Genomic DNA, 144,179 nt, shown 5'->3' on the forward strand with positions numbered 1-144,179 from the left:
TAGTATCATGCGGTGGATTTAGACGTGATGCAAGTAGTCTTGTTTGTTTTCAATGGTCGTGCGGCGGATCTTTGCTTGACAATCAAGAAGTCTTTGCTTATGCTTTGTTTATGAGTAGATACCGTGCGGCAGGCGTTTACTCAATATGCTTAGTGAAAGCAAGATAGTTATCGGCTCTTTTAGATATGGCAAATCTAAATAGATTCATTAAGTTATCCAGTGTTGCATGTTACGGAATATTTTATATATACTTGCAACATACTTCTGCCCAATCTAGATTGATATTGTTCAGCCTTTCTATCTCTTGTGGTTTTATTCGTGCTTCAACGATCACTGCTTTTCACAATACCTTTGCAACTAGATAGTATGCTCATAATGGCCGAATTATTTAAATCTAGATTGTCACATGTCGCGGGTTCATGCATGTTAATCATGTTTAAGCTTTAACAAAACCAGGTATCGTGCGGCAGATGCAGGTTTTGGATTAGTTTAATCGTTTTTATTTGCGCGTTCCTTCTTCATGGATCCCAATTCGGCTAGACTGCCGAGCTTGGTTATGCGTTAACTCATAATTAATTTCACTTGTTCAAACATGTCTTCCCATGCACGTGTATTCGGCAATCAGGTCTCCACGTGCATTCATCTTACGATTAGCTAAAACGGTTTATGAACTCATTGGCAGACAGCTCTCTATAGCTATATGTCGTTGTAAGTGGCTTCAGGGCCGTATATGTGGAACTGTCTGGTATTACCCGACATGTTCCGGTTTGACATTTAATTGTTTTATACCTTGTTAGTTTTCAGGTCAAACTGACTGGCACGCTTCCGGGTCACGAAGTACCCGGGAACCCGATTGAAGCCACGCTTTTCGGCTTGCTGTGTGTGAGGCACAGTGCGTCACATTTTGTGTCAACACACTTTTTGGCACGCCCCAACCGGCGCAGGAGCCACTCGCCATGTGGCGTTCATGCTCGGCCGAGGCCACCACGTCGTGCGTCCACGCTCCAGAAGAGGGCCAGTGCCTGCCCGACGCACTCGCCAGCCCAATTCGGTTCCCTCTCGCCTTCCCCGCGCATAGCGCCGAGCCACAGCCGTCCGCCATTCCCGACCGAGCGTCGCCATCGTTGTGCACGCTTGTCAGTGCAAAAACGTGCCGGCCATCTCGCTCCTAGCCTCGCCGTGATCCCCTCTACCTCCTCCACCCCACCGTCGATCCAATTGTGCCTTGGTAAGGGTGAAATCGCCGTTTTCTTCCACCGCCGCCATGGCTGACCTCACCGGAGATGGCGCTCCATGCGGCCAGCCGCCACCGTGGCCTTCCCGTCCTATCTCTCTCTCATGCTAGGTCCTAGGAGCGCTGCTGAAGCTCGTAGGGTCACCATTTAGGGCTGCGACGCCGTCGTCTCGCCGGAGCCGGCCGAGCCATGGCCGAGCGCCGCCATGGCCGTCACCACCCCCTCTTGCTGCGGTGATAGCCAAAATTGATGGCACTGCTCGATGCGCATTGTTGAGGCGAGCAACGAGGCACTGCTGACCTCGCCGGAGGAACCACCGGCGACGAGTTGCGTCGTCGTCTTCCTCCGTTCCCCTGTCTGTCTCACTGTCGCACGAGTCCCGGTTGTCAGCCGCTGAGGCCAAGGCGGGAGCCGGACCTGGGCTGCGCTGTTTCTGGGCCGTGCCAGCGCTTGCTTCGCGGGCCGCCGTTTCTTTGGGCCGGCCCACCAGTAGTTGAATTGGTTTTCTTAATTTGTTTTGTTTTATTATTTTCATAGATTGGTGTACATTCAAAAATATGTATCTCCTAGTTGGTAGCTTCAAATGATGTGGTTCTAATTTTGTTGAGTTCATAATAATGTCTAGTTTCTATTAAAAATATAATCCATGCAATGTTCTATTATGAAAATGGGAGTTTTTATTTATCTCTTTTAATCATGCAAGAAATAGGGGTAATTATATCTTTTTCTAGGTAGCTCCAAATGGCATGAAATTTTATGGTGTATTGCTCATATCATGAATAGCTTGTAGTTAAATTTTTATATATTTTGGACTTTGTATGTAGGAGATAGAAAATTATCATGTTTGCATGGATGGATCTTGTGGGAATTTTCATAATTTTTCTATAGATCCAGTAAAGGTAAAAATTGGTGAGTGCTGTTCTTATGCTAGAATGATACTAGGAAAAATAAGAAATCTGTTGCTTGACACTTTTCAATAGGGTTTCCTAATTATGCAAAAAATAGACATGCCACCTGTTATTTTGGGTACAGCAAGTTCTGCTTGCCCAATGGCTTTGAAATTTTTATGGTATTCTATGTGAAGCATGAGATAGCTACTGTAATTTTTGTAGATTTTTTTGAACAGTTTTACTATATATTGCTTTAATCACCTAATTAACTAAATAAATTTAAAAAGGATATTAAATAATTTATTTAGAAGTTGGCACTATACTTTCTAGTGTTCCTCTGGTATGTGAAACAATTGGTAAACTTGGTTTGGTCAAATTAGGCTTTTGCATCATCATTAAATAATTAAGTTAGTAACCCTGTCATTTCTGGACAGATTCTAGATTTACTAAAATTCGATTTGGTTAACGTAAGAATCATGCTGTGATGTTTACAATTGATTTGTAGAAAATTTCATAAGCTTTCTAGAATGTCCTCATGCAAGTCATTTGGAATTGTAGAACTCTGGTTGTGATTTAATTAAGGGACTACTTGTGTGCATATGAAACTTTAAATGTTAATTTATGTATGCCTTTACTATTTCTAAGTTTGTGGTAATGTTCCTAGGTGTTAGACCTTTAACTGAAGATGAGCATCTTTATCTTAGGTTATGCAAGTTAGGTAAGTAGATCTCGTTCTTCAAGTTAAGTGAGATACATGTTTTAAAGTGATTTGAATAGGGCTATTTTACTCGGTAAACGAGTGTCCAGTGATGCTTTCGTAAACACTTACTGTGATTCATTCATCATGAGCATCATGTCATTCCTTATGCATCCATGATATTTATCTCATGCATCGGCATGCAATAGGTGTACCAGAGGGAGTAACACTGCTGGAATTCGAGGAACCGAGCGAGCAGCAGCAGTCGACACCGGAGGTACAGGAGGTGCAACCTTCAGGAGAAGTGCCAGACGAGGTCGCCTTTGAGTGCCCAGATCACCGTCCTTGCAACTTTGTGAAAGGCAAGCCCCGGAGCATATTAAGCCTCCTAATTTCCAAAATGCAGTTACAGTATTATTGCTACATATATATATTGTTGCATTAAGTTTAGGTGTTAGATGCAAACACTTGCTGCATTGGTTATCCGATCCTTGTCCAGATATTGTTACCCTGAATCCTATGTAGCTCAGGCTCGTGTAGTGCTTAGCCCTGCTTAAACATGGTAGAAGTTAGGTGATTTCCTGTCACCTACGAGATATAGGAAGATACATATGGCACGGTTGGCTATATTTGCTATCGTGGAAAAGAACCAGTCTTAATTTGAAATGGAGACCGGACGGAGGCTTGCCGGTTCACAGTGACTCCATCTGTGTCGATTAAGGACTGAATCTTGGAGCCTTTCCTGTTCATGTTGAACGCATGCCTCTCTCTTAGTTGGCCGTGTCCGAAGACCGACCGCGAAGCCGAGTAGCTCAACTCAGGCCGGGAGTCGATAAGTATAAAGTACGCCTCGGAAGGGAGCCATAGGCGTGAGTCCAAGGGCAGGTGATTTAAAAGTCCTGATCGTCCTGGTAGAAGGGTAATCCCTGAGAGCGCTGGCGCTGATCGAACCCACGAATTTGGTTCCTGAGTTGTCCCAAAGGTGACCCACGGCTACCCTTGCTAAGTATGCCAGGGTGAGAGTTAGGAATACCCCCTCAGCTGAGTTGTAATTCGATTCGAGTCGCCGTCTCTCCCGGTTAGTGAGAACTTGACGGGCTTATCTCCAAAGTAGATACACTAAATAACTTAATGGTTTGGAAATGATGATATGATGATGACAGCCTTATTATACCTGCTATGGTTAATATTGTTTGCTCCTAATAAGTGAGTGCTCTAGTACAGGTGCTAATCTAGTGGACAGGTAAATGATGATAAGTTTGATGCTAAGTTTAAATTGGTTACTATAATCATAAGCTCTTTTATGCAACTGTGTCAAGCTAGCCCTCCTCATAAGCCTTGCATGATCCTTGGTGTCTTTTGTTTCTAGTTTGATAGGTAAGTCTAGCTGAGTACCTTCTCGTACTTAGGGTTTATCTCCCACCTGTTGCAGATGACCAGTTCTACTTTGGTTGCTGCAAGTACTGCCTTCTCCCAGCTGGGGATGAAGACTAGACCATTGGGCGTGGTCTCTACTAGTTCTCGTACCTAATAATGCTTTTGTGGGACATGACTCAGACTTGGCAATGTATTTGAAAACTATGATGTTTTGTACTAAACTATGTTGCTTCCGCACACTCAAACTTGGTTTGTAATATGTTATTTGAACTCTGATGGATGTAATTCGAATGCTACTTGTGAAATGTTGTAACGAATGATGTGTTGTGTTGAATCACTACGATCTTGGTTTGTATGTCGAGAGTTGGTTGAAATCCTTCGTGATTTCTGGACTACCGGGATTATGGGAGCTTAAGTACAGGAATTTGATCGCTTCGGTGATTGTTTTTGTACTTACATTCTTATGATTTGGTCGGTTCTATTACAGCTAGCATCAGAGCAAGATTCGACACTAAACATGTCATTTGTGTATTTAAAACAAAAGTAATTGTGAAAATCCTAAATTAAATACTAAGTATTGCCAGTGGTCATATCCCTTATGCCCAAATAAGGACTCTTAGGTGGCTTATTAAAGTACTAACTTGGGGGTTCCTGCTTGTTTTTGTTTCGTCATCCATACGGCGTGCTATTGTATGGATGCCATCCGCTTGGGTGGTAATGTATGGATCAAAATACCTCTACGCTCTGGTAAGTGGGAGTTGTGAGAGCATGACCGTCCAACCATCGGTCTAGGGGAGAGTAGTTGTGGTTGCTCGCATACTTACATGTTCAATCATGTATCTATGAGAGTACTTAAATGTGGGTATCTCTGACGGGTAGCTGTGATACTAGAGTATATGCATCGGGGGATGTATGTATGAAAGTATTTAGTTTACATGCCTTTTTGGGAAATTATTGGGCTGAAATGAAATTTTTCTACAGGTACACTAACAACGTATCGTTGTAGATCGACTAGCTACCGTATATGAGAGAACGTATGTATGCCACCGTATATTTCGCTAGCCTTTCAATTTTTCTAGGTTTGTGAGGACGTACGGGTCATGCATGCATCATGTTCAAGCATACATGGCATTCTTGCATTACTCCCTCCTTTAAAATATGATTGTCCCGACTAAGTAAATTTCATATCCCTTAAATGATTCTCCCCTTACGTTGCAACTTTTTGCTACAGATGGCGCGCATGAAACTCACTGCTCGCAAGTCTGCTAGAGGCAAGGTGCCTCGTCACCGTTTAGCTCCTCATGAGCCCCGTCCTGAGCCTATTGAGGCAGAAAGGCTGAGGACAGAGCTGGCCCAGGTGACTGCTGAGAGGAATGCGGCTTAGCACCATTTGGAGCAAGTAACACAGGAACGGGACCAAGAGACCCTAGAGGTTCAGAGGTTGACAGTTGCTCACCGCAACTGTGAACGTATGTTGATTCACGTGATGAACCAACGGAATGAAGCCTGGCACAAAGAGAATGTGTTGAGAGCGCGACAAGTGGAGCTAGAACAGCAATTGGCAGTTGCCGAAGAGTACAATGATCATCTCCATGAGGAGGTTCACCTGTTACACAATCAACTTCACCCTCTCCTGCCACCTGACGATGAGGATGAGATAGGCTCTGGTGTCATCATGGCTGAAGGTGATGATGGCATTAAGGTCAATGGACCTGAGGACGTTCCACCTGATGAGGAGGAAGATGAGGAGTTAGAGCCTACTAGTGATGAAGATGGAGGAGAGATCTTTGACACTGACTCCAAGGACGATGCATAGTTTAGCTTACTACTTAGCTAATGCGCTAGAGCTAGTCTTTTGTGGATCCTCATGCATGAACGAGTAGCTTTGTATCAAGTTAATCGTTGGGATGTAATATCGAACCCTATGTTACCCTTAATGTAAGTTTGCAACCTCTATGGCTTCGATGTAATCTATCGAACGTGTTATGCCCCACGTATGTGAGCTTTTGATGAATTTCGTCTTGGCGGTCTATGGATCTTGTTGTTGGTTAAGTTCATCGCATTTATGTGTCAATTGATGCGCTTGATGAGTTGTGTGATTGTGATGAATGATTGTGCCTCTGTTGATTGTATAAATGTATTCTCTCCAATGGAATCAGTTTGGCATAATTATACAATTCATCTACAAAAGTTTCCACATCGTCAGTGCTCATTGGCTATACCTTTTGTAGATGGCTTATAACCTTTGTCGCGGTCGTAGCATGGGAGATGAGGAACAACCACCTCCTCCACCGCCCACACCAGCTGAGCTAATGCAGACAGTTGTTGAAAGTCAGCGCATGCTAGCTGAGGCTATGCGCCAAATGGCTAACCGCGAGGATCGACATGTCCGCCAGGGACTCGAGCCGAACCAGTACAGTAGCTTTAAGGACTTCGTGGACACAAAGCCTCCTATCTTTCATGAGGCAGAAGAACCATTACAAGCTAATGAATGGTTGAGCACGATAGAGCAAAGGTTTGGATTGCTCCGTTTGACAGAAGGCATGAAGGCTTCGCATGCAGGACACCAGCTCCAAGGCCCTATAGGCATCTGGTGGACCCATCACAGGACCACCTTCCCTACTAATGTTGAGATAGTTTGGGACTAGTTCCAGGAAGCTTTCAGGGGACACTTTATCCCTCCTGGTCTCATGGCCATTAAGCATACCGAGTTTATGAAGCTAACCCAAGGCAACAAGAGTCTTAATGAATACCTCCAGGCATTCAACAACCTGGCGAGGTATGCTCCCGAGTTCATCGATACTGACGCCAAAAGAATAGCTAGTTTTAAGAGGGGACTTTCCCCAAAACTAATGAAGTCTATGGGCAACTGCAAGTGTGTCACCTTCAATGAGTTTATCAGTAACACCCTGACTCAGGAGAACAATGATAAGATATATGCTGCTTCCAAGACCCGTAAAAGAAACTTTGAGGCAGGTGCTTCTCAGTCTAAGGCACTAGTGGTATCCAAGACCCAGTATCGACCACCCAATGCTAATGTCCGGTACTGCCCACCTCAGAAGAAGAACCAAGCTAAAACCAGTTTCCGCAAGGGGTACACAATTTCCTTGCCAAAGAATACCTCTAGGCAGGGCAGCTCCAATGCCCCACCAGCAAACAGGCCATGCTGGAACTGTAACTAGCCTAGTCATTGGGCAAATAAGTGTCCCTATCCTTCCTAGCAGAATGCTTAAGGAAACATCCATCAGGGGCATGTTCACTACACCACTGTGGAGGAAATTCCTGCTGGTGAAGTGGTCACCGCTGGTAAGTTCCTTGTTAATGATCACCCTGCAGTTGTGCTCTTTGATTCGGGTGCTTCGCATTCCTTTGTGAGTTCTACTTTTGCATCTATGCATAAGATGAATGTGATTACAATTGTCAAGGGTGGTTATTGTATTAGTGCTGCTAGAAATAATATCCTGACTAACCAAGTAGTTAAAGATGTAAAGATTGAGATTGGGGATCGAGAGTTCCTTACGGATCTTGTAGTTCTACCGGGGGTAGGAATCGATGTAATCCTAGGAATGAAGTGGATGAGCAGGAATGGAGTGTTGATCGATACATCAACCCATGTGGTAATGTTGAGGGATCCTATGGATAAGAAGGGTTTTCTAGTGCAGTTTCCTCGTGATATCGCTATCCACAATACAGCCAATGCTACCCTAGCCAAAGCCATTGAGGATCTACCGGTTGTCTGTGAGTTTCCAGATGTCTTCCCTGATGACTTGCCTGGATTACCTCCGGACCGTGATGTAGAATTCAAGATAGAACTCATTCCGGGTATGGCTCCTATTTCTCGAAGGCCCTATAGAATGCCGCCCAATGAGTTGGCTGAGCTGAAGAGTCAGTTGAATGAGCTATTGAAGAAAGGTTTGATTTGGCCTAGTTCTTCTCCTTGGGGTTGTCCGGCTATCTTTGTGAAGAAGAAGGACGAGTCTCTGTGCATGTGCGTGGATTATCGCCCCCTTAATGCTGTTACTATCAAGAACAAATACCCTCTTCCTCGCATTGATATTCTGTTTGATTAGCTCTCCAAAGCTAAGGTATTCTCCAAGATCGATTTGAGGTCTGGCTACCATCAGATCAAAATTCGTCCTGAAGATATACCTAAGACAGCTTTCTCTACTCGTTATGGCTTGTTCGAATACCTCGTCATGTCCTTTGGGTTGACAAATGCTCCAGCACACTTTATGTACCTGATGAATTCAGTATTCATGCTGGAACTGGACAAATTCGTCGTCGTGTTTATTGATGATATCCTTGTATATTCTCAGAATGAAGAAGAGCATGCTAAACATCTGAGAATTGTTTTAACTCGGTTACGTGACAACCATCTTTATGCTAAGTTCAGCAAGTGCAAATTCTGGTTGAACAAGATACCTTTTCTAGGTCATGTGTTATCTGGTGATGGAATTTTGGTTGACCCTACTAAGGTGCAAGAAGTCCTAGAGTGGAAGGCACCTACTACGGTCATGGAAATCTGAAGTTTCCTGGGTTTGGCTGGCTACTATCGTCGCTTTGTCCCGGATTTCTCAAAAATTGCCAAGCCCATGACTCGACTACTTCAAAAAGATGAGAAGTTTGTGTGGACTCCGAAGTGTGAAGAGGCTTTCCACACTTTGCGGACCTTACTAACCTCTGCTCCTATATTGGCACAACCTGACATCGAGAAGCCTTTTGATGTCTACTATGACGCATGTGGCACCGGTTTGGGGTGTGTTCTTATGCAGGAGGGCCGGGTAATTGCTTATGCTTCATGCCAGCTTTGAAAACATGATCCTACCCATGACTTAGAGCTAGCCGCGGTTGTTCATGCCCTGAAAATTTGGAGACATTACTTGCTGGGTAATGTGTGCAACATCTATACTGACCATAAAAGCCTCAAGTATATCTTTACTCAACCCGAGTTGAACATGCGTCAACGATGATGGTTAGAATTAATCAAAGACTACAACCTTCAAGTGCACTACCATCCTGGTAAGGCAAATGTGGTTGCTGATGCCTTAAGCAGAAAGGCCCATTGCAATTCCTTAGTTAGTGAAGATTTTCATCTGGCACACCTCCTTCATCCTGTAGTACTCCACAATATCACTGTGGATTGCTCTCTTAGAAGTCGAATTATCGAACTCCAGAAGACTGATGTGGGTGTGTTTCACATCAAGCGGAAGATGAAAGAGAAAGAGACCAAGCACTTTAGGGTCGATGACAAAGGAATTCTCTGGTTTAATGATAGGCTTGTGGTACCCAAAGACAAAGAACTTAGAAATCAAATTATGGCTGAAGCCCATTCTTCTAAATTGTCCATCCATCCTGGTAGCAGTAAAATGTATCAAGATCTCAAGTTATATTATTGGTGGACCAAGATGAAGAAAGAAATCGTAGCTTACGTGGCAAGGTGCGATAACTGTTGCAGAGTCAAGGCTATTCACATAAGGCCCGGATTATTGCAGTCACTCTCTATTCCTGGCTGGAAGTGGAAAGAAATTAGCATGGATTTCATTGTTGGATTACCCACTACCAAAAAGGGTTGTGATTCGATCTGGGTTATCGTAGATCGTCTAACTAAATCCGCTTACTTTATTCCGGTCAAGTCTACCTATCACCCTCACAATTATGCTGAGATTTACTTTCAACAAGTGGTACGTCTCCATGGTGTACCCAAATCCATTATTTCAGATAGAGGACCGCAATTCATGGCTCGCTTTTGGGAGTGTTTACATTAGAACCTTGGCACTCATCTAATCCGCAGTTCTGCCTATCAACCGCAAACGTCAGGACAGACTGAGCGTGTTAATCAAATTCTTGAAGACATGCTTAGAGCTTGTCTTATCTCTTGCAAAGGCTCTTGGGAGGACTGGTTGCCTCTCGCTGAATTCTCTTATAACAACAGTTATCAAGAGAGTATAAAAATGGCTCCTTTTGAAGCTCTTTATGGCCGCAAGTGTAGAACTCCTTTGAACTGGGTGGAACCCGGGGAAAGAAGATTCTATGGTATTGACTTTGTAAAAGAAGCCGAAGAGCAAGTCCGAACTATACAGAAGAATATGACTGCCGCACAGGCTAGACAAAAGAGCTATGCTGACAAGAGAAGAAAACCTATTGAGTTTGAAGTAGGTGATCATGTTTATCTGAAGGTATCCCCTATGAAAGGAGTCAAGCATTTTGGAATTAAAAGGAAGCTTAAGCCTCGATATGTTGGACCTTACCGCATTATCGAGAAAAGTGGAAGAGTAGCCTATAAACTCGATCTACCACATGAAATGGGAGCTATATTCCCGGTATTCCATGTGTCCCAGCTGAAGAAGTGTCTTTGTATTCCCGAGGAAAGAATAGCAACAAGGAAAGTCAACATGAAATCTGATCTTTCTTATGAGGAGAAGCCCGTGCAAGTTCTGGATACTCAAGAAAGAGTGACTCGTACACGAGTAGTTAAGTTATACAAGGTAGTTTGGAGTAATCATAGCGAACAGGATGCAACCTGGGAGCAGGAAGATTATTTAAAGGAAAACTATCCGGCTTTCTATACTGATTGGTACGCTTTCCAAATCTCAGGACGAGATTTTTCTAAGGGGGGAGGGCTGTAACACCCTAGGTGTTTGGCTTCCACTAATTGCATTTCATTTCATAAACATGTGCATCATCTATGTCATCATGCCATTATCACTGAAACATGCATATGCAACATTCACAACTCTATTGTTTCATACTTAATTTGCTTGTGAATGGTAGTAGTGAAACATGTGAATGCAACATGAGCTTCTCATACCTTGAAACATGGCAACATAGTAGGAATGTGGCAAGTTAAGCTTGCAACAAAAGTAATGAAACATGTGAAACATGGAATTGCAACAATTGAGTGAATTGATTGTTTTATGCTTCATCACATGTGATCATTAGAAATTGGTATAACAATTGTGTAAAGTGGTTGATCATGGTCTAATACACCTTAACTACACTTAGGGTAACTGTTTGGACATTGTTCTTGTAGATCAAAATGACAAAATTGCCCCTTGGGAGAGGTTTGACTTGAATTGACCCTTAGAGTGCCACAGTTTGACTGATTCAAAAGACCAACTTAGACACTTTGCATGGCTGTGCACTCTTTACCAAATTTGTAGCTAATTTATCAAGGAACAAAAGTTGCTTTATGATCAACTCATGAAAATGTGTGGAACACCCTCAAACATGGCCCACAAGTCAAAATTGAAGGCTGATTCAAACACTTGAAAAATTTCTAAGTGTTATAACTGGATTCAGTTTCGTGTACCCAACTTTTTCACCTTGTATCACCCTAACAAAGCCAAACCAACTCGAGCTCCAATAATAAGAGTTGTAGTTCACATATAGATTATCAACTTTGTTAACTATGGCATGATCTAAATCATCACAGATTAGGAGCTAATCACCGTCAAACTTGCTCTGTCAGTCGGTCGTTGGATCACTGAATCACAGAGTTTCAGAAAACGTTCAGTGAACACGGTGGCCGACCGGTGCAGGAGCCACTCGCCGTGTGACATTCATGCTCTATCGACACCACCACGTCGTGTGTCCACGCTCCAGAAGAGGGCCAGTGCCTGCCCGACGCACTCGCCAACCCCATTCGCTTCCCTCTCGCCTTCCCCGCGCGTAGCGCCGAGCCACAGCCATCCGCCATTCCCGACCAAGCATCGCCGTCATCGTGCACGCTTGTCACTTCAAAAATGCACCGGCCATCTCACTCCTAGCCTCGCCGTGATCCCCTCTACCTCCTCCACCCCACCGTTGATCCAATTGTGCCTTGGTAAGGGCGAAATCGCCGTTTTCTTCCACCGCCGCCATGGCTGACCTCGTCGGAGATGGCGCTCCACGTGGCCAGCTGCCACCGTGGCCTTCCCATCCTATCTCTCTCTCGCGCTAGGTCCTAGGAGCGCTGCTGAAGCTCGTAGGGTCACCATTTAGGGCTACGACGCCGTCGTCTCGCTGGAGCCGGCCGAGCCGTGGCCGAGCGCCGCCATGGCCGTCACCAACCCCTCTTGCTGCGGTGATAGCCAAAATTGATGGCACCACTCGATGCGCATTGTTGAGGCGAGCACCGAGGCACCGCTGACCTCGCCGGAGGAACCACCGACGACGAGTTGTGTCGTCGTCTTCCTCTGTTCCCCTGTCTGTCTCGCTGTCGCGCGGGTCCCGGTTGTCAGTCGCTGAGGCCAAGGCGGGAGCTGGACCTGGGCTACGCCATTTTTGGGCCGCGCCAGCGCTTGCTTCGCGGGCCGCCATTTCTTCGGGCCGGCCCACCAGTAGTTGAATTGGTTTTCTTAATTTGTTTTGTTTTATTATTTTCACAGATTTGTGTACATTTTCAAAAATATGTATCTCCTAGTTGGTAGCTTCAAATGATGTGGTTCCAATTTTGTTGAGTTCATGATAATGTCTAGTTTCTATTAAAAATATAATCCATGCCATGTTCTGTTATGAAAATGGGAGTTTTTATTTATCTCTTTTAATCATGCAAGAAATAGGGGTAATTATATCTTTTTCTAGGTAGCTCCAAATGGCATTAAATTTTTATGGTGTATTGCTCATATCATGAATAGCTTGTAGTTAAATTTTTATATATTTTGGACATTGTATGTAGGAGATAGAAAATTATCATGTTTGCATGGATGAATCTTGTGGGAATTTTCATAATTTTTCTATAAATCCAGTAAAGGTAAAAATTGGTGAGTGCTGTTCTTATGCTAGCATGATACTAGGAAAAATAAGAAATCTGTTCCTTGACACTTTTCAATAGGGTTTCCTAATTATGCTAAAAATAGACATGCCACCTGTTATTTTGGGTACAGCAAGCTCTGCTTGCCTAATGGCTTTGAAATTTTTATAGTAGTCTATGTGAAGCATGAGATAGCTACTGTAATTTTTGTAGATTTTTATAAATAGTTTTACTATATATTGCTTTAATCACCTAATTAACTAAATAAATTTAAAAAGGATATTAAATAATTTATTTAGAAGTTGGCACTATACTTTCTAGTGTTCCTCTGGTATGTGCAACAAGTTGCTAAACATGGTTTGGTCAAATTAGGCTTTTGCATCATCATTAAATAATTAAGTTAGTAACCCTATCATTTCTCGACAGATTCTAGATTTACTGAAATTTGATTTGGTTAACGTAAGAATCATGCTGTGATGTTTACAATTGATTTGTAGAAAATTTCATAAGCTTTCTAGAATGTCCTCATGCAAGTCATTTGGAATTGTAGAACTCTGGTTGTGATTTAATTAAGGGACTACTTGTGTGCATATGAAACTTTAAATGTTAATTTATGTATGCCTTTACTATTTCTAAGTTTGTGGTAATGTTCCTAGGTGTTAGGCCTTTAACTAAAGATGAGCATCTTTATCTTAGGTTATGCAAGTTAGGTAAGTATATCTCGTTCTTCAAGTTAAGTGAGATACATGTTTTAAAGTGATTTGAATAGGGCTATTTTACACGGTAAACGAGTGTCCAGTGATGCTTTCGTAAACACTTACTGTGATTCATTCATCATGAGCATCATGTCATTCCTTATGCATCCATGATATTTATCTCGTGCATCGGCATGCAATAGGTGTACCGGAGGGAGTAACACTGCTGGAATTTGAGGAACCGAGCGAGCAGCAGCAGCCGACACCGGAGGTTCAGGAGGTGCAACCCTCAGGAGAAGTGCCAGACGAGGTCGCCGTTGAGTGCCTGGATCACCGTCCTTGCAACTTTGTGAAAGGCAAGCCCCGGAGCATATTAAGCCTCCTAATTTTTGAAATGCAGTTACAGTATTATTGTTACATATATATATTGTTGCATTAAGTTTAGGTGTTGGATGCAAACACTTGCTGCATTGGTTATCCGATCCTTGTCCAGATATTGTTACCCTGAATCCTATGTAGCTCAGGCTCGTGTAGTGCTTAGCCCTGCTTAAACATGGTAGAAGTCAGGTGATTTCCTGTCACCTGCGAGATATAGGAAGATACATATGGCACGGTTGGCTATATTTGCTATCGTGGAAAAGAACCAGCCTTAATTTGAAATGGAGACCGGACAGAGGCTTGCCGGTTTGCAGTGACTCCGTCTATGTCGATTAAGGACTGAATCTTGGAGCCTTTCCTGTTCATGTTGAACGCATGCCTCTCTCTTAGTTTGCCATGTCCGAAGACCGACCGCGAAGTCGAGTAGCTCAACTTAGGCCGGGAGTCGATAAGTATAAAGTACGCCTCGGAAGGGAGCCGTAGGCGTGAGTCCAAGGGCAGGTGATTTAAAAGTCCTGATCGTCCTGGTAGAAGGGTAATCCCTGAGAGCGCTGGTGCTGATCGAACCCGCGAATTTGGTTCCTAAGTTGTCCCAAAGGTGACCCACGGCTACCCTTGCTAAGTATGCCAGGGTGAGAGTTAGGAATACCCCCTCAGCTGAGTTGTAATTCGATTCGAGTCGCCGTCTCTCCCGGTTAGTGAGAACTTGACGGGCTTATCTCCAAAGTAGATACACTAAATAACTTAATGGTTCAGAAATGATGATATGATGATGACAGCCTTATTATACCTACTATAGTTAATATTGTTTGCTCCTAATAAGTGAGTGCTCTAGTACATGTGCTAATCTAGTGGACAGGTAAATGATGATAAGCTTGATGCTAAGTTTAAATTGGTTACTATAATCATAAGCTCTTTTATGCAACTGTGTCATGCTAGCCCACCTCATAAGCCTAGCATGATCCTTAGTGTCTTTTGTGTCTGGTTTGACAGGTAAGTCTAGCTGAGTACCTTCTCATACTCAGGGTTTATCTCCCACCTATTGCAGATGACCAGTTCTACTTTGGTTGCTGCAAGTACTGCCTTCTCCCAGCTGGGGATGAAGACTAGACCGTTGGGCGCGGTCTCTACTAGTTCTCGTACCTAATAATGCTTTTGTGGGACATGACTCAGACTTGGCAATGTATTCGAAAACTATGATGTTTTGTACTAAACTATGTTGCTTCCGCACACTCAAACTTGGTTTGTAATATGTTATTTGAACTCTGATGGATGTAATTCGAATGCTACTTGTGAAATGTTGTAACGAATGATGTGTTGTGTTGAATCACTACGATCTTGGTTTGTATGTTGAGAGTTGGTTGAAATCCTTCGTGATTTCCGGACTACCAGGATTATGGGAGCTTAAGTACAGGAATTTGATCGCTTCGGTGATTGTTTTTGTACTTACGTTCTTATGATTTGGTCGGTTCTGTTACATACTGGGACACTGCTACATGGGTGATGAGCTAGTTGCACACATCGTCCACAAATTTTCGGTGCTCAGGGACCTGATACTTGGAGGTTTTCTACCCAAAGTTATCCGATTTGAGGAAGGGTCAACGGTGATGCTTAAGATGCTTGAACTGGACTTTGACTTCAGGTTCAGACACATGGTGTGGAGGAGCATCGTTGGCATTGAACACTTGACCAACCTAAAAAAGGTTATGCTCGAATGTCATGGCGACTATCATGCACAAGTCGACCCAGTATTGAGCAGATGAAGGCTGAGAACGACAGGCGCTCGAGCACTACGTGAAAAAATGGTTTTTAGCAATGGGGCAATTTTTTGTAGGGGCGGCTAGTGATGGAGCCGCCCCTACAGTGGCGTGCTCGGGAGCCCAGAGACCAGCCTCCCCTACAAATGGAACAGCAGGGGCAGCTGGTGATACGAGCCGCCCCTACAAATGGGTCAAATTTGTAAGGGCGACTCACTCACCAGCCACCCCCGGTGTTGCTATTTGTAGGGGCGATTGGTGATTGAGCTGCCCCTACAAATGCCCAACAATAAATACCTCTGATTTGTAGGGGCAGCTCAATCACCAGCCACCCCTACAAATGACCCACATATAAAAAAGGCTCCAGCACCTTCTTTCTCCTCGGGTCACTCACTCCAACCCATGAAAGAAAGGTGGGGAGGCCTTGGGCACCTCCCAAAAATTGCTCTACTAAGGGGGGAAGGTTTTGGTCTCAAATCCTTTAGTGGAGAGGTTGTAGAAGATAAGAAAATGCTATTCCATTTTTTTGAAGTTTTAATGGTTGGTTAGTGAGTAATTAGAGTTTTGTTTTTCTCTCTCTTCTATGGTGCTTGAGCTATTTATGAAGCAAATTAGACCCAAGTTTTGAATGTACTTGGCTAAATTAAGTAGGGGAACAAGATCATACCCTTATTTGGTCCATGTTTCTTGATTTTAGTGAACAATTAGTTTATTTTATGGATGTTTCATATACATGTAGATCTAGATCTAGGGTTTGGTTTTTTTATTAATTTTGTTTCTGTAAATTTATGTTCGATGAAATTGGACTAGGGTTTGTATGAAAGATATTGGGTAAAATATAATCGTTGCTAATTGTTTTCTTTGAAATTTTTTATTGTAATCAACAAATATGTATTTTAATTATTTATGGATAAATGGGCCATTAATTAATTTTCCTCTACCATGGTGTGTTTGTATGCTTCATTTAATTATATTTGATTTATATCCATATATATCTGAAGTATATATAATTATTCTCAAGTAATTATTAATTTGATTCATTTTTATATATATCTAAATAAGTAGTCCTTTATTGTAAAAGATGGAGTACAGGAACTCTTGGATGTATGGTTCGTTAAGGTTCAAGGCAGGTTTCTATGAAGAGGTGGACAAATTTATTGAAGCCGCAGAGAAGCATGCAGCGACGTTGACAGAGAATAAGGATACAATTATTTGTCCCTGTAAAGATTGCAAGAACCGTATGGCATGGATAGATGTGACTATCATCAGATCACATTTGATTATGCGAGGATTTGTTGAGGACTACACAGTGTAGATTCATCATGGTGAAATGGTTATTATTAACGACGAGGATGAGGAGGAATACGACGATGGAACCCTAGAATCTATGTCCCAATATTTAGCAGAGCTTGATTTACGAATGGATTCTGAGTTTGGCAATGAACAAGGTGGTGATACTGGTGGGTGGGATGGTAACGATGAAGGTGGTGCCAATAATGATGGTGGAGCACGTGTCGGGGATAAAGATGATTTGGAGGACATGATTTGAGCCCTTGGACCAGAGATTTTACTAAATAGCCCGAAAGGTCTAGAAAATTTGGAAAGGGTGACAAAAGCATCGAAGGAGACTGTGTATGGTGTTGAACAGGGCTATCCAAGACATTGGACATTGCTATGTTTTGTGCTTGAGCTACTCATCCTGAAGGCTAAGTACGACTGGTCAGACTATAGTTTCAATGATCTATTGCATCTCCTGTCATGGGTGCTGCCACAACCAAACTTAGTTCCCGCCAACACATACCAAGCGAAGAAGGTCATAAGTCCATTGACAATGGGGTTTGAAAAAATCCATGCATGCCCCAACCATTGTATACTTTTTCGTGGCGAAACGTTCAAGTCACTGGATAAATGTCCCCGGTGTGGGGCCAGCCGATACAAGAACAATGACCTTTATGGTGGAATAAGAAGGGTATAAAAAAAGGTGGTACAAGAATCTCAGCCCCCAGAGGACACTCCATTAGGCAACGATGCAAAGCAGAGAAGAATTCCTACCTTGGTAATGTGGTACCTGCCAGTGACCGACCGCTTGAGATGTATCTTCCTAAACCCTAAAGAAGCCGCACTCATGACATGGCGGGATGATGAGTGCAAGGTGGATGATGATAAGATTGCATACCCGACTGATTGTAGCCAGTGGTAAAGGTTCGATGAGAAGCACAAAGAATTCAGTGATGACCCAAGGAATGTACGGTTTGGCTTGAGCACCGATGGAATGAATCCCTTCAATGAGAGGATGAGCGACCACAACACTTGGCCAGTGATCTTGACCATGTACAACATCCCAATGTGGTTGTGTTAGAAGAGAAAGTACCTTCTCCTCACTATTCTTATTTCTGGCCCTAAACAACCTGGCATTAATATAGACGTGTTCCTCGAGCCTTTGATGCAAGAAATGGAGAGGCTATGGAGGCATGGGGAGCCGATGTACGATGCGTTCTGAAAGGAGGACTTCATATGTAGAGCAATAATATTTGTTACTACCAATGATTACCCTGCGTTGTTTGCTTTGTCTGGATAGATCAAAGTGAAGACGGGATGCTTGGTTTGCTTGGATGGTACTACATGGGTGTACATGGATGCATCCAAGAAGATAGTTTACCTAAGGAACCGACGCATCTTAAAGACAAGTCACAAGTACCACAGCAAATTGTTCTTTAGATTTTATGACAACACCCTAGAGATTGAACCCCCTCCAGAGAGACGTCATAACGGAGAACACGTGTATAGAATGGTGAAAAACATACGCGTCATCTATGAAAAGAAGAATCCAGATGGGACTAACAGAGATAGAAGCACACCTCCTATCGAAGACGTACCTTTCAAGAAACAATCGATCTTCTTTCAGTATCTGCCTTATTGGCCAGACTTGGAGGTCCCCCATGCCATTGATGCTATGCACATGCAGAAGAATGTCTTTGAGAGTCTCATTGCTACCTTGATGGACACAGGCAAGTCAAAGGATGGTCTGAAAGCACGGAAAGACATGGTGCAGCTAAACGTGATGCCATAACTTCACCCGGTACCTGAGGATAATGAAAAATACACTCTGCCCGCTGCGTGCTTCAACCTAACACCAGACGAGAAGAGAGCTATATGCACTTTCCCGAGGGGAGTTAAAGTCCCAACTGGGTTTTCAGCAAATGTGAAGAAGCTAGTGTCGATGAAGGACTTGTCAATAACACACTGCAAGGCTCACAATTGCCATGTGATGCTGACAGTGTTTCTACCAATTGCAATTAGGGCTATGAAGCCAGAGTTCTTAAAAATAGCCATCACCCGCATGTGCTACTTCTTTTCGAAGATCTCACAGAAGATGATTGACAAGCAAGAGCTGAGTGACCTACATGAATTTGTGGTGGAGACACAAAACCAACTAGAGATGTGTTTACCTCCTGCTTTTTTTGATATAATGCCACATCTCATGATTCACATGGTTCATCAGATACAGGCACTGGGCCCTTGCTACTTGCATGAAATGTGGTCCTACGAGCAGTTCATGTCGGTTCTAAGTCGATATGTGCATAATCGAGCACACCCAGAGGGCTCCATGATAGAGGGTTACAGTACTGAAGAAGTTGTCGAGTGCTATCAAGAGTACCTAAAAGTACAGAAAGGGATTGGTAAACTCGATTCTTGTCACAAGGGTAGGCTGGCTGGGAAGGGCACCAGTGGTAGAAAAGTGTTCATCGACCATGATTACAAAGAGGTGAGTCAGGCCCATTACAGTGTCTTATAGAGTAGACAACTGATGCAACCGTATATTGATGAACACTTGGCTATCATTATGGCTGAGAGAAATGGTCGTTCGGATGATTGGGTCATGAAACAGCACAAGCAACGACTAACTACATGGTTGAAGGACCAAAACATACCGCCTGGAGAAACCATAGACTCTATTACCATCAATAGGTTGGCGGAGGGTCCATCAAGACAAGTGACATCTTGGAATGCTTATGACATCATTGGGTATACGTACTATACCCACGCAAAGGATAGTAAATATGTGAACTAAAACAGCGGTGTTCGAATAGAGGCTCTCGATGGATTGGGGTGAAAGATCCAATACTTTGGTATCATTGAAGAGATATGGGAACTTGACTATGGAAGGGATATAATGGTGGCCCTGTTTCGATGCCGCTAGATCAAACAACACCAACTAAACGAGATTGGATTGAGAGTCCTTAACCTCGAGAATCTAGGCTACCAAGATGACTCTTGGGTGCTCGCTTCACGTGTCGCACAAGTTTTTTATATGTCTAACCCACAAAATAATCTCCCCCCCCCCCCCCCCGAAGAAGAAGACAAAGCACGTGGTTGCCTCTGGGAAACAGCACATTATCAGAGTTGATGGCGTGGACAATATTGAAGCTTACAATAACTATAATAAGATGCCGTTATTCATAGACTTTCCTAAGAAGATTAGTGTTGTGGAAAAGAACCTACCCAAAGACATATTGCCATGGAAACGAAAAGGTGTCAAGGGGAAAGTCGTTACAGCGGGCTAGCTAGTTGTTGAACGTGGAGTGTTTGTATAAGTGTGTGTTTGTAAGACTTCATTTATGCATGCGTGTGAGACTATATTTATGTATGTGTGTAAGACTATATATTTTTGTATGTGTGTGAGACTACATTTATGCATGTGTGTGAGATTACCCTTTGCAACATCCAGATGAATCTATTTCAACATCCACTCTATTACTACTAAAACTTTATGAAATCACTTAACACTTTATGAAAAGAAGAAATGGCCAAAATAAAAGTAGGAGATCTTGACGAGTTATACAACTTTTATATTCATCACATTTACAGCTGAAATCATTTAGTGGTTGAAAATCAGGTTTGAAGTTGTCATTTTCTGAAATTCAAAATTTGAACTGTTCAAATTTTGTCAAATAAAAAGATAACCAAAATAAAAGTTGTAGATAGTGATGTGTTCAACAACTTTAATATTCATCACCTTTACAACTGAAATCATTTATGGGTTGAAAATCAGGTTTGAAGCTGTCATTTTCTGAAACTCAAAATTTGAATTGTTCAAAATTAGTGACAAAGATAGATGACTAGACTCAAATGATAGAGCATGAAAAAAACCCATAAAATTTGGAGTTAGTATGAGGGAGAAAAACTAGTTACAAGTTTCAGCCAAAGATTTAAAAGAGAAATCACACTTGTTCATCATTGATCATCATGAAAACTTGTGATTTTTCTTTTTAATCTCTGGGTAAAATTTGTAACTAGACTTTCTCCCTCATACTAACTCCAAATGTGATGATTTTTTCCTAATTTTTTTTAAAATCATGCCCTATCAAGTTACTGTGTTGATTTGGTTATTCTTTTCATTTGACAAAGTTTGAGCAATTCAAATATTCAAATTTAAAAAAATGACAAGTTCTAACGAGATTTTTAACCATTAAATGATTTCAGCTGAAAAAGTGATGAATACCAAAGTTGTATAACTCATCAAGATCTACAACTTTTATTTTGATCATTTCTTCATCTGACAAAGTTATAGTAAACATTGTTCACAAATCAATATGTTTCTTGTATAGTTCATGAAACTATGAGTCATATGTGAATTTGTGAACAATGTTTACTAATACTTTGTCACATGAAGAAGTGACCAAAATAAAAGCTGTAGATAGTGATGAGTTCAACAACTTTTATGTTCATGACTTTTATTGTTGAAATAATTTAAGGTTTCAAAATCTTGTTTGAAGCTGCCATTTATTGAAATTCAAATTTTCAACTGTTCAAAATTGGTCAAATGAAAAGATGATCAAAATAAAAGTTGTACATATTGATGAGTTCTACAACTTTGGTATTCATGAGTTTTCCAGCTGAAATCATTTACTCTTTCAAAATATTGTTTCAAGTTGAAATTATTTGAATTTCAAATTTTGAATATTTCAAAAAAAGTCACATGACAAGTTGACCAACATAAAAGGTGTACATGTTGATGAGTTATACAACTTTTATGTTTACAATATTTTCATTTTATTTCATTTAATGTCATAAAATTGTGGTCGAAGTTTTAAAATTCAAATTTTTGTTTTTTTGTTTTCTATATTGTTTTGACTATAATTGTTTTTATATATATATTTCTGCATATATAGAATAATACAAAATATTATATTTGTGCATATATACAATTGTTTTTATATTACTTTGTGTTTTTGTTATTATAAAAAATACAGAATTAATAATTTAATAAAATAGAAAATATTTGTAGGGGCGGCTAGATCTGGAACCGCCCCTACAAATGCATTTGTAGGGACGGCTGGATCAGAAACCACCCCTACAAATGCATTTGTAGGGGCGGCTAGATCAGGAACCGCCCCTACAAATCGCCCTTGGTATATAACCTAGGGCGCTCGGTTGACAAATTGTTGGGCGCTCTCTTCTTCCTCTCGACGCCGTCAGGCTACCTCTCCGCACCCTCGGGCCACAGCTCGACATCCCCAATGCCGCCGCCTCCTGCCGCCTCCCGGACCTCTCCCGACGTTGGCGCCCCCTCTCCGCACCCCCGGGCCACAGCTCAACATCCCCGCCGCCGCCGCCACCTCCCTCTCCGCACCGCCTCTCCACCTCCTCCCGCCGCCTCCCGGACCTCTCCCAACACCGGCGCCCCTTCTCCGCACCCCCAGGCCACAACTCGACATCCCCGGGCCACCACGACGACACGCGCCCCATCTCCACGGCGGCTAGGGTTTGTCAGATCGACTTCGGCGAGGGCTAGGGTTTGAGCTCCGCCGGCTCGGCCGCGTGCTCTAGCTGGTGTCCCCGCCACTGGTGCTCCCTCTCCGACCTCGACCACCGAACTCACCGGCCCGTGCACAGCCGCCGGTGTCCCTCTCTGTCAGGTCTTCTACAGGTACTCCCAACCCCTTCTCCATTCCCCGGCCTTCCTAGCTGCAAATTATTTGTTGCCCTTAAATCTTTTTTGGCAACATGATTTTACCTACATTATACCATGCTGAATTTCCTAGCATTTCTAGGTGAATAGTTTAGCCTAAATAAAATAAATAACATAGTAAGCTATTGTGGTGATTTATGGATTTTATAAGATAGATAACAGCATAAAAATGCTATCGAAATTGGAGTTGCTATTTTATGAATTTTCTATAATTAGTTACGCAATTTCAAGTTATGCTAGTGGTTAAACCAATTTCTAAAATACTCAAATTCTTCAGCTTAGGCTTTTCTCACCTGGCCTAGACTATCCCTCACCCACTCCATCTCACTGACATACAGATCGCCAAAAGTTGTACTAATTGAAACATAAACATTGTAAATCAAAACATAGCAGAGAAGCTTAACAAGCTCATACTTGGCAGCACTAGTACAAAAACAATTTGAGGAGAGCATCGCCTCTAGAAACAACACTAGTATACAAAAGCTTTATATGGGCTGCACTCTTTTTTTGTAGTGGCATTTTTGTGAGCCAGTACAAATAGCTCTAGTTATTGCCTTGGGGCCATCAAAGCATTAAAAAAATGTGGGTTGTTGGCTTTATTCAAGATGCACTGCAGCAGATGTATCCTAAAGCAGAGTCGGTACTTACTTCATATTTCTCAAAATCCCGAGTCATTACTGTGATTTTTCAGCATAATTAACAATATGTGGAGGGGTTGCTGGAATTGTGAATTGTAGCTACTGTAACTTAATTTTTGAATGAACTTCTGATTATCATTTTGAATGTTCTAGATGGTATTTTTCCAATGATAATAATGATCTCATTAAGCAATATTGGGTAGAAGAGGAGTCGGCAATTGTGACCTCATTGTTGCTGAGCACTGTACTATGGTCCACTCATAGGTCCAGTTTGATTGATGTGATGAACTTTTCTTGTGAAACTATAGTTACGTTGAGACTACATTTGCCTTGGGATGATACTTTATTTATATTTTTTGAAATTTGAATTTCATATGAGAATTGATTGATTGAATTTAGTAATTTGTATGAACTCCTAATATTTTGTTTGAACTGCGTCGTGTCAAATAGATAGAATTTATAGAGTATGTGTGGAAAAAAAATAGCCCTACCTGTTGGATGTAGACCATATCCGAACTAAGAGAAAGACCTTCTAGTTTCAACCTAGAAATATATGCTTGCAGTAGAACATTGATCTTTGCACTGGGTTCCTCCAAACTCTCTTTGACAGCAATTGGCACACGGTCCAAAAGCTTTGCCAGTTCCATTTTCTCATCTAGCCTAACACCTACATACTTAAATTCTTCTCTCAGAGAAAACAGTCGACACAACTCGATATCACCCATTATAGGTTTCAGGTACTCATTGTATGTTGAAATAGTTCCATGGCTAATATAGTAATAACTGGCAATCCTTCCCAGGTCAGTAACTTGAAAGTATCATGTTTTCCTGTCATACTTTATCAGATTGTTCCTATCCAGTAGATTTGTAGCGGAATGTATCTGCAGCACAACAAAAAAATAAAAGATCAAGAACAGAACAAGCAGAGAAAGTATGTTGTAACATAAACTATATCTATGCAATATCAAGAGGCAGAACTATATCTATGCAATATCAAGAGGCAGTAAAATCAATGATAGGTGGTAAAGACAATGTCATATTTTGATGTATCGAATTGAGCATCTTTTATGTTTAATAATTCGTAGTAGCAACGCTTGATCTTCTTCCTTTGCTTACAAAGGGCACACACAATTTGTGTTAAGCCTACACAAGTATACTAAGGAACCCATTGTGTAAACCACAAGTGCATGGTCTGAATCTAAAATAATCACTACAACACACAGCCTGCTACTGCTTGAGACTTATTGCATCCATTTATGCATCAGTTCGTCAACAAGCAAATCAGGCATAGTGAGCTAGCTTGTGAGTTGAGTAGCCCTACTATACTGATGCAAAATATGTCATGACATTTCAACTTCCCTTAGTGGTCTGAATCTGAAATATGTCATGACATTTCAACTTCCCTTAGAATCTATAGCCTCCCTAGCTGTAGATTATTTGTTGCCGTTAGAATCAAACCCCTATTCTTCCCTAGAATGGCTTGCTTTGGCTATTTTCTCACATCTCTTCAATATTGTTAATTATTGTAGTCTTTGTGTTATCTCTTAAGTTGGTCTTGTAGATTTTATTGAAATGTTTCCATTAGCTTATAGTTATTAGTGGTTTAGTTTTAGTAGTCTTTTTTAGTTCAGTTTCATTCATTTCCATTTTTGATGTGGCTGTGTGTGTTGACTGTGCTTTCATTTGTACAAGTGTGAACTATTTCAATTTTTTTTGTTGAATCTCAGTTCAGTTAATAACTTGAGCAGATGGTTGTGCAGAGCGTGCTGTGGGCTTTGCTTGCTTGGTCCCCTTGGTATGGCAGCTGTTGCTTTTTTTTGGGAAGCAGCTGCTGCTTTTTTTTGCCAAATCTCCTCTCTCCTCTATTTTTGCCATCTTTCCTATCCTCTATGTTTGGGAAGCAGCTGCTGCTTTTTTACACATTTTCCTCTCTATGTTTGTTAAGCAGCTGTTGCTTTTTTTGCCAAATCTCCCCTCTCCTCTCCTTTGTTTTGTCAATGATGAAATTGTCTAAGTCCATACATTATATGGAATATGAGCTGATGATCAAGAACTTGTGAGGAACTTGGTATCATTAGCAGTCGCCCCTACATTACCTTCTCCTCTCTTCTCTGTTATGATGCCTTGATACTCCAAGTTCATGATCAAACGATGATTGACATGTTTTTGAGGCCTCTACTACTGCTACCACTCATTTTTTTTGATATATTGTTGTTTTATAGGACTACTTTGGTTTATAGACCTTTTTTATTTCTTATACTTTCTCGCGTACCTAAAGCATACTTTCTTGCATCTATTAGAACAAAGCACGAAATAATGTCGCGGACACCAGACAGTGCAGCCCGATGCCCCAAGCATGATGAGCAGCCAACCTATGAGGAGCAAGCACTAGAGGACCAGCTTACTCAGGAGCAGTTCAACAACGAGTTAGAAAAGGATCTAGAAGTGATGCTTACTCAGGAGCAGTGTGACGAGGAGGAAGGGTGAATAGAAGGAAGAGCAGGAGAGGCTGCTGAAGGCGAAGAAGAAGAGGATGATGATGATGATGATGACTCAGAAGAGGGATATGTAAGTCCCGAGGATCCTTTCCCACATGAAGCCAGAAGGAGGCCAATGGAGGAAGATTTGGACAAGGATTTTGACCCGGACAAGGAGGTAGGGATAAAGCCTTAGCTTGTAAATTTAGCTAAAGCTTTGGCTATGTTACCTTTGCTAACACTTTGACCTATCGTATATATAGGTCCCTCCTAAAACTTGGAAAAGACAACGTCGACATCCGTGACATCTCGCTGGACAAGACGGAGTAGAGGAAAGGAGAGCAGAGGCAACAGCCATAGAGACGGACATTGAGGCCTCTGCTCCACAACCTCAAGACACAACCACGACTACCAAGCCTAAGAGGAAATGAGGAGATAGAAAAGCAAATCTATATCCAGATAAGGCATGCTATGTGATAACGGAGGTTGGGCTAGCAGGGGAGATCCTTGAGCCGAAGGAATTAAGAGGATGATTTCGTAATGCTATCGGGGCCCTAGTAAGAGATAAATTGAACCTAGCAATCCCTAACTGAAAAGAGGTACCAGAGAAGAAAAAGGATGAACTATGGGATAGGTAGCTGAAGCTCAATTTTAGATTTCCAGAGGGTAAGCACGAACTGGTAAAAAAATGCTTTCAGGATGATGGGAGAGTCATTTCGATGTTGGAGGTCGGAGCTCAACAAGAAGTATATCCAAAAGGGGTTAACTCCCTTCAACGAGTTTGGCAAAATAACTCCTAGTCAATGGGAGGAGCTTGTGGCTCAGAAGACTTCACCGGAGGCATTGGAGCTCAGTGCCCGTAACACCGAGCTAGCAAAGAGAAACAAACACCACCATCATCTAGACCCCAGTGGCTACTATGCCAAGGAAGAGTAGTTTAGGAAGATGGACGAAGAGGCCACAGCTGCTGGGAATATCGATGTGATGAATTTGAAGGTACGCTCAAGGAATTGGATATATGTGAGGAGTACAGAATCCTCCGATGGTAATCTTAAGTTTGATAAGCTAGAGACCCAAGAGGCAGTATCAAAGATACTGAAATATGCTGAAGACAAGGAGAGGGACAAGCTTAGTCTTGGCTTGGGAAACAAGGAGCACATAGGCTGCACCAGGGGGCTAGGGAAAAGGATGACCTGGAAGCACGGATTCGAAGAGGACAGGCACATGTACAAGAAACATGGCAGAGACCGGGAGACTAATCTTGAGCTCCAAGTAAAGGCTCTAGTTGCGAAGGCGTTGGAGGAGCAAGGACTGTCTATGGAGCCACGGACATTAATGACACCACCGGGAGAACTGGCATTAGTTGGCAGCCCTCTGAAAGTTCATAGCAGCCAAGGTTCCACTATAGCCACAACCCCCGTCGATCACATACGGGAACCAACTAGTTGCACCTTGGTGTTTCTTAGCGGTCGACAAAACATTGTGATGGAGGTGGCAATGGGTGTGGCACATTCTCCCGGTGGCTTACACCACAATAATAAGATACCGTCGAACTACACTAGGGTCGAGGTGCATACCGTGAAGCCTGAGTTCATGTAGTGGAGGATAGACTACGCAACTCCTGAGGGGCTGGTGTTACTCGGAGACATAATGGGGCAGTTCATCCTCTGGCACAAACGGGACATTATATTGACTGCTTCTTCGCCGCCCCCCCCCCCCCTCTCCCAAATTTGGAGCGAGTTGTTGAGGTCAGGGAGATATTTTCACCGTCTCGTGACCACCACATTCTTGAGATGCCACATTCTTCCCCGCCTCCTAGCGAGCATGTGCCTTCTCCAGCTCGTACGGAGCAAGTGCATGATGAGATGCCACAGTCTTCTCAACAAGCACAGCTGATACATGAACAACGAGTGCCTCCTAAAGAAGGTGATGCACAAGAAGATGAGGACGTGCCTGAATGGGAACTTTGAAAGAAGCATCCAATCACCATAAGACTAGTTTATGTTCTGATGAAAGACGTCTCGTCGGTGCACAAGTGGTATTCCTATGACCAGTTCAAGCCTGAGAACCAAGTTAAAAAAGTCACATCATGGGGTTCTGAGGAGGCCGTCACTAGCAAACTCCACCAAATAGCAAAGAAGTATCCAAATGTTGATGCCATCAAATGGTCAAAGGATTGCCTAAAAACATATGAAAGAGGCAAGCCCTTTCTACCAAACTAGGACATCCAGCGCCTACCACTTGGAATGAGAAGGTTCCATGATTGGTACTTGCGTGTTCTCCCAACGAACATAGACCTCATACAAGCATGCTTCTCCACCGGCACATTTGGAAGCTCAGTCGGGAAAATTGTCTTTGACTTCAATGACATGCAGACATGCTTTCACCTCGGAGCAATAGAGATGAATCTAATTCGCACGTGGTGCCTGTAAGTCCTTGTCCTCCCGATATGATATGAATGTAATCTTTGAATTTTGTTGTAACTAACCCATGCCGTAATTTGTAGAATGCAAGTGCACATTGTCAAACAAATGCCAAGTGTGAAAGCCGAGTATATAGACCCTCAAGCTATAGCACAAACAAATTTTAATTACCCTAAACAGTGGCTACTGGATGCCAAAGAGCTAGCTGCTGGAAAGACTCTTCGGGAGAAAGAGCACATCCGTACGGCAAAACTAAGGGAAGAGTCCCTTAAGGTTGCAGCATACATTGTCCTGGCTTTTAAAATTCTCCAACAGCACTCTACTATATGGCTACCATACAACTTCGAATAAGTTCAACTCTATACTTAAAGCTTTGTTCGATATATTTTATTCGATGCAAAAGAGCTTATCTAGTTCTATGATTAATCCATGCAGCAACCACTGAATTTGTATAGGCGTCGATCTCGGGATGGAGCATGGCATGGGTCTTTGATTCAATAGATAGGGACCCGGTGACATACAAAGACTTCATATCAATTCTCAAGACGTATACATATCGACAATCCTCATTAGCTTATATGTTTGTATACAAACTTGTAACGTTCACTTTTGGATACTAACAAGTTGTATTTGCTAAAATAATTTGAACAGGTTATTTAGGTTCTATGTCACTAAACATCACAGAAGGCATGATCTAGCAAGGAAGGTAAAGTTGGCTATAAAAACACTATGTGCGGTAAGTGTAACTTACTTTTTCAGTACTCCATTACATGGCTGTCAAAATCATTACTTAACATTTTCATATACAAAACACACAGTGCCCCAAGCAGAAGCCTGGGAGTGTATATTGTGGATACTATATATGTTCTATGATGAGTAACACTGATGCCTACAGGAGACACCCCTTAAGGATAAGTTTGAACCTCTTCACCCGTAGTATAAAAACTTCGTACATGGTATGAAATACTAAACCGAAACTTGTTCTCTTGTAGTGGAAAGAAGAGAAAGAAATGAAAAGAGACCCATACAAGGATGACCAACTCTTAGAGCTCGTCGGCGACCTTTGCAACTTCATATTGGACCAGATTGTACACGTCAAAGGCACCTACCATAACCGAGAGTCTGACTTAGGTAGAAATCCTCAGTACCAACACATTCGTGAGACTGAAAGGCTAGCTCCAGGACGTTGATAACAATATGTATGGAATTTGACATTAGTTTTACCTTATGAATTATGTCTATTTAATGATGGATTGTATATATTCTTGTGAACTGGACTTGTAATTATAGTTTATATAATACTCTTATGCTTGTAGTTTATATAATACTCTTGAGCGAACGCGGTTCGGAATGTTGGTCGTGGGACGTTCGGCGGGATTATCTCGCTTTCCTCGCTCACATTGGTCGCGGGGCATTCGGCAACGCGAACGCTGGTCGCGGGGCGTTCGGCAACGCGAACGCTGGATGGAATATGCAGAAACAAACAGTGTTCTAGTCGAAATTGAATTGTAAATTTAAATTTTTTTGGTGGGAAAATGTACTGTAGGGGCGGTTCTAGACTGAACCGCCCCAACAAATAGGTATTATAGGGGCGGCTGGTACTATAGCCGCCCTACAAATCGATTTGTAGGGACGGCTGGGAACCGCCCCTACAAACTCATGATTTGTAGAGACGGTTTGGTAGGGGCAGCTGGCCAAACCGCCCCTACAAATGGTCTTGAGCCGCTCCTACAAATGATATATGTAGTAGTGGAGGTCCAACCAATTCGATATTGCCGTTAAATATTGGTGATTGTGTTTTCGCCTTATTTATTTACTTTTCAGAACATCAAAAACTGTCCTTCGTGCATGTTTGTACCTGGTAGTGCGTGCTGCTTTATTTCCGTCTTGAATGTATCTTCCCCCAAGAAAGAATTCCCCTTGTTGGTATGGAACGTAGTAGTTTCTGTGTACACTATTGTAAACTTGTGATTTTAGGTGAGCCTTCCACGGACATGTGTTTTGTGTTGGACATTATACACGCTAGTCCCCTTGGTGTATGTATCTTCCCCAAATCTCTATTCCCCTTCCTGGTGCCGCATGCAGTAGCGCCCATCGGAAGAGGATGACGATTGACGAGGCCGTCCCGCCTTCCTGGTGCCGCATGCAGTTTCTATGGCTCTTTGCGTCTCTGCCCTTGTGGCCTTGTCCCGCGCTCCGCCAAGGTCCAGAACAAGGGGCCTCCTCTGTCTTCTGCTTGATGACCAAAGGATGGCTCTAAATTCATTTTTGGGACAACGCTGTACTTTCGCTTGCTATGAAGGCCGCTCTCCGTGACATGGAGTATGAACGAATGAATGAATGAATGGTTTTAAAAAATTAAGAAAAATGGTAAAGGAAGGTGCGGCTTGGAAACGGTGGACACAAAGCGCGTGGGTGGCCGCGTTTGGCAGCGGTCAAGCCAGCGGCGGCGGGGCTAACGCGCAGGAATGCTGCCATCCTGGTAGCGCATGCTTGCAAATGCCCAATGCGCTTGCAGGGGAGTATTGTTGCAACGGCTACGGCAGCATGAGGTTCATGCTGCTCTGCTTCGACGATGCACGGGGAGCTGTGTTAAATTTTCTCAAAAGGATGATCCTAATCCGGTACCAGAGTTAAGCAATGAACGTGAAGCCGGGCCATGCATGGCAACTTGTCAAGGATCGCAAGTCGCACTAGGTGTGCCCCAACTCACGCATTATCAGCAGGTTAGTGTCGTGTCTGTCTAGCGCGCATGAACTCACCCGTTACGACTTATTTGGATGTACTCATATCTACATATATCTCAGTCCACCTATATCTGTCTAGCATGCATGAACTCACACATGCATGGATTGAGTTGGATACATCATACGAGTGTATCCAAACATGACCTTAGATGGCATACCGTGGCGTCGATCAACACTACTAGAGATAGGATCTCTAGAGGCGGCTAGCCCAGCTGCCTCTAATTTTTCGTCTCTAGAAATCAATGGGCGGTTATATCCAGCCGCCTCTAGAAGTTGAGTTTCTAGAGACGATTAGAAACAAGAGCCGCCTCTAAAAATCAATTTGTAGAGGCGGCTATATTCGAAGCTGCTTCAACAAATCGTTGTCCAGAAAAACAAAATATATGTGGGCCTAAAAATAGCAAAAAAAATCTTATTAATTCGGGGAGATCTCATTAGGTAGCCACATGATTTTTCGCGTGAAAAACACGCGCTTCGTGGTCTCAGGGCTCAAACCTGTGACCGTAGGCCTCGCACGTAGGCATACTAACCACTCCGCCATAACTCCCTCGTGTCTATTTGAGATATTCTTTCTCCTCGTTTTATCTTTATCTGATTTTGAAATGAGTATTTGTCACCCTAAATGATTTCAAATAAAAAATTTGTCAACTATAAAATTGTATAACTTTTTGTGACCTACAACTTTGGTTTTGGTCATTCCTCCATCCGAGATCATTTAAAATTTTCAATTTCAAACGTGGTAAATTCAAATGTAATTTTCCTTAGATAGATAATTTCAAATAAAAAAAATCATCAACTACAAAGTTGTATAACTCTTAGAGAACTAAAGCTTTGATTTTGGTCGTTTCTCCATCCATGGTCGTTTAAAAAAATTAAATTTTACTATGCAGCTTGTATTTCTAGAGGCAAATTTGTATCCAACTGCTTCTGGAAATCGACTTTTAGAGACGGATGGAAATAGTGTCACCGGACATGGCTGAAAATAGCAGACGCGTCTACAAATACATCTCCTAAGGCGGCTTAGTTCCGACCGATTTGTAGAGGCGGCTAAAGATTCAGTCGTCTCTATGAAAAAAATCACGTGTTACCAAAAATCAGTTCTATAGTAGTGAATAGGAGGCGGTATCGTGTCTGCCTATCCCGACTGGCATCAATCGCCAATATACTTATTCAAGGGAGGAGAGGATTATGAATCATAAAAAACAAATATATTCTTCTACTATTCTTCTGCCTTCCCAATTTCTCACGTTTGTCTTCCTATGTACTAAACTTTGTTTCTTCTCGTTGACCTTGCTACTTTCTATTAACAATCGGTATCAGATTCGTTCAGTCATGGGTTTGGATTCAACAAGTTATGTATTCCATTGGTGTTACCAATACCATTCCTAGGTCAAATTGTGATCATGTAAGGTTTCGAAGTGTAACTTATATGCTCCAACCAAATTCAATGTTGTTGACAACCTGGTATCAGTAATAACTTAGGTAGACCATATTTTACACAAAACTATCAATTTAAGGCATAGTCTACTGTTAAGTTGTGATAAACTCTATTGTAGCCGAATGTTCAACATAACACTACTGGAAACCGGCACTTTGCCGAGTGTCTGCGGCACTCGGCAAAGCCTGGCTTTGCCGAGTGCCGCACTCGGCAAAGGGCACTCGGCAAAGAATTAATCGGCAAAGAAGCCTTTGCCGAGTGCTTTTTGTCGGGCACTCGGCAAAGCCTTTGCCGAGTGCCGGAAAAGCACTCGGCAAAGATTTACACTCGGCAAAATAAAAATGCGAAAAAAAACCCAAAAATAATAGCAAAAAAAAAATTTCGGGGAAGGCCGCCACCGCCCAGCGCCCGTCCGTCCGTCCAGCGCCACCGACCATCGAAGTCGCAGCATTTTTTGCGCAAAATTCACGGCTAACACGGCCGGTGGGATTCGAACTCACGATCTCTCCCTCGCGTGTCTGCTGCTCTACCACTGCACTACATTGTCACTTGTGTCTAAATTCCGTTATCTATCCTCATATATTATACTAAACCGAGAGTAAATTGCTTGTTTGAGGCCCTAAACGAATTCAAATCAAAAAGTGGTCAACTATAAAGTTTCATAACTTTTCAAGATCTACAATTTTCATTTAGGAAGTTTTTCCATCCGAGGTCGTTCGAAAAATTCGAATTTTAAATTTGAGAGATTCCAACGTAGTTTTGAATGATAAGATGATTTCAAATCAAAAAGTTGTCAACTACATAGTTTCATAACTTTACGAGATCTACAATTTTCATTTAGGAAATTTTTCCATCCGAGGTCGTTTGAAAATTTTGAATTTTAAATTTGAGAGATTCAAACGTAGTTTTGCTTGATAAGATGATTTCAAATCAAAAAGTTGTCAACAACATAGTTTCATAACTTTTGGAGATCTACAATTTTCGTTTAGGAAGTTTTTCCATCCGAGGTCTTTTGAAAAATTCAAATTTTCAAATTCAAACGCCGTTTTTGCATGACAAGATGATTTCAAATCAAAATGTTGTCAACTACAAAATTTCATAACTTCTCAAGATCTACAAAGTTTATTTTGGTCATTTGTTCATCCGACATAGTGGTAGTAACATTATTCACAAATCTTATATATCCCTCTTCTATTTTCATGAAACTAATATGAGACATATGAGAGAGATGTAGATTTTATGAACAACGTTATTGTCATTTTGTCAAATGAAGAAATGACCAAAATAAACTTTGTAGATCTTGAGAAGTTATGCAACTTTGTAGTTGAAAAGTTTTTCATTTGAATTCATTTCGGGCCTCAAAAATTGCTTTGAAAAAATAATTTGCCGAGGGCCAAAAAAAAATGCACACGGCAAAATGCCTCTTTGCCGAGTGCCAAAAAAAGGCACTCGGCAAAGACACATTTTGCCGAGTGCCAAAAAAATGGAACTCAGCAAAATGCCTCTTTGCCGAGTGCCAAAAAAAAAGGCACTCGGCAAAGACGTATTTTGCCGAGTGCCAAAAAATGGCACTAGGCAAAATACATCTTTACCGAGTGTCAGAAAAAAGGCACTCGGCAAAGACGCATTTTGCCGAGTGCCGAAAAATGGCACTCGGCAAAATACATCTTTGCCGAGTGCCGAAAAAAACACTCGGCAAAGCCGTCTTTGCCGAGTACCCGATAAAATACACTCGGCAAAGCTTCCGGCACTCGGCAAAGTGCCGGTTTCCGGTAGTGTAAGGGTCTCAATCAAAACACTAGTATATCAATCAATAGAACATTGGGAGCTTTTCATATATGTGCCATACAATCTGGTGGGGATTGTTAGATTTCTGTTTATAATTTTGGACATCAACATAATTATGGTAGAGTAGTACTATATATGTGTCGGAGTAATCCATTTGGATAACCCTGCCCTTTTTGTTTATGGGCATAATTTCACAGCGATACATTTGGAAACGGCCGGGAGTTACTTTTTATCGTCAAACGTATGAACGATATGCAATTTGCCCCAGCCGGCGGCCAGCCGGCAAATTGGCCATACGATCAATCCAACATTGTGCTGCACGCCGCTTGTACTAACAAAATAAAGGGGACGTACAATGCCAAAAGCACGGGTTTAATTAGCAGGGTAATTAACTCACAGTGACGCTGACAGGCTTTGTAGACATCCTTTTAGAAGAATCAAGAAACGGATTTCATCGATGTAGCAAAAATTCTTTTTACTGCTGACTAGCTATTTAAACGAGGGATACCCATGCGGCCGTGCCACTGGTGGTTCGTGCAAACTAGCTAGAGCCAAATCTCATCAGCTCATTGAGCACTCTGCACAAGCCAAGTAATTAACCAATGTCGCCGGCGGCGAAGTCGTCGTCCCTGCTGCCTGCTCTTCTGATTCTGGCGGCAATAGCAGCCGCCGCCGAGCCCGAATGCCCTACCAAATGTGGCGACGTCGACATCCATTACCCGTTCGGCATCGGCGGCATCTGCTCCCACGGGAAGGACTTCGAGATCTCCTGCATCAACAACGGCACCACGGCGGTGCTCCAGTCGGACTTCCATACGATGCAGGTGCTGAGCCTGTCCCTGGAGCCACCGTTGGCCAAGGTGATGCTGCCCGTGGCTTACAAGTGCTACAACCCGGAGAACGGCTACCCCGTCAGAGAGTCCGACGGGCACGTGGACCTGTGGTCACACGGCATCTTCCGCATCTCCGACGACCGGAACATGTTCGTGGTGCTCGGCTGCAACACCGGCGCCTTCACCATGAACTCCGGTGCCGGCAGGCGCGGCCAGTACTACGCGGGCTGCTTCACCTACTGCAGCGAGCCCGGGAGCCCCCAGGATGGCAGGTGCGCCAGCGTCGGCTGCTGCCACGTTGACATCCCGCCGGGCCTCACCGACAACGCCGTCCACTTCGAGAGCTGGCCGCACGACGGCATGGAGCACAGCCCCTGCGACATCGCCTTCCTCGTCGGCAAGGACAGCTACGAGTTCCGGGCGTCCGACCTGCGCATGGACGTCAGCCGGAGCAGCATGCCCGTGTGGCTGGACTGGGCCATGGGCCGACGGGAAGACGCGTCGTGCGACTGGGAGTACGCCTGCGAGAATCCGAACACCGAGTGCGTCGACTCCCTCACCGGGCCAGCTGGTTACTTCTGCAGCTGCAAGCAAGGCTTCGAGGGCAATCCCTACGATGATGAAATCGGATGCACCAGTAAGTAGCTTTTCCATTTATTCTTAGTGTCGGTTTGAATCCATTAGCACTGAAAATTAGCTAGCTAATAGCTGCTAATTTTAGAGCTAGCTATTTTTTCAGGTAGGCTGATTAGACCCACCTGCTAATAGGTGATTGGATACTGAGTTGAAGGTGTATATAAACTAGTTATTAGCACCTATTAGTGACTCCAAAACTACTAATGAAACTAATAGTTAGCAGCCCTCTAGTTAATATTTAGTAAGTCTATTTGGATTTTAGCTGTTAATTTTTAGTGCTAATTGATCAAATAGGCCTTTAATTTCAGGCCTGTTCCTACCCCCTCAACCTTCCGCTAGGGTGACAAGCATGGTAGGATATAGCTTTTTTTTAAGCAGCCCGTTATAGTGCCCTATAGCTAGGTGTGGTAGCCTCATGAGAGCGAGCAATCACACTGAATAGGCGAATAGCTCGTACACCACTGCTACAGAAATCAACTCTAGAGACGGGTGAAAGATATGAACTGAGGCAGTTAAGCAGCCCGTCATAGAGTCTATTTGGATCCATTAGCAGCTAAAATGAGTACTAATAGATCCAAACATACCTGCTAATTATTAGTTGAAGGGCTGCTAATTATTAGTTCCATTAGCAGGTTTAGAATTGCTAAAAGGTGTTACAGTTCATATGCACCTTCAAATCACTATCCTACCATCTATTAGCAGGTGGATCTAAATAACACTCCTATCAAGGGGTCTGTATTAATACAAAACGCAAGATACAATCCAAATGTCGCTCTCTATTAATCAAGTAGCACCCGTGGAGTTCTAGACCACCGCTACCACTGGTCCTCCTCACCTTGCTTCTGCTCTTTTATCATGCAGCACACCACCGGGTGGTGGGCTCACGGCCAGCGGGTCCTCAGAAAGCAAGAGGATCTACTCTAGATCGAGCACCTCTAAATAAAACCATAGCTAATTTTGTCCGAGTGAGATAGGGACCAGGAGGGGAGAGATATCGATAGGAAGCACATTCACATTGACTCAAACCATCTCTAGAACCTTGTGCTCACCAGCAACATCAGTGGTGGACGCATTATGGAAGTTGTTAAGAAGCACCTAGTCGACCCTATGGTCCCACCCTTCGGCGCATAGGCGGTACTGAGGAAGGCGGAGAAAGATATGATTATCCATTCAATGAACTCTAATCATCATTTATAATAATAGTCATTGCATCTACTCTATGATATTATGAAAAACAACATAACGTAATAACCCTACCATTATGAAATACAAACTAAAGTAGCTCCTAAAATTTGCATAAATCACTGGCATTGTCATTGTGATAAATAATTTAATTAACCCTATAAATTTGCATAAAAACCTTACTGCTTCTGCCATTACTAAAAATAAACCAAAACATCCACTCAAATCTACATATAAATTACCAACATGTACTATTATGAAAAAGTTAAATTTGCCATATATTAGGCCTTTTTGTGTTCCTGGATTATTATCTTGTATACGTTTTGGCTATGCCAATGCGTCATGGGACAGATCATGTTGCACCTTCCCTTGGCTTGTTAGTAATCCACACTCCATGAAACCTGGGTCATTATATAGGGAGCCTAACAAAACTAAAATGAAAGTGATACCTTACTTAGACCTGGTTATGTCAACTCTAGAAATAAAATAAAATCATGTTGCCTGAGACATGGATAACTTATAGAAGGAATAAGTACAAAATTGTTTGAGATCATGATGGTGATGTAATAACACAAGCAAAAGTTGTTCTACTAGAGGTAGTAAAAAAATTAGAACTCTATCCATTGAAAAATGAGAATAAGTGATAACAATTGTACTAAATAGATGAAAATATTATTGTGATGGGCCCCAAGATCGAGTAATGTCTACCACTCGACTCTTTGGCCACGTTCGTATTTCCAGTTCCCTGGCCCAGGCGCCATACCCTCTCTAGAGCCATGCACAACCTATCCAGGCTTCCAGACCATACGAAGCGTGAAACCGCGAGAGTTGGCTCTAAATACCATTTGTAACATCCCAGGCCCGGCACACAGCCTAGTCCCACTCTACCGAGGGGTGGGCCCCACCTACGTAGCAACCTAGGTGTGCTTTCGTCCTCGCTTCACGCAAAATGGTTAACCGAAGATTGCTACATGTCCTTGGCCTGGCTATTTAAGCTGGTCTAGCCAACCTTGAATTCACGGTATGGTACTAAACTCCTGGCTACAGTAGCCTAGCCCAACCTTAATTCGGCCCATGGGCTGGGTCTCACAACGCATTCATAGCAACGGTGAAGACCATCTCAATGTTGAAGTAAAGCACAGTACAAAATGATTATAAAGATGATAATTTAATAAATGGTATATGCACTCTTTTCTTCTTGATACTAGTTGTGCAATTGCATGGATTCAAAATTGTTCAGCAATGTTATTAAGCTGAACTTGTTCCCCATATGACATTTTCATTGTTTTCTTTGGATCAATACTAACTCATTTGTCCTTTTCATATTATGATGATTAAATTACTTATGCTAGATGCACACATTCAAGCTTGTAGCTTTCATACTCAAATTTACCATTCATATCCTTCAATATATTTGTGTGGAGTAAATCTTCCATGAATATTCATCCTCATGTAGCTTTAATACAGAAATTTCAGGTGAGGAGCAAGTCTCTGGTTACTTTCACCCTGCTGAATCAGGTGCTCGTGATGCTTACATATACCTGTTGACACCAGAATTTGGTTCATTGCATGAGACCCCATAATTCAGGATGTACCAAAAAGAGCCGTGAGGAGTTCAGAATCGGCTAGTCAAAAGCGTTGTTCAGAGCTGGCGGGATTTTGATAATATCATCATCTCGAAGAGACTCCGGCGACGAGAAAAGCATTGATCGAGAGTAGGAAAGCGTGGCGGACTCCACAGAAGGGGAAGCTTGGAGTCCAAGTTATCTTAAAATTAGGATGTTTCATTTTCATTTCCAAATTTTGTGATCGATCCTATTCGACCAGGACTCGTAGTCAAGCCTCGGGTATAAATATTGTACCCCGGCTATTGTAATAGACATCTCTCATCGATCAACCAAACAAGTACCTTTACTTTTCGGCTTACACCACCCCTTAGGAGTAGGAGTAGAGTAGATTTCGACGAGTTCTTTGGGCATGCAAGGCTGCATTGGATGAATTGACCTCCGGTTTGTTTGTGAGTATCCGTCATGACTTGTACTATTACTTGTAACGCTACAACAGATGACTGATCTCTTGCAAGTCACGGTATAAGTTAGTTATTGATCTATATTGTTGTTTGTAAGGCTGCAACAGACGACTGGTCTCTTAAAAATCATGGTATAGATTAGTTATCGATTCATATCAACTTTTACAAGGCTATAACAGGCGACTGATATCTTGTAAACGTTGGTATTAATCAAAGTTATCGATATTGTGTTAAATAGTTTGCTATTTAATATAATATCACCAATTGTCCGATCTAGATTGAGATTTATTAGTCTTATTATTCTGATATATCGTCTGCTAGACACCTTTACGGTTGAATTCGATTCTTGACGTTAGATCATGTTTGATGACTAATCTATCTCAATCCTGATCGTACATGGCGAGTGTTTGAGGTCATGTTGTGTTAAGAGATAGATTCATTGATCACCATTTTCTGGTATGACTCCGCTATCAATGCTGCATCAGCCGACTCAATCTGTTGATAGCGTATCAGATTGGACATTGTCGATTAATAGATCTATCTATTAAGAAGAGCATGGCGTCAACCACCTGCTATGTCTCCATCGGCTAGCCGATGGCCTGAGCTTCCATGCGTATAATATGCCGTCATGACTCCTTTGCGATATAAGTAGATCTATTGACTGCTAGTCTGATCTAGGGTCCTACTATCAATGCTGCATCAGACGACTCGACCTGTTGATGGTACAATAGATTGAGTCTAGTTGTTTATAGATTTATTTATATTCGACGGATGAGTGATCGTATGCTATACAATAAGATCACTGGAATCGGTTGTTTTAGCCAATAACCTGTTTTGTTGAGGATGTACTGGCTATTTACATGCTTTTATTCTTTTTTATCTCGGTTAAAAGCTAGTATATTTCTCACATGAATGCTTACACGCCTATCCTTACATCTTTCGCATGTTTTCATGATCATCGGCTAGTTAAGATCTATTTTCTCGAGTAACTGACAATTGCCGATATGCTTATTTTGCTTACCATGCATCATGAACATGTTGGATATCGACTCTCTAGTCGATAGCCTTATTTCATTGGCTACTTAGCCGCATATTTGGAATTGTCTGGACAAATACCGGCATGTTCCACCTTAAATTACTGATTAATTTTCCCCCTTGTCAATTGCAGGGTCAAATTGACTGGCACGCCCTCAGTCACGACCATCGGGTCTGGTGTCATCCTAAGTCCGGGGAGAGCTTGGGATCTGCTCCACGCGGTTTCTCTCGGCTTCTTGTGTGTCCCGGCGGCCCGTCACTTTTCGGCGTCGACAATACCCATACTACACTTTCCCCTATTATGATGCAATATGGGTAAATGACCTCGATGGTCGTTTGGTTATTTTGAGAAATGTTCTGTTGTGTTGTGTTTGTAGTTTGCTTAGCTGTTGGACCATATTAAATAATTTGTGGAGCTCCTGAATCTTATTGTAAATATTATTTGAGCTCTTACTTAAATTCAGGGTTAATTTGTATCACTTATGGGAAATAGTATGATGTGATGGCGGTGCCATACAATATGTGTTTTTGCCAATGCTTTTCATGAGAATTATCACAATACATATTGAGGAATCCAAAATATGGTATCCATTTTAATGAATTAACCTAGCAATCATCTCTTTATGGTTTTATTTAGCTTAATTAAGTTACCTTTGTTGTACTGTATAGTAGTTTTAGGTTGACAATTAAAAGGCTAGTAATTAATATCATGCTTACATAAAAATAGTAAACATGCACTCACTCATAGTGGTGGAACCAAGATTTTAAAGTTGGGTATTCCCAAACCAAAACCGTTTACCATTTGTTGCACACCACCATGCCATCGTACCTGCACCCACTCTCAGTGTGCCTAGCGGTCAACCTTGGGCTCATGTGGGGATTGGGATTTAAAGAGACAGGGGGCTAGGGGTAGGCAAGGGGTGATAGATGGATGAAAGTGATGCCGATACGCCCATGTGCGTCTGAGGACATAGGAAGGTATTAGTTGACGTGTTGGCGATTGACAATATGGATGGGCCTAAGGAAGCCTTGGTGGAGTGTAGTGGGAGGAGGCTAGTAAACTGAATTTTTTTATAAGTGAATGACAAGTAAATGAAGTGCAACTAATATATCCATAATGTTTTGGCAAAATTGTTAGGTATTCTCGGAAATAAATGGGCACCCATACCTGCTGGGTTTGCCCATGCCCCATCACCTATAGATAACATTGCAACCTTCTCCCCATGGGATGCCTAGAGGATCCTAACAACATTTAGCTATATATGCTCCCAGTTCATGTATAGTGTATAACATATAGTAGACATCCAAGTGAGCCCAACCAAATTCTTTAGCATACTATCATATTTTATTGGTGGTTATTTCATTGCTATTATGGAGACCCGGAAAAAAGACATGTCAAGGAAGATTCTTCCATGCCACTTGGTAGATGCAGATTTTGTTTGGCACTATATACCTCCTCTCGGATATCTAGCGGAATCCTCATAGGAAATAACAGTTCAGTCTTAGATTTGTTGTTGAATGTGGAAGCGCACTTTTAAAGTTTTACACACTTTAGAAAGGGATGTTTTCGACCACACACTACTCCTAGGTATGGGACACTGGCTTTCATGAGAAATGCAAAATGATTCAAATTTGAACTTAGTTGGTTCACTCATGATGATTTCATGATTGTGTTACAGAAATCTGGAATAAGATAGTGGAGTGATGAAACTCGATCCGATGTAGGAACAATAAATTGAGTGCCCTATGACAACACGACCATGTGTGGGTAGGTCATAATGGAGGTGTGCATAGACCAGAAAAAGGCCAAGCTCCAATCCACTTTATTGATGAAGACACTGTCGCCAAAATTAGGGATTTGACTGATTTTGAGAGAGATAAAGTTTTACACACTTTAGAAAGGGATGTTTTCGACCACACACTACTCCTAGGTATGGGACACTGGCTTTCATGAGAAATGCAAAATGATTCAAATTTGAACTTAGTTGGTTCACTCATGATGATTTCATGATTGTGTTACAGAAATCTGGAATAAGATAGTGGAGTGATGAAACTCGATCCGATGTAGGAACAATAAATTGAGTGCCCTATGACAACACGACCATGTGTGGGTAGGTCATAATGGAGATGTGCATAGACCAGAAAAAGGCCAAGCTCCAATCCACTTTATTGATGAAGACACTGTCGCCAAAATTAGGGATTTGACTGATTTTGAGAGAGATCTACTTGCTCAAAAGAGAGGAGGAAATTAAAAACTATCAGTAAATTAATGTGAAAATGTTTTTATTGGGAGATTGCAATACTAAATACTTCCAAGTGCTTGCCAATGGCAAGCATAGGAAAGAAAGGATTTTCTCGCTCGATCAAGAGAATGGTAAACTTGACGGATAACAGAAGCTCAAAGAGTACATATCAAGGTTTTACAAAAGTTATTTGGGCACCAGAAGACAATGCCTTTACTCTAGATGAGTCAAGGAATTATGAAAATGATTTCCTTATATCCCCTTATATTGAGAATGAGGTCAAGGATGCAGTGTTTGGTATGGAACATAACAAAGCACTTGGTACAGATGGCTTTCCAGCTATTTTTTGCCAACATTTTTGGGGAACTATTAAGTGGGACTTGTTGTGAATGTTAAGGATCTATTCAAGGGTGATTTGCCACTGTTTAGTTTAAATTTTGGAGTAATTACTCCTATCCCAAAAGTCCAAGAAGCAAAGCTAGCTAATCCATTAATATAGACCAATCTATTTGCTGAATTTGAGATTTAAAATTTCCACCAAAGTGGCGACCAACAGATTGAACATATTGTCGGATTAAATTATTAAACGAACTCAGACAACTTTCATGCTAGGCGAAACATCCTAGAGAGTGTCATACTCTTGCAAGGGACCATGCATGAATTACACCAAGAGAAAAAAAGGGGTGATTTTCAAGATAGATTTTGGGAAAGGGTGTGATGACAAAGTGAAGTGACCTTTCTTATTTCAGACACTAGGAATGCAAGGTTTCTCAGCCAAACAGATAACTTGGGTGGAATCCTTCATTTCAAGTGCTAGTGTAGCTGTAATGTAAACGATAATGTTGGACATTTTTCCAATCAAAAAAGGCCTTAGATAGGGAGATCCCTTATACGCTCATTTCTAATATTCTGGCAGATATGTTAAGAGTCATTATAAAGAGGGTGAAAGATGATGGGCAAATCAAGGGTATGTAACACATCTAGTTGATGACGACTTATCTATTCTATAGTATGCAGACGATACGATTCTTTTTATGAACATGATCTAGAAAAAGCTCATGACTTGAAGCTCTTGCTTTGTGCATTCAAGGAGGTGTCAGGTCTCAAGCGAGTTGTATTGCTTTGGACATGTCCAAGAAATATTAGATCAATATAAGGATCTATTCGGCTGCAGAGCGGGTAGTTTTCGAATCAATTTTTTAGTTATTTCCATTTTGAGAAACTAAGAATTTTTTTATTGGAAGATCATGGAGGAGTGCTTTGAGAAGATACTAAATAGTTGGACAGGTAAACACCTCTCTATTAGAGGTTGTTTGAAACTGATAAGTTCAGTGCTCACTAGCCTTCCAATGTATATATAATGTCCTTTTTCTCAACATCAAGGTGTGTACTAAAAAATAGATTATTCACTCAAAATTTCACTGGCAAGGGAGATAAACAAAAAAGAAATATTATCCCGCCAAGTGGAGCGTCTTGTGTGAACCCAAAAAACTTGGTGATCTAGACATATACATGACTTAGATATCAAAAACATGACATTGCTAAGCAAATGGTTGTTCAAAGTCCTCACATCAGAAGGTACATGGCAGGAATAATATTGCTCCAAAACAAGTACCTAGGTACCAAGCCTTTAGCTCAGATAGAGTGCTCACACTTCTGGTCTGGTCTCATGAAGGTTAAGCCGGATTTCGTTCGTATTGGATCATTCATTGTAAAAGATGGATCACAGCTGGAGGAGGACAAGTGGCTGGGTAACGCAAGATTGTTTAAATAGTATCCTTTTCTCTACAATATAGCTCGACTTAAACATATTAGCATAGCAGAAATACTTAGGTGCCACCCAACCTTTCTTGGCGTAGGGATCTCTTAAGGTCCAAGTTAGTCGTAGCATGGAACAATCTGTTAGCACGTATTCCAAGCATTGAACTTGGGCAAGAAATGTAATATCCTCTATTGTTTGCTTCCCTCCGCAATGATTTGGCGGCTGAACTTTATTAACTTTTTACTAACTCAAAAGAAACGAGCTGTTAAGTATATGAAATTAAAGATGGCTGCTAACGACGTGCTATGCCAGGTCACCAAAAGGGTAAAACAGCTCAATAAGCTAAGAACGTGCCAGTACTCCAGAGCAGAGAGAAAGGCCTCGATCTCATTGTGCACCAGTGGATCCTGGTGGCGCGGGACACGGGCCGAGAGCCATATATATAGGCCGGCCCCATCAGTTGTCACCTAGCTCTTCCGATCCTTTCTTTGCTTCCAGGATGTTGGCCCAGGGACAGGGAGCTCTCGGTCGCTGTCGCTCATTTCCAGCAAGGAGATCGGCCTGAACTGAGTCAAAGGCTCAGGTCCAGGGCTACCTCTGGAATTCGCACCGCAAGCATGCATTGTCCAGCATGGACGATGCATTATAGTGGGTCAGGCTAGCGCCTGGACGTCCCGCCTTATACCCTTGTCCGGATGCAACTCCCCGCGCCCCGTACCTGCTCCGTGTCACACCCCAACCGCTCGGATTTTGCGCCGCTCGAACGACTCGCCCCACCCACGCCGCTCGCCTCCACGCGGGCCCACGTCGCCTGAACATCACAAACATAAAAAAGACGAGGAGACACCAAGGTGAAGCAACAAAAGATGAGGAGAGAGATGCAGCACCCGATCTATTTTTGAAATATTCAAATGAAACATTTGCAACATACATCTGAAACACTTGTAAAAATACCTAAAAACGCTTGAAAAGTGATTGCAAAATATAAGCAACATCCATATAAAACACATGCAACTTATGTGTGAAATACGTGCAACATTCAGATAAACACACTTGCAACATACGCAGGGCCAGTCCTGAGTATTTTTGGACCTGGAATGAAGCTAAAATTTTTGGCCTTTTTATATGAACATTGATAATACTACTGGTACTACTCATTGGTAGTATATACACATTTATATAAAATGTTACTAATAAGCAGTTAACTAAATGCAAAAGCAATATTCATAATTCGTATACATATTAAACTACCTCAAAAATTTCTTCTAGCGTTCCTTGATGCGAAGTCATCGATGATGATTTCAATATCAATCTCATCCAACAATTGCTTCTCAATGCATAATGTTGCCAATCCATTCAGCCTCTCTTGTGACATTGTAGATCTCAAATAGTTATTTAAGAATTTTAATTTTGAGAAGCTTCTTTCAGCTGATGCCACAGTCACTGTCATAGTAAATAAGATGCGATAAACAATGGAAGTACTAGGATAACAATCACCTTATGTAACAAACTCAAAAATCTCCATAGTTGTCATTTCTCTATCTGGCAAAGCGGAATGTAGAACCCTTAGCTCAGAAATTAGATCATTTTAAATCAATGTCAGATGGGCCATTATGAGAGAAAACTACTGCCATTGTTGTGCAACACAAATTTTGTTCAAGACCATCCAAGGACTTCAAGTTTGTTGAACTCATTAAAAACCCAACCATCTCATTAAATGCCTGAAGTTTTCAAATCTACTTTTCAATGATATTTTTGCCATATCAACCAGAACTAGAAAGTAACTAACATTAAAATCCTTCTTGGCTTGCAAGATGACTTCCTCACTATTATTTTCATCAAAATGTTTCTTTCTAAGAGCACAACGCTTTAAAGGAAATGATGGCAACATATACAACCATTGCAACATATGTAAGATTCTGATCTACTTTTGCAACATCTACATGAAACACTTGCAACATCAAGATGAAACATCTGAAACACTGAAATATACTATTGAAACAAGGGTTTTCAGCATGCAATGTCAACTTGCTGATTGGAAGAGTCACGGAGCTTGACGCACCGACGAGCCGCATGGAGCTTGCCGGTGCGCCCCTGGGCGAGAACCTACTCGGCGGCCTGGGTGAGCACCTACGCGAGGCACGCGAGCACCTGCTCTGCGGCCGGGGCCAGCGCACCCTGGGCGTGGTGGAGGACGGGCATGGCGCGGCGGGGGATGGAGGCGCGGTGGGGGATGATGGCGGCAGCACGCCGGAGTGGTCTGGCAGGGTCGACGCCAAGCAATACGCCTCGGAGGTGGTCGCGCGTCGTGCCTGGCTGGGCCAGCGGCCGAGCGCTGGGAGTGGCAGGCGAGCAGAAAGGAGCAAGTGAGCGTATAGGAACGAGTACGTGGATGAGTGGATTTTTTTTATTTAGAAATGGAGGAGCAGAGGGTGTTAGGCTGGTGTCGCGTGGCCCACCAACAGAGCGTTCGGGCGGACGGTTTCCTAGCATTGGCGTGCATATTATGCTCACAAAGGAAATAGTTAATGCCCAACAATAATGTACACATGCATATTCTCTGTCGTGGATAGGTGCGCGCATATCCCTATGTATTATTATTATTTGTTGTCTGATGTGTGCACGTCTCTACCGTACCGTTGTCATGTTGTGCACACACAGCCTGTTCGTTTGGCTGTGGCTTATCGTAAACGATCGTAAATTTCTAGTTGGAATAGTATTTTTCTCTCACACAAATCAGTCAGCAGTACTTCTTCACGAACTAGCAACGATATGAACCAGTCAACCGAACATGCTGAGAATACATGCATCAGTGCGGTGACAAAGTTTTATTATTATTATTACTACTGTAGTTTCTTTACAACGACAGAGCTCATGCATCCCGTCATCAGAAATACTGTACTCAGATACACTACGTACGTTACCAACAAAGGAAAATATATACTGTACTATATTCTGTGAAGATATATATATATATATATATATATATATATATATATATATATATATATATATGTAGAAGTAGCTGGCTACAAAATAACTTATTCTGTAGCCACTTTGAGTTACGATAATTACTATATTAATTTACGAGATTATAGTAACTGCTTACTAAGTGATTTACTATAACGTTATAGTAAATATCCCCATGTGTTATAGTAACCCAACAATCGTAAATATATATTGACATTATCGTAAATTAGTATATAAAATTATCGTAAATAAAGATGGCTATAGAATAACTTATTTTGTAGCTGGCTACTGAATATATATATATATATAGTACATTCAAGCGGAAAAGCCTATGCAACAAATAGAACAATCAGCGACGTTTCACTGCAACTTGGAGTTCGTTCTTGGACCTAGCAGAGAGCCTACCAGCACTGCCGGCCGTCAGCCTCTAGCAGCTCCACCGCGTGGATTAGTGCAGGGTTGTCCTTGTTACCATCCAGCGTAAACCTTCTTCAAGGTCGGCTGTGATTAGTTGATGAAATTTGGAAATTTGGCTATTGGAGCACTTTCGTTTTTATTTGATAATTAGTGTTCAATCATGGACTAATTAGGCTTAAAACGTTCGTCTCGCGATTTCCAATCAAACTGTGCAATTAGTCTTTTTTTGTCTACATTTAATGCTTCATGCACGTATCGTAAGATTCGATGTGATAGCTACTGTAACACTTTTTGGAAAAAGTTTTTAAAAGTAAACACGGGCTTCGTCAGCTTTTCGATACCAACGATGCTCCTCCGGCCGCTCCGTCACGTGCGTTGACCTGCAGTCAAACCTCAGTTCAAGATTCTCCAGCCTTGACATCGATCCTCCCTCAAACCGAATAGGCTTAGGTAGGCAACCTCCAAGTATCACGCCCCTGAGCACAGGAAATCTTTGGCTGCTGCGTGCAACCAGCTCGCCGTCGCCGTAGCGTTTCCATGTCACGTACAAGCTCTTCAGGTTGGGCAGCTTACACACGACGCCCAAGAGCTGGTCACCGGCAAGGGTTGTATCCAAGATGGTGAAAGTCACAAGATGAGTTAGTGAGCCGATCCAGCCCGGCAGCCCGTTGACGTCACCCGTGATCCAGAGGGTCTGGAGGAGCCGTGGTGGAGAAAGTTCAGCACCTGCTTTTGCTTGCTGTTGTTGTTGTCGCTTCTCCGGTGCCCTATCCACAGCCACCGGAGGGAGCACATCTTGCTTATAGACAGAGCAAGCTTTTTGAGAACGTCCTCGTCAACAATGGCCTTGCGGTCGTCCAGAGACACAACAAACACTTGCCGCTGCTCCAGTTCACCCACCTCTTGGGCAGCATCGGAGTCGTCGTGACTCTCGTAGGGCCTTCATCTTGCTGATTCCCCGGGGTATAGTCCACATTGTACCCTAAAAATCATCCCTGTTGGAGAATCGTATGTGCTCAAGTTTCTCCAGCTTCGTGACGGTATCCGGTAGCTCAGTGAGGAGCGTGTAGTCCAAGTCGAGCGTCTGTAAATGCTCTAGGTTCTCAATCTGCCGAGGCACCTTTGTAATGTTTGTGCCCCTCAAGCTTAGGAACCTAAGCAGATATAAATTGCTGGCATACCTCACGTGCTTGTTTGTTACTCCCTCACAATCTTCAAGGTCAAGCACCCGTAGGAGGATGAAGCTGCCTAGCTTTTTCAGGAGCTTATGCCGCCCATGGAGGTGGAACATGCTCAGCGATCGAACATGCTGCATGTCCAAATAATCATCCTCACCTCCGCGGTCCATGTCATTTCTCTTTGCATCGTTTATGTCAGCATGGATGGAGAGGCGACGGATCTTGCCACGTAACATCCCCTTGTATTGCCCTCCGTGCAGGCTGTGAAAGTTAGCCTCTAGGGACTTGGACACCATTACCTCGTGAAGCATGTCATGCACTCGGTATGTCTGCTGCTTCCATGCAAGACCCTGCAAATGGCCTGCCTCTTCAATCATGTTCTTGCTCAAGAGTTTATCCAGGTAAGATTCTGCAACCTCCCACATGGTCAGCCCCCGCTTCTGATGAACCAATCCTTCTGCCACCTCTCTTTTTATGGCACTGTGCGACGGGAGCCCACCAACCATGGAGCAGTTGGGCGCCCCCGATCAGGGCATGGATCCAAGGGCCCAATTGGCCATTGGGCCAATTAGTGGAGATCAATCTAACAATCTCCCCCTTGATCTCACCTTATGACTTAAACTTAACTTACTTTATCTTATTCCCATTCCATCACAGATCTGTGCATAGAGCGTGCCTCATCGTCACGGTCAGTTGCCATTAGATTAAACAGCTACAATGCGCCTCTCTGTTTTGAAACAGATTCTCAACTAGGCCCTTATTGTCCAGGAATCATAGGCTTCACTTAAACCCATGGCGGCTAAGTGTTCTCTGAACACACTGGGTGATAAGCCTTTCACCACTGGAAATAGAGACTTTGCCGAGTGCAAAATTCTTTGCCGAGTGTCAAAAATCAAGCACTCGGCAAAGACCTTCTTTACCGAGTGCTGCACTTGGCAAAGGACTTCTTTCCCGAGTGCCAGGCTCTCGGCAAAATCTCTACACTCGGCAAAATCTCTACACTCAGCATAGGCTGCCCGTGAAAACGGCGTCCGGTCACGGCCTTCTTTGCCGAGCGCCTGCAGTTAGGCACTCGGCAAAGATTTGTTTTTTTTTAAATTTCTTTGCTGAGTGCCCCAGATCTGGCACTCGGCAAAGATTTAATTTTTTTTCAAAAAATTCTTTGCCGAGCGTCTCAGATCTGGCGCTCGGCAAAGAAAATTTTTTTATTTTTAAAATACTTTGCCGAGTGCCCCCGGGACGGCACTCGGCAAAGATTTAATTTTTTATTATTATTTCTTTGCCGAGTGCTCCTGTGGATGCACTCGGCAAAGAGGAAATTTTAAAAAAAAATTTAAAACATTCTTTGCCGAGTACCTGATGGCTGGCACTCGGCAAAGACACCCTTTGCCGAGTGCCATGCCCCGACACTCGGTAAAGTTTTTTTTGTTTTTTTGTTTTTGGCCTCCAATTTTTTTGTGCAGCCTTTTTAAAGCATCAGGAACTCCTAGTTACAATTTGGGGATTTTTCGTGGCTTTTTGTTATATTTAGTTACTTTATTTCGTTTACTTGAATTTTTCCAGAAATTAGAAATTTGAACTGCACGTGGTACGAATAATGGAGTTTAATGATTCAAAAATTGATAGTCATGTTAGTGAGTGTTGTGAGAGGTTGTATCCAGGAACGGACCCGAAATTTCGGACATCTTGTTATCAGATGACTATCACAAGATGTCCGAAATTTTGGACATCGCGGACATGTTTCGTGAACAAGATGTCTGAAATTTCGGGTCCGTTCCTGGATACGGCCTCTCTTAACACTCACTAACATGACTATCAATTTTCGAATCATTAAACTCCATTATTCGTACCACGTGCAGTTCAAATTTCTAATTTCCAGAAAAATTCAAGTAAACGAAATAAAGTAACTAAATATAACAAAAAGCCACAAAAAATCCCCAATTTGTAACTAGGAGTTCCTGATGCACAAAAAAATTGGAGGCCAAAAACAAAAAAACAAAAAAAACTTTGTCGAGTGCCGAGGCATGGCACTCGGCAAAGGGTGTCTTTGCCGAGTGCCAGCCATCAGGCACTCGGCAAAGAATGTTTTAATTTTTTTAAAAATTTCCTCTTTGCCGAGTGCATCCTAGGAGCACTCGGCAAAGAAATAATAAAAAAAAATTAAATCTTTGTCGAGTGCCGTCCCGGGGGCACTCGGCAAAGTATTTTAAAAATAAAAAAAAATTCTTTGCCGAGCGCCAGATCTAAGACGCTCGGCAAAGAATTTTAAAAAAAAAATTTAAATCTTTGCCGAGTGCCAGATCTGGGGCACTCGGCAAAGAAATTTTAAAAAAAAAACAAATCTTTGCCGAGTGCCTCCCTGATCCGGCACTCGGCAAAGCCGCGGGCGTGGGGACTTAGCGGTTTTTGGCCGGCCGGGCAGTCACAGCCAGCCAGCCCAGCGCCCACGCCTGCCCGCCCCCGCCTTCGCGCCGCGCGCCGCGCCCACACCGGCCCGCTCGCCCACGCGCCCACGCGCTCGCGCCGCCTGCGAGCCCGCGCGCCCGCGTGCCTGCGCGCCCGCGCCGCCGTGCCCTCGCTGCCCACGCGCCCGGCCGCCCGTGCGCCATGCCCTCGGCCGGCCCTGCCCCCGGCCGGCCGTTCCCCAGCCGTGCCGCCCGCTGCCCGCGCGCCCTGCCGCCGGCCGCGCCGTGCCCCCGGCCGGCCCTTCCCCTAGCCGCGCCGCCCACTGCCCGCGCGCCCGGCCGCGCCGTGCCCCCGGCTGGCCCTTCCCCCGGCCGCGCCGCCCTGACCCCGGCCGGCCCTGCGCCCTGGCTGCCCCCTTTTTCCGGCCGCGCCCTGCCCCCGACCGCGCCCCGTGGACCGCCCGCCCCGATGTCATCCGTGCCCGACCCCGTCCCCTACTCCGCCCGATCCCGATGCCACCCACCCCTACCCCGTCGCCCGTCAGGTATGCCTTCTCACTTATTATTGTCGAGGTAGTGGTAGTTGTAGTAGTATTAGTTGTACTAGTGGTAGTATTAGTACAACTAGTGGTAGTATTAGTAGTAGAATTAGTGGTAGTAGTAGTAGTAGAAGTAGTGGTAGTAGTAGTAGTACAACTAATGGTAGTAGTTGTAGCAATAGTGGTAGTAGTAGAAGAACCAATGGTAGTAGTAGTAGCAATAGTGAAAGTAGTAGTACAAGTAGTGGAACTACTTGGATATATTCTTCTGCATGGATTGATATCCAAACTACATGGCTTCTGTTGAGCCATATGTGCTTGTCAGCCATCGTGCCGTTGTTTTTTGCAGGTTTTGGAAACCTCACCGTGCAGGGGAGGTTCTGCCGAATTTTTTTTGTAAATGACAGTATTTTGTTCCATTTTTGTAGAGAAGAGCCCGTCGGAGTTGAGTTGGAGTTCTCGCCACCATGCCGGTCTGCCTGCACCGCGTCGTCTCTACACCGACCCGCCACGGCCCCGCTAGCCTGACTCCGCCGCCACCCTAGGTATAACCCCTGTTTTTATATCATTGTCGTAGATCGCGTAACCCAGTTAGGCATCTCCCGTTCGAAAGAGATACGGTTGGAGGTATGCAGATCTTTGCATATCTATGACCGTATCTATTTCGGATTGTCCACGCTTTTTGGACAGCCCGCGGATGCGTAGATGGGTTAGTTCCCATGTTCTGCTCTGGTCCGAGATAGAGTTTCGGCATCACCTTCCTGTTGTTCTTCGGATACACACTCTTCTTTGGCAAGACGTGTATCTAGAGAACAGCGGGGAGGTGCTACCGAAATTCTATCTCGGATAGGAGTAGAGCATGGAAACTAACCTCATCTACGCATCTGCGGGTGGGATTAGGACCTATCCTCACCTATTAGACAGTAGGAACACCATGTAGATGCAATTGATGGTTACATTACTCGCCGATACATATGTTAGAAGATGGATGACCGTCAGTGGATGTACACGGGCTGGAGAAGTCAGAGTGATTACACCACGGAATGGATGAACAAGACCGATGCTTTCTTGAACAGTGCATTTGGCAACGCTGCTAAAGGACATTGCCTAGTTTTGTGTCCTTACAGCAAATGTGGAAATAGGAGAAGGGTAAACAAGGTGGAAATGGGTAAACATCTTGTGAAGAATGGATTTACGCCGGACTACACCCGGTGGGTCCACCATGGTGAAGCCCATCATATGAGAGAGGAGGTGGTGAGACCACGGGTGGAGGCTTTTGATGCTGATGCCGGGGTAGCAGACATGTTAGATGACTTTCACCAAGGATAGTTCGATGAGGGACGTGAGAAGGAGGAGATGGAGGCAGCCGCACAGGCGTTCTACGATATGATGGACTCGGCATAGAAACCCCTTTATGATCGGTCAACGATGTCTCAACTGGATGCCATTGGACGCTTAATGGGGTTGAAGTCCGAGTTAAACTTGAGTCGACCTGGCTTCGATAAGATGTTGGCCGTGATTGGCACCCTACTTCCGGAGGGCCACATTCTGCCAAAGAGCATGTATGAGTCACAGAAACTCCTTCGAGCACTTAAGATGCCATATAAGCAGATACATGCTTGTCCGAAAGGGTGCGTCCTATTTAGGAAAGAACACGAGCATGCAAAGTTCTGTCCAAAGTGTAAATCCTCCAGGTACCTGGAGGTAGACTCTGATGATGGCCAGAAGAGGCAACTTACGATCCCCATGAAAATCCTATGGTACCTTCCGTTCCTACCGAGGATCCAACGGCTATACATGACCGAGGAATCCACGAAACAGATGACATGGCACAAAAATGGCAAACGGTACAATCCTAACAAGATGGTACATCCATCCGATGGTGAAGCTTGGATCCGCTTTAATGACAAACATCGTGACAAAGCAGATGAGGCTCGTAATGTACGTGTCGTGTTGGCAACAGATGGGTTCAATCCTTATAGAATGATGGCTGCCCCATACACATATTGGCCCATCTTTGTTATCCCCCTTAATCTCCCCCCTCCCCCCCCGTGTCTCCTTTCAATGACATAACGTATTCTTGTCGTTGATAATTCCTGGACACCCAGGGAGTAATATGGGTGTGTTCATGGAGCCCGTGTTTGATGAATTGGTCCGTGCTTGGGACGAAGGGGTATGGACATACGATCGAGCTACAAAGACAATCTTCAAAATGCACATTTGGTACCACTACTCCCTGCATGACTTCCTGGCGTATGGGATATTCTGCGCCTGGTGTGTTCACGGGAAGTTCCTATGCCCAATATGCAAGGAAGGTGTGAGGTTTATTTGGTTGCAGAAGGGTGGCAAGTATTCGTCGTTTGACAGACATCGTCAATTCCTACCTCTTGACCATCCATTCAGACAAGACATCAAGAACTTTATGAAAGGCGTCAAAGTGACAAACCCTACACCGCGGATGATGAATGGTGCCGAGGTTCATGCTCAGATAGGTGCTCTCGTGCCCAATGAAGAAGGTGGTTTTGTGGGATATGGTGAGCAGCATATGTGGACTCATATCTCGGGCATGACGAGGCTCCCCTATTTTGACGACCTTCTTCTACCACATAACATTGATGTAATGCACACTGAAAAGAATGTCGCCGAGGCACTTTGGGCAACACTCATGGACACTAAAAAGTCTAAGGACAACCCAAAGGCTAGAGTAGACCTAGCAACGTTGTGCGATAGACCAAATCAAGAGATGCAACCTCCTAGTCGTGGCAAGACCTAGAGAAGGCCTAAGGCCAATTTCGTCTTGAAAAAGGACCAAAGGAAGGAAGTACTTGAATGGATCAAGAAGCTAATGTTCCCTAATGGGTATGCAGCGAATCTAAAGAGGGGAGTTAACTTAGGCACTCTGCGAGTCAACGGGATGAAGAGTAATGACTACCACATATGGATTGAGCGGCTTCTTCCGGCGATGGTTCGAGGCTATGTCCCGGAGCATGTCTGGCAAGTGCTGGCAGAGTTGAGCTACTTGTTCTGCCAGCTTTGTGCCAAGGAGCTCTCTTGGACCGTCATTGATGACTTGGAAAAAGCGGCACCCATGTTGCTCTGTAAGTTGGAGAAGATCTTTCCACCCGCCTGCTTCTTGTCGATGCAGCATTTGATTGTGCACCTCCCGTATGAGGCACGGATGGGGGGGGGGCCCGTGCAGAACCGTTGGTGCTATCCAATCGAGAGATGTCTGAAGACTCTTCGCAAAAAATGTAGAAATAAAGCCAGAATTGAGGATATGTTTTTTGTATATACTAACCAATATTTTTGCATATATTTCTAATACATGTAATACTATGTTTTTTGTAATTATGTTTTGTTTATTTTTGCACCTATTTCTAATTACGTCTTGTTTTCCTTTTTTATTGTAGGTGATTGAACAAAGATGGCGGGCGACCGTCATAGGTCTGTGAACTCGATTTACCAAAGCCCACGCCGGTCACAGGAGGGGGCGGAGGGGGCGGCAGAGGGATCGAACAGGAGGAGGAGGACCGCTAGCCGTAGGAGGGAGCCGTCTCCTCCCACGCCACGTGAAGAGGACCGCCAGCCATAGGAGGAGGTGGCGCCCATGGACGAGTCAGACGAGGAGCTAGTTCGGCAGACGGAGGAGGAGGAGGAGGAGGAGGAGGGGGGAGGCGGCAGGCACGGGTTCCGCTTCCTCCAACTCCTCTTTGAGTGTCTACTTACGAGGTTCTGCGAGCCTCCCACAGGTTCCACTTCCTCACCAACGCCCAGTGATTCGCCCCGAAGGACAAAAGTAAGTAACTGTATATGTTATCACCACTACTTCATATGATATGATGAAAAAACTAATAATTTTTCTTAATCACTTGTGCAGGAACTGGGTGGTTGTGTCGGGTGGTAGCGCACGGCTAGTCAACGGCATCCTAGGTCTTCTATGCAGGCAGCACTTCCCCGGCATTGTCACGTACACATCAAAGATGGAGCCGGCCTACTCGTTTGACCACTATGTCGTCGCCTCTGATGCGGAGTACCCCAACAAGGTGGCACGGGTGAAGGCAGAGTTTTGGGTAAGTCTCCCTTGCACAACATTGCTCAATACGTCGCATTCATTGGACTTTTCTTGAAATAATGAATGGATACATCGCTTTTGTATGCAGACTTATTATAGATGCGAGGAGGGATTTGAGGCCAGGGCGGAGCAGGCGACTACCAAAGCCTGTAAAAAACTCGTCACCGACATGCATCACGAGGTGTGCATCCAGGCCATCGTAACCTACTACGGGTCGAAGCTTGGAGAGAGGAAAACCAAGAAAGACGCAAGAGAGATGCAGCTGACCCGGGAGCAGTACCTTGAGGTAAATGAAGAACATCAATATTGATTCGGTTTGAGATTAAGTTGGTTTAATTTGATCTTCTTATATGTCCAATACTTGATGACGTGTAGGTGATTCCCTGGTGGTGCCAAGCGTATCCCGAGTGCTGGGCGATGATGGTGGACAGGTGGTTCACGGAGGAGTACCTCAAGATGCACAGGGATGCCCGGGACCGTCGTTTGCTGATGCAAGGTCCAGCACACCATCAAGGCAGCCGCAACCTCGCCGGATACAAACAAGCATGGGTACGCGAATTGATTTATCTATTGTCACGCTCAGTTCTGTCTGATTTCTAATCATCGTGCTGTCTTTCTCGCAGTTGGCGTCACATAGTGGCTAGGCTTGCTCAGACTTCTAGGCATGGTGTATGGCCCACAAGGGCAAGGCGACGTCCAACGTCTCCTTCAACCTAGAGGACCCGCCCGAGGCATACACGAACCCGAGCGTCCACTCCCGCATCAGTGAGTACACTGAGGTGGCGAGGTCGCTCCATGGGGCAGACCACGATCTGAGCACCCAGGACTTCGATGGAGAGGCCATCATGAGGGCGGGGCAAGGCAAGAAGCATGGGCGGTTCTGGATTGGCGACGGCGTCATCGACACGGCCTCTACTCCCTCTCTCTCACAGATCCGAGCACGGAGCACGAGTGAGAGCCCGGCCATTCGCACACGGCCGATCGCTGCACAGCACCGGGTCGACGCACTTGAGGTTATTCCTGTTTTACTCGTCATACATTGATCTTTACACACCTTAATTAGCTTTGCATTACTGAAACATTGGAGTGAAATATTACAGGCCCGGCTGGAACAAGAAATGAAGGAACATCAGGAGCTGGGGGCCCAGTTGGAGGCCGAGCGGGCCGAGCGGCAGGCCCAGGCGCAGAGGCTGATGGACATTACGGATTTCCTACAAGGGCTTGGGCAACGTATGGGCTTGTCTCTGCCACCTGGGCTCTTGGTTCCACCTCCGCCTCCGCGTCCTGCAGCTGCAGCTACTCCTGTGAGTATCAAAGTTTTTTACTTTCACTTGTGCTTTGCTTGTATGGCCTCTATCGTCCTAGATTAGCTATCAAAATAATCTTGTCTCACATGCAATTTTTTCTTCTTTATGCAGTCTCCATCTGACGATGGTTCGAATAATCCACCTCATGCACCTACGAATGATGCATCTGGGCCTTCACCACAGTCGTAGTGGCCGAGATGAGTGCATGTTGTATTTTTTACATTTGTTGTTCACTTGGTGATGGACTTGTGATATACTTGTGATGGACTTGTGGACTTTGATGGACTTGTGGACTTATTTGGATGGACTTGAGCACTTATTATTATATATTGTGATGGATGTGATATGGGCGGATGGATGTGTGGATGGATGAGATATATATGTGATGCATGAGATATATATGCGATGGATGAGATATATATGTGATGGATGAGATATATACGTGATATATGTTTGTATGAATGTATTTGTCATGATGGAATACAAAAAAAAATTACCGTTTTGGGTCACTTTGCCGAGTGTTGCACTCGGCAAAGGACCCCTTTGCCAAGCGCAATGGTCACAACACTCGGCAAAGCTGGCAAAATGGGCGACCAGAAAACAGATTTTCCAGCTTTGCCGAGTGCTGTGACTATAACACTCGGCAAAGAAGTTTTAAAAAAAATTTAAACTTTGCCGAGTGCCTGGCGTGTTGGCACTCGGCAAAGAAAATTTTCAAAAAAAATAAAAGCTCTTTGCCGAGTGCCTTCCGGGTTGGCGCTCGGCAAAAAGAAATTTTAAAAAAATAAAAAATCTTTGCAGAGTGCCAGGCGGGTTGGCACTCGGCAAAGAAAATTTTCAAAAAAAAAATAAAAACTCTTTGCCGAGTGCCTTCTGGATTGGCGCTCGGCAAAGAATTTTTTTAAAAAAAATAAAAAATCTTTGCCAAGTGCCTGGCGGGTTGGCACTCGGCAAAGAAAATTTTTTAAAAAAATTAAAAGCTCTTTGCCGAGTGCCTTCCGGGTTGGCGCTCAGCAAAGAATTTTTTTAAAAAAAATAAAAATCTTTGCCGAGTGCCTGGCGGGTTGGCACTCGGCAAAGAAAATTTTCAAAAAAAAAGCTCTTTGCCGAGTGCCTCACAGTTTGGCACTCGGCAAAGAATTTTTTTATAAAAAAAATCTTTGTCGAGCGCCTCACGGGTTGGCACTCGGCAAAGAAATTTTTTTAAAAAAATATAAAAATCTTTGCCGAGTGCCTGCAGGGTTGACACTCGGCAAAGTGACCGTCAACGGGACCGGCGCCGTGACGGTCGCTTTTCTTTGCCGAGTGCCCGATAAAATACACTCGGCAAAGAGTTCTTTGCCGATCAATTTTTTGTCGTGTGTGCTTTGCCGAGTGCCGCACTCGGCAAAGGATTTGCCGAGTATAATCTAGGCACTCGGCAAAGAACCTGAATCCAGTAGTGTTTTGTAAGCGGATCCGCGAGCATCTTTTCTGTTCTTATATGCTCAAGACTAATTATATGATCCCGGACTTTGTCTTTCACAGCATAATACTTTATGTCAATGTGTTTGGCAGCACCACTTGACTTATTATTGTGAGCATAACATACTGCTGGATTATTATCACAGTATAACTTGAGTGGCTTATGTATGTTGTCTACCACTTTTAACCCGGGCATGAATTTTTTCAACCAATTCACCTACCCTATGGCCTCATAACATGCTACAAACTCGGCATACAACGTGGATGATTTAGTGATGGTTTGCTTTGAGCTTTTCCACGATATAGCTCCTCCTGCGAGAGTGAATATGTATCCTAACGTGGATTTTCTGTCATCTTTCGCATAATCAGAATCTGTATACCTCTCTATGTGCAGGAAATCAGATCCTTACCTTGCAGGTAACACGGCCAAGTGGTGCACCACGCACATGTAATCCAGAAGCGCCATGTTGGCCAGGTGGTGCACCAGGGACTCTCGCACGCCGCTCGCGCGCAGGGCAGGGGCCTCTCACGCGCCCATCGGGGGTCACCCGCATGCCCACCCAGAGGACGCTTGCGCGCACGCCAAGGGCCGCCCGCGTGCCGCCGCGAGCTCGCCGGGATCGCCCGCGCGCACGCCGGGGACCGTCGGCGCTCCACAGTCCGACGCCGCTCGCACGCGGCATGCCAGGACCTGCACGCGCACCTCCGAGCATGCCGGGGGTCGCGTGCCCCACCGCGAGTCTGCTAGGGGCCTCCTGTGTGTCGCGGCGAGCTCGCCGGTGGCCGCCCGCGCACCGGTGCGAGCTTGCTGGGGATCGCCCAAGCACACGCTCGGGACCGCCAGAGCGCCGCTGTCCGCCGTCGGGAGGTAGCGCAAGCCAGGGAGGGGAGGGGGAGGGGTAGAGGAAGCACCGCCGCCTGCAGGACCTCGCCGCCGGGAGCCTCGCCCAAACCTTAGCTCGTGATGGGGAAAAAGCGCCCGACGCGTTTCTAAACGAGCGTCGGTCGAACGAGTGAGAAACGAGCGCACCTTCTAAGGGGCATTGTTGTCTTTTCGTCCAGGTGTTTTTTATTTTTTATTTTTTTTTTGGTCATCTAATCCCCCCAGTCCAAACGGTGTTACACCATAGGTAAACAGTAAACGACTCCATCGTTTGAAAATAACGAGGGTAAAATCATAAAGTAAAAAAAAGGTAAAATCACCATTGAGCTTTGAAGTAGGGGCAGAAACATCAAAATCCCTAGAACCAAGCAACACCTTAGTACCTATTAGCAATTCCAAACTTACTAATGCAACTAATAGTTAATCGCCTTCAACTAATAATTAGTAGGTCTATTTGAATCTACTATAACTAATTTTAGCTGCTAAGGCCCTAAGTATAAAATGTATTTTTTTACAGCACTGCTAGCGATCGGACGTCCGTGAAATTTTCCATCAGATGCTCCGACAAAACATTAAAAATTACCTAATGCAACATTAGTGGCACTCTTTGTAACATGAAAAAATAATATGTAAAAATGATTACGTCATCCGACTCTAGGATAGAAAATTCCCGCCGCAACATAAACACTATGTTTCATGCAACATTCAGTATGAAACATGTAAACAATAGTTGCAACATCCTTGCTTAACTATTGCAACATGTCTTAGTGTCCTATTTTTTTTTTAAGATTGCAGATGTATGTTCTGTAACATTAACGTATTTTTTAACGTAAGAGTATTCGAGGGGTTCCTAGCTAATAACGTTAACTGCTTCCTTCTGTGCTTCTTTTCTAAACTGAAAACCCCTTTAACCTACTTGCTTTCTGAAAGCAGAGTCAATCTTTTTCAGAAAAAGAAAAGAAAAATAGCAAAGGCTAACCAAACATGTACCGTATTGTTTTATGAACAGATATTTATTTTGTCACCGGGTACAAGGATCCATAAACATGAGTATGAATCTATTATCTGTCCACATAGTTACTTGATCAAAGATGTTCGCTTGAACTACTTCGGCAGTACTTTTCAGCGAACGAAAATGTTTTCCTCTCACAACAAATCAGCATAAGCATCAGCATAAACCAAATTTCAGAAATTTGAGCAGATTATCGGTATTCTCAGCAAGACAGCGATCATCACAGAGGAGTACAGCGTAACCTTCCCAACTGTTAAACACACAAAAACTCATGGCTATATAATAAACTCTTCTGATAGCTAATAGTTCTGCTATGGGTGCTTGTGCTTCGTAGACAAGCTGATAGCCTCCTTGACGATTCACAAAAAGGGAGTCCTCTCCAGCACCCAAGCTAACCAACAAACTCAAAGCCAATCTCCCAGACTCAACAAACTCACCGTGACATATAATCCCTTAGACATGCTGCCTCCGATGGTACTTCATGCCGACCATGGCATCTCTCCCCTCCTTCAGGAAGAGCTGGTCCTCGAGCACAAATGCCGGATAGCGCTGTCGAAAAGACTTGACGTCCTCCCAATTTGCCTCACTCGCCAGCAGGCCTTTCCAGCGAACCAGAATTTGCCACTGTCCCCTGGCTAGACGGCTCCGTAGAACCGACACCGGAATAGGCAGCACGTTCCCATGGAGCCTTGGTGGAAGTGAAGGTGCCGTCGCTGGGACCGACCCACTGAATCCCTGAGTGGCTTGAAGGAAGTCGTCACGCTCCTGAACTTGGCATGCTAAAGAATTTTTTTTTTAGCAGCAGAAAGTTGGATAGAGGAGTGAGATGGGTGACTATGGATTTGAGTCAAATAATCAGAATTGAATGACAAGGTTTTTGAAGTTTTGAAGGACATCAACTCACTTTGGGCAATCTTTGTTTTGCTTTTCTGTCTATTAATAATTCTTTTGTCTTCTTTCTTCTGCTTGCGTTTTCGAACAGGTTTAGCCAGTGAGACTTTAATATTCACCTGGCATGGATCACTAATAATGTTAAAATTATATTAACCAAAAAAACCAGTTTAGCCAAATATGAGAAGAGACCTTTGAGCCTTTCTCAGTCAATTCTTCCTTGTCAAATGATTAAGACACAAGATTGCAGCCTCATGGGTAGTGTAGTGAACAAATGCAAAGTCGCTCCTTTTAGCTGACTGTATATCACGTGCTAGTACAGTACGTTGGATCACTCTGTATTTACTGAAGATTTCTGTCATCTTAGAATTACCCCAGGAATCTGGCATACCTTCCACAAAAATTGATTTAACCTAAACAAAATTAAAGATTTCATCAGGCTACTTAGACTTCTAGTAGTAGTTACTAATCCATGAAAGAAAAATCATGTCTTATATATTCAAATCAACTAGATTTATCAAGGTATTTGGGTTCATCAATCAAATAGGACCAAACATGTGTATATATAAATAAACTTCAGCAAATAAAAAAGTCAACATGGATATTTACCAAAGACGACTCTGCACATACAAATAGCAAATGTTGGTTTCCAGCCTAGAATCTAAAGCAGTTCATAGAAACAGGAAATCCCTCTGATCCCCTGAACTGATAAAGCAACGACAGGTATCAAACCAAGTTCAAATAGAACGAGTTATGTCAAATATGGAAATATATTGTCAGATCCCGGATCAAGGATCTGACTGGATACTAGAACTGGATAAGAATCGCAAATAACAAGGTAAGATCAGGAAGGAAACACGAAGAAGAATCGCAGAGAGAAACAGAGTTTCAGAGAGAAGACAGAGTTCAGGGACAGAGTTCGTTTCCATTCATTCAATCGATAACCGAATCGGTTACACGGCGGGTTCTTTCATAGACCAAGGACCGAAGCCAGACTCGCCGACCGATGTCACACTTTGACAGTCTCTAACAGCGACAGCTAAACCCAGCAACAGTTCACACCAGACTGTAAACACTAACGGCAACAGCCCATCCGACACAGCCCTTGGCAGAACTGCTTCCTTCGATCTTATCTCATCTTCAGCGTCTTCTTCCTATGCCTGACATACATGTGGTACGAAGATTATAACAAAAAGATTTTCATGTGATTTGCGAATAAACTGCATGATCATCAATGAGCGCAACCCAGCACAAGTCACAAGATAAAGGAATGATCTAACAAAATGGGGCATTCATCTGCTGCATGATTTTCAGGAATGAATAATAATTAGTGGCAAAACAGTGTGTGAGAAAATGAGAGAATGAGACCTGCTGCATTTCTTCATCTGGATCACTCATTGGTTTAGCCCATGCAACTGTTATATTTACACATCTGCCGAAAACACCTTGAAAGCTTTATGTATGCCATCCATGCATCTCTTTCAGTCTCAAGTTCAAGAAATGCATACCCACAGTTATAGCCTGGGTTGTCACAGTCAGCCATGAGTGTTACTGTATCAACGTTCTCAACTCCAGTTTTGTGTAGTAGCTTCATGATCTGCTTTGAAGAGAATTAGGTGATATCAGCAGACAGACAACAATGGAGCCAAATATCCAATCAGGTTATTCACAGAAATACAGAATAAAGAAAATGGTAGCTAGGGGTGCAATTGTACTCACATCTTCTTTCTTCCATTTCTTGTCAATATTTTCAAGAACAATTTTATCATTCCCATCCAGAGCTTCAACTTGACAAAGCTTCCAACAGATCCTGTAATGGAGTTTCAAATAACAGTATAATAAATTAATAATAAATATGGAGAAAGAGGAGGGGAACAAAATGTGGAGGCAGTGAAACATAAGCCACACATTCGACTTAGCCAATATATATAACTATAGCCAAAGGTCACCAATTACGAACCCACAATTTTTTTCCTGTACTACAAAAACGAGGGCAACAAGATACTACACCATAGATTCCAACATAGTAACATTGATACACATAGCACTTAGGAACATTCATTTTTCTGTACTAATGTTATATTGATTTATGATGTTTCATTTTGTCTATAGCACATAAACTATGTATGGTACAGAGTAGAATTTTTCATCAATATCTACCTATCCTACATTTTATTTTCTACAGAAAGCAAACTTTAGGTTACAACTTACAACCAAATGCACAATGTTCAATTGTATAATGATGATATGTTCAGCAATTAATATATAATGAAACTTAACAGTACAGCAATGGCATGACACAAGCATGTAATTTGGCCCTAATATCATTCCTGTAAATGGCAACGAATAATTGGCACCATATCAGGCGTCCAAGCATGGCAACCAATCTAATATAAGTTTAGATGTAATCAACAATAAGCATACATTCTAAATTTTTAAGGCGTTTTTCTTTTCTTTTTTTTTTTAAACATTGTCTGAGTCAGGCAAAATGAACAAGGCGATGGATAAAGATGTAATCAGAGAAATCAAATAAAGGCAAAAGCTTCTTCTACAAGAGGTGCGTCAATCAGACCAAGGTCAAGTTGGGGTAATTAGCAATGTTGGCACATCAACTTGACTCAATAAAATCAAAAGAATAGATTTTCTAGCACCATTTGGCACAAATGTGCAGCCAGCTGGAAATTTGAGTTCAAGCATGAGAAGCTGACTTTGAATTCATCCCAGTGAGTCGAAACAACCTCCAATTTGCAGAACTAAGCAACAACCTTCTTAGCCTGTGAGGGCTCACGGTACCACACAAAGCAGTACCCTTTGCTCTTTGACGTCCTCGCATCCATTGCCATCCGGACCTCAGTGATCTCGCCTGCCCACCCAAACACTGACCTCACGTCTTCCTCTTTCATGTCGTCGTCGAGCCCGCAGACAAATACCTCTGTCATCCTCCTTTGCCTCTCAGCCCTGTCTGACATCCCAAATTCCTCCTTTCCTATGCTCGTACTCGCCAATTCCTCTGCCTCGCAGGCATCAGAATCAGTATTTGCCACCGGCTTAGCGATTAAGGTTCCTCCCCCCACAGCCTCCTCACCCAACAAGGTTTTTTGAGCGGATCCCAACAATGTTTCATCCACATCAACGACATTGAAGCCACTAGGCAGCTCCTCGGCTTCAATTTTCCTCGCATTCTGCTCCTCGTGCGCCATTTCATCCAAAGCAGCATTTTTCCCCGCCGGTAATTTTCCGACGGCGGCCGCCGCGGCGGCCTTCCCAGCAGCGAACGTGCCCTTGGGGACAGCGTTTCTGGTAATGATGACCCTCTTCTTCATCTTGCGAGCCTCCCGTGCGAGCACCGGCCTCGCGGCGGCAGGCGGCGTGGAGGGTTCCTGTTCCGCGGCCGGAGGCGACGGCGTGGAGGGTTTCTGGTCCGCGGCCTCCGGCGGCGCCGTGGGGGAATCCACGTACGCAGGCTCCGTAGTCGTGTCCCCTTGAGGCAGCGAGTACGGGCTCAGGAACACGGCGGCGGGAGCGGAGGTTGCGAGAGCCGGTGGGGGCGGCGGGACTGGGGTGGCCGTCTTGGGCGGGGAAGGCGAGACGCCGCGCTTCTTTGAGGGCGCCTGCGCCGACGGCAGTGGAAGAGCCCGCGGAGCTCGGTGGCGGGGCGGCGGGAGCGCTGCGGAGGCCGGGGGCGGCGCAAGGCGGCGGAGCTTCATGACGGCCTTGTTTAGTTCCCTTCAAAGTTAAGTTTTTTCACACTCTCTCCATTACATCAATTTTTGGACGTTTGCATGGAGCATTAAATATAGGTAAAAAAAATAACTAATTGCACAGTTTAGTTGGAAATCACGAGATGAATCTTTTGAGCTTAGTTGATCCACGATTAGACAATATTTATCAAATAAGACGAAAATACTACTATTCATCAAGTTGAAATTTTCTTCAATCTAAACGAGGCCTTGGTCGAGAGAGTCCCAGTGAACACCAGCACTCCAGAATGAAGAGTCGAGTCAAAGCGGAGAAGAGTGCTCATCTAGTCATCCAGAAGACAGAAAGGTCAAATAGGTGTCGTTTGAATCCCATCGAGGCCGTTTGGAGGGGCTTTTTCCGGCTCGGGCTCCGACACCGCACGGGGCTGGAAAAGTTTAAAATCATGGCTTCACCGGTTCCTTCTCTTCTAAGTTTATTTTCTACCCCGTCTCTGACACTGTAGCACAGAGACGGAAAAGTTTGAAATCGTGGCTCCACCGGCTCCTCCTCTTCTCAGTTCATTTTCTACCTCGAAATCCAAAACGGCTCCGTGCTATAGTACTGCCACAGTGATGTCACGGAGAAGCCGGAGCCTCTGGGAGCTATGCCAAACACAGCCTCTGAATTCGAATAAAAAAAGAATCAAAACAATTTTATTATAAATTTTAAAATTCTATAAAATCTAAGTTAAAATCTTTCTAAAATCTAGACCATTTGATTAAGGTACTAGGATTCTAGTTTTTTTCTATCTGGATTCTCAAAATCCAATGGACTCAAACAGGTCATTAATTAGGGGCTCTTTGGTAGAACTCCCATCTAGCTCCCGCTCCCGCTACCCGCCACTTCCACTCCGGTCACTCTCCACTGGCACATGGACATTTGGTGGGGCTTCTCTATTGGCTCCCGCTCCCGGATCTAGAGGAGCTCACTCGTGCTCCTGCTCTCGCGCCGTCCGTGCCAGCAACGACAAGGCAAGGGGCGCGACGTGTTGGAGAAGGGCGCGACGGTGTATGTCGCGTCGGCGGCGGAGGCGGAGGAGGGCGTGTCGGGCAGATGCGGTCGAGGGCGCGTCCGCGGAGGTTGAGGGCACGTCGGAGGCGGAGTAGGGCATGCCAGAGACGGGGATGGCCGGCTGGGAGGCGAGGACGCGCGCAGGAAGACGAGGGAGTGGTTTTTTTTCTCTCCCCACTCGACGTGCAAATTCGAGGGAGCAGTGGGAGCAGCGCGGAGATGGGCCATTGGGCAGCGCTCCGCTGATTTCACGTGGGGAGCGGAGCGGCGGGGAGTGCTGCCCAAGGCAACCTTAAACTCATGACAATTCATGCGTGTTCGCTTCTCTTTAAAGTGGTTGTGGCTACGCCTGTTTTAGTTAAAAAGTTACAGCCAAGCATACATGCCTAGTAGGGCGTGTTTGGTTGGACTGATACTATCTTGACCTCGTGTGTATTTTTCTCACGTGTGTCATTTAGTACACCAACCAAGTCTTTTATTCCAACTTTCAAGTTTATATACAATAAATAGTTAGTGCAACACATGAATTTTAAAGTACAAGTACTCCATCTGTCGCATATTACATGACATTCTAAAATCTCTTACGGGAACCAACGCAAAAGCCAAAAGACTAAAATACCTCTCATAGAGTAGAGATAGAGATGTATTAGTAAAAAAATGGAAAGTGTATTAGAAAAAGATAAAGATGTATTAGAAATTTAGAAGTGAGAAGATCAAGTATTTTGGAACAAAATCTAAATCCTATAAGGTTACCTGATTTAGGATGGAAGGAGCATTTGATTCAATTTACCAAAAAAACAATGATATTGAAAAAAAAAATTGCGTTATAAGTTTTGAGTTATATTTTTGAAGAAATTTTCTTCAGTGCCATATTTACCTATGGCCATTAAAAAATATAGCTCTCTAGTACTCTAACCGCAAGTTGAGGCAAGCGAGTCATTGAACATGACAGTCGCCACCGGCGAGGGCGAGGCGAGATCACTAGGCCGTCAGCAATTGATAATTCAAAGACAGAACGAAGGGACGAGGGAAAGTATATATACTGGGAGATAAAAAGAAAAGATGAGAGGATCTAATAATCACGTCAAACACATCGATACAAACTGGTTGTAACCTCCCCTCCCGCACTCACTGCCCTCTGGGCCCCCACACAGTCAAACCTATGGAGGTCTGATTCTGCTTCTCAACTGTAAGACGTAGTTCCCATGTTACGCTTCCGGCTTCCTCCCCTGTTTCAGTAGCCTGAACACCGATGTGCTACAGAGCCGGTGTGTTACAGAGCAGCAGGAAAACTAATATATTATTATGTTATATACAGGGTGGATAGCAGAGTATATATGTTGACAGAAACTTCGGTGGATTGTTGACCCATAGTGTTCAGACTGGTTCATGAAACACACCCAGTTGATTCTGATCAGCTGGTTCAGATCCCCGAAGTCGAAGGCTCATAGGTGCAGCGTGCTCAGAGAAATATGGGCAAACTATCGGTATTATCAATGAACTTCAGTTCACAGCAGGCAAATACTTGCATCATCTCCGGATGTTAGAAGGATTAGCAAAAGCATTGTCGACCTTAGTCGCAACTCGCAACATGATGCGCAGAATATGGCACATAGCACCACTTGCTGCAGGAGGGAGGGGAGGTACTAAAAAGCAAAAGCAAGGTCCCTCCCCACAAGTGTATGATACAGTCACACAGAGAACCAACCTAACTCCCAACTCCTTCCAGTTCTACATATACACAGCTGTGGGCTTCTGAGACAAGCCCAGGAGGAGTCCTCCTGATTGCTGAGTCGCAAAACAATCATCTTTAGCTGCAGTCAGTCTGTGGAAGTCCCTGAAACAACATGCAGAATACCAGATATCAAGGCTTAATCGTCACACAATAACGTGAAATGGAGTAAGCTGCTCTTACATCTCTGTTAGTGCCAGCTGTCATGTGACATCCCTGATTTGCGAGAACAGGCTTGCCTCATCTGAACAGAGGGAGACCAATGATCAAGTCTGATGGCTATGAAATCTGAATAAAAAAATAAACACAGGGGAATGATGGACACACTAGTTGTATCATTTTCCACCCAAAAAGAAAAGTAGTACCAATGGGATTCCTGTGTCATTTGCTTAAAGAAGGGTGAGCACAAGGAACTCATGATTGATAGAACAACATACCTGAATCCCACCCCATGGTTCTTCTGATAGTACAGAATCTGAATCTGAATCTGAAAGCAAAAATAGCACATCATACATGTTATACCAGATGACGGAGAGACGGATTAACGTGAGATGGGCTGCAAGGACATACCTAGTCGATATCTCCTGCTTTCATGATGATATGGTGGAGAATACCCGGTGATGGCAGGGGGCGATGCACTGTAGCTGAGATGTGATACAAATTGAGAAGAAAACTATTACTCTATGCTGACATATGCAATCATGAGTGGTGATTGCTTCGAAATTGAGATAACCTTGAAGTTGACGTAGCATAGGTATTCCTCTCATGTCCTTCGTGAGGGTTGCGGCTCATGCAATAAGAATCAATGCCCTGTAGTAAGCAAGATTAAAACAAATACGACAAAATCAATGAGTAAATGTTTCATGCCTATATGGTATAGCTTACAAGTGCTGAGAAAGGCCGCTTCTCTCCTGACAATGTGCGGGGATAATTTCGAGTAAGCCTTCCTGCTACTTATACGGATGAAAACATCAACAATTGGGATTTTAAAGTTGATAGCTTCAAAATAGTGGTCATAAAACATCAAATATCTGCTGAATGCTAGAAAGCTCTATATGTTCGATGTTGCATGCATCTTGTATGTCGTAGATGTACATAGCAAAAGTTGTATACAAGACCAATTGCCAAAAGAAGAGGTGCAGCCAAGATTAGTTTTTAGCTAAAACATGGAACCCTCCAATGTTAGTATTTGCAATCATTTGCATATTAGCAAACAGATCAGGACTTCAAAATTAAACCAGAAAATTAACTTGGTCAAAGAAAAATGAAACATAAATCCTAATGCGACATCGGAAAACCAGCTGGTTTGTTGAGTAACATTATTAAAAATAACAAATAAGAAAAAGTCATCCAACAATACCACCTTGTGCATTTTTAAAAATAAATGTAACATGCAAGTTATTGAGTCCATTTAAATGAATAGTTATCAACTTTATATATCCTTATTAGTCGAAGGTTTTGTTTCATCTAGGGGGTGAACAATGTTTATCCCTTGATGAAAGCTTTCCAAGGTTGAGATAAACAAGTCACTGGTCTTATTAAAATACTCATACGAGACTGCAAATTAACCTGATGCAGAATTTTACAGTGTTCAACTGGCCACATGAAACTAACCTGAACCAGTATGTTCATGTCTCCAGGGAGCCAGCTCCCACAGAACCTGAACCAAGCCATGATCTGTTGATGACTTCTTATCCCCTGTGATTGGAACCACCCTGGAACTGGAACGCAATATATGCAGTGAAGACGGCCCAAGTATTCTTTCACCTAGTGAAATCGATGGCAAAGTTGAGAGAAATTCAGAAAAAGCACTTAACTGTTCATGAGCAAAATAACTTTCAAAACTAGACTGAATTCATCTTATTAAGGCATGCCACCCTTAGCTCATTGCAATCAATCTAAAAATGAAAAAGAGGATAACAGGCAATATATGTAGATATATAACTCAGCATGACACCTGCAAATTGGGATCACTGGATTACTACAGAAACTAACCACATACCAGACATTGTGACCAAGAACAGCAAGAAGACAGCAGTTACATACTTATATATATGGTATACTATGTTTAGAATATTTTGTACAGAGAAACAGTAGTTAACAGATGAGCGAGATTGGCAACCGTAAATTAGGAACATAATCAGAAATGAACCAGAAAGAGGACGGGGATTCGAAAGGAATTAACTCACTTTTAGCAGTCTTTGTTTTATCTTTCTCACTGATACAAAATTTATGATCTTCCATATTCTTCTTGCCCTTTTGGACAGATTTAGCAAGAGTGACTCTAATATTAACCTGACATGAAATACTAAAAATGTGAGAATCATGTTGAAAAAAAACCCTCCAACTTAGACTAAGATATTACAAGGGACCTTTCAGCTGTTTCCCATCAAATGATTCAAGACACAAGATAGCAGCCTCATGAGTAGTGTAGTGAATGAATGCAAAGTCATTCCTTTTAGCTGGATGCATATCACGTGATAGAGCTACAAGTTCGATGTTTCCATATATCTTGAAAATATCTGTCATCTTAGCTTGATCCCAAGAATTCAATACACCTTCCACAAAGACTGCTTACATCTAAATGTTACTTACAACTCTTTGGAAATTTGTGACTAGCCACTGAAAGCACAATAAAGTATGACGTTCAACTGTGACAGGGCCAATGAAAAAAGACTGAACCATTGATATACAGACATAAAGTAGTACTTGCAAAATCAAATTGTTACAGGTGCTAAATGTCGTAGCCTAATGTACTTCTAAAATCAGAACCGTAGCTGCTATATAAAGTTTCCAGCCTTATTTGAGCCGATACACCACAAATGTGTTAATATCTTCAGAAAATGGATACCAAAAAAAAGTTACAGACCACAAACAGCCTATATATGTATGTGTGCGTCCATGAATGTGCATTGTTCTGCGCGTGCGTGTGGCATGTGCGTCCATGAATGCACGCGCGCGCGCGTGTGTGTGTGTGTGTGTGAGAGAGAGAGAGAGAGACCTTCTGCATCTGTTTTTCATTTGGACCATTCAATGGTTCGGCCCATGCAACTCTTATATTTAAACCCTTGCCAAAAACATCTTTCCTTGAAAGCTTTTTGTATGCTATCTGTGCATCTTTATAAGTCTCTAGTTCAAGAAATGCAAATCCACGATTATATCCTGGATTATTAGAGTCAGGCAGAAGGGTAACAACATCAATGTTCTCAACTCCAATTTTCAGTAGTAGTTTCATGATCTGCTTCAAAGAAAAACACGTAAGCAAGCAGCCAATTATTTAGGAGAGAATATCGAATCAAGTTGTTCACAAGAAAGAAATAGTAGCTACAAGTGCAGTTATGCTCACATCGTCTTTCTTCCATTTCTTATCAAGGTTCCCAAGAAAGATTTTATCATTCCCATCCAGAGCTGCAACTCGAGACTGCTTTCCACAAATCTAGTAATTGGGTTTCAGAGAACAAGGTAACAATCAATATGGAGAAAGACAAGAGAAAGGGAAACATGGAGACAATGAAACATAAGTCACTTTCAACTTGGCTAGTAGACACAACTGTAGTATCACAAGTCCCAATGGCTTTTCATACAAGCAACAGTCATAAAAATATGCTAATGCATAGATTCTAACGAAGCAAAAAAATGTATGGCACACACAGAGTAAAACTCCCCATTAATGTCTACCTCTTTTGCATTGCATTTGCTACAGAAAGCAGACATTTGTGTACATCTTAATACATAGTGTTCAATAAGATAATGCTAGGTATGTTAGACATGATTAACCTTTACCAGATCAATGGTGCTATCCCAAGGAAGGTTAGATTTGTAAAACAAATACAGAATGAACCAAGAACCTAATGTGGCCACAACATTATGTAACTGACAAGTATCAGCACCATATGTTCATATCACCATATCAGGCATCTGGCATGTCAACATATCTACGAGTACTGTATGCACCTAAGGTCTGCACACATACTACAAATTTCACAAAGTGGTTGCCTTTCCCAAGTACCATTGGCTCAATCATGGAAATGGTGCATTGGATAACAAAGTACTCAGATATACCAAACAAATTTAGAAGGTTGTGCCAGGAGATGTGATCAGTAGACTAAGATCAAGTTGGAATAGTTCACTGGCTATGTTGGATCATCAACTGGAACACATGGGTAAAATAATTTTGACATCATGCACATGAGTTGATCCATGGCAAGTGCAGTGATGAATTCATTAATGTTATGCTCTTATATAACTAGCACCGTGCAGCTTGCCCAAAACACTGCGAGTGTGTCATGCAGTGGTATTTCAAACGAAATGTTCAGGTGGGCGTCTTGTCCCCTTTGATTGTTAAACAAAAATTAATGAATTTAGCCATGTGGGTCAAGCACAACCTTAACGTTGCTGAACTTTGCAATGGCCTTCCATGCCTGCGCAGAGTCACGGTAGCGCACAAAGCAGTAGCCTTTGTTCTTCTTTGTCGTTGCATCCATGATCATTCGAACTTCTGTGATCTCCCCGGCCACCGAGAGCGCTGCCCTCACATCCTCCTCCTTCGCGTCCCTACTGAGCCCACCAACAAACACCTCCGTCATCCTCCTCTGCCGCTCCGACATTACCACCTCAGCCCTGTCCTCACCCCTGCTCCCCGGTTTCTTCTCCACCTCATGCTCACCACCAATATCCATTGCCGGCCCACTGGCTAGTGTTCCTCCCCCCACCGTCCCCTTGCCCAATAGTGTTTCACACACAGCAATTGGATTACCGGTTGTGGCTGGCTTCTCAGTTGTGTTTCCCCCAAAACTCTGCTCCTTCTGCACCACTTCATCCGCGGCAGCATTTCGAGAGGAATCGTCCGGCGCGTGTCCCTTCCCAGGCTGTGACGCTCCGGCAGCAGCTGAAGCTGCCTCCGCCGCAGCCTTCTTCCGGGCCGCGATCGTGCCTTTGGGGACCTTTTTTCTGATCGTCCGTACCTTTCGTGTGATCTTCCGCGGCTTTGTTGCGGGAGCCGGTTCCGCGGCCGCGTCGGTCGGAGGCGGTGCGGAGGGTTTCTCGTCCACAGCAGAAGGAGGAGGAGGCGGCGGCGCCGGCGGCAAAGAGGGGTTTTCCGCGGGTGGAGGTGGTGGCAGCGGCGAGGAGGGTTTTCCCGCGAGTGGCGGCGTTGGCGGCGAAGAGGGTTTTTCCGCGGGTGGAGGTGGCGGCGGAGGCGGTGGAGAGGGTTTTTCCGCGGGCGGAGAAGGAGGCGGGCGGAGGTGGTGGCGGCGGTGAAGAGGGTTTTTCCGCGGGTGGCGGCGGCGAGGGTTTTTGGCGGCGGGTGGAGGCGACTCTGCGTGGTGTGTTAGGGGCGGTTGGGTGGGGGCTGGGACCGCGACCGCTACGGGGACGGGTGGGGGAGGAGGAGGAAGGGGGGTGGTGGCCTTGGGTGGAGTCCGCAACACCCGGCGCTTCTTCGGTGGCACCAGCGCCGACGGCAGCGGCAGCTCCGGCGGCCGGAGCGGCGGGGCGGTTCGGTTGCTCGGGGATGGTGGAGGTGGCGGGGGCGTCCCGGAAGCGGCGGCCGGCGGCGTGGGGCGGCGGAGTACATGCGTAGCAGTGACTGGCTGCATGACGAATCGCTCGAGGACTCACCAAACGGGCTGTCACTTTGAAAGGTTGGGGTGGAGACCGGAGAGTAGAAGCACCGCACGCGGCGACTTGAAGAGGACATGTTTCGGTGGGGTCCACCACCCCACGTTACTCCTGGTCGACCCTGGGTAGACGTAGGATTTGAAGGAAGTTTGACACGATTTGATTTGGGCCTTGTTTAGATGCCATCTAAATTTTTTCACTCTCTCTCCATCACATCAATTTTTAGGCGCTTGCATAGAGTATTAAATGTAGGTAAAAAAAAACTAATTACACAGTTTAGTTGGAAATCACGAGATGAATCTTTTGAGCCTAGTTGGTCCACGATTGGACAATATTTGCCAAATAAGACAAAAATGATACTATTCATCAGATTGAAATTTTTTCGCAATCTAAACGAGGCCCAAATGAATTTCGGGAAGCAGAACGACTACTGTATACCAGTAGTATTTTTCTCTCGTCTTTACTTCATTGATGACTCCTGAAACTACCACCCTTGTACTACTGGATTTTAAAATTTTTGAGGATATTTTTTATTTTTAATCTTTTTTAATCAATATTTTATTACTAATATTTGTAAAATTGACCATTTTGGTCACGCCACATGCGCTAGCGCGGTAAGCCGAGCCACGGTGGCACCCGTCGTTGACCGATGCTGGTGTGGTATAGCGTGGGCCCCGCACTGTCGTCGTGCTAGGCGGGCTGGCGCAACAAGGCGTTATAAGGCCGCGCGGCCCAGCTGCTTTGTTCTCCCTCTCCTCTCTCCCTCACTCCCTCAGTCATGTGAGAAGGGCGAGGTTCACAGTGTCTCCTCTTTCTCTTTCTCCTTATTCTCTACCTCTCTTTGATCAAGTATGGTTTTGGATTTTTGGTTCCTTTGGTCTAGTGCATGAGGTCTGCTTTGCGCCGTCTAGCCAATCCTCCTAAATGCAATTGTGGAGTGTCGGCGCTACTAACTACTCCCAGCCAACGTGGAGCATTCACTGCCTTCTATCGCTGTGGATTGCCAGATTATGTAAGTTCTCATGGAAGCAGTCTATCTCTAAGCTTGTATGCGTTTTGCACATACAATGTTGCACTTAGAACATTTGTTTTTTACAGAAAGGGTTCCCATCTTGTGACTTTGAAGAGTACAGCTATAGACCCAAATCGCACTGGCCTTCTGAGTATGAATTTGTGGAGTTTGAAGCAGGCATTAAGCCATGGCCATGCACAAAGATGCCAGACCATAACTGCAAGTGTGGCATCAAGGCTCGCGAAGGAGTTGTTCCATCTGAGTTAGGATACGGATAATATTGTGGCAATGCTTATGGAGGGCCATTTGAGTTATGGGTGAGTTGACTGAACCGGTGAAGTTACTACATGAACATAGGCCACCGGTTTGTTTGCTCATTGCTTTGTGTTTGCTTAGGTGAGGAGGACATGCAATTGGGAGGACTTCACTATTCGTGGAGAGGCTGAAGATACATTCGCCTCTCAAAAAAGACAGGAAACATTGGATGCGGGAGGAGAAGCAGATAGAGGTGAGGACGAGGTACGGGGTAGAGATGCCATCATGGAAGACCCGTAATAGGATTTTAGAGAACTTTCCTCGAGTGACCGGTCGACAACTGAATTTTTACAAAAACAAGGCCAAGTTGATGAGGTTCTGGCGATAAAACAAGGAGGCCTACGACTTTAAGGAAGCCGAGGATGCAAGGGAGATGGCCTTTTTTCCACAGGCATTTGCATCGCTTATGCGAGTAATTGATTTCGGAATTTGTTTCGACTTGTGCATCTTCTTACAATTGTTGCCAATGAGGCATTGTTTCGTTCTTGTAGTCCCCGATGATGCACCGAACGACGGCCATATCCCCGCACCCATGGAGGAGGACGATGACGATGACGATGACCATGACCATGACCATGACGATGACAATGACGATGATGAGGACAATGAGTTGTGTTTTCTCTCAACTGATGCCTACAAGGTGCCGTACATATTTTGCAAATGCCAATAGATTTGGCATTACGTAGGTCTTATATATGGTAGATGGAGGACTGGTATGATAACACTGCTTCTTTTGTGCAAAGGCAGCAAGATCTGTACATATTTTGCAAATGTCCATGGGTTGCCATTTGGTAGTACTTGTTCATGGTAGATGGAAGACTAGTGTTAGTAGTAGTGGTTGTATATGCTAGATGGAACACTTATGTAAGTGACGATGATGATGATGGCCTTGAGTTGTATGAACAATGCTTCAAACTCCTTATCGTGTGTAATGCTTCGAACTTGTTATGGTCTGACTCCTTATGGTGTGTAATGCCATGTGAACAATGTTTTGAAACCATGAAGAAAATACAATGCTAATAAGTTATGAATGGTGGACTTATGAAATGGTTTCACAAAAATAGCGTCACTTGGAGGAAATGGCCAAGAAATTTGGTGTTTGGAAAAACATGCAGAAAATTCAATTTTAAGGACGTATGTTTGGAAAAAATTCACGAAACATAGCACACTTGGAGGTAATGGCCGAAGTGTGGTGATTTCCAGGAATATCGCACCAGCCATATTGGCGTGACAAGGCTGCCGCGCGCGGAGTCGATGGCGCGACAAGCCTGTCACGCCACCCAGGCCAGCGAGACAAGGAGTCGCCAGGCAGGCCAAACGTTTCTAGTGTCGATGGCTGGCTACTCTTGACAACCTCTATGTAGTTCTTCCACTCATCCTCACATGACAAACGCATCAACACATAATGTGCCCATTTCTTCCCACAATCAAATCTGCCTCTCAAACTTAGTGGCCACCCAAATTTATCCCGGCACTTGCTAACCAAAGCATCAAAGGTACTCAACATGTTTGTGCATGCTTTTGAACTCCCCATTTCCTTTCACTTTGCCACCATGAAACAATCGCACTAACCGATCCATCTACAAAATACGAACCAACACATCAACAACACATGAACTACGCATTTCAGAAATAAATCATATTCATTCACTAATACACTACAATAGCTCAAACTTCACAGCGATGTCACCAAAAGCAACAAACATATCAATGTAATCCACCATGCATCAACTACCTACGTCCATGCAACATGTAGTTTACGTCCATCCACGGGCAGAGTATATCCTAAACCTAATCTACGCATCAAATACTAACAAGCAACGATAAAAACATTCACACCATCCCTAATTTCCTAACCCTAGTCATGGAACTCATGAGGCAAGAAATCAAGAAATCGAGGGGGGGGGGAGATCAACCTGGCTGTTTACGCGCGTGACTCCACGGACCATAGAGGTGAGGGCCGGTGTCGGGGGAAGCCGGCATCGGCGGCGCTGCCGCCGGCAGACCACCAGGCAGAGGCCAAGCCACCCACCTGTCCTGGCGTCGTATGCCTGCAGCACGAAGAGAGAGGGAGTAGCAGCACTAGCCGCTCAACTCCCCTATCGCGACCAGAGACGGCAAGGATGGCCGGAGGTGGCGGTGGAGGCGTCCCAACGGCGACGGCGCCCAGGCCGCGCCCTCTTCTTCCCTAAGCGCCTTAGGAACAAAGGGAGATGGAGAGGGAGACAGAGACAGAGGGTGCACGGAGTGGGAGGGGCTGGGGTGGCGCGGCTGCGGGGCTACGGCGGCGCGCGGCGTCGAGGGCGGACGCGGGTGAGCGAGAGACACAAAGGGAGTGAAAAAATGGGCCGGGCCGGCCCGCCTGGCGCGACAGCGCTGTCGCGCCGGAGTCGCTAGCGAGATAGTGCGGGGCCCACACTACGCCACACCAGCATCGGTCAACGATGGGCGCCACCATGGCTCGGCTTGCTGCGCTAGCGCATGTGGCACGATAGAGTGGTACTATCGCGCCGCTGGCGCGACCAAAAGGGTCAGTTTTGCAAATATTTTTTTGGGATTAGTATTAAAATATTGATTAAAAAAGGATTAAAAATAAAAAAAATCCAATTTTTGATAGAGCATTTTACGCAAAGCATTACTCCTTTCTACAGTGCACAACCTACCTCCATAACACATCTTTATTTACGTTGTCAGGTGGAGTTTCGAAATCATTGTTTACCGACGCTTCTCTGTACGAGTTATTGGCTTATTTTGACTCTCCTATCTTCCAAGCAGTGATATATAAGTGTCGTCTTAGAGGGAGGAATTTCAGTTGTTGTTTTCTTCTCGCGAGGCATTCGTATTGAAAGGCCATGTTATGTTTGAATTTGGGAAGAAAGGAGCTAGCATCCTTGTTTTACAATGTAAGCGACTATACATATATGTTGGTTTAGGTTTGGGGGGCAGCAGGAGCAGATTACATGGGTCATCTGCAAGTTTCCGTTGTCCTTGATCTCGTCAGAGGGCTAGAAGAAATGGTGGTTCGTGCCGAACAGTGCTCTCCACCTTGTGCCTCATTAACAGCGGGATTCTTCTATGCCTCAAATTAAAGATATTTACATACAAATTTACTTGAGTTTGGGGTCTTTGTTAGACATGTGCTAGGTGGATGGTGGCGATGTGGTGGATGACAACTTGATCTTGTTCTAGCAAGAACTTTAAAGTGACCATAAAGTGACTTACCTTGACAACAATTATTTCAGCAGCTTTTGCTGAGAAGACATCATGTACTACAACATAACGTCCATTTCTTTTTGCTCTCAGGGTTACCTCTGCCAAATATAGTTTAAACCTCGAGTTGTAGAAAAGTATTTTGCCTCCCTTTTTAAATTCATTTTAGGAGCTTTTATGTCGAACCATGTTTTGGTTTACTCATTTGTAAATGCCAGCACTACAATAAGCCTTCAACCTCAGCTTCTCCTGTTCACTTATTTGAATTCTTTTTTTATTGCAGCATTCAAGTATAAGTTCATTTCTCTTATTAATTATAGCCCAATTTGCCTTCAACCTCCTTGATGAGTGCTTCGTGCCGCCAAGGTTGCTCTGGTCTCCTTCGCCACCGTGGCTTCACTGTTGGTTACCTCTGCGTTGATGTCTTTGGTCACATGTTTCAGTCTGTTGGGGGGTTTTGAGGTCGTGGGTCTATGTACCATTCTTCCGCTTGCTTTTTATTTTTGCAGCTTTGTTTGTGCTTGGGATTAATGTGGTAATCCTAGGATTACATGCATTTCCTCGTAATGTTTCAACTCTACTTCCTCTTAATGAAAAATGTACCCCAGCAGTATGGTCGAGAAAAAAAAACATAGCCCAATTCGCCTTATGCTCTAGTTCTACCGGCAATGCCATGTTGTTTTGTAAACAAGTTAATTAATATGGGTCGTACCTATATGTGTCTTATTAAAGGAAGATCTTTATGCCAATTGAGCTCCGTCCAACTTCTTCAACCAATTCTTCCCTCCAATATAGTAGTTATGTCTTGTTCAATATGCACATGAGTTGCTTATTTGAGGTCTAATCTTGCCCATATGTCTGATGATGATAAGATGTACCCACTGTGTGAAAAGATTCCTAATTTCCTCAGTCATTTTGTAAATTCATTTTTAAAAAGTGGCTACCTCCATCACAAACCATTACTCTTGACACACCAAACCATGGAAACATAATATTCTTTATCATATATATAAACTGATCGTTCCTCGATTGAATCCCAACCTTGCAATCATATTAAGACAAATCCTAGCCTTTGCATAGCTAAGATACACACAACCTAACAAAAAAAGAAAAGAAAAAAAGACATGGCAACATACATCATGTCGCAGTAGACAACAACGCACAACTTAATGTTCAATTCGTTGTGCCATCATATATCAACACCTGAACTATGAGAGAGGTTTCTTAGAATCCTCCAAGAAGGACACAACAAGCACACACACGTTGCCATGATCCAACAAGTGAAGACTAGACCATAGATTTTCACCTCAGAGAGAAAATTCTCCGAACACCGAAATAATGCTTTCAACGAGGTAGGTCATTGGCATGTACAACTAGCTAAGGCCATATCAAGAGATTGCTCCCCGGAGTCTGAGGAGTTAGTACCCAACAAGTAACACAAGTCAAACTCCGTCGACAGTACCTCCCTCTTTTACGAGCCAATGTTGCCACAGTACCTAGCCTTGACTAACTACAGCCAACACAAACATAACTCCACTACATGCAAACCATTATTAAACACAATTCACATGATGATCTTTTCAGGAGTTGCCTAAAGACACGTGATGCATCTCCAGGAAGTTCATAGTGTCAGCCTAAGGCCCTGTTTGGATTCCTTGGGCTAACAACTAGCTGCTAAACTTTAGTCCTTGAGGATCCAAACATGGGCTAATGGGTGGGCTAAAGTTTAGCCAAAGCCCCAACTAGTTGTTAGCTCACTAGTCTATAGAACCCAACTATCAGGGGCTAAATAAAGTTCCACCCCATTGAGAAAAAGACATCGATACCTTATTCTCTCTTCTCTCTTTCTCTCTCCCATGTCGACGCAGATGCCTCCGCCACAACCCGCTCTCCGGCACTACGTCGTGGCCCCACTCTCTGCTGTAACCCAGCACTCCAGTGCGCTCCAATGCGCCGTCGTGGCCCCTTGCTCCAACGCAGCCCAACGCTCCGGCACGGACCTTGCTCGAGCGCATTGTCTCGGTGCTCCACCGCGGCCCTACGGCCTCATGGACCCATGCTCACCGTGGTCCGGGCGCTTCGCCGAGGGCTGCTCTCCACCGTGGCCCACCTCTATGGAGAGAGAAAGGGAGATACAGCAGGTGCCGTGTGGAAGGGTGAAGGGAGAGAAAAAGTCAGGGGTATTCTAGTACATATGGAGATAGATATGGAGTTGTTAGCTTTAGGTCCAAACATGCCACTACTAGAAATATCCACTTCTATGAATAAAATCTTAATGACGAATCCAAAACTGTCATCGAAGATTGCTTTTTATGATGAATATTTTTGTTTCATCATAGATCAGTGGTGACGATCCTCAAACCCTCCCATATCTATGACGAAATCAGATATTGTCAGAAGAAATGTCATAGAAGAGCACAATGTTTCGTCATAGATCACTCGCATGACTCATCCATGACGATGTTCTTTAATACTGTGACGAACATGGCTTCGTCATTATACTAATTACATATATGTGACGAACAATATTCGATCTGTAATGAACGATGCTTTGTCATAAATCCCCACATGGTCCTTTCTCCATCTGACATGTACCTATGGGACTTGTAGTTACTCATCCATGACGCTTGCAATTCGTCATAAAAGTCTCCGCTCGGTCCTTTCTCCATCCGACGTGTACCTATGGGACCCTTGTCCATCTGACCTGTGGGACCCAACGGCTTACGTGTCACATGTACCTGTGAGGCCTTTCTCCATCTCCATCCGACCTATGGGACCCGATGGCACCTTTCTCCATCTCCATCTGACCTATGGGACTCGACGGCTTGTGTGTCACGTGTACCTGTAGGACCTTTCTTCATCTCCATTCGACTTGTGGGACCCGATGGCTTGAGTGTCACTTGTGGACCCTTCTCCATCTAACCCGTGGGACCCGACGGCTTACATGTCATGTGTACCTGTGGGACCTTTCTCCATCTCCATCTGACCTGTGGGACCCGATGGCCTGCGTGTCACTTGTACATTGTGTGCCGCCGGGGTTTAATAAATTCAAATTAAAAAAAACATGAGACCTAGGAGTCAAACCCGGGACCTAGAGCAAGGAATGGACTGTCTTCTCCATTGCGCTAGATATCTGGTTGTGTTGATATGTCTTTGGAGTCCTTATAGTACTATATATTCTTTGTGTGGATGCCCTAGAAGTTAACCTATATATTGGATATCCCCTGCAAGTGGAAACGAATCTATGCCCTTGGACTTGCGATGATGGTGGTGATAGTGGTGGATCCCCAGTGTACTGTGGTGGCTCAGGCATCCTTTTGGAGGCTAGGCGGTGGCTTCCCGGTGGAGCGCGACAACATTGGCGTCCGTGTCCGTTGTGTGCCACGGCAGAGGCGACAGATTCGATCCGCAGGTCTTCTTTCTCGCCTTTTCCTGTTCGGTTCGTTGTTTTGGTCCTTACTTGAACATGAGGTATACAAGAAACATTCTAGCGTTGGAGATTTGGTTAGGCCAATGATGATGAAAAGAAGTAGGAGGTGGCACTGGTTGGTTTTCTGCTGATGTCTTGGTTTTCTGCATATGTTCAGTGTTCTTACTGTAAATGCTTGGGTGCAATTAGACCTGTTAATTATCAAGTGTTTGCTTGATTATACCTATCTGTCTAGGCAAACAAATAGGCCCCTTGCTTCTGCCTTAAACTATTTTTTCTATCTAGTGCTTGCTTGATTCTACATTTTTATTCCGTATGCTCCAGTGCCACTAGTGAGTATTTATGGTATTTTAAACTTGTAACATATATGAGGCCATATTTCTGTGCTAATGATGTCTAAAAGGACCTAAGCGATGTTGCAAGAGCAGCAGTTGTAAGTACCTTCATTTGCTTTCATTGCAATCTACTGAAGCCATTGCCATAAAATAAGAAAACAAAACAGGAGCCTAATGTGGCAACATCATTTATTTTTGTAGTTGCAATTTTACACCAATCAAATATGGTACCTATACATTGTGCTTATGTAATCTCTATCGACAGTAGACAAACAAAAGACCTATGTATTGTGCTTATGTAATCTCTATCAGCAGTAGGCTGAGGAAGACCTATACATTACTTGTTATGAATTAATCTCTTGAATTTTCAATTGAAGTTCTCTTCCACTATCTGTAACCTAATGTTTTACTAATTGAATTTCGTAGGAAGCTATAGAAACTACAAGCAGAACTTGTTGATGGGCAGCAACCAATGACCAGTGCGGATGTTCTTTACAAGGTCCTCTATGTCCACTAGGGCAAGGCTCCCTCCCAGGGAAGCGGCAACAACCTTTTTTGAAGAATGCTGGTATCCAGACAAGCTCCACCAGGGCAGAGACATCGACGGAGATGACGCTTCGTGAATAGCTTGCTGCTGAACAGGAGAGTAATGATGCCCTCGTCGAACTAGTGGATGAACTGAGGAGGAAGACAGAAAAGACTAGAAGGGACTATGAGGAATTCAAGAAACGACAACAGGAGAAGTACAATAGGATCTGTGAGCAAGTCATGCGCCTAAGCTCTCCTGGTAACTCTCAGTCTTCAACTCCTACGGCTTGACGCGGTAACCATTTGTGGTCTGTTGTATGGACTCATGTGATGGTTTGATGTGGTGATACTCTGTTAGTGGCTTGCTACTGATGTGTGAAATGTTAATTGCTGATATTTGATTGCTAGGTTGAATAATTATGTAGTCAATCTGTGAAGTAGTGACGATCTCGAATTACTTTTCTGATGTAATTATTGTCCTGCATGCGGTAGAACCAGGACTGGCCACGTGATCAAATAAAAATGCGACACGTGGACGAACCAGTGCATGACACGTGAAGTAGCCAGGGCATGACATGTGGGCTATTAAAAATCCGACGTGGAAGGAAGTCGTCAAGCCACATGGCCGAATAAAAATACAAAATGTGGACGGAGAGCGCCGTGATGCGTGGTCGAATAAGAAACGGCCACGTGGACCAATAAAAATACGACACATGGTCCAATAAAGAAGTGACACGTGACCCAACCATAACACGACACGTGTGCAAATAGAAAATTGACATGTGGAACAACAGGGACCCAACACGTGGTCCAGTAACAACCTGAACGTGCAAGAACCAGAGATGACCACGTTGTGCAATAAGAAGGTAACACGAATCCGAACCATCTCCAATGCAACCGGCTATAGCATATACACGTGGAAAGCATCTTCAACGGAAGCACCCACCAGCACGCGCATGCCAAAATAGTTCTATGACGCTCTGTTTTTCGTCACAGATCAAGCCACTTCTATGACAAGTTGCTTAAATTCGTCATAGAAGTTCAAGTATGATGCAATTTTTGTGATGGACCGTTTTTCGTCATAAAACTCAAATTATGATGAATTTGGCTTCTTCAATGAAGAAAGTTGTTCGTCATGAAAGTGCAAATTCCTAGTAGTGATGCACCGCCTAATAACTAGTTGACTAATATTTAGCTGGCTAATTTTTAGGCATAGCTGATCACTACTCCTAGTCTACCCAAACAGGCCCCGAAGGCGGGATGCGTCATCATAGAATGAGATTCTATGAGAAAATGCCAAGATGACTCCACTCTCCAAGAATATAAGAAAAACACTGACTTGAGATGAAGATGTATAAGAAGTGGTTGCAAGGGCACTTCCATCATGCGTCCGCGGCGGTGGAACTTCAACGTGTGTGGTTGTGGAAACTCCAGCTGCCGGCTGCAATGACACTGACGTCACCGCTGGCCGCAAATAGCTGCCGGCTGCAATGACACTGGGGATGAAAACGGATCGGATACGGACGGATATCACCGATATTATATTTGTTTTCAATTTTCTGTCCGGATTTGGATTCGAATACGGATAGTGTCAACTATGTAAGATAGGATACGATTGGATATCGACATCATAAATATGCGATTTGAGTATTCGGATACGGATACAATATCGGATGTTGAATATCTGGACTCGGATACGGACAGATCTCAACCTCTCTAAACGGATTCAGTTTCGAATACGGTCGGAAAATATCCATACCGTTTTATCCCTATATGACACTGATTAGATCAGGGCCCGTATTCCATGTCGCGCGCGCGGCAGCATGGAAGAGGACATGTTTGGGTAGGGTCCACCACCCCACGTTACTCCTGACCTGGGTAGATGTTGGATTTGAAGGATGTTTGATATGATTTGATTTGAAATGAATTCCGGGACGCACGACGACTATACTAGTATTTTTCTCTCCTCTCTACTTCATTGATGACTCCTGAAACTACCACCTTGTACTGGATTTTTAATTTTTTAATAGAGCATTTATACTCTTTTCTACAGTGCACAACCTACTTCCATAACACATCTTTTATTTACGTTGTTGTCAGCTGGAGTGGTGAAATCACTGTTTACCAACTCTTCTACGGTGAGGCCTCGTTTAAATTCGGGGCGTAAAATTTTAGGGTGTCACATCGGGATCATGTAGAGGTGTTATATAGGGTGTTTGATACTAATAAAACAATAAATTACATAATACGTCAGTAATCCACTGGACGAATTTATTAAACATAATTAATCTGTCATTAGCACATGTGTTAATGTAGTACCGCATTGTCAAATCATGGACTAATTAGGTTTAAAAGATTCGTCTCGCAAATTAGTCATAAACTGTGCAATTAGTTATTTTTTATATATATTTAATACTCTATGCATGTGTCAAATATTCGATGGGATAGAGAGTAAACTTTAGGGGAGGAACTAAACAATGCAAAAGTTATTGGCTCATCTTGACTCCTGTTCGGTTGGCTGGTTCGTTTCATTGCTGGTTCGTGAAGAAGTACTGCTGGCTGGTTTGTGTGAGAGAAAAATACTGTTCCGGCTAGAAATTTACGATCGTTTATGACAGACCACAGCTAAATGAACATGCTGATAGAGGGAGAAATTTCAGTTGTCGTTTTCTCGTAAGACCTTCATCTCGAAAGGCCATGTTACGTTTGAATTTAGGGAAGAAACGAGCTAGCATCCTTGTTTTACTACGGGCGACTATACATATGTTGGTTTAGGTTTAGGAGGCAGCGGGAGCAGATTAAACAGACCATTCGCAAGTATCCGTTTCCTTTGATCTCATCAGAGGGCTAGAGAAAATGGTGTTTCGTGCCGAACAGTGCTGTCCAGCTTGTGCCTCATTCAACAGCAGGATTCTTCTATGCCTCAAATCTATATCTATCTATATATTATATTATTATTATTATAAGAACTTTAAATTTGTCTGCAATCACTGTTCATCCAGTGCTTCCCAAGACTCAGATCACTGTAGGTCAGCAGTACCGGGTCCCAGCTCCGCGATGAACAGTGCTCAACCCGGTAAGGAACAGTAACACCGATAAAGAACAGTACCAACCCAATACAAAATAGTACAAACCCGGTACGGAACAGTATGCACCATTATGGAGCAGTACACACCCGTTACATCTTTCCCCTTTTTTTTTCGCCCTCCTTCCCAAGCGCAGCGTGGGGGCTCACGCCAGTAAGAACTTTAAATTTGTCTGCGATACTGTTCATCTGCGCCCCACAAGACTCAGATAACTGTAGGTCAGCAGTACCAGGTACCGGATCCACGATGAACAGTACCAGCCCGATAAAGAACAGTGCCAACCCGATACGGAACAGTACAACCCGATACAGAACAGTACGCGCCCTTTATGGAACAGTTCACACCCGTTCCATCTTTTTTCTCCCCTTTTTTTCCGCCCTACTTCCCACGCGAAGTGTGGGCGCCCACGCTAGTTAAAGATATTTGCGTGCAGAAAACATGAAAATTCTAAAGAAAAATAAGAGGCACATGTATGTACAGATTTACTTGAGTTTAGGGTCGTTGTTAGACATGCCCTAGGTGCACGGTGGCGATTTTTTTTAATTTTAACACTTTTTGATAATTAATTTTAAATCTAACACTGTCTATTTTTTTTTAAAAAAAACTAACACTTTTGGCCACGCCTATTGCCCTGGCGCGGCCAAATGCCTGTGCCGCGCTATGCATGGTGGCGCGGCAGCGGGAAGACGTGGCGACGACCGGAATCGTGACCGTTGACGTGGCAGGGCTCTACCGCGCCACCGATCTTGGCGCGGCAGTGCCGCGCCACGGAGCATGGCGCGGCTGGGCCAAATAAATATCATGAGCGAGCCCGCTCGCCCGCACGCACCCCTACTCGCCCGCCCGTCGCCGCGCATCGCCCGCCGCCAACCGCACGAGCCCCGCCGCCACGCAGCGCCTGCGCCCGCCTGCCCATGCCGCGCCCGCACGCCCCCGCGCCGGCCGCGCCACGAACGCCGACGCATCAAGGCCGCCGCTCCTAAGGTACCTCCCTCTCGATTTTATATTATTTTGATTATTATTGATTTAGGATAGTTAGTGATTTAGGATATTTAGGGTTTTATGATTGTTATTGATTTATGATAGTTAGTGATTTAGGATAGTTAGGTTAGTGAATTTGTTTATGATTTACGTAGGTAGTTTTTTGGTTTGAGGTTGTGTGTTCTAGTATAGTTAGGATTTAGGGTTTAGGGATTGATTAGGTATTTATTATTTAGTTTATAGTTAGTTATTTAGTTAGGGATTTTAGGTATAGATACTAGTTTACAAAAGTCGGTACTTACTAGTGCATGATACGTCGATTTTGATGACTTCATGAAGTTTTATCAAATGCTTATATTCCTAGTGAAGTTGGTTATATTACTAGTGCGTGATATGTCTGTTAATGCTACTTTGAATATATACATATGCTTTCATATTGTGTTCGTATTGCATAAAAAGTAGTTCAAATTTTACATTGCTACATAATGTTAATTTGAATTTTGTTAATTTGAATACTCTAATGCTTTGTTTATCAATTTGTAACAGGATGGCCCCTCCCACGCAGCACCCATTGTACCCCATTCTTGAGGTGGAGTACGACGACCAGCACTGAGCACACATCTTGAGTGACAACGACGCAGAGGTGGCCTTGCCTACTTTGAGGCCCCACACGCACACCAGGGCGCACCAGTGGGACGAGCATTATGCGTCGTACATACGGCGTGCCGGCTTCCTCAAGCTTGTCCGTGTTGTCAACCACGGTCTTCCGCCCCTTGACCTAGCTCTACTTACTGCAGCTGTAGACTGGTGCGAATGCATTCTTTGTACGTAAACTTTCTTGTAACAAATTTGAGGCAACTAACAGTCGTTCTATTCTTATAATAGGTGGAGGCCTGAGACCCACACGTTCCACCTACCTTGTGGCGAGATGACCTTGACTATGTAGGACGTGAAGGCTATTTTAGGCCTTCGATTGAGGGGACTTCCAGTGACAGGGATAGTTGACAACGATCACTAGAGGAAGCTAGTGGCTCAGTTTACTGGCTTTCTTCCACCGGACGACGAGGCTTCCAAGAAAAATAAGTTAGTAATTCAAGCCTATTTAATACTTGTATTGCTTTCCTGTAGCCATCGGGTCTTATTTTCTTTGGTCAATTTCAGGAAAAGTTTCGGTGTTTTGTCGTCTTGGATCACAGAGCGCTTTGATTACTTGGACCCATAGGCTGAGGAGGCTCTGATCGACAGGTTCGCTCGAGTGTGGCTCTAGCACTTTCTTAGTGCTTTCCTCTTCCCAGACGCCTCAGGCAACACCATTAGCTGGATCTTCCTTGACATACTATGCCAGCCGTGGGAGAACATAGCGGCGTATAGCTGGGGCAGCGTAGTCCTAGCATGGACATATCGACAGCTATGCGTTGCCTGCCGTCGCACCTCAGGATATGCGAACCTTGGGGGTTGCTTCTACCTACTCCAGGTTTGGTGTTGGGAACGTTGGCCCATTGGGAGGCCCCTTAATAATGGTTTATCGGTAAGTACTTCAGTTCACTATATTCTTCGAGGCAGTTACATATGATGAGATTATTAATGGCTAATTCATTATCGTGTTCAATGCAGCGATGGAACGGGCAGGATACACTCCCTACCGCTCTGTATATCTGGACAGAAGTAGAGTTAGTTAGAGGGAATACGAGGCGCAAGTACAGGGAGTACACAGACGGTCTCGACGTCCTAACACAGCACCAGGTTACGCTCTCTTTACTATCATACCTATGTCTTGTTCGATATACACTATATCACAACCTAACTCAATTACCAAATTTCAAGTGCATTGGTGTCCTTGGGATGCTTCAGAGCTCTAGTACTATCTTAGTCCTGTCACTTGGGACAAGTCAGACGAGTATCGCTGTGACATCCCTCTTATTTTCTTCCATGTGGTCGAGATTCACTTGCCCATCAGGGTTTGCAGACAGTTTGGAAGAATGACAGGCTGCCCACCACCGCTTTACTCCACCAATCAAGAATTGCACGGGTACGTTATCGATTAATAACAAAGCTACAATTCAGAGGTATGTGTGGTACAACTAACATCGTTTTATTGCAGGTACGACCGCAGGAAGAGGTACAAGACCAAGGATTAGCGTGTGACACACAACGCGCACATCCATTTGTGGCAGAACAGGGTACGACATCCGGTCCATGCAGGTCCTCTACACGACCAGCACACCTTCGACGAGTACCTGTGGTGGCTTTATAGTTCTACGAGGACACATATCAAGCCCCCGTACACTGAGGAGGCGATTGACGAGGACTCGGAGGAAGATGTCATCGAAGATGTGTACGACGTTACCACTAGGGAGAACACACAGCTACAGAGAGTCCGGCTTCAAAGATACGTGGTAAGATACTTGAATGGTACAATTTGTTATCCTTTTGGTATTAAGTACGTGTACTAAAACTGTCCAACCGCGTTTCTGTACCCAGGCGACACAATTATCAAGGCTGTCCAACGAAGCAGCGTTCCGGCTTCACGAGTCTAGAGGGCAGGGGCCAGGCGTTTTCGTGGCTTTTGTGGAGGTAAACATAAACTTGTCCGTTCTGAAAATGTTTCTTTAGTGTATATGCGTTTGGGAAATGCACTAACTTTAACGTCTATTTATGCAAAAGTTGAAGAAGAGCTGCAGGAAGCTAGCTCAGAAGCTGAGCTGCATGGACAATCCCTATGAGGAACTGCCACTCCCGGCACGGTCGGGTGCCACGTCCTCAGTCTCTTTGAGGACACCAGCCGGCTCTTCTCAGCCGAATATAGGTGCTACTTCCACGGTGCGTACACCACCACATCATAGTGCTGAGAAGGATCCTGCAACTGAGGACGACGAGGACGACGATGGCAACGACGACGACCCCCCGGGCTTCCGCAGACAGCACAACCAGTGGGATGATTGGCCACAGGACGAGATCGGCATGTCTCAGCTAGGTGGTGCCCCGCTTGGTACCCAAGGAGCCTCACAAAACTAACAAAGTTAGTTTCTTTAAATACGTATGCTCTAAGAACTAACGATCATAAAGAATTATAAGTAATCATGCGTATCATATACTTGCAGGGTACGAGCCGTATGCACCATCGACGCAACCATACCGACGTTGGCTACACTCCCAATGTGTTACCAACAAATCCGAAGAGACAGAGACGTCCGAGGGATCCTTACACTCCTGGGTCTTAGTTTGTTAGGTCAAATGAATATTGGCGTCCGAAACTTGCGGGGTTATTTGGTTATGTTATGTCAAACTTATGTCAAACCAATAAAAATGTTATGTGGCAACTTGTGAACTTGCGCACGAACTTCATTTATTTGCTTCATATTCGTTTCTTTGCGTCGCGACAGCACTGCCAGCGAGTTTAAGTAGCAACTAGTTCGGGAACCGGCAGTCCCGGCGTATCTCGACGCCGGTGGCCGGCGTCTTGCGCGAGGGGTCGAGGAAGCCGGGGTCCATGGTCGTGTCGTAGCCGATCCTACAATATGGGGCCAAAAAGCCAAAGAAATAAGTTCCCTTGAAAAAATATTCGTTTCAATCCGATCCAATTTTTCGTAATCGATTAGTTAACATGGTGGTTAACCATATTATGAAAGACGAAAAAAAAATCATTGGATTATCAAATTCTCTATTCGGCCATGAAAAAAAATTCAACAAAAGACAGAAACAAATACACTATTGCTTTTACGTTAAGCAATACTTAGAATAACTCCGACTATCAGCGCGACGCATTCCGATTAAACCATCCAGGTACCACCGGGCGGGCGGCGGGCCCGGCGGCTAGGCGGGCTTGCTGCTCGGGCAGGCGGGACTGGCCGCGATATTTATTTGGCCCAGCCGCGCCATGGATCAGGGCGCGACACTGCCGCGCCAGGCCCTACCACGTCAACGGTCGCGATTCCGGTCGTCGCCACGTCAACCCGCTGCGCGCCACATAGTTTAAACCTCGAGTTGTATAAATGCATTTTGCCTCCCTTTTTGAATTTATTTTTAGGAGCTTTCTCTCAAACCATGCTTTCGTTTACTCATTTGTAAATGCCAGCGCTACAATAAGCATTCAACCTCAGCTTCTCTAGTTCACTTATTTGAATTCTTTCTTTATTGCAGCATTCAAGTATAAGTTTATTTCTCTTATTATAGCGCAATTCTGTTACACCCCAAAATTTCTGATTTTGGGTTGTGAATAGAAAACACTAAATAAAACAAATGGTTTAAATATTTTTATAAGACTTGACAAGACTAATTTAAGTTTTAGCAAATTTAGTTATAGAAAATTGTGGTATTTCAAACTTTTCCAAATTAATTTGGTTGGCTCTTGCCTGATGTAATGTTTGCTTGTTGCATGACTATGTGTTGCGATTGTGAAAAGTTTTAAAGCGTGTTTAGTAAGTCGTTTATTTGTTCTCCGGCTTGTCTCTGTCATTTTCTACAATCAAATCGGTGCTTTCTCGGTCCTAATCTTTTTGTTCTAAGTTTCCCCAAGATCCTTTTCTTCTGCTCCGGATCACAGATTTCAGTTCATCATCCATCGGTCTAACTCTGAAATCTTCTAGGGAATTATTCGGGCTTTTTTTGGAACCTTTTCCCACTTTTGTAGGAGCATAATATATTTTTTAGACGCTCTGAAATATCTTTTCATGAGCTCCAAATACTTCATTGGGTTCCTCATGTTCCAAAATGTCTCTGGACAAATTTTCCTGAATTTTCGGAATTTTCAGAGTATTTATCATGGCTCAAATAGTAATTCTAGATTTTCTAGAATTATCTTTAGTCATGAAACTCATTAATTCCGAAAATAATAAAATGGAATCCTATTCCAACTTGGCTTTAACCTAGCGCATATAAACAATACATGCCTACGTTTCTATCTTTGATCTCGTGGCTATGAAATCCTTTGCCGAGCCACAATAGCTGTCTCACTACTGGATTCAGGTTCTTTGCCGAGAAATTGCATTCGGCAAAGAACACACGGCAAAAAATTGATTGGCAAAGCCCTATTTGCCGAGTGTTTTTTATCGGGCACTCGGCAAAGGCTTTGCCGAGAGCCCCGGGGGCACTCGGTAAAGAAAAGCGACCGTCACGGTGCCAGCCCCGTTGACGGTCGCTTTGCCGAGTGCCAACCCTGCAGGTACTCGACAAAGATTTTTTTATTTTTTTAATTTTTTTTTACCGAGTGCCCTCTATCCGGCACTTGGTAAAGTTTGAATTTTTTTTAAAAAAATTCTTTGCCGAGTACCATGGTCATGACACTCGGCAAAGCTGGAAAAATAGTTTTCGAGCGCCCATTTTTCCAGCTTTGCCGAGTGCTGTGACCATGGCACTCGGCAACGGGGTCCTTTGCCGAGTACAACACTCGGCAAAGTGACCCAAAACGGTAATTTTTATTTTTTTTTTATATTCTAGCGTGACAAATAAATTCATACAAAGGAGGCGCTCGCCGATAGCCGGCAGTCCTTGTACTCGCACAGGTTGTACGCGTTGTAGGCTAGGAAGCTAGGAACAGCGCCAGCGGGATGAGGAAACCCGGCTCTGACGACTGCGTCACAAGAAGATGAAATTTCAGAAACTCTGCCACTTTGGCAAGAAGGACCGGCCGGTGATGGAAAAAGATTACCTCTGGCAAGAAGGAGTGATTCGCAATGAGGCAGTAAGGTGCTAACAATGCATAGCACAGCTCAAAGGGTGCCCTGACGGGCCACACGTCGATGACTAGGTAGGCGACGCACTGCCTGAAATCGAGGAGCTTGAACGCGGAGAGGAGGACCGGGTTATGGCGGCTGAGGAGTATCTCCAGCAAGCCCGTCGCCCATCTCTTGTACTGGGTGAGGCTGGCCGGCCCGTCGGTGGGCGCGCCACCAAGGAACGCCGGCGGGTCGGGGTTCAGGATCGCCGACCTCCAGCCGGCGGCGTGGATGCGCTGACCCGTCAGGACGTCCTCGGTCATTGACCCATAGACCCAGCCAACCTGCAAGCACATGCACGAGTTCGTTCAGGTTACCAAAACCTGCAAAATGCTATTAGATGTGAGGGACAGTGTTAAAAACATGGAGTATACCTCCTGACCCCAGCTTGTGCCAGTCTCGTAGCTGCAGGCAGAAACTTGTTTCGCTGCTTCGACACGATTCGTCAGATCTGCCACCACAGTCGTTGGCGATTTGAACATGTCGCCGGAAATGATGCTCCTCGCCGACTCGATCAGTTCATTCGATCCGCCAAACTTGTTCTGTAGCTCCTTGTAAGATGGTGAATCTGCCAGAGTTTGTATTGTACAATACAACTAGTCAAGAGCATATATACACTGAATCAGAATACATTGCGGAGCAGTCAGTCTTTCGAAAGATGTCACCTTTCGTGCTGGCGGTGGTGGCGGAGTCTGGTGGCACGCTGTACATGACTTTCCTACGGTGAAAGCAACCCGTCCCACAGTAAAATAGGCCTTGAAGTCCGGCAACTCCGTATCCAATTTTCTACATAAGCTCATCAGCACAGACGACAAAAGTTGTCGATATATACAAAGCTAACACAGCGCTTCTCTTAGCGATCGAGCTAGTACTCCTATGATAATGATAGTGATCTGTACCTACCTCGAACAGAACCTGCATCTGGTTGCCAAAAGGATCGTCGTTGAGGGCGCCATAGAACTTCTGCGGCGCCTGAACGAAGCCGCTGTGGACGTCGTCGTCGAAGCCCAGGAGGAGGCACATGGCGTGGAGGGCGACCTGCGGGTTGTTGGCAAACATGTCGCAGTCCACGTTTAGCATGATGGGAGAGTTGGTCACCACGCCGGACACCCTCGTCTGCAGTCAGTGCACAGGGAAATGCATGTTCAGGCTCAGGAGGCACCTCTCCACTCATCAGTTGCACTACGGACGGTGAACACCGATGATGTACGTACCAGGACGTTCATGGCGCCGGCCTTGAAGTGGTGGTGCTGTGTGGGGCTCTTCTCCCTCGAGACGTATATGAGGCTGGGGATTCCATCGTCTGCAGCCTGATTGCTCTTGCTCTTGCTGCTGCTGTCCCAGAGCACCTGAACACTCGCGGTCGCGGTTAGCAAGAAAAAACAAAGCAACGAGATGGGAACGCGTTTCATCATGGCTGCTCAATCCATGAGTTCGTCTCTACCTTGATTATGGTCGGGTGGTTCCTGCGGTCAGCACCCACGAATTCGGCGAACTCGCCGTCGCCGCGCCGGACTAGAGAGTCCTCTTCGGCGTTCTCGATCCGGCGGACCAACTCCTCGTACTCATTCTACATGCAAGAACACGATCAGACACTGGCACGTAATAAAGTGTGTACGGCGGATGTTACTGACTACATGGAATTTTTTTTTACAGTAGCTAGCAGGTTTACCTTCATGAGTGTCCAAGCGCGTAAGAACTCGGCGTCGGCGGCGGCTCCCGCAGCGCCGTAGGAGAAGTACACGAAGGGCGGCGCAGGGAGGGGCTGCGGCGGGCGGCGCTCGGCGTGGGGAAGGGCGGTGGCGCGCGGCGTCGGCGGCGGCCCGGTGGCCGGCGGGCGCCGGGGCGGCCGCGGGCGCGGCGCACGGGGAGGGGAGGGCGGCGCGCGGCGCGGGGGCGGGCCGGCGTTGGCGGGCGGCGGCGCGGGGCGGGGACGGCCGGGAGCGGCGCGCGCGAAGGCTGTCTGTCTGTGTGGCTTGGACTGCCCGGCCGAAGTCGCCTAAGTGCCCCCACCCGCCCCTTTGCCGAGCGCCGGATCAGGGAGGCACTCGGCAAAGGAAGCAACTTTGCCGAGTGCCCCGATCCGGCCGTCGGCATAGATTTTTTTTTTGAAATACCTTTGCCAAGTGCCCCGTGAAGGTACTCGGCAAAAAGAAAATTTCTAAAAAAAATTCAAAAACCTCTTTGCCGAGCGCCTTATTCTTGGCACTCGGCAAAGACTCCCTTTGCCGTGTGCCATGCCCCGGCGCTTGGCAAAGTTTTTTTTTGTTTTTGGCCTCCAAATTTTTTGTGCAGCCCTTTTAAAGTACCAGGAACTCCTCGTTAGAATTTGAGGATTTTTTTTTGGCTTTTTGATATATTTGGTTACTTTATTTCATTTACTTGAATTTTTTCGAAAAATATAAATTTAAACTGCACGTGGTACGAATAATGGAATTTAATGATTCAAAAAATGATAGTCATGTTACTGAGTGTAGTGTGAGGCCGTATCTAGGAACGAGCCCGAAATTTCGGACATCTTGTCCACAAAACATTACCGTGAACTTGCGTGCGAAGTGTTTTTAAATTCTATAAAAAGCAAACGAAGTCCAAAAATCATGAAACTTGTTGAGATGTCGTGATATCGTATGTGGAGGTTATGATAAAAATTTTAGAAGATTTCGTGCACATTGTCATGTACGATGCTTACAAACCAGGACATCTCTACATGTAGTCACGTTGTCACGTGTAGAGATGTCCTGTTTTGTAAGCATCGTACGTGACAACGTGCACGAAATCTTCTAAAATTTTTATCATAGCCTCCACATACGATATCACGACATCTCAACAAGTTTCATGATTTTCAGACTTCGTTTGCTTTTTATAGAATTTAAAACCACTTCGTACACAAGTTCGCGGTCATGTTTCGTGAACAAGATGTCCGAAATTTTGGGTCCGTTCCTGGATACGGCCTCACACTACACTCAGTAACATGAGTATAATTTTTTGAATCATTAAATTCCATTATTCGTACCATGTGCAGTTCAAATTTATATTTTTTGAAACAATTCAAGTAAACGAAATAAAGTAACTAAATATATCAAAAAGCGACAAAAAAATCCCCAAATTTTAACGAAGAGTTCCTGGTACTTTAAAAGGGCTGCACAAAAAATTTGGAGGCCAAAAACAAAAAAAAAACAAAAAACTTTGCCGAGCACCGGGGCATGGCACTCGGCAAAGGGGGTCTTTGCCGAGTGCCAAGAATATGGTGCTCGGCAAAGAGGTTTTTTAAATTTTTTTAGAAATTTCCTCTTTGCCGAGTGCCTTCAGGTATTTCAAAAAAAATATTGAATCTTTGCCGAGCGCTGTGTCAGGGGCACTCGGCAAAGTATTTTCCAAAAAAAATCTTTGCCGAGTGCCTAACAGCAGGCACTTTGCAAAGAAGGACGTGGCCGAACACCGTTATGCGGGACAACCTATGCCGAGTGCCGTGCTTTTGCCGAGAGCCTGGCACTCGGCAAAGAAGTCCTTTGCCGAGTGCTCTTTTTTGCCGAATGCCCGGCATTCGGCAAAGAATTCTTTGTTGAGTGCAATTCTTTGCCGAGTGCGGCACTCGACAAAGAAGGTCTTTACCGAGTACCTAATTTTTGACACTCGGCAAAGGCCCTGTTTTCTGGTAGTGTCTTGGTTGCACCGGCTTAACAGCGCCAAACAAACTTGGGGGCCAATCCTCTACGCCAGTTGTACCAAGTCTTCTCAATTGCACACGCCGAGGCCCCTTCATCAGCCTATTAATAAATAAAGGGCAAGTCTCTGCCCAGCAAGGCCTTTGTTTTCGCATCACGAAGAATCCCGTCGCCTCTGCCCTAGACCATGAGCCGCGTCGTCCTGCTCCATTGTTGCCGTGCAGTCGCGACCTGCAAGAAGCCAGGCAACGCCAGAGCAAACCGATCGACGCCACCATCGGAGAATTGTCGCTTGCGCCTTCCTGCACTCGAAGTTGCTGTTGCAAATTTCAAGGCGTCCCGATCCATTCCAAGTTCATCATCGCCGTGCTTTGGCAAGAAACACCGCATGATGGTCGCTCTTGTCTATCGTGTCTATTAGCTTCTCCGGTTGCTGATGCTATTGCTCCTGATCACGTACACTAACCATGGAGCCTGCATACCATGCAAGCTATCTGTCCACGTACGTGATTTACATGCTGAATATCTATCAGCACACCAATCTGCTGATCTCCATCCACTTGACTGTCATTTCCCCAGTGATGCAGATTAGCCGAAATCGTCGAGATCGGATGTCACCGGCGCAGTCTACCACCACCTGGAGTTTTCCTGTGAAGACGTGCAGGCTTTCTTGGAACCCCTTGCTTTGATTCTGGCCAGAGGAGCACGACCATATGGAGCACCACCGATCACCTTCCTCACTACCGAAAATGGTAGGTTTGCCGAGTGCCAAAGTTCTTTGCCGAGTGTATTCTATCGGACACTTGACAAATAAGCTATTTGCCGAGTGCTAATACAAAAACACTCGGCAAACTATTTGCCGAGCGCATAAACACTCGGCAAAGTTCTGCACTCGACAAAAGAGGAAAAAAACACTCGGCAAAGGTAAACACTAGGCAAAGAACTTTATTTTGCCGAGTGTAAATCTGTGGCACTCGGCAAACAACTTTATTTTGCCGAGTGCCGTGATCTGACACTCGGCAAAGAGCTTTGCCGAGTGTTCTCGATCCGACACTCGGCAAACTCGGCACGTTATAAAAGCTAATGGCCGCCGCCCCCACCCTCCCCTCCCTCTCTCGGTGCCGTCGCCCTCTCCCGCCGCCGCCCCCTCCCCTCGCTCTCCCTGCGCCGCCCCCTCCCCTCCCTCCCTCTCCCGCCGCCGCCCCCTCCCCTCCCTCTCCCTCTCCACCCTCCCTCCCGGCGCCGTCACTCGTGCGTCTCTCTCTTCCCTCCCTCACTTCTCTTGATGGCGAGAGCCCTATAGCTCTTCTCTCCCTCACTTCTCTCGACGGCGGGCAGTGTGGTTCTCTTCGGCGGGCCGTGCAGCTCTCTCTCTTGCGCGCGCCGGAGGCCGGATCCGGTGGGAGAGGGCGGACGTGGTGGCGGACGTGGTGGTGGCGGGCGTGGTGGTGGCGTCCTGGTGGCAGCGGATGGCGTGGTGGCGGCGGGCGTGGTGGTGGCGTCCTGGTGGCAGCGGATGGCGTGGTGGTGGCGGCGCGGCCGAGCCGCGTGCGGGGTGGGCGGCTTTTTTATATTTTTCGAATTTTTTTTTGCCGAGTGTTGGTTTTAGTACTCGGCAAAGAGTGCACAATAGAAAACACTCGGCAAAGAAACATTTGCCGGTACTGTATACGCCAAGTGCCGTTTGCCAAGTGTAACACTCGGCAAAGACTTTGCCGATTGTTTTTTGGGTTTCGCCGTGTGCCGTAGACACACGGCAAACCTGGGCATTCCGGTAGTGCCTTTTCTGCATGCAAGTCCGGCCACCGCCCGTCCTGTTTTGTACCCGGCTGTTCCAGATCATCTTCAGCCATCAAGTGGCGGAGCCTGACATGAAAACAAGAGGGGGCCAGTTACCAAAGTCTTTCATTTGCTTTAGATCAAATTAATTTTCACACCTGGGCTCCAGCATGGCTAATCCGTGAGAAAAAAAGAGAAGATAATAGAAAGGCAGCAGTGGTGTTGCATGCATGCAAGAAAGGCTGTGTGGGTACTGTGCCATTCACTACGGACAGAGCATCTTTGCCGAGGGCCTGTCCCTTTGCCGAGGGCAAATAATCGGGCACTCGGCAAAGAGTCTTTGCCGAGGGCCTGACCCTCGGCAAAGAACAGCCCTCGGCAAAGAACTTGCTTCAAACTTTCTTCAAACTTTCTCAATTTTTAGGCATCCGACGTCACAACTTGCTTCAAACTTTCTCAATTTTTTACCACGGCCTCCACATACGATAACAAGACACCTCGACAAGTTTCGTGATTTTCGGACTTCGTTAGGATTTTATATAATTTAAATACACTTTTACCGCAAGTACATCGCCATGTTACGACAATAAGATGCTCGTAATTTCATGCGAGTTCCTGGATATGGCCTCAACATACGCCAAACATCATGAATACCATTTTTTGAATGACCAAATTCTATTATTTCATGTACATGCAGTTCAAATTTGAAATAGTCGAAAAAATTCAACGAAACAAAAATAATTAAGGAAATGTAGTAAAAAAACTCAAAATTGTCCCAAATTTTGAAATGGAGTTTCAATTACTGTAGCAAGGCCTAAGAAAAAATGGGGAGAAAAAAAACAAATTTTTTTTTTAATTTGTCGAGTGCCAACCTTGACACTCGGCAAAGATTGTCTTTGCCGAGCGCCAGGTCACAGGGCGCTCGGCAAAGGATTTTAAAAAAGAAATTGTAAAAAACTTTGCCGAGTGCCGCTGGGCCCGGCACTCGGCAAAGCTTCTAACCTAAAGGCCCACAACGGGGCGGCCCAACCGAACCCCTCCTCTCTCCCACCCGCGCCCCCGTGCATCCGCGTCCCTGCCGCGCCGCTGCCCCCTACCGCCCGTGCCGCCCCCACTGTCGTCCCCCTCTGGCCGATGAGCTCCTGCCGAGCCCGCCCCGGCGCCCCCGTCCCACCCCGGTGCCCCCGTCCAGCCCCGACGGCCCCGCGCCCGCGCCCCGAGCTCGCCGGCGCCCGGCCCCGGCGGCCCAGCGGCCCCGCGCCCATGCCCCGGCGTTCCCGCGCCCCGACGGCCCCGCGCCCCGCGCCCGCGCCCCGGCGGTCGGCCAGCAGAGGGAGAAGGAGAGGAGCAAGAGGAAGAAAGAGAAGGGGGAGGAGGAAGAAAGAGAAGGGGGAGGAGGAAGAGGAAGAAAGAGAAAGGGGAGGAGGAAGAAGAGGAAGGTGCCGACCCGATCGCCCGTCGATCCTCGCTTCGTTCCGACCGCCTGTTGATCCTCGCGCTGCTGCGGTCATCCCCTCCATCGTCGTCGGCCCTCGCTCTTGTCGTTCTTGCCGCCAAGGTAAGCCCTACCCTTGTAGGGTTAGTAGTAGTAGTTAGTAGTTAGTAGTAATTAGTTGTAGTGTTAGTAGTAGTAGTTAGTAGTGTTAGTTGTAGGGTTAGTAGTAGTAGTTAGTAAATAGTAGTAGTTAGTAAGTAGTAGTGGTTAGTAGTATTAGTTAGTAGTGTTAGTAGTAGTAGTAGTTAGTAAGTAGTAGTGGTTAGTAGTAGTAGTTGTTAATAGTTAAGTAGTTCTTAGTATTAGTACTGTTAGTAGTTAAGTAGTTGTTAGTAGTAGTTTTAGTAGTAGTTGTAGGGTTAGTAGGAATTGTTGTTGTACTACTTCAATACTTTCATCTGAATGGAAAGAGAACTAAAATACATGGCTCCTCTTGATATATTGGTGGTTGTTGGCCTTCGTGCCCATGTTTGGTATATATGTGGTTGTTGGCCTTTGTGCCATGTTTTTTGTAGGTTTTGGGAACCTCCCCGTGCAGGGGAGGTGCTGCCGAAATTTTGAGTCGACTCTAACCATTTTTGCCCTTTTTTGCAGGAGGACCTGTGGGAGGGACTTGGTGACCCCGATCGTCTTCGTCGGTGCTGCGGGTCTTCCTGCACCGCGTCGACTCGCCACTGCACCGACTCTCCACCGCTCCGCTACCCTGACCTCACCAGCACCCTAGGTATAACCCCTCTATCCGTATGTGGTCTTTGGTCACGTAACCTAGTTAGGTGTCTTCCGTCCGAAAGAGATACGGTTGGAGGTATACAGATCTTTGTATATCTGCAACCGTATCTGTTTCAGATTGTCCACGTTTTTTGGACAGCCCGTGGATGCGTAGATAAGTTAGTTTCCATGGTCCGCTCCGGTCCGAGATGGTGTTTTGGCATCACCCCTGTTGTTCTCTGGATACACACTCTCCCTTGTAGGACGTGCATCGGGAGAACAGCGGGGAGGTGCTGCCAAAATTCTATCTCAGATAGGGAGCGGAGCATGGAAACTAACCTCATCTACGCATCCGCAGGTGGGATTAGGACCTATCCTCACCTATTAGAGAGTAGGAGCACCGCGTAGATGCAATTGATGGTTACATTACTATGTTCTGTATATGTGGAAGGATGGAAGACCGTCAGTGGATGTACACGGGCCGGAGAAGCAGGAGTGACTTTGACATTGATTGGGTGAATGGGACAGATGCTTTCTTGGAACATGCATGGAGCTCGGGTGTAGCTAAAGGACATTCTAAACTTTGGTGTCCCTGTAGCAAATGTGACAACAACAGAAGGGTAGACAAGGTGACCATGAGTAAACATCTTGTGTACAATGGTTATACGGCTGGCTACCACCGGTGGATCCACCATGGTGAAGCAGATCATATAAGAGCGGAGGTGGTGAGACCACGCCTCGAGGCTTTTGATGATGATGCCGGAGTAGCAGACATGCTAGATGACACTCACCAAGCTCACTTCGCAGAAGGACGTGAGAAGGAGGAGATGGAGGAAGCCGCTAAGGCCTTCTACGAAATGTTGGACTCGGCACAGAAACCCCTTCATGAGAGTACAATGGTTTCTCAGCTGGATGCCATTAGACGTGTTATGGGGTTGAAGGCCGAGTTAAATCTGAGTCACGAAGGCTTTGATAAGATGTTGGCCGTGTTTGGCAGCATGCTACCGGAGAAGCACATTCTGCCGAAGAACTTGCACGAGTCACAGAAACTACTTCGGATGCTTAAGATGCCATATGACAAGATACATGTTTGTCCGAAGGGGTGCGTCTTATTTAGGAAAGATCACAAGGATGCAAAGTACTGTCCGAAGTGTAAATCCTCAAGGTACCTGGAGGTAGACTCTAGAGATGGCCAGAAGAGGCAGCTTACGATCCCCGCAAAAGTCCTACGGCACCTTCCGTTTGTGCCGAGGATCCAACGGCTTTTCATGACCGAGGAATCCACGAAACAGATGACATGGCATAAAGAAGGTGTATGGTACAAGCCATGGACGATGGTGCATCCGTCCGATGCCGAAGCATGGACGTACTTTAATGACAAACATCCTGACAAAGCTGCTGAGGCTCGTAATGTACGTGTCGCGCTGGCAACAGATGGGTTCAATCCTTATGGACAGTTGTCTGCCCCATACACATGTTGGCCCATGTTTGTTATCCCCCTGAATCTCCCCCCGGCATCTCCTTTCAACGGCATAACGTCTTCTTATCGTTGATAATTCCTGGACACCTGGGGAGTAATATGGGTGTGTACATGAAGCCTATGATTGATGAATTGATCGATGCTTGGGAGAAGGGGGTATGGACATACGACCGAGCTACAAAATCATCCTTCAAGATGCATGTTTGGTACCACTACTCCCTGCATGACTTCCTGGCGTATGGGATATTCGCCGCCTGGTGTGTCCACGGGAAATTCCCGTGCCCAATATGCAAGGAAGCTGTGAGGTTCATTTGGTTGAAGAAGGGTGGCAAGTATTCGTCGTTCGACAGGCATCGTCAATTCCTCCCTTCTAACCATCCATTCAGACAAGACATCAAGAACTTTATGAAAGGTGTTGCAGTGATAGACCCTAAACCGCGCATGAAGAGTGGTGCTGAGGTGCGTGCTCAGATAGATGCTCTCATGCCCAATGAAGGAGGTGGTTTTGTGGGATATGGTGAGGAACATATGTGGACTCATAAGTCCGGCTTGATGAGGCTCCCCTATTTTGATGACCTTCTTCTGCCACATAACATTGATGTAATGCACACCGAAAAGAATATCGCCGAGGCACTTTGGGGAACTCTCATGAACACTGACAAGTCTAAGGACAACGTTAAGGCTAGAGTGGACCTAGCGACGTTGTGTGATAGACCGAAGCAAGAGATGCGGCCTCCTAGTGGCTGAAACAAACAATGGAAAAGACCTAAGGTCGATTTCGTCTTGGAACCCGATCAAAGGAGGGAAGTACTAAAATGGATCAAGACGTTAATATTCCTAGATGGATATGCAGCGAATCTGAGCAGGGGAGTGAACTTAGGCACTTTATGAGTGAACAGGATGAAGAGTCATGACTACCACATATGGATTGAGCGGCTTCTTCCGGCGATGGTCCGAGGCTATGTCCCTGACCATGTCTGGCAAGTGTTGGCAGAGTTGAGCTTTTTCTTCCGTTAGCTTTGTGCCAAGGAGATATCTTGGACCGTCGCTCAGGACTTGGAAAAAGCGGCACCTGTGTTGCTCTGTAAGCTGGAGAAGATCTTTCCACCTGGCTTCTTCTTGCCCATGCAGCATCTGATTGTGCACCTCCCGTCTGAGGTACGTTTGGGGGGGCCCGTGCAAGCCCGGTGGTGCTATCCAATCGAGAGATGTCTAAAGACTCTTCGCAAGAAATGTACAAATAAAGCCAGAATTGAGGCTTCCATTGCAGAGGCAAGTCTAAGGGAGGAGGTGGCAAACTTCACAACACTATACTACAAGCCGAAACTTCCTAGCAATCATAATCCACTCACTCGTTACAATGTTGGCGAAAATGAATGGACCCACAGCCTATTCCAAGGCCAACTCGGCAGCGCAAGTGGATCGACCAATAAGATATTGGGAAATGAAGAGTGGCGAAGTGTCATGCTATATGTGTTGACCAACCTTCCCAAGGTGCAGCTGTTCGTCGAGTAAGTTCTTAATGAACTTGTTTCAATACGCCCTGAATATTCTTCATGCAACCCCACTGATTCTCGTTCGGACAGGGAATTTGTTCGTGAGTCCTGGCATCAATCAAGGGATCCTACCTCGCAGGAATATGACACCCTTCTTTCTCGGGGTGCGGGTGCGGGGAGGCCTAATTTCATTTCTTGGTTCAAACAAAAGGTAATGTCCAATTTAGCTCCCACGTTCCATATTCCAAGTTTCTCGTTCGTTCGATTAATATAACGACCTATCATGCTTGAGCTTGCAGGCCCAGACTGACTCGTCCATGAGTGAGGAGTTGAGATAGGTTGCAGGCGGCTATGACGTTAGGGTGCAGTCATTTACCGGTTATGACGTGAACGGATATCGCTTCCACACAACAAGATATGAGCAGACTCGGCCCAAACGGAAAACCACAAATAGCGGAGTTTGCACGCCCAGCACTGATGGCCTCGACTATCATGGTAGAGTTGAGGAAATATATGAACTCTCATTTCATGGTCACAAACATAAACCTGTCGTGTTCAAATGCCACTGGTTTAATCCTCGAGAAACGAGATGGACCCCTCATCTTGGGCTAGTCGAGATTCTAGAAGATTTCGTCTATCCAGGAAAAGATGTCTACATTATGGATCAACAGGCCGTGCAGGTGTATTATACGTGATATGCCAACCAAGACAAAGCGGATCTTAAGGGTTGGGCTATTGTGCACCAGGTGTCTCCACACGGTAAACTACCTGCCCCAAATGATGACGATTACAACTTCAACGCAAACACATATGATGGACAGTTCTTTCAAGAAGATGGGCTACTAGGCACGTTTGAGATAGTCTTACCCGAAGCGATCGAAATAGAAGTAGACAACGAAACGGAGGATGACGAGGTTGATGGAGATGTGGTGCAAAATGCCAAGGACATAGAAATGCTTGACCGATTAAGGCTAGGCAATGACAATGAAGACAACATAGAACCTTTAGATAGTGTTGCCCATTTGGACAATTTTGACAGTGATGACGACACCTATGATCCTAATCATGAAGATTATTCCTAATACATGTAATACTACGTTTGTTTTAGTTTGTGTTTTCTTTATTTATTTTGAATCTATTTCTAATATATATACTAATAAGTCTTGTTCATTCTTTGTGATTGCAGGTGATGGCGAGCAGCCGTCCACGACGTGAGACGGCCTCCCTTTACGGGAGACCACGCCCTCCCGTTTCAGACGAGGGGTCGGGGTTAGGGGTAGCGTCCACAGGAGGTCAGAGGAGGAGGACCAGGGTCAGCAGGAGGCAGTGGACTCCTTCCCCGCCACCTTCAGACGAGGTGATGGAGGAGGAGCACGTGACGGCCATGCCCAAGGATGAGGTCGAGGACGAGGACGTCCGACAAACCTAGGACGGGGCAGCCGAGGACGAGGCCGCCGAGGGCGAGGCTGCCGAGGGCGATAGTTCCGCTACCCCGACTGTCTACCAGCGAGGTCCCGCGAGCCTCCCTCAGCCTCCGCTTCCTCACAACTGGGCACTGATTCGCTCTATGGCGAAGAGGTAAGTAACTATAGATGTTATCACAACTACTTCATATGGTAATGTTGGAAATCAAAAGAGGAACTGATAAATTTTCTTAATCACTTGTGCAGGGCCTGGTTGGTTTTGTCGGGTACTTCTGCACGCTCCCCCGCGAGCATCCTTGGTGTTTTGTGCAGGAAATGGTACCCCGGCCTTGTGAACGTGTCTAAGGACGTGCGGGAGCCGGCCTACACATGGGACAGGTACCAGTTGGCCCCTGACGACATGTACCGCAACAAGCAGGAGCGGGTACTAGCGGAGTTTTGGGTAAGTCTCTCTCGCACAACATTTTCATTGGGCAAGTCTTTTATTGAAATAATGAATGGATACATCGGTTTTGTATGCAGATGTATTTCAAGCCGGAAGGACTTGAGGCTCGGGCGGATCAGGCGGCTGCCGCCGCCTGTAGGAAGTACGTCACCGACATGCACCACGAGGCGCGTGTGCAGGTCCACAGAGACTACTATGCCATGGTGTTGAAGCAGTCCATCAGCAAGCCTGATGCAAGACAGGTGGAGCTGTCCCGGGCCCAGTACCTTGAGGTAGACGAAAAACATTAATAATGATTCGTTTTGAGATTAAGTCGGTTTAATTTTATCTTTTTCTATGTCAAATAATTGATGACTTGTAGGTGGTTCCCTAGTGGTGCCGATCCCACTCCTTGTGCTGGGAGATGATCATGGACAGGTGGTTGTCCAACAACTTTGCTGAGAACCACGCGAGGCAGTGGGACCAGCGTCTGTTGAGGCGAGGTGCTACTCACCATCAAGGCAGCCGCAGCCTCCCGGCCTACAAACAAACATATGTAAGTGATTTCTTTTATCTTATTTGACGCTGAGTTCTGCCTTATTTCTCACTATCTTGCCGTCTTACTCGTAGGAGGCTGCATACCCGGGCGTGGAGGTCTCGGAGTTCTCTGCGTGGGCTATGTCCCACATGGGCAGGGCGTCTTCCTCTGTCTCCTTCGACCTGTCTGCCCCGCACGAGGTGTACTCCGACCCAACCGTGCACACTAAGGTCCAAGAGTACACCTCAAAGGTGAGGGAGTTCCATGGGGAAGATTACGATGTGCGCACTGAGCCCATTGATGCAGAGACCATCATGAGGCTAGGAGGAGGCAAGAAGCATGGGCGGCTGTGGATTGCAGATGGCGCCATCGACTCCACCACTGTTCCCTCTCTCGACGTGCTCCGAGCACGGAGCACGAGCTTCAGCTAGCCCATACGCCCATGGCCTAGTCCATCACTGTAGCGGGTTGACGCTCTCGAGGTACGTCCTGTTTTACTCGTCGTACGTTCATCTTTGCACACCTAAGTTACATTTGCATTACTGAAACATTGAAGTTTGTATTGCAGGCCGAGCTGCAGGCCTAGAAGCTTGTGGTCGAGGCTCAGAGCGCGCAACGGCAGGCCAGAGGGAAGCGTTCGCGGCCCAGGAGAGGAGGATGCAAGAAATGGAGGCCTTCATGCGGAGTGTCCAGCAAGGGAGTGTACCTTTGCCGTTGGCAGCACCTCCACCGCCTACCCCTACAGCCACTCCTGTAAGTATGAAAATTCACTCTTACTAGATGCTTCCTTGACATACAACCATGGTTGACATACAAACTTACTAGATGCTTGACATAAAAACTTACTAGATGCTTGACATAGAAACTTACTACATGCTTGCACTAGCTATGACATACACCAATGCTTCACATAGAAACTTACTAGATGAATCTCACACATGCAACCTCTTATCCTTTTTGCAGCTTCCGTCGGCGGGTTCGAATAACCCCGCTAATGCGTCACCGAATGAACCATCGTGTCATAGGCCGCTTTTTTGAGGAGTTGTGCTTCGTCATGTGCTTGGACTTGAGCTTCACTTGTGGTTGTGACTTGTGCTTTGACTTGATGGACTGTGTTTGTGAATTTATGACTTGTGGTTGTGATATTTGACTTGTGGTTGCGATATGTTGTTATTTGAGTTGTGGTTGTGATATAATGTGTGAAAATGGTTTCGTTGTGATATATATGTGATTATTGTGATGTTTGTGATATATATGTGACATGTGATATATATTTGAACTGTTTGTGTCAGTGGAATGCAAAAAACAAAAAAAAAATTGCAGTTTCGGTTGATTTGCCGAGTGCAATAGTCATGACACTCGGCAAAGCTGGAAAACTTTGCCGAGTGCCAGGACATTGCACTCGGCAAAGATTTTTTTTTTTTAAAAAGCAAAAAATATTTGCCGAGTGCCAAGCTGGGGAGGCACTCAGCAAAGAGTTTTTTTTAAAAAAAAAATGTCTTTGCCGAGTGCCTTGCCGCCGTGGCACTCGGCAAAGAGTTTTTGAAAAAAAATAAAAAATGTCTTTGCCGAGTGCCCAAACTGTCGGCACTCGGCAAAGACGCCGTCAACGGAGCAGCGCCGTTGACGGCTGCTTTTCTTTGCCGAGCGCCGCCGTTGGCCCTCGGAAAATATTTTGCCGAGTGCCCGACAACTGGCCCTCGGCAAAGAGCCTCTTTGCCGTTAAATTTTTTTTCGAGGGCTCTTTGCCAAGGGCGGCGCTCGGCAAAGCCTTTGCCGAGGGCTTTTAGGCCTTTGCCGAGTGCCCTGAGCCCTCGGCAAAGATGCTCTGTCCGGTAGTGATTGATCGGTAACAGGTTAGACCTCGTGATTAGGCTCTGTCCGTTTGTTTTGCATAGAAAACCTACAGAAGTGCTAAATGGAACTGCAGCATCGATGTGTTGTGGAGTTGCTTGCATCCTTTCAGCAGCCATCCGAGAATACATGACAGATATATGTGCTAATTTGAGTACTTCTCTTGGAGGAAGGAGGGGCCATGGCCCACTATGGCCATAACGTGGCTCCGCCACTGAGCCATGTACCGGTTTATCGTCGATGTGCTTCCAGCCATGAACCTCCGCAAAGCAAGTAGTTGCCAGTCACGAAGAAACAAGCAGGCTGTCTTGTGTTCATCTGCAGCTACTACACGTTCAACCATGAAGCCGGACAATGCTGATGTTTCTCACTGCTTCTGTGTTCGCTAGCACGAAGTATCTCAGCTGCTGCAACTGCACGTCAGATCGTCCTGTCCATGCTACTGAAGCAAGCTAGCTGGTGAAGCATATGCAAACGTGCACCATGATTAACTGAAGGTCAGCGGCCAGATTAGTCCCTTGTCACATTATTCTATTCTATTGATTAACTAGGTAGCGTGCCCGTGCATTGCTACGGGATAACTAAATCTTTTGTACTAAAAACACACGGATTGCACGATAAGATAACAATACTGTTAAATTAAATACCAATGTCAAAGTAACATTTAATTCAAAAAGCAAAGTTCGTGAAATTAACACAGTCATGGAAAGCGCGACGTCGCAGCCTCACAAACTCTATTGTATAGACTATTTTGTGATACGGCTAAGATAATATTTTATATCGGTAGAAAGAATTCTACGATATCCATTTCTTTCGTGCGCCAATAAATCCATGAATAAGTTCCGCTGCATCTCCATATAATCATGTACACACAGGTTCGAGTATATATGTCAATAGGTTCGTGGCCATGCGTTGCTACGGGACAACTAAACTTTTGTACTAAAAACACACGGATCGCATGATAAGATAACAACACTTCACTTGCCGAGTGTTTTTTGGGCTTTGCCGAATGCCTGTGGCACACGGCAAAGCGATTGTTTCCGGTAGTGGTAGTGACCTATAGCACAACACGTCGACGATAATATATTGTGCGGGAAAAGTAAATTTGTGCAGGAAAAGTAATATCGACGCCCACGGCCAAGGTGGCGGTGGCGGGCATCTGGCCCGTGCGCCGGGGTGGAGGCGACGGATTTCCGGCGGCCAGGCGCCGGGGTGCCGGGGACGTCGGGCGGGCGGTGACGGCGGCGGGCGTCACGCAGACGGGTGGGCAGCGGCGGTGGAGGCGGCGAGTGGGTGGGGAGCGGGAGTGAGGTTTCCAGACCGAGGGTGACTTCGGGTTTAGACCTGACGGGTGGGCGGCGACGGTGTCCCCCTGCTGCTGTGCTCCGCATGATTGTTTCCTTCCATGCATGATTATTGTTTCTTTCCATGCATGTGGCCTATATCGATTTGTTTCCTTCAAAACGGGCGGGGATCGTAGGGATGTTGCTGTGCTCCGGATTATTGTTTCCTTTCATGCATGATTATTATTTCCTTCCATGCATGTGGCCTCTATCCATTTGTTTCCTTCAAAGCGGGCGGGGATCGTAGGGATGGCAGTTTCTTTTTCTATCGTGCTGGGTATCGCACGACCCTAAGGGAGGAGCGACTCAAAAAAAAGTCGCACCAAAAAATAGTCTTACTTTTGTTCTTTTTAGTTGTAGGAGAATCATGTGCTGATGTCATGCTAACATCATTTTGGTGCAATATCCGTTTTCCTTTAATAAAAATAATAAATAGAAGTGCTTACACGTGACTAAGCTCCACCTCCAATATGTGCTTCTTCTTAATTGATCTATTGCTCAAGTAATTTAATATATTTTAATTCTTCTTGTGTATCATTGAGTGGTCAGTGGTGTATTGTCTTATTTATTTGTTTGTTTGTTTGTTTGCATGTTTGCACGTGTGCCTAATGTTTGACGCGTTTAGATGGAGAGCTGTTCATGAGTGTTGAAGAGCAGAAGCTGAAGACTAAAGATTCTGAGGAACTTTACTTTTGGAAAAAGGCAAGTATAATATGAGGCTCTCCTTGATACCTAATAATCATAATATCACTATGTTCATGCTGCATGTGTTGAATATGATTAGCCTTTAAGGATATTCCAAGCACATTGTTATCTTGATCCTTGATATCTATGAGGTTTATGCATATGGGTAGTTCCTGCTATTTGCTCTATTTAATGATGAAAGCTCCTTAATATTAATTAATGGCATATACACTGATGTTTAAAATATGTTTTTTAGCAGCATGGAATTAATTCTAAGAACTTATCTGTGAGAAAAATCCGGGACTTATAGTACAACAATGAGTGCTATATGACTCTGGCTTTAGTCAAGTATGAGGACCTTTTATAGCTTGTTAGTGGTTACCCGAAAGGGCTCAAAAGGGGCTTGACATGATGGGTATAGTGCGGCCTCTGTTCCTAAGAGTACTTCTGCGTGAGTGTGCCTTTTGAAAGGGGGCTCTATATCTGCCTGCCGATTGGAAACCTAGTGTCCCTAACTTGTTAGATGAACTTTTGAAAGACTTCATAGTAAACCCTACTGACCTTCCTTGGTAGTGGGTTAAGAGACTGATCACCTCGGGCGAAAGGGTAAATCACGGCTCATGGTGAAAGTGTACAACCTCTGCAGTATAAAACTGGTATATCAGTCGTGCTCACGGTCACGAGCGGCTTAGAAAACTGACGGAATAATTAGTTCTTATTGTTCTTCTATGATGTTGATGCTCATGTTTAATCATTACTGTTTTATTGCCATTACTCATGATCATACGGGAATTGGAGATTAAGCATAACTTAGCAGCTCAGGCTTTAAACGCTAAAACTTAGTCTACTAAAAATGCACACGGCAGTTCAACAATGTCTAGTCTTTTGAGCCTTCATTCGCCCATGTTATATTTGCGGAGTACGACATGTGCTCACCCTTGCTATTCCCCCAACACCTCAGTCTCTAGCAAAAGTTGCTCAGAAGTTTGGCAAGGACACGGAGGAGTTTCAGAGAAGTGCTTGGCGTATGGAGCCCCCAGTCAGCCATCCCTATGAAGAATGGAGACTAAATATTAGTTACCGTTCTATGATACTCTGATGTAAGTGTTAAATATGAGTATATTTCCGCTATATAACATTGTTTCTGATATCCATCCTTTCTGTGGTTGTATGTGTGGACTTCCTAGGCACACATATGACGAATCTGGTTTTGTTTTTAAACCGGGTGTTACAAATTCGCTTTATGCTCTGGTTCTACCCGCATTGGCATGTTTTTTTAAACAAGTTAATCAATATGGGTCGTACCTGTATGTGTCTCATAGGAAGATCTTTATGCCCATATAACTTCTTGGACTAATTCTTCCCTCCTATATAGTTATGGTCTTGTTCAATATGCTCTTGAGTTTATTTGAGGTGTCACCTTGCCCATTTGTCAAATGATGGTAAGATGTACCCACTGTGTGACAGATTTCTAATTTCCACGTGTATTCAGTAAATTCATTTCTAAAAAAGTGCCTACCGCTCTCACTAACAATTATTGTCGACAGAATATCATCGGCAGTCCTCCGAAGGGTATCCCACGAAGATAGATTGATCGGCAGTAGTGCGCGTAATCAAGAACAATAAGGCAACAGAGACATAAGAGTTAGACAGGTTCAGGCCATCTGCACGACGTAATACCCTACTCCTGTGGTCTGTTGGTTTGTATTGGCTATCGTATGATATTGCGTGTGTTTTGAGGAGGTCCCCTACCCGCCTTATATAGCTAGGGGGTAGGGTTACAAGTCCGTTAGATCTAGGAAATAACTGGTAAGTAATAACAGATTACAGGAATCATCGGATCGAAGATATCCTAACAGATCTCATAGCATCTTCAGGATATCGCCCTTGATGTCTTGCGGTACACGCCGAGCAGTACTGTGCACCGTAGGTCTTTGTCTTGTGGGCTGGACCGCCCCTAGCAGTGCAGCCCATGTAGTCTGTCGTGGATATCCGGGGTCGTACCCCCCATAGCTAGTCCCCGAGCGCCTTGTATCCACTGTGCAACGCCGTCTTGAGCTTATCCGAGCAGGTGTAAACAAAGCCGAGCAGTCAGACTCATAGTTCGACCACCCTAATAAGCCGTCGAGCGGTTGTGAACCGTAACCGACCAGCTTCACTGTCCGGCTGAGCTCGGGCTTACCTAAGTAAGGCTTGCCAGAAGGATGTAAGGAGCTCAAGTTTAAAATAAAAAAATTCCTCGCTGTGAACCAAGTGTGCCCACTTAGAGTCCGACCACAAGACAAGGAGATTATCTTCTTCAACTTCAGGAGGCACGGAGTCTTCCAATGAACAGATTAAAGAAAACACACTCACTGTAATATGAAGTGTGCCCACTTAGTCCCCGAGCCTGACAGTAGGTGATGTGGTCACGTGGTGCCAGGGTCCAGAAAGTAGAAGAAAGACGGAAGACCAGCCGAACAGGCAGGCAGTCCATGGGCTGAGCCCTGAAATGAAAAGCACACATTCACCACAAGGTGAAGTGTGCCCACTTAGTCCCCGAGCCTGACAGCAGGCGAAGTAGTCACGTTGTGCTAGGGTCCAAATTAGTAGTGTTCAGGTGCTGGCCTAGTCCCAATGTCACTGGAAACCAGTGTAGAAACAAATACAGTCATTGCGAGATGACGTATACACACGTAGTCCCTGAGCCTGCTGGAAGATTTTGAAGATATCTTATAGCAGGGTCAAAGAATTTTTAATAAAAGCTTGCCAACATCATCTGCCATGTACTTCACAAGACCCTAGACGTGCTGCCCAAGATCAGCACCCTGATCCGAACAGCATGGAGCAACTTGATAGTACACCGATGAGACGTAGCAAGATCCGACCACCAAGGGAGTCCTCAGCTTAGCTGGCGACGCTTGCACGAAGAATCCGAACACCGAGGAGTCCCTAGCATAGCTGGTGAGCCCCCAGCTTAGCTGACGATGAAGCCCATGCGATGAGTAGTCCAACCAACTGGTCGGCGGCGAAGTGAACGCCGAGCAGGAGTGAGTGCCGAGCAGTCCGACTAGTTGGTTGGTGGTGAAGTCCGTCTGATAGGTGGTCCGACCACCCAGACGACGATTATCGTGTCTAGTCCCTGAGCGTAAGCTCGTTGACCGAGTCGTGCCCCTGCGAAACAAATGCATAGAATAGGTAGTATATGATGTAAAAATAAAATATATGAACTCTAGAGAAGAACCAACAATGGTGATGAAATAGCGTATGTAGCTCGGCGATCAGTTATTGTGAACACTTAGTGTTATTCTGAAGATGCGTTTATATTTAATATAAACCGCCCGACTAGTTAGTGTGTAGATGAGTCTCCAGCCCTAGCTAGCCTGTTAACCATAACACGGAGCGTGGAGCCCCTGTGCGTGTAGGAAGAGCAGGGCGTCGCTAAGGAGGCGTTACCGACCACCCCAAACGCAGAGGGTAGGTGCTCGAGCACGTGTAGAGAGAAGCCGGAGACATGGCCATCTCTGGGAACATCCGAGCATCAACATGGTTGTTCGGGGATTTGCCTTAGGCTTAGCTGTATGTCATCTTTAAGATGATATACATGAAAGAAAATCGTTTGGAGAACAAACATGGATAAAACAACTCGGAGAAAATCATGGAGATATATGAAGGTTGGGGAATATTTAGAAAAATGTTAAAGCATGACTTAGCTTTAGACAGAACATCTGGTCGGTGGCGTATGACGTTATCTGGTCGGCGTGTACGAAATTGCTCGGCCTTTAAACTTTCCGAACTATCATCGTGGCGGCGGTCGTGATCGTCATAGTGCCGTTCTTCGTGTGGGTCATCGTTGCGACGCGGCACGGCTCGCTTGATGGCTCGGTTCAAATGTAGTCGAACTTGGCAAGAAGAAATCGAGGTCGATCACCGCCAGCGTACTCGAACTCAGCGTTGCGTGGCTGCTGCACATACGATCCGGTGCGTATGTGTACGCAAGTAGCTTTTGATTGTTAGCTTGCTTGCGTCATCGCGCGTGCCTTGATGCACTCCTTGGCGTGATCGGCTTGGTGACGCGGTGCCTTGATCGACCTTGAGCCGAGCTTGCAGGACAATCGCTGCGTGCAGTCGATGAGATCCGTGCCGCTAGCGTGAGACGACGCGGAACGACTATGAGCGCAGTTAGATTCCTGTCAAAATAATCATGCGCACATATCACTACTGGATTCAGGTTCTTTGCCGAGTGCCTGAGGCACTCGGCAAAGGCTATATAGCACTCGGCAAAGCCTTTGCCGAGTGCGGCACTCGGCAAAGCACACACGGCAAAAAATTGATCGGCAAAGCACTCTTTGCCGAGTGTATTTTATCGGACACTCGGCAAAGGCTTTGCCGAGTGCCCCGGAAACACTCGGCAAAGAAAAGCGACCGTCACGGCGCCGGTTCCGTTGACGGTCACTTTGCCGAGTGTCAACCCTGCCGGCACTCGGCAAAGATTTTTTTAAATTTTTTTTAAAACTTTCTTTGCCGAGTGCCAACACGTGAGGCACTCGGCAAAGAGCTTTTATTTTTTTTGAGAATTTTTTTTGCCGAGTGCCAACCCTCCATGCACTCGGCAAAGCTTTTTTTTTTAAAAAAATTCTTTGCCGAGCGCCAACCCGGAAGGCACTCGGCAAAGAGCTTTTATTTTATTTTTTTGAAAATTTTCTTTGCCGAGTGCCAAACCTCCAGGCACTCGGCAAAGATTTTTTATTTTTTTTAAAAAAATTATTTGCCGAGCGTCAACCCGGAAGGCACTCGGCAAAGAGCTTTTATTTTTTTTGGAAATTTTCTTTGCCGAGTGCCACCACTCCAGGCACTCGGCAAAGATTTTTTTAAACTCTTTGCCGAGTGCCAACACAGCAGGCACTCGGCAAAGTTTAAATTTTTTTTAAATTTCTTTGCCGAGTGTTATAGTCACAGCACTCGGCAAAGCTGGAAAATCTGTTTTCTGGTCGCCCATTTTGCCAGCTTTGCCGAGTGTTGTGACCATTGCGCTCGGCAAAGGGGTCCTTTGCCGAGTGCAACACTCGGCAAAGTGACCCAAAACGGCAAATATTTTTTTTTGCGTTCCATCATGACAAATACATTCATACAAACATATATCACATATATATCTCATCCATCACATATATATCTCATCCATCGCATATATATCTCATCCATCACATATATATCTCATCCATCCACACATCCATCCGCCCATAACACATCCATCACAATATGTAATAATAAGTGCTCAAGTCCATCCAAATAAGTTTACAAGTCCATCAAAGTCCACAAGTGCATCACAAGTCCATCACCAAGTGAACAACAAATGTAAAAAATACAACATGCACTCATCTCGGCCACTGCGACTGTGGTGAAGGCCCAGGTGCATCATTCGTAGGTGCATGAGGTGGATTATTCGAACCACCGTCAGATGGAGACTGCACAAAGGAGAAAAGATTGCATGTGAGACAAAATTATTTTGATAGCTAATCTAGGATGATAGAGGCCATACAAGCAAAGCACAAGTGAAAGTAAAAAACTTTGATACTCACAGGAGTAGCTGCAGCTGCAGGACGCGGAGGCGGAGGTGGAACCAACAGCCCAGGTGGCAGAGACAAGCCCATACGTTGCCCAAGCCCTTGTAGGAAATCCGTAATGTCCATCAGCCTCTGCGCCTGGGCCTACCGCTCGGCCTCCAACTGGGCCCCTAGCTCCTGACGTTCCTTCATTTCTTGTTCTAGCCGGGCCTGCAATATTTCACTCCAATGTTTCAGTAATGCAAAGCTAATTAAGGTGTGTAAAGATCAATGTATGACGAGTAAAACAGGAATAACCTCGAGTGCGTCGACCCGGTGCTGTGCAGCGGTCGGCCGTGTGCGAATGGCCGGGCTCTCGCTCGTGCTCCGTGCTCGGATCTGGGAGAGAGAGGGAGTAGAGGCCATGTCGATGATGCCGTTGCCAAGCCAAAACCGTCCATGCTTCTTGCCTTGCCCCGCCCTCGTGACGGCCTCTCCATCGAAGTCCTGGGTGCTTGGATCGTGGTCTGCCCCATGGAGCGACCTCGCCACCTCAGTATACTCACTGATGCGGGAGTGGACGCTTGGGTTCATGTATGCCTCGGGCGGGTCCTCCAGGTTGAAGGAGACGTCAGATGTCGCCTTACCCTTGTGGGCCATACACCATGCCTGGAAGTCCGAGCAAGCCTGGCCACTATGTGACGCCGACTGCGAGAAAGACAGCACGATGATTAGAAATCAGACAGAACTGAGCGTGACAATAGATAAATCAATTCGCGTACCCATGCTTGTTTGTATCCGGCGAGGTTGCGGCTGCCTTGATGGTGTGCTGGACCTTGCATCAGTAAACGACGGTCCCGGGCATCCCTGTGCATCTTGAGGTACTCCTCCGTGAACCACCTATCCACCATCATCGCCCAGCACTCGAGATACGCTTGGCACCATCAGGGAATCACCTACACGTCATCAAGCATTGGACATATAGTGGCCAGGTTTGTAAGCATCGTACGTGACAACGTGCACGAAATCTTCTGAAATTTTTATCATAGCCTCCACATATGATATCACGACATCTCAACACGTTTCATGATTTTCGGACTTCGTTTGCTTTTTATAGAATTTATAAACACTTCACACGCAATTTCGCGGACATGTTTCGTGAACGAGATGTCCGAAATTTCGGGTCCGTTCCTGGATACGGCCTCTCATAACACTCACTAACATGACTATCAATTTTTGAATCATTAAACTCCATTATTCGTACCACGTGCAGTTCAAATTTCTAATTTCCGGAAAAATTCAAGTAAACGAAATAAAGTAACTAAATATAACAAAAAGCCACAAAAAATCCCCAAATTGTAACTAGGAGTTCCTGGTGCTTTAAAAAGGCTGCACAAAAAAATTGGAGGCCAAAAACAAAAAAAAAAAACAAAAAAACTTTGCCGAGTGCTGGGGCATGGCACTCGGCAAAGGGTGTCTTTGCCGAGTGCCAGCCATCAGGCACTCGGCAAAGAATGTTTTAATTTTTTTTTTAAAATTTCCTCTTTGCCGAGTGCATACACAGGAGCACTCGGCAAAGAAATAATAAAAAAAATTAAATCTTTGCCGAGTGCCGTCCAGGGAGCACTCGGCAAAGTATTTTAAAAATAAAAAAATTTTCTTTGCCGAGCGCCAGATCTGAGACGCTCGGCAAAGAATTTAAAAATAAATAAATAAATCTTTGCCGAGTGCCAGATCTGAGGCACTCGGCAAAGAAATTAAAAACAAAAAAAAAAAACAAAGCTTTGCCGAGTGCCTAACCGCAGGCGCTCGGCAAAGAAGGCCGTGGTAGGGCGCCGTTTCACTGGCAGCCTATGCCGAGTGTAGAGATTTTGCCGAGAGTCTGGCACTCGGCAAAGAAGTTCTTTGCCGAGTGCCTGTGTTTGCCGAGTGCCCGGCACTCGGCAAAGAAATCTTTGCCGAGTGCAGCACTCGGCAAAGAAGATCTTTGCCGAGTGTCCGATTTTTAACACTCGGCAAAGAAATTTATACTCGGCAAAGTCTCTGTTTCCAGTAGTGTATGGAGGTATCTGGTTGCATACATATATCACATGATTGATTGAAGATTTAAAGATTGACTTAGCTTTGTTCGGTTGCGCATGGGCGTGCGTAGTGGCTGCATGCGTGATGCATCCGTACGTACATGCAGGATTCATCACGCAGGTGGATTGATCGGCAGTAGTGCGCGTATTCAAGAATAAGAAGACAACAGAGACACAAGAGTTAGATAGGTTCGGACCATCTGCACGACGTAATACCCTACTCTTGGCTATCGTATGATATTGCGTGTGTTTTGAGGGAGTCCCCTACTCGCCTTATATAGCTGAGGGTAGGGTTACAAGTCGGTTAGATCTAGAAGATTACCGGTAAATAATAACAGATTACATGAATCATGGGATCGAACATATCCTAACAGATCTCGTAGCATCTTCAGGATATCGCCCTTGATGTCTTGCGGTACACGCCGATCAGTACTATGCATCGTAGGTCTTCGTCTTGTGGGCTGGACCGCCCCTAGCAGCGCATCCCATGTAGTCTGCCGTGGGTATCCGGAGTCGTACCCCCACAATTACTCTTGACACACCATACCATGGAAAGATAATATTCTTTATCATCTAAAATCGATCGTTCATATATTAAAGCCAAAGCTTGCAATCATATTATGACAAATCCTAACCTTTGCATAGCTAAGGTGCATACAGCCTATAGAAACAAAGGAAAATAAGAAAGACAAGGCAACACACATCATATCGCAGCAGACTACAACACACAACATAATCTTCAATTCCTTGCACCATCATATAGTAACTCCTTGAATGTGACAGAGGTTCCCTAGAACAACACCTCAAAGGACACGACATTTATATGCACCGTTGTTGCCATTATCCAACTAGTGAAGGCCATACCATAGATTTTCACCTCAGAGAGAAAATTCTCCAAACTCCGAAAAAATGCTTTCAACGAGGTCATCGGCATGTACAACCAGCTAAGACTAGATCTAGGGATTGCTCCCCTGAGTCAAGGAGTGACTACCCAACAAGTAACACCAAGTATTTCGTCAAAAAAAAAGAACAAGTAACACCATGTTGAAGTCCATCGGCATTATCTCCCTTTTTTCCAAGCCAATGTTGTCATACTACCAAGCCTTGACTAATTACAGCCAGCCACAAACTCCACCACATGAAAACCATTAGTAAACGCAACTCCTAGGATGATCCTTTCACGAGTCATCTAAAGACTCGTGATACGTCGTTGAAAAGTCCGTAGGGTTAGTGTAAAGGTGGGATGCGTTGCCGGATAAGAGATTCTATGAGACAATGCCAAGATGACCCCAGCACCCCGAGAATATAATTAAACAAAACACTGACTAGAGATGAAGATGTCGTCACGACAGGTGATTTCAAGGGCATTGCCACGCCATGCATGCGTGGCTGCGGCCGTGCCGTGGCATTGTCCTCACCGCCATGCAAAGTTGTAGATGTGGAACGACTCCAACTTCTGGCTGCAATGACACCATGTCACCGCTAGCCGCAAATAGAAGGCGGACACACTGGACTGGATCAGCATGGCCCCACACCGAGGCAGCGATGCAAACAAAATCGGCGGTGCCTCCGATCCTAGGACCCGATCAAGTAAGCATTCACTTGGATCCGGGATCCAGGCCATCATCATTCATAGCAGGCCACTGCTAGCAAGGTCACACAACCAAAAGAAGAACGAGGATTGGAGATGGCCTGGGAAGAGAAAGAGCAAATCAATTGCCCGGTCACCCCCTTCCTCATCTTCCTAGTCTATAACTTATACCGTCGAGAGACTGCTACGACGATGGTGAGGAACGGAGAAGGATGATCAGGTGGGAGTGGTGGCGGTATGTGTAACCCTGGCCTGTGAAAGAAGTATGCATCGTTCAAGCACGTGTTATTGAAGATATCAGGATAGCTACGTAGGAAGCATGTGCTTTTGTATTATTTCCTCTTGGATGTAAACATTACTTTCATGGGTGTGCCACTACCGGTCCCTAGCTGGCTCTGTATGCGTGGTTCGTGTGCACTGAACAGGTCAAGCATCCGACTGTGACGACGTCGACCAGTAGCAGATGGGCACCGTCAGCAAAATTAGAATTGCCAAACAATTTGAGCCCTAATAAAAACACTTCTCTGATAGTACTAGCTAGTCTAGTAGCTGAATTCGTTCTGCAAGTACATAAAGAGTTAGTGTATATGTTGGTTTTTTTTCCTGGTTCTACATTGCCTACTAGCTGACTTCAATATATACATAACTCATCTTCTGAAGCTAGCTCCTTAGTCACACTCCCACTCTTCTATATGAGTTAAATATTTGTGTTCTTAGCCTCCACGATGGTGAATATATATAGGATGAGGGTGGGGTGGGGTGGGGCAAATGCCACAAGTATAGCTCTTTGTCCACTGCATTGCTTGTGTCATTGATGTCTATGGGTTTGGGAGGCAACAAGAGAAAATCATTCAGGGTCTGGAGATATTGAAGTTGAGTCCCTGGAACGGTCATTAGTTAACTGTTGGTCTCATGAGACATATAATGAGTGCTCCCGCTGCATACTTACATGTAGGACACAGGACACTTGTGTGTATTTCTAGCGTGTCTCTCCTGTCCACGGCATGAGTTGAGCTGTTGTTCAGATAAGCCTTAGTAGCATTGATGAACATCCGTCCACCAAGTCCAAACATGTGAAGGCACATGCTTAACAAAATGCATTGTAAATTGGTTAGCTAATACCAAACAACTCCTGCTGCAAATAATCTTCAACACAATTAACTCCAACTTCTAGCTGCAATGACACCAGTGATGTCACCGATAGCCGCAAATAGAAAGGCGGACGCACTGGGCTGGATCAGATGCGGGGCCCGTATTCCATTCCATGTCCACGCGCCGCAGCATGGCCCCGCACCGAGGCAGCGATGCAAACGAAATCGGGGGTGCCTCCGATCCTAGGACTAGATCAAGTAAGCATTCACTTGGATCCGGGATCCAAGCCATCATCGTGCATAGCAGGCCACCGCCAGCAATGTCACACAGCCAAAAGAAGAACGAGGATAGGAGATGGCCTGGGAAGAGAAAGAGCAGATCAATTGCCCTGTCACCCCCTTCCTCATCTTCCTAGTCTAGCTTACACCGTCGAGAGATTGCTACGATGGTGAGGAACAGAGAAGGATCAGGTGGGAGTGGTGGAGGTATGTGTAACCCTGGCCCGTGAAAGAAGTATGCATCGTTCAAGCACGTGTTATTGAAGAGATCAGGATAGCTACGTAGAAAGCAGGTGCCACTACTAGAGAACAGACTTTAGAATGATGTCCCAATTTGGCATTAGCCTCGGCATTTTTTTTGCCCCCAGGACTAAAGGACCTTTTAGTCCCGGTTGGTAATACCAACCGGGACTAAAGGTCCCTGCCCAACGGTCGCCCGCGGGGCAGGGATCTTTAGTCCCGGCTGGTATTACCAAGGCAGGGATCTTTAGTCCTGGCTGGTATTACCAACCGGGACTAAAGCTTTTAGTCCCGGTTTGGGTGATGCCCCGGGAATAAAGATTAATCTTTAGTCTTGGTTTGGACTCCCTAACCGGGACTAATTATGCTGGCCTATAATTCAGCTTATTTCTTCCTCCCCGAGCCCGAGCCATTCCATTCAAACTCACTGCCTCTGCTCTTCAGCTTGCTGTTGTTCTTGCTCTCTCCCCCTCCATTGGTGTTGCTCTTCGATTTTGGAGGTAACAAACTTAATCCTCTTATGTTTTATCAGTAGCTTATCTCATTTTGCGATGTAGATGCATGTGTAACTTTATATGTTGGACTTTATTATGATTTTATATGTCATTTTTAGCTCAAAATCACATGATGATTTGCATATATGTTTGGATAAACAAAAGTTAAATTAGTTCATCAAAATCACGCCTCGCTCGTCCTCGCTGGAGCACGCGCCATCCTCATCCCCGGTGGCTTACGTGATCTTAGAATTAATTTTTTCATGAAATGAAAAACTTAGAAAATTGTTAGAAAATTGTAGAAAATCCGTACTAGTTGAACTTGCGGACCATATTCAGCTCGGCAAGCATGTTCTCTGCCGAGCGGTAACGGACGTCAAGGAGGAGCTTTGATTCTATGAGGGAGAGCGGCAACGGTCGTGGAAGACTGTGTTCCCTTTCTCGTAGAATCGGAGCTCTTCCTTGGCCAAGTATGGTGCCGTCCGGTGGAGAAATGCTCGCCGAGATGATCACGTAAGCAAGGTCAACTAGTACGGATGGTTATTTATTGAAACATGTTTTTGAGCTATAATTTGATGGATATTTGATAACTTCAGACCTACAAATGTCATCTACAAATGTTACTATCCTCGGCAACCTAAACGCCCGCGAGCTCGCCGATATCGAGCAGGTCACTTAGAATTATTTTTTTCATGAAATGAAATACTTAGAAATCATGCCTTTTATTTTTTAGAATTAATTTTTCCATGAAATGAAAAACTTAGAAAATAGTTAGAAAATTATAGAAAATCCGTACTAGTTGAACTTGCGGACCGTGTTCAGGTCGGCGAGCATGTTCTCTGCCGAGCGGTAACGGACGTCAAGGAGGAGCTTTGATTCTACGAGGGAGAGCGGCAACGGTCGTGGAAGACCGTGTTCCCTTTCTCGTAGAATCGGAGCTCTTCCTTGGCCAAGTACGGTGCCGTCCGGTGGAGAAATGCTCGCCGAGTTGATCACGTAAGCAAGGTCAACTAGTACGGATGGTTATTTATTGAAACATGTTTTTGAGCTATAATTTGATGGATATTTGATAACTTCAGACCTATAAATGTTATCTACAAATGTTACTATCCTCGGCAACCTAAACGTCCGTAAGCTCGCCGATATCGAGCAGGTCACTTAGAATTATTTTTTCCATGAAATGAACTACTTAGAAATCATGCCTTTTTTTTAGAATTAAATTTTTCATGAAATGAAAAACTTAGTAAATAGTTAGAAAATTATAGAAAATCCGTACTAGTTGAACTTGTGGACCGTGTAAACATATATTATTTCCTCTTGGATGTAAACATATATTATTTTCAAGGGTGTGCCACTAACAGTCCTTTGCTGGGTCTCTGTATGCGTGGCTCGTGTGCACTGAATAGGTCAAGCATCTGACAGTTACGACGTCGACCAGTAGCAGATGGCCACCTTGGATGTCTTGCGTCAGCAAAATTAGAACCGCCAAACAATTTGAGCACTAATGAAAACACTTCTCTGATAGTACTATTAGTAGCTGAATTCGTTCTGCAAGTACATAAAGAGTTATGTTATTGGTTCCTTTTCCTGCTTCTATATTACCTATGCTTCTACATTGCCTACTAGCTGACTTCAATATATACATAACTCATCTTCTGAAACTAGCTCCTTAGTCACACACTCCCACTCTTCTGTATGATCGAGTTAAATATTTGTGTTCTTAGCCTCCACGATGATGAATATATAGGATGAGGGTGGGGTGGGGCAAATGCCACAAGTGTAGCTCTTTGTGCACTGCATTGCTTGTGTCATTGATGTCTACGGGTTTGGGAGGCAACATGAGAAAATCATTCAGGGTCTGGAGATATTGAAGTTGAGTCCCTGGAATGGTCATTAGTTAGCTGTTGGTCTCATGAGACAAATAATGAGTGCTCCCGCTGCATACTTACATGTATGACACAGGTCACTTGTGTGCATTTCTAGCATGTCTCCGTCTCTCCTGTCCCTGGCATGAGTTGAGCTGTTGTTCAGATCAGCCTTGTAGCATTGATGAACATCCGTCCACCAAGTCAAAACTTGTGAAGGCACATGCTTAAAAAAATGCATTGTAAATTGGTTAGCTAATACCAACAACTCCTGCTGCAAATAATCTTCGACACAATTAACTCACCGTGAGCGTACTCCTTGCTAAGATCAAGGAGGACAAAGGGAGGACTTGGGCTCTCGCTCTCGCAGGTGCCTTGGAGACTTAATACCTTAAATTGTAAGTCTTTTGTTTTTTGCCCACCTGCGGTGGCTCTGTTAAGCTATTCTCTATTCAATGAAATTGGCACTTTAATTTCACATGCCCATTTGTTTTTCTAAAAAGATCCTCGCTATGCTTGTTTTGGCTTTTCCTCTGCCCCTGCCCCTCTCTCTTTGATCTTTTTTCCTATCCCCTTTTGACTGCAACGTTAACATAAATACTACGATTCCCAGGCGGCAATGGGAAGGGAATCGATTATTTCCATTTTTGTTTGGTTCCAGCCGCGGTGATCATGAGACCGTTTTTTTCCTTTTTTTTCTCGCGGCGGCGTTACGGGAGGCAAGCGCGATCCCTTACCGCCCGCAATCGAGCTTAACCGGGGTGTCAAAAGCCCGTATCCGTTCCGGTGTCAACCGATTACACAGGACGGCAAACAAACAATTATCAACGCAATCAATTGGCGCCGTGATCGGGTTACCCCCTGAAATGAGCGAACCAAACAACACCTTAGCTCCAATCCACTACGTTCCACCATCACCACGCTCAATGGCAGAAAGACGATTGAGCAAGCCATGAGACTTTCCCTTCCATTTCTAATTTGATTTGATCATAATTTAATTTGGGCATGTACTATACTAAAACCCTTGCAGTCGCATGACCTCGCTCGATGGTGGCCTTGGGCGGATTCCGCAAGACCCGGCGCGTCTTCGGGGGCACCAGTGCCGACGGCATCGGTAGCTCCGGTGGCTGGAGCGGCGGAGCGGCTCGGTTGCTCGTGGATGGAGGTGGAGGTGGAGGTGGCGGGGGCGTCGAGGAGGCGGCCAGCAGCGTAGAGCGGCGGAATTCATGAGTAGCTGGCTGCATGACGAATCGCTCGAGGACTCACCAAACGGGCGGAGAAGTGGAGAACTGCCTGCCCGTCTTCTCAGTTTGAAAGGTTGACTGTGGAGTGGAAGCAGCACCGCACGCGGCGACTTGCCTTAACTGAGAAGAGGACATGTTTGGGTAGGGTCCACCACCCTCCTGGGTAGATGTAGGATTTGAAGGATGTTTGATATGATTTGATTTGAAATGAACTTTTCTCTCCTCTTTACTTCACTGATGACTCCTGAAACTACCACCCTTGTACTGGATTTTAAATTTTTTAATAGAGCATTTATACGCAAAGTATTACTCTTTTGTACAGTGCACAACCTACTTGCATAACACACATCTTTATTTACGTTGTTGTCAGCTGCAGTTCTGAAGTTATGGAAAGGTATTGGCTCATTTTGTCTCCTGTCTTCTATGGGGTGATGATATATAAATGTTTTAGAAGATGAATGAGACATAGAGGGAGGAGTTTCGGTTGTTGTTTTCTCACGAGGCATTCGTCTCGAAAGGCCATGTTATGTTTGAATTTGGGAAGAAAGGAGTCCAAGTTTTCCTATAAGCGACTATAAATATGTTGGTTTAGGTTTGGGAGGTACCAGGAGCAGATTGCATGGAGCTTCTAAAGGATGTTGGATGGGACTTGATCTTGTTCTAGTAAGATCTTTAAAGTGACATAAAGTGACTTCTCTTGACATCCATGATTTCGACAGCTTTTGCTGAGCTTGGAAGACATCATGCACTACAACATACTCCCTAATGATAAAATTAGTGACCTTTTTGACTTTTAAACTTCTTGTTTGACTGTTCATCTTTTTTTTGTAAATAATAAAATAAATAAGTCATTATTAAAGTATCTCTAATGATTGAATAAGTCATAACAAAATAAATTATATTTATACAAAAATTTTGAATAAGACGAACGGCCAAACAATACGTATAGAAATAAAAAACATCAGTTATTTTGGGACGGAGGGAGTAAGGTCCATGCCTTTTTGTTCTCGAGTTTACCTCTGCCACATAGTTTAAACCTCGAGTTGTATAAAGGCATTTGCCTCCCTTTTTGGATTCATTTTTTTAGGAAATTTATCTCGAACCATGTTTTGGTTTGCTCTTGTGTAAATGCCAGCACTACAATAAGCCATCAACCTTGGTTTCTCTAGTTTTCACTTATTTGAATTCTTTTTTTATTGCAGCATTCAAGTATAAGTTCTTTTATCTTATTATAGCCCAGTTCGCCTTATGCTCTAGTTCTACTGGCAAAGGACATTTTTTTTATAAACAAGTTAATTAATATGGGTCGTACCTATATATGTGTCTTAAAGGAAGTTCTTTATGCCAATTGAGCTCCGTCTAACTTCTTGGATCAGTTCTTCCCTCCAATATAGATATGGTCTTGTTCCATATGGTCACGAGTTGCTTATTTGAGCCCTCACCTGGGTGATTTGTTCGATGATGGTAAGATGTACCCAATGTGTGATAGATTCCTAATTTCCTCAGGCATTCTGTAAATTCATTTTTACAAAAAGTGGCTACCTCCTTTAATAACCCTTACTCTTGACCTACCATACCATGGAAAGATAATAACTACTCTCTTTAACTGCCCAGGAATCCCAGGCTTCTGAGAGCCTCCCGTTACTGTTCACCATTCACGCCAACCACTATTCGTTTTCCTGCGCAACAAGTGTTCATGCTTTTGTGCAGCACACGTTTTACTGTTTGCTGCACTGTTGTTCGTGCGCGCCCTGCAATAACCGGCGCGGCGGCGGCACGCCTGCCTGCCTAGTATTCTTTATCATCTAAACTGATCTTTCTGAATTGAAGCCCAAGCTTGCAATCAAATTAAGACCAAACCTAGCCTTTGCATAGCTAAGATACACAAAGTCCATAAGAAACAATGGAAAAGAAGAAAGACATGGCAACATATACATCATGTCGCAGCAGACTTCAATGCACAACTTAATCTTCAGTTCCTTGCGCCATCATATAGCAACAATTGTGAGAGAGTTTCCTAGAACAACTACTCCAGGAACAACATGACATACACATGCACCGTTGTTGCCATGATCCAACAAGTGAAGGCCAGACCATAGATTTTCATCTCAGAGAGAAAACTCTTCGAAGTCCGAAACAATGCTTTCAACGAGATCATTAGCATGTACAACCAGCTAAGGCAAAATCTAGGGTCCTAGGGAGTAGGGATTGCTCCCCAGAGTCGAGGAGTGAGTACCCAACAAGTAACACAAAGTCGAAGTCCCTCAGCATTACCTCCATCTTCTTTTCGAGCCAACGTTGTCATACTACCTAGCCTTGACGAACTAGAGCCAACCACAAACTACACCACATGCAAACCATTATTAAACGCAATTCTCAGATGATCCTTTCACGAGTCATCTAAATATTTGTGATGCATCAGCAGCGCCGACGGCAGCGGTAGCTCTGGTGGCTGGAGAGGTGGGGCGGCTCGGTTGCTCAGGGATGGAGGTGGCGGGGGCGTCCCGGAGGCGGCCGCCGGCGTGGGCCGGTAGAGTACATGAGTATTAGTGACTGGCCGCATGATGAATCGCTCGTGAACGAACTCACCAAATGGGTGGAGAAGTGGAGAACTGCCTGCCATCCGGCTTGTCACTTTGAAAGGCTGGTGCTTGGACCCTGGAGAGGTGAAGCGGAAGCACTGCACACGGCGACTTGCCTTTAACTGAGAAGAAAAGGACATGTTTCGGTGGTGTCCACAACCCCATGTTACTCCTGGTCCGGGTAGATGTAGGATTTGAAGGATGTTTAAATTTTGATATGATTTGATTTGAAATGAATTCCGGGAAGGGACAAGGGACTATTTTTCTCTCCTCTTTGCTTCATTGATGATTCCTGAAACTACCACCCTTGTACTAGATTTTAAAATTGTTAATAGAGCATTATTTACACGCAAAACATTACTATTTTTCTACAGTACACAACCTATTTCCATAACACACGTCTTTATTTACGTTAGTGTTAGCTGGAGTTCTGAATCATTGTTTACCAACTCTTTTATACAGAGTTATTGGCTCATTTAGACTCCTGTCTTCCAAGGGTGGTATATATAAATGTGTTAGAAGATGAATGAAACATAGAGGACGAATTTTGGTTGTTGTTTTCTCGCAAGGCATTCATCATGAAAGGCCATGTTATGTTATGAATTTGGGAAGAAAGGAGTTAGCATCCTTGTTTCCCGGCCTATAAGCGACTATACATATGTTAGTTTAGGTTTGGAAGGCAGCAGGAGCAGATTACATGGAAAATCTCTAAGTTCCAGTTGGCCTTGATCTTGTTAGAAGGCCAGAGAAAATGGTACAGTGTCTCGTCCCTTGACATCCATTATTTCAACAGTTTTTGCTGAGAAGACATCATGTGTACTACAACATAGGGTCCATTCCTTTTGCTCTCAAGTTTAAACAGTTGTATAAAAGCATTTTGCCTCCCTTTTTGAATTCATTTTTAGGAGATTTCTCTCGAACCATGTTTTGGTTTACTCATTTGTAAATGCTAGCACTACAATAAGCCTTCAACCACATGCACACACACCGTTATTGCCATGATCCAACAAGTGATTGAGTGAAGACCAGACCATAGATTTTCATCTCAGAGAGAAAATTCTCTGAACACTGAAATAATGCTTTCAACAAGGTCATTGTGGCATGTACAAACAGCTAATAAGGCCAGATCTAGAGATTGCTCCTCAAGTCAAGGAGTCAGTACCCAACAAGTAACACAAAGTCGAAGTCCGTCGACACTACCTCCCTCTTTTTCGAGCCAATGTTGCCACGGTACCTAACCTTGACTAACTACAGCCAGCCACAAACTCCACCACATGCAAAAACCATTATTGAAAAAAATTCCCACGATGATCTTTTTAGGAGTTGCCTAATAAAGACGCATGATGCATCGCCAAGAAGTCCATAGTGTCATCGGAGTTAGAGATTCCATGAGACAATGCCAAGATGACTCCAGTCTCCAAGAATATAAGGAAAATCTGACTAGAGATGAAGATGTCATCACGAGAAGTGGTTGCAAGGGCACTGCCACCATGTGTGCGTGGCTATGGAACTCCAGCGTGCGTGGCTGCAATGACACCAGTGACATATATATCACTGCTGCCCACAAATAGAAGGCGAACACACTTGATCAGATCAGGGTCCCGTATTGCATGCGATGCAGCAACATGATCCTGCACTGAGGCAGCAACGCTCACATGCCCTGGTGGGAGATTGGGCCGGTCAACCCCATCTAGCGACGCAAACAATCAGGGGCACCTCCGATCCTAGGACCGGATCACGCGTAAGCAGTCGCTTGGGTCCAGGATCCACGCCGTCACCATGCAGAGCAGGCCATCGTCGGCGCCCGACAAAGGTCACACAACCAAAAAAGAACGAGGAGAGGAGATGGCCTGGGAAGAGAAAGAGCAGACCAATTGCCCCGTCACCACCTTCCTCATCTTCCTAGACTAGCTTACCATCGAGAGACTCCTATGGCGGTGCGGAAAGTCGACCAGCAGCAGATGGCCACCTTGGATGTCTTGCCTCTTGCGTCAGCAAAATTAGAATCACCCAACAATTTGAGCACTAATAAAAACACTTCTCTGATAGTACCATAATCTAGTAGCTGAATTTGTTCTGGACGTACATAAAGAGAGTTATGTTTGTTCCTTTTCCCGCTTTTACATTGCCTAGCTGACTTCAGTATATACATAACTCATCTTCTGAAGCTAGCTCTTCAGTCACACTCTCACTCTTCTGTACGACTTAAATATTTGTGTTCTTCTTAGTCTCTACAATGGTGAATATATATAGGAGGTGGGGGTGGGGCAAAGGCCACAAGTGTACCTCTAGGTGCACTGCATTGCTTGTGTCATTGTCTTGGGATTGGGAGGCAACAGGAGAAAATCTTCCAGAGGAAGGACTCATTCAAGTTGAGTGGTCTCATGAGACAGATAATGAGTGCTCCTGCTGCATACTTGCAGGCACACGTACAGCACACTTGCATGTATTTCTAGCGTATCTCCAGTCCATGTGGCTTGAGTTGAGTGGTCGCTCAGAGCAACCTTGCAGCAATGAAGATTGAACATACATCCACCATCTTCGCTCAGAGCAACTAGGCTGCCAACACCTGTTGATGGAACGTGAAGACTGAAGACACAACATGCTTAACAAAATGCAGATTAAATTTGTTAGCTAGTACCAATCGACTCTCACTGCAAAGAATCTTCCACACACTGTGACTGCACTCTCTCCTTGCTAGGATCAAGGAAGAAGCTAAAGGAGGACTTGCCTTGGAGTTTTAATACTTTAATTTTAAATCTTTTGTTTTTGCCCACTTAGGATGGCTTTGTTAAAAACTCCTCTATTCAATGAAATTGGCACTTTCTTGTGCCCAATTATTTAAAAAAACCCATCGTTGCGCTTATTCTAGGTTTCCCTCGACCACCACCGCTTCCCTCTCTCTTCCTATAACCTGAGCATGTAGGTGTGGACACGGGCCGGCCCGGGCACGCCGCCCACTGTGCGCATGCCTCCTCACAGGACTTGGGGGGATCCGCCTCCCCTTGGGCCCACCGGCTATCATTGACGGCTCGGATCCACGCACACCAAGTGTCGCGGCTCCTCCTCCACTGGATCTGCTCTACGTGGCCCCGACGTCCCATCTCCCAGATGAGATAGGACGGCGCGGGGGGAGGGCGCGTGCGTCATAACTCCTCTACCAGGCATGATGGCCCAGACGTCATCAACCGCCTACGCAAGGCGTCAGCAGACTGGACGCGCCTAGAAGTCGCCCCCTTCGCTGGCAAGGAGGCCCCACAATGGCCCCGGGGGCTGTGCCGGCTCCCCAGACGGGGAAGCCCGACCTCCCGATCAACGGGTGCTCGGGTGGCGCATCCCCCAAAAAATCAACCAACTCCCCGGAGTTGGATCGAGAGCTGCTGAGTAGCAGGCCCCACGAGGGCTTCTAACCGAGCCTCAGCGCGCTCCCGCTTCCCCGATCTATGGCTATAGAGGGTCGGTCCCAGAAGGCCGGCTTGAGAGGATCGGGACCTGTTATCACAACCCTCAGAAGGGTGTGGAGCTCTGGATGACTAGATGGCCCCGAGCTAGAGCCTAACGCTTTTGATCACCCAGCCCATGGCAGGCTCCGATCAGAAAGGAGGGCGCCCCCAGGCCTACAATCGGTGACTTCCAGACGAGTCCGCCGAGCTCTCGCTCAAGTCAAACACCCATGCGACATGGACTCACAAAGGGATCAGCATCATCTTCGTTCGGTCTCGACAACCGGGCACCATCCATCGCACTGGAGAAGAAGGCCCCAAATAGGGCACAACACTCTCGCCAGCGGAAGCCATCCCCGCCAAGGAGGGTTCAGTCACCAGATGATCGAATTCAACCCTTACCATCACGTCAGGTGAGGCCACGAAGGGCTCGGGGGCTCCTGACGAGATCCTAACATACAGGTATGTTAAGCTTCGGGTCCAATGGTGCCCGAATGAAGAAGACCCCCCAGTCGACCCCCTTAGGATCGCCCGGGGGCTCAGGGGCTATGCCCATCGGGCACACTCACGCGTGCCCTCTGGCAAAGAGACCCAGCCGAGCCTGACTCGACCACAGCTTCAGCCTAGGGCTCAGGGGCTTCCCCAAGTCTTGGGCTCCCGATCTACGGCACCTTCGGGCCCGGCCCTTGGCTCCTGCCCGGCTAACGATGCCAGCCAAGGCCCAGGCACAAGAAGACAAGCCCTAGGATACTGATGTCTGGGGGCTCCCTGGCGTCATTCCCTAGGCATGCCCCTGCCAACTGCTCCTCCAACAGGATCACGTCCGGGGCGTGACACAAGAAGACAAAGCTTTCTGCAGCCTCCGGGGGCTCGGGGGCTTCTAGGCCCGCGCATCAGCTCTTGGAGCCGATCTCCTTCACCACCAAGAAGACTCCAGAAGGTCGCATCCGGGGAGGCCAGTCCAAGCCGACACCCTCTGACACGCAGAGTGTTAGAATAGAGCAGCCGGACAATGCCTAGGCTTCTTCGGCTCCAAGACACCTCGACGATTCACGGCGCACCGCTACAAGCCCCTCCTAGACTCCGGCGCGCGTAGACCATAGACTAGAACCCTCAAACTGCCTTGTACCCGACCTATCTCATTATATAAGGGATAAGGTCGGACCTAGAGGGGAGAGGATCTGAGTTCGATCACCAAACACTCCATTCCATTCCATCTGCCTCCGCTCTGCACCGGGGGCAGGGCAACCCGGAGAGGGGCACCGAGAGCCCCTCCTCCACCGCATCCCAATGTCTCCTTCCTTTCCAATGAGGGGGAGACTCCACCGACAGTGAGACAACCTTAGGATTAGCACCGAGCTAACCCTCCTACCAAATCTTCTTCATTTACGCTCTGTTGTAACCCCCCTAAATTTTGGGTGCTCTTGAGTATAAGGATCATCAGCTGCTGGACGTAGGGACCGAATTGGCTTGAACCAGGATAAACCATTGCGTCTTCTCTGCGTGATTCTTGTGTTCCTGAGTCCACCCGAGCCACCGGAGACCCCGTACTCTGACACCGACTCGAACAACATGCTTGCCATGGTTTCGACCCCGCGACACAATACAAGTTGCAATTTTAATGAATGGATTTGATTCCATTATTGCCTCCTACTATCCTAGTAATGGGTAGCTTTAACTTCTTGTGCCTACCTACATTGACGTTAAGGACAGACCGTAAGTAGCTCGCAGTGCGCTTGAAGATTTGATACGTTAATTGTAAGCTTTTGATTTTTGGGCCCTCGGTGTTTCTTAAAGTACTCTTCGCTATTCAATAAAAATGGCACTTGCACATGCCAGTTTGTTTTTTCTAAAAAAAAAATCCTCTCTGTGCTTGTTCTAGCTTTCCATCAGGCCCTACGGTTGCTCTATCCCTCTCTCTCATCTTTTCCAGTATTATTTTGCTCCGATACACTACCTCCTGTCGTCTTCACGCCCACTGTTGGAGAGCCAATCGAGCAAAGCCATTGATGATCCCTTTGTTTTCCCTTCCATTGCTGATCCGATTAATTTGATATTAATTTGGGCTCATACTATATTACTCGCTCACATGCAATCAATTGACTTGGATTGTTCTTTCCCATGTTAATAATGAGAGGGCGTGGCAAAATTGGGAACACGTAGTGTGATTGGTGAAGGGCAAAATTGTGTAGCACACGGCTTGTGAATTTCTGACCTCGCTATGTCATCGACTAACTCGACAACCACGAGGATCGCGATGGCTCGTGGTGCCTAGCTCCATGCGCCTTGCCCACTAAACAGCACAATTCAACTGAGCTAGATGCCAACTTTTGTTTGAATCTGGCGTAAGGAACACGAGCCATGAAACAGTTAATGGAACAACCATTTTTAGATGAACCAATATTTATCAATACAGATTTGGCATCGTCTGCAATGAACCAATGGAACTAAAGTCTTTAAAAATTGGTGTAACTAGAAGGATTCCCCGCGCGTTGCTGCGGGTATTAAGAAAAAAATAGAATGGATTTGAATGTTAACCACTAAAAATTAGGAGTATACATGTGTATGATGTTATTAATGTACGCACATTTATGAAATTATGGTGTAAGAAAATGACAGCAATTATAGGAAATGAGTAAATCATAGAACAGTACAGTTTAACTATATCTACATATATCCACGTCAAGAAAATAAATATGTGTTTTTTGAGAGGAACTTGATTTACAATGCAACAATTCAGAACAAATGGCACCAAGAATCGATTTACTATGAACCTGGACAAATCACAGGGGAATAGATTATGAACCGGTCCGGCGTCATAGCTCGTGGCCTCATGCCCACACCTCAGCCCTTGCATCCGGATGCCGCTGCTCGGCGGATGTGGCAATGGGAAGCAACGTAGAAACTCGAGCAAAGGTTGGAGGCACTACGTGAAAAACGGTTTGTAGCAACGGGATAAATTTTTTATAGGGGCGGCTAGTGATGGAGCCGCCCTTACAGTGGCATGCTCAGGAGCCACTAGACTAGCCGCCCCTACAAATGGCACAGTAGGGGCGGCTAATAATACGAGTCGCCCCTACAAATAGGGTCGATTTGTAGGGACGGCTCACTCACCAGCCGCCCCTGGGGTTACGATTTGTAGGGGCGGCTCAATCACCAGCCGCCCCTACAAATCACTTGTCCAACAAATATCACCCACCTCTCCCCCTGTTCATCGGGAAAAAGAAAAAGAAACAAGTTACCTCTCGCTCGCCTCGCCGCCACCGCCGACTGCGCTCCTTCCCGTACACCACCACCCCAGGTCCCCGCACGCCCTGACCCTACTAGCCCCGCCCGTTGCCTCCTCCAGGAAGTCCGCCGCCGCGCTCCCCGCGTGCCCCGTCGCGTCCCCGCGCCACTCCGACTACTTCGACCCCCGGGCCCCGCCGCTGCCGCGCGGAGACGGCGTGTACGGGCGCGCCCCAAACGGCGCGCAGGACGGGAAGGTCTTCACCAGCTACAGCATCTACAAGGGCAAGGCCGCACTCTCATTCGACCCCAGGCCGCACATCTCGTCTGCTCCATGAAACCCTAGGTGCGCCCCTCGACCCCCATTTGGATCTCTCTGATCTCGTGGATCTAGGGTTCTTTGGTGATTTGGTCTTGGGGTGGGGCTTCGTAGTTGTGTTCGTTGTGGTCCGGGCTCGAGATTGGTTTAGGGTTTTGATCTCCTCTGTCGTTGTGGTCCGTATGTCTAGTCTTTGGGTGAGAGACTTTAATCTAGTGTAAACTAAATGATTATAATGTCCTTACTCCCTGATTCATCGAACAATGGATTACTTGCATAGCTGTTGGTGGCAAATTACTTATTGTTGATTCGTTGTAAAGAGTTTGCCAAACTTATAACTAATTTAGTGTTCTGTATTTTTTCGTACCAGACCATCCTGCAATTCTTCCTGGATTTTGGGGAGGCGGTCTTGCACGATGCTGATGGTAGCTTGAAAACCTTCTTCCGCTCTTGCTTAAGTAGGTAATGTTGTTTTCTATGTTTTTCTCTTGATCTGTATACCATCGTTGGATTGCTACCACAAGCATCTAAGATACTCAACTTTTTTTCTTGTAAATAGGGAGTTTGCAGATCCTATTGTTGCAGAGCGCATGGTTGAATTCCTTGTAACAAACAAGACAAAGATCCTTAGCTCCTTTCCCAATTTGATTCCACAGGTGCCAACACTTCAAATGTTTACTTACTTGGAACTGACAAATTCCACATGTAGCTCCTATTATTCATGTTGTTGCAGATCACTGCTTTGAAAGATATAAATCCAGCTTCATTGTTTGTTTTATAGCATATGTATTAATCTTTTATGAGAATGGCGGGGGAGGCCCCTACATGTATTTCTTCATTAACATAAGAAATAATTACAATACAGGAGGCCGTAAGCCAAAATGGTAGAGAAAAAACAGAAAAACCATATTTCTATGATAAGCTACTCAACCAACTATTGTGAGATTCTTTATAGAATATTTCTCTCTTCTCTTCCTATTTTCCAAATTCGACTTAATCATGTTAGCACATGCCAATGCTTGTGTATTCTTGTTTATACACAGTTCTATCCATTGTTGTTAAAGCTTATTGCATCAAATGGTGAGAGGTATGTGCTCTATTGTCATGAACTTAGCCTATATCTGTCATCTATGTTTCCTTTAAATGACTTGGTACTGGTATCATAAATATTCAATAGCAATCCTGTTGAACTACCTAATTTGTTTGCTAACATTCTAGACTGGAGAATAAGTTTGCGGAAGTACTTCCGTTAATGATGTTAGCAGGATCTTTTCTTCCTCTGTTCCTATCCCTTATGAATTTGCCAAGTAAGCCTGTTGATATTTCTCCTTCAGGATTTTTATATAACCCAAACAATTTTTTTTGCTGATTAGCTGATGAGTGAGGTGCACTATGGCATTATTAAATTATTGTTTCTGCTTTCATGTGATGTGCATTCCTTACATTCTTACAATATGTGAGATTTATGTAATGTATGGCATACATACATGACCTGGTCCCTGCAGGCCTTGATTGTTTATCCTGTATACAATTACTCACTTTTTATTTGTGAACATGGAGTATACAGTTTTTTTTTTGAAACTAACATGGAGTATACAGTTGGCACACTATTCAGATTCTTTTGGTAAAGAACTCTTCATTTTGAGTTCCAATAGTGCACATAATATGAATCAGTTGTGATTGATATTTATTGGAGGCTACCAGATTTTATGGCTTGATTTAGATAAGTGTCTTTTGTCATTCAACCATGCATTATTGGTTTTTGTTCAACTATAATGTATTGATTTCAACAACTTTGTTCCTCATCACTCTGAATTTTACCCAGTGTTAGGTGGTGGCACTGGAAAAGGTGGAAAGAAGTTCTGGAACTCTTATTGGCAGTAGTATAGCTACAATCCAGAAGAGCGCTGCTCCTGAGGTCAGTATCCAGTGTTGGAGTGCTCCTTTTTCTGCTATAACTTATGCACAGGTGATTGTATTTCTTGCAAAAATAGAACATGAATGCTACTTGTTTTGCAGAGCTTATCATGCTAGTCTCTTTTCCGTTTTGATTCAGCTAATGCTTCAGATTAACTATGCCATCACTATTTTTTCTTATATATTGGAAATACTCATGGGTGCAAAGATAATTCTTTATTCTTTGTGAAACATAATATACTAGTTATAGGAACAAGAAAGCAATGGATCGGATATCACACTGAGCTGATCATGGAAGCATGTTTGTTCGCATTGGCACCTACCATGCTGTGCCATGTTTGTTCGTATTGGCACCTGCCATACTTTCACAACTCACAGCATCCTGCTTGCCCATTTTCAACGAAATTCTGATACCTTTTTTTTGTGGTGTAGATGCCGGAAGTAAGTGTGGGATTATTGCTCAGGAACGGGAGGAAACCTGTTGACTTGTAGAGGAAGAGAGATGGGCTGCACAGGGTACAATGCATGTGGCAATGGTTTACATGCATTTCCATCTGTCATTTGTTTGTTTTTTTAAGCGAAACCATCTGTCATTTGTTCCTTCCGATACTTGGTATCTGTGCAGCTTGCGTTTAGAAGTGTTCATAAGGTGAATATTTCAGAAGTTTCTTTTTTCCGGGACATAAATTTGGGTTTCCTGATTGTGCTGTTATCTATGATAGAGGCATTGAGCATACTAGTTAGCATTTTTTAGTTGACTTGATATTTTTTTATATTTGATTTGATATGTATTACTACAATTCGCATTTGGAAGACATGTCATGGAATATTTGTTATAATCTGGTATAAATAAATGTGTATTGTCATTGAGTTTCAGTACAATCACAGAAGAAGATAAGTCATAATGAAAAATATATGTTCTGGTCGAATTTGAATTATAAATTTAATTTTTTTTTATGAAAAATTATTTGTAGGGGCGGTTGTTACTGTAGCTGCCCCTACAAATCGATTTGTAGGGACGGCTGGTGTTCCCAGACCGCCCCTATAAATTGATTTGTAGAGGCGGCTACAGTACCAACCGTCCCTACAAATGCATGATTTATAGCCACTCTTTCATAGGGGCTGCTGGCAAAACCGCCCCTGCAAACGGTTACCGGCCGCCCCTAAAAACGTTTTTCTACGTAGCGAGGAGTACCGCAGCAGGCGGCAGGTGGCAGACGTGGGAGAGGACGGTGGAGAGGGGGACCCGGACGCTGGCGGCGGCTTGGAGCGACGCACAGGAAGCAACGATGTTTTCTTTCCCATCCGCGGTGTGGAGCGGCAGGCCCGTGGCCTTTTATTTTCCTTTTCTTTACGGTGGGCGGCGTTTCTGGGCAGGGGCATTTAGGTAGGAGGGAGCGGGACGGTGCATGTTGTACCTGTAGTGGTGCATGGCGTTTCCTTTTATTTTGTTTTATATAAATGGACCCAGGAGGCAAGCGGTCAGGTGACAGACTTGGGATGGACCTTTGTAGTGCTCGGATCAATGGAAGGATTTAGCTTACAACGCGAATTAGACGGCTCATAATATTTGATGATGTGGATCGCTGTGGGATTAGATAAATCTTCCAGTGGGGTTTTGCTTTATAAGAGTTATAGATATAGTATGTGTCCGACATATATGTTAGTATCTTAGTATTTGATCAACAAATAAAGTAAACCTCAAAATTGCCACTTTAAATGTTGATTAATTATCCACCACTATCATTAGACAAAAATAATATAAAATGCACGTGTTTCAACTTCCAATTTATATGTTAAACACCTATATATATGCCATTGTTAAAGATAACAAAGATGTATCGCTGTAGCACCTTATACATTTATTTATGAGTTCAAGGTTGACTTCAAAAAGTTTCTTAACGATCTTTTCTTATACCAACTATAATATCAAAATTAGAAACAAGTTCCCAGAAGTGGCTAGAAATATGTACATATTAAAAAAGTAGAGGTAATTAAGATCCGGTACAAGATAGTGATCAATCTATTCATATCATGCAAAATTGTTGTTCGGTTGATGAGTTTTGCGGCTAATAAGCCGGTTGATTCTGTTTTGTTATGAGAGAAAAACATTGTACCTTGGCTGATAAACCGGGCTAATAAGTTCAAGCGAATAGGACGTTAACTTATTCTATCTTTCTCCAAGATGATATATAGGCTATCAAATTTACTAGCTAGTGATGCTGCTAGCTCAATTCAGCTCCGATCCTTTTGGATGAATATATCATTAGCTGTAACTTATGTGAATATATGAAATAATGTATTGTGTTGTGCAGAGCAATAAGATCGAAGACCAATCGACGCTTGCGATCCATCAGGTGCTTGGCCACAAGTACCCAATTTGCCAAATAGAATGTCCAATGTGTCTCCACGCCTTTACCTATTTTCTAAATTCTAAAGAAGTGTTCTTAGGACTTAATTTTGACAAGATTAACAACAAGTTTCACATCACAAAAAACCAGAAGATAATTTTTTCTAAGCCTCCTGGAAGACCTAGATTTTCTTAGTGTTTTAGTAGTGGTATGTTTTGTTACTATGTTCTACATATTTTTGGAGGCGATTGGCTTAGGTGACCCACATCTGCAAATCGTTTCTGTGGAATTCCTTTGTCACCTTTGCAAACCACCCCATCTCCTCTATATGAATTTGTTTGGCATTTTGCACATTCATTTTCTGTGGAATACCTCTGAAAATCGTTTCATATAGAGGACATGGATCTGCAAAAACCACAGAAAATGAATTTGCAAAATACATCTGAAAATTATTTTCTCCCACCTCTACAAATCAATTTCATAAGTAGTGTTTCCTGATTTTAAATAACTGCTCATCTGACTTCTTTATAACTCAACCTACTTTAATATGGCATTTTGTAGAGGTCCTTTTGAGCAGCTAGTTGCTCTCGAACTCAAGAGTATGCTGCAATGTTCACTTGTACTGATCCAATCCTTTTCGGCACTTTCCATGAGCATTATCTTGGTCACATCCTTGTCTTTATATATATTGTTGGAAAAAGATATTTCCAGCAGGTGGGACAAGGAAGGACTAACGGAGGCCCTCGCCCAACCGAGTGCCCTGGGCGAAGGTGTGAAAGGTGCAAAGTGGGCCCAAGCCTGATTAGGGTTTCATAAATGTATTCAACCACCTCCCTTTGTACAGAGTATGAGTCTCCCTTTTATAGGGCACTGTTTTACTAAGGCTACTCTTTACAATTCTACCCCTTGTCGGCCACGGTACATTCTCAGAATATTCTTATGCCAATACAAGCCACTAGGGGTACTATGGGTGCCTTCTTCTTCAACCGCCCTTACACGTCAGGCCACTTCCGATGGCCCACCATTGGCCCATGGGCCAGTGCTACTGCCGAGCCAGTTCTGGGTCCTCCGCCCAGGGTGCCTTCGCCGAGACCTCCGCTATCGTCGCTCGGACCGTGGTCTCCGCCCATGTTGGTGGATCCTTCGCCACAATCTCTAGGACTTCGCCTAGAGTGACTGGTCGAGCAGAGGTCTCCTTTGATGCCTTCGCCAGGTGCTACCGCCCGAGCGGAGGTCTCTGTCTCCTTTTCCTGCAAGTTGCCCATGAAACTTGGAAAGTTGTTAGTTCTTTGCCGTCGTTGTGAACTCTAGCCTCCGTGGCTCGTAACCGTGTCCCAACAGTTCCCCCTATGAGGGCATGGTCTGATGCTGGCGGGCCTTGCTTCAAAATTAGGTCTTCAAGTTTTGAGGCGCGGAGGCTTTTGTGTACGTGGAGGCTTCCCCTTCTTCCCCCCTGGATCACCCAGAATAGACCATTGTGTTGTTGACGTGTCACTATTTGATTGGCTATGGTGGCTCTGCAACCGTGCGCTGCCGAGCGGACATGACCGTTGGCTCTAGAAGTTGAAGTGACAGGGCAGAGGCTATATAAGGGGGTGGTAGGTGAAGTCCTCCCCATCCCCATCTGAGCCATCGCTTTTGCCACAATCACTTTCTAGGTTCTTTCTTCTTTGCTTGACCTTCGCTTAGTTGTCGCTTGCCTTCGCTTCCTATTGGTGTTGCTTGATCTTGGAAGTGGCTTTGCCTGTTAACCCTCCTCTCTGCCAGGCTACTTTCTTTGGTCCATATTGCCACCTTCTCAGCGTTAGAGCGAGTGGGTGGTCTGCGCATTTTGAGGAGTGCATGATTGCTAGTACAGAGGCTCAGGAGCTTGAGGAGGATCTTGCTGGGGTTGAAGCTTCCATTGGTGATTTGATTGGAGCTGAGGAATCGGAGGCCATGGTTGGAAAGACTTGGGACTTTGGGCCTTCGCTAATGACCAAGAGGATGATCCTTCAACTCGAGATGGATGAGTGCATCCCCCAAGGCCGGGCTAAACTTCCGCAGGGCGAGACGGTACCTGAGCCTGGTAAGGATTATGCTATCATTTTCAAGGACTTCTTTGCTTGTGGCCTTCGCCTTCCCTCTATTAAGTTCCTGCGTGAAGTACATGAGGAGTTTGATGTTTAGATTCATCACCTCACCCCCAATGGATTTCTTACTTTGAGTAAGTTTTGCTGGGCCTGCAAGTCTTATGGTGCTGAGCCGGATCTAGATACCTTTTGTACTTATTATGAGCTTCAGCGCCAGCCTAAAAAGGTGGGTGACGATGAACTCGTAGCTCAGTATGGCAGTTGTGCATTTATGGCGAAGAGGCAGCAGGGAAAATCCCGGCCAGAAATCTCGTATTGTCAGAAGAACAAGTGGGACAAGGACTGGATGCACTATTGGTTTTACATTCAAACCTTCAATGTTACTTCTACCCATGAAGACGGGAAGAAGATTACTCGTTATCCCGTTGCCTCCGTGATGACCGAAATGAAACCATTGGCAAGGTGACTCCTAGTGAAGAGATGATGCCTCATAGGGAGGCATGCAATAAGGCCTTCGTCTTGGCTTGCCTTTACTCCAAAGGCCATGGCCTTGTGGAAGAAATAATTGCTACCAAGTTCTAGCCCCTTGGGAAGTATAGGCCTTCGTTTAAGATAGAGATGGTGAATCTACTTTTTATGGCGAAGCTGAAGGGGTTCTTTTTCCCCGTTTTAGGATAGCTTTATTGGAGGAGGAGACTTCCGAGGATTTTGTTGCTGCTATGGGACAAGAGGCACGGGAGATTGTTGGTGATATAACCGACAAGGAATTTCTTGTGCGTAGGGCTATTGCGAGCACTATGCCCCAACTAAATCTCATGTTCAAAGAGTTGGGGGATACACCACACGGAACACAAGGTTACTGCGAAGGTGTTGAAATCCCTAGAGGATAAGGCAAGGAAGACTGCCGCAAAGAATACAACTATTGTGGCGAAGACGAAGAAGAGAAGGGGGACTGGCACTTCTAAGGTTGTTAGCAAGAGGCAGAAGAACGCTCCCGCCTCCACCATTGCCTTCGCCGCTGCCTCCGCTGATGCTGACGAGGAGGTTGCGGAGAATGTTGGCGGAGGCTCAGCCTGCAATGGCGTTGGGACGAAAGGCGAAGGCTCTACCATCGATTTGGATCTTGGGGGCGACAACTTCATCGAGACTGCCCTCCAAGGAATGGGTACCTATGCCCAGTGTTTTGGATGATGATTCTTCTGGCTCTGAAGAGGAGATTGGTGGAGGTGACGCCTCCCCACCAAAGAATGTGGAGGTCATTGGTACGAAGCGCCGCCGCCCTGCTATTGGTGCTACCATGGAGGTGTCCAAGGGCAAGGCAGAGGATCGCCCTCTGGCTGCTTCGTTCCATAGCGTGGTGTACCGGGCCTCGGTGCGATGTAGCGGGGACGCTGGTGCCGCGGATGCTGTTCCAGACCCTTTGCATTTGGGTGAGTTGCCTTTTAACTTTGTTTTTCCTTGCTATTTGTGTTTCTAGTTTTATCAGGACTTGACTTATTTTGATTGTTTTAGCAAGTTTGATGAAGGCCCTTGGGAACCCTGACGCAAACCCTAATGATCCTGTGGGCGTGGACCTCGCTCTGGTCGGCTTGGGGGGACCTTCGAGGCCTCCGCTTGTGGGCTGTGACTCCTCGTCCATTTGCTCTGGGCCTTGATGGTGGCAAAGGTTGGTTTTGCTTATTTTCTGTTTCTGCGCTATCTCCATTTTGTTTGAGTTTTGCTGATGCTTAGTTGCTGTTTTAGGTGCCTCCGACAACACAATAAGTGGGTGGGCGGATGTCCTTCAAGCTGTTTATAATGATATCGGAGGTTGTTATTTCTATTTTTTGTTTTCTTGCTTTTGGTCTTACGTCTCTTACGCTTGATTTTCTATTAGGCCGCCTTCGCCATCACTTGAAGAATGTTGATTACTTCAAGCTGCTATAGATGAATTTGGAGCAGCAATGCATGGTATGTTTCTTGTTTGCTTTTCCTACCGTTGTTCTGTTGTGCCATGGCTGATCTTTGTCTTGACAGAGCCATTATCTTTCTGAGGCCATCGAGGAACGTGGCACGTAGGAGGTGGTCGACCACAATCTGGCTATCGAGGCCCTAAAGAAAGAGGTGGACACTGTTGAGGTCGAGAAGACCCAGCTTGTAGGGTAGGTTGGTGGCCTCCGCACTGTCCAAGCTGAATTGGAGGAGCTACAGAAGAATGTTGATTTGCTGAAGAAGGAGGTGGATGGCACCAAGGCTACCGAGCAATTGGCTGCTGAACATGCCCTAAAAGCTATTGAGACGATCGATAACCTTCGCAAGGAGATGGACGCCGAGAGAGAGTCTAGTGCTACCTTGAAGGCGCAAGTGGATATGTTGACTAAGCGCATCAAGGACGCCAAGGCTATTGGATTGGCCGCATCTGATCTCTATGTGGGTGCCCTTAAAAAATTCGGGGGCTCTACGTCGTCGCTGCCTTCTGAGCCTTCACCATTCAATATCTTTTCCTAGATGAAGGCCAACTTCCTGAAGCTCCCTGACTTTGTTGGCGGTGTTGTTGATTTTGGAGCCCTGGACTCCGCCACCAACCTTTCCAAGATGCTGGCGCAGGACGACTGCCCGCATGCCAAAGATGTGAAGGAAAGAGACCTAGAGGGCCTGGCTGATCTTGGAGTGACTTCGTGCGATATCAGGAGATCGGTCCGCCACTTTATGAAGTCATTCTCGGTAAAGTTTGGCCAGGCGGAGGCTCGCTCAATGGCAGAGGCACACCGAGCTAAGGTTGGTTTTTTCTTTGTTGTTTATAGTTTTTCGCTTAAGCTTTTAGTCGCTTGTTGGTTGTTTTACAACTTTGTATTGTTTTTGCAGGAGTCGCAGAGGACGAAGGCTGTGTGTGTTACTACTAGGGCGAGCTGTGGAGACGCTGGCTCCGAAGGCTCCTTCCCTTGCTGCCGAGGTCCCAAAGTCTAGGGAACCTACGCTTGCACCTGCTGACCCGGAGGTGTAATGTCTAGGTTTTAGCTAGTTTTTTAGGCTTGGTCGAAGGCGATGTGCTGCAAACGCAGTGCCGGTCCTGTGTTTTATAGGGCCCGGAGCGGCACACGCAATCAGGCCCCCCTGATACAACCATCTTAATAATAAATAATACTATATGATTATATATTAAATGTTACAAATAAACACTTGAAATATATAAGCAATATTTTATGAAATAATTTATTTGTACTTAGTATCATTCGAAATCTTGTTTGATGTTGCATATAAATAGACATATTTAATTTAGGACAAAAGTAAAACGATTTACTGCTTCTATTTCAAATTATAAGAAATTTTTGTTTTAGATTTATAATCTTTGCTACGCATCTAGATATATGGTATATTTATAAAACATCTTATAATTTGAGACGGAGGCAAGCGAACGCTAGATCAGTTGGTCTAGTTGTGTGTTTTTCACCCTGCCGGTCAGAGTTCGAACCACCTCGGAGGCGGATTTATTGGCTGGAGAAGACGCAATTTATTTGCGCGTTGAAAAAAATCCCCTCGTCTGTCACACGTCAAAGCACAGGTCTAAGGCCAATCCAGCTTCACGAGAGCTGCGGTGCCGCTGTGTATGGGTGAGGCAGAGGTTCAGGGGTGAGGAGATCTTTTTCTAAAGCACGATGCCTGGTCGAGTTTTTTTAATTTGGGACGAATGAAGTACAATTTACATTGCAACTGAGGGAGTACATATTAAATCACCTTAAAATTCCTTTTAATATTTATTTATGCAAAACTATCACCGATCTAATAATAAACACTTGAACTTTAACATTCATTATTTATGCAAAGTTGATCATCAATTTAGCACAACAGGAGGAATTAGCGATTTATGATGGTCATTGGATTCAGAAATCTGGAGAGGAGGATGTGCGGGTGTGCAAGATTTCAAGGCTGCACCAGCGCGCGTTCTACTTTTTTTTAGCAAAGTGTCAGTGTTCTACTGGCTGGTTAGCTACTACTCAAAGCTCTACTACGTCCAACACACAGCTGCTGGGGCCCTTTGGCATCGAAGGCCTGGAGCGGCCGCCCCGCTCGCCCTGCCCCAGGGCCGGGCCTGTGCAAACGCCCGCCCTTTTATGTATATCTAGGTTTGAGTTGTGAATTTGTCCTGCGTAGGTCTTCTTCTCTAGGCCTATGCAGGACGTACTCCCTACCACTATGTATCAAGATGGGATTAATGTTAGTGGTGAGCTTTGGCAATATTGGTGGGAAGCTTTTCCCCGGCGTTCTGTTTTTTACATGTTTGCTTTCATGAAGTACGATATTGATGATGAACGTGCAGAGTTTACTAGGTCACAGGCCTGGCGAGGGCCTTGCCCTTAGTTTTATATTGATTTGTTTGACTGGCCTTCGCGCCCTTGTAGCTGTTGCTTGGAATGCTTTAACACCTTTTGTGCTTTGCTCTGTTATTGCCTTCATGCTTTTGTACTATTGCGCTTGTAATGCTCTGTTGTTGTAATCATATCTGCTTTTGTAATGAACTTTTCTTGGATTGTTTAACTGTGCTCTTGTTTTTATAAAAGATTCTTAATATAAGTTTTAGCTAGGCTGAAGGGTTACATTTTCTGTGGCTTACTTTCTCTCTCTTGCCTTCGCTTCTCTCTTCTCTGGTCGACGTTGAGTACGAGTCTGTGTGCTCGCGCGGAAAAGGTGAGGTATTGGTCTTTGACCTTGCATGCCTTGCAGAGGCTTTAGTGTCTATTTTGTCGCTCTAGCCTCGGTCTTTGTGCTTGCTTGGGGTTGACTTGAATTCTTTAGCACGTCGCTGCGGAGAAAATGGTGTGCTCGTGTTCGATCTTGCAGTTGTTGCGAAGTTTTTGGTAGGCTTCCCCCCTAGCGCTCTTCTAGGGGTAGGGATATGAAAATGCACTAACTGGGGCTAGCGCTGGGGTAAGGCGCTAAATTTTATAGCCTACTACTTGTACGACTTAATAAATCTTGGTGGTTGGCTGATGTTTATTGCTTAGATACGTTTTAAGGTCGTAATAAGGCCGGCGGATTACATTGTACCTGGCGTATCTTTGTTGTTTATTTATGTTGTACTTGGGTTATTAATCCCTGACAGTCATGTGGTGCCTGATAAGGATAGGTCTTCGCCATGCGTTTTCTTGCCTGATGCCTACGATGAAGGTAGGTCTT

The 144,179-nt window shown here is 45.0% G+C and overlaps 4 protein-coding genes and 2 pseudogenes across 6 annotated transcripts; 2 read left to right on the forward strand and 4 right to left on the reverse strand.

Moving 5' to 3' along the window:
- LOC136548080 (disease resistance protein Pik-2-like) overlaps nt 1-22,556 on the forward strand; it is a 45,920-nt pseudogene extending 23,364 nt beyond the window's left edge.
- Nucleotides 22,557-48,333: 25,777 nt separating this feature from the next.
- LOC136548081 (disease resistance protein Pik-2-like) lies at nt 48,334-49,035 on the reverse strand. Its single transcript, XM_066539726.1, has one exon. The coding sequence runs from the start codon at nt 49,033-49,035 to the stop codon at nt 48,334-48,336; it is 702 nt and encodes a 233-aa protein (XP_066395823.1).
- A 2,101-nt stretch (nt 49,036-51,136) lies between these two features.
- LOC136548083 (uncharacterized) lies at nt 51,137-51,996 on the forward strand. Its single transcript, XM_066539727.1, has 2 exons — nt 51,137-51,479; nt 51,902-51,996. Exons 1-2 carry the CDS (start codon nt 51,137-51,139, stop codon nt 51,994-51,996), a joined length of 438 nt encoding a protein of 145 aa, XP_066395824.1.
- Nucleotides 51,997-60,487: 8,491 nt separating this feature from the next.
- On the reverse strand, nt 60,488-64,809 carry LOC136550991 (uncharacterized; annotated as a pseudogene).
- A 2,555-nt stretch (nt 64,810-67,364) lies between these two features.
- LOC136550992 (uncharacterized) lies at nt 67,365-73,202 on the reverse strand. 3 transcript variants are annotated; one of them, XM_066542587.1, is made up of 11 exons: nt 71,972-73,202; nt 70,933-71,022; nt 70,588-70,824; nt 69,776-69,881; nt 69,201-69,353; nt 68,472-68,533; nt 68,320-68,396; nt 68,157-68,230; nt 68,024-68,073; nt 67,770-67,830; nt 67,365-67,691 (listed from the first exon to the last, which is right to left on the reverse strand). In XM_066542587.1, exons 1-10 carry the CDS (start codon nt 73,181-73,183, stop codon nt 67,777-67,779), a joined length of 2,115 nt encoding a protein of 704 aa, XP_066398684.1. In that variant the 5' UTR covers nt 73,184-73,202; the 3' UTR covers nt 67,365-67,691; nt 67,770-67,776. The 3 variants fall into 3 exon arrangements, with proteins under 3 accessions (XP_066398684.1, XP_066398683.1, XP_066398682.1); XM_066542586.1 differs by having other exon boundaries at nt 67,365-67,679; nt 68,472-68,536; XM_066542585.1 differs by having other exon boundaries at nt 68,472-68,536.
- A 16,308-nt stretch (nt 73,203-89,510) lies between these two features.
- On the reverse strand, nt 89,511-93,393 carry LOC136548084 (cellulose synthase-like protein H1). Its single transcript, XM_066539728.1, has 7 exons — nt 93,261-93,393; nt 93,031-93,165; nt 92,720-92,932; nt 92,482-92,602; nt 92,191-92,384; nt 91,796-92,100; nt 89,511-89,613 (listed from the first exon to the last, which is right to left on the reverse strand). Exons 2-7 carry the CDS (start codon nt 93,040-93,042, stop codon nt 89,511-89,513), a joined length of 948 nt encoding a protein of 315 aa, XP_066395825.1. The 5' UTR covers nt 93,043-93,165; nt 93,261-93,393.
- Between the last annotated feature and the right edge of the window lie 50,786 nt (nt 93,394-144,179).

Source organism: Miscanthus floridulus, chromosome 4 (assembly GCF_019320115.1).
Source record: "Miscanthus floridulus cultivar M001 chromosome 4, ASM1932011v1, whole genome shotgun sequence".
Lineage (NCBI taxonomy): Eukaryota > Viridiplantae > Streptophyta > Magnoliopsida > Poales > Poaceae > Miscanthus > Miscanthus floridulus.

Excerpts from the sequence above, each read along its gene's own strand:
- LOC136548081 (XM_066539726.1), bottom strand. The coding sequence starts at position 49,035 with ATGGTTGGTGGGCTCCCGTCGCACAGTGCCATAAAAAGAGAGGTGGCA.
- LOC136548083 (XM_066539727.1), top strand. The coding sequence starts at position 51,137 with ATGCCCTCGGCCGGCCCTGCCCCCGGCCGGCCGTTCCCCAGCCGTGCC. Across the intron at positions 51,480-51,901 it reads CCTACCCCGTCGCCCGTCAG|AGAAGAGCCCGTCGGAGTTG; the intron begins GTATGCCTTCTC and ends CCATTTTTGTAG.
- LOC136550992 (XM_066542586.1), bottom strand. The coding sequence starts at position 73,183 with ATGCAGCCAGTCACTGCTACGCATGTACTCCGCCGCCCCACGCCGCCG. Across the intron at positions 70,825-70,932 it reads AGAAATGGAAGAAAGACGAT|ATCATGAAACTACTACTGAA; the intron begins GTGAGCATAACT and ends TCTTTGAAGCAG. Across the intron at positions 68,397-68,471 it reads AGCGGCCTTTCTCAGCACTT|GGCATTGATTCTTATTGCAT; the intron begins GTAAGCTATACC and ends TGCTTACTACAG.
- LOC136548084 (XM_066539728.1), bottom strand. Across the intron at positions 92,603-92,719 it reads AGATGCAGGTTCTGTTCGAG|AAAATTGGATACGGAGTTGC; the intron begins GTAGGTACAGAT and ends GAGCTTATGTAG. Across the intron at positions 92,385-92,481 it reads CACCACCGCCAGCACGAAAG|ATTCACCATCTTACAAGGAG; the intron begins GTGACATCTTTC and ends AAACTCTGGCAG.